Genomic DNA, 118589 nt, shown 5'->3' with positions numbered 1-118589 from the left:
GCATTCAGGCAGCAAATACTCCAGAATGAAAGATGAAGCAAGGCCACATCTCACTGTAGTTAAAAGCGGGAGTTGTGCTGCTGTATAAGCCAATATAGCCTAGTGCAGTGATAGTGATCCTTTTCGAGGCCAAGTGCCCAAATTGCAACCCAAAACCCACTTATTTATCGCAAAGTGCCAACACGGCAATTTAATGTGAATACTGAGGTTTTAGTTTAGAAAAAATGGTTGGCTCCGAGGCACGCATTGCTCAGGAGTAAGCTTGGTGGTAGTCAGTGGCTTTGCTTTGAAGCAACCGTGCAACCCTTCCAACGAGTGAATCACGACCCTAGGAGGGTTTACTCAGAAGCAAGCCCCATTGCCAGCAACCGAGCTTACTCCCAGGTAAAGGATCGCACTTTAGTTCTTTGCATGAAAATCAGTGGGGTTTAACAGCGCTTAACAGGGTTACCTACACTGCTTCCCCAAAACTAGGTCTTAGGTTTAATGCTAATAATCGAGCCCAGCGGCCCAGGCCAGGCTAGGTGTGTGGGGGTGGGGGGGCGACTCTGTTTGCGCGTGCCCACAGAAAGGGCTCTGAGTGCCACCTCTGGCACCCATGCCATAGGTTCACCACCACTGCTCCTATGGGTAATGAGGATCCTCGATATGATAAAATTGTTGTTAGGTGCTGTTTAAGGGACAGACTTCAAACTGATACATGTTGACACTTAAATGCAAGGCAAGGAGTAAAATACTTTTTACATTTAAGTGTCAACATTATCCATATGTTGGTTCTGCATGCCACTATTCACTCTAGACACCACAACACAAAATTTAGCAACTTGCCTTGAAATCTTAGGGTTTTCATGTATCAGTTTGAATCTGCCTCAAACTATACATTTTTGAGTTACATTGCAATTTTTCCCCGATGTCTATTATTTTTAATCTGAGAGTTTATTACCGGTAGGAATTATGTAAGATTTATGTACTTTTTGTTGGTTTCAGACTGCAGTAAATCTGAATGAGGTAGATTCTGACCCCTGTTATAGGACAGAGGATAAAAACAATGTTTTTTTTAAAATTATTGTTTCTGGGGTTAGAAAGAAAGGCGGCAACTAGATGAGGGGTCAGTTGAGTATTTTGACCGGTCAAAGGGGGAAGAAGGGGTTGTCCAGGATCCTAGACTTAGCATCATCACCAAAACAGAGCTTTGGCAGAAAATTCAAATGGTACAAAGGGGAACTGCTAAACAAAACAGCTCAAGATGGGAAACAAAACAAGAAGCTTATCCAAGTAGTGGTTAAGAGCAGGTGCATTCTAATCTGGAGGAACCGGGTTTGATTCCCCGCTCTGCCGCTTGAGCTGTGGAGGCTTATCTGGGGAATTCAGATTAGCCTGTGCACTCCCACCAACGCCAGCTGGGTGACCTTGGGCTAGTCACAGCTTTTCGGAGCTCTTTTTCGGAAAACTATAGGAGAGAAAGGGGGGATATAAATGCAACTCTTCTTCTTCTTCTTGATATTACCGGTAAAATTCTGGGTTAAATATCAGCCTGTCAAAGAGGATGTGATCCCTAAATATCCCAACCACAAGATGGGTCTAGAGAACATAAACAATCTATATATATATAAAGCTAACTGTGACTTTGTTAGTCACGCCCTAACACCAAAATGACTGGACGGATCGCCCCCAAATTTTCACAGGACGTCCCTCCCTGTTTTGGGCAGGTAATCGGACCTTCAAATCACTGAAAGTCCATACCTGAGCCAGGTAAAATGTCTTTTTCCTGGCGCACCAGGCCATGAAGCTGGCTGTGTTTAACTGTCACCCTTAGAATGTTCGTGCAGCCTGTCTGTCGGTAGCCTGAGGGCTTAGAATGTTCGCGCAGATGGCCAGAGATGAGCATTGAAAACAGTAAATAGGTAACACTGTTAGGTAATACAACTGGAAGTGAAACACATACACACTTTGCCATGTGAGACGTCAGGTGGGGTTCCCCCCCTCACACGCAGGTAACTTTCACTCTCTGTGCCTCACCCACTGCTACCTCTTTTACTAAAAGCGAGCTGGAGTTTGCCTTTTCCTTCTAAGAATATCCTCGGTGTGGGGGCGAACCAACACTACTGCCTCCGCTTCTTTTGCACATGGCCCTTTAAGAACCCAGGGAGCTGGCCTCAATCTGAGCGCCTCACCACCCTGCCTCTGCTGCCTGACTGGGATAGCCTCCTTGCCCCAGTTCTGCCTTACCCAAGCCAGGACTGTGCGTGTCAACCAGCCTCATGGACAGCAAGATTCGCACTCTGGACAGTTCCGTTGTGGAATGGAAAGGGTTACCTTATACTAAAAAAAAAAAGACACTACCATATAACAATGTGAATTGAAAAGGGAAAGAGGGATTCCATTTGACCACCCCAAAAGGCTATGCTGCGAATCTTTGGACCTGCATGGACATCTATGTGGGTTGCAGACTGTGATGAGAAGGACAATTGCCACAGCAACGCATGGCCGGGTCCCACTAGTTTACTAATAAATTTTTCGGAGCTGGGGTGCTTTACAAGAGAGAGGACAGATATGTCTTTTCTTTTCATGGTACTCCTCATCCTTGGGAACAAGGGGAATATAAATCCAAACTCTTCTACTTGGATTCCTTTCTTTAGGAAATGTGATCTGCAACAGCTTTTGCTAGAAACTAAAAGCATTATGGAGGGCTCATAATTAATGGTCCAAATGCAGGCCCTGGATGAATTCAGACTTCTTCCAGAACACTTCCAGGAATGACTAGTGTGCTCCATTTAGCGTGATTGAATTAAGAGCCTTCTGCCTTCATCTGTGAACTGGCTGCTTTTTGTTTCTGTGACAGCTGGAGACCTGCTTATGTCTCCACAATGCAAAACACAGAGGAAAACTAACATGAAAAGTGGGGAGGGTGCATGAACAAAATCAAGGCAGCTTTACAACATCCTCTTCTCTTAACCAAGTTTTTCTTTAAAGTTATGTCTGGTTTTCTGGAACATGACTTCCAGTTCTTAATTCATTTCTCATTCTTTGTTCATTCAAAAGTATATGTTTGTCTCACTCCACTGCCTGATCCCACCCACACTGAGCAATTCAGTGGGAGCTATTTTCAAGTATTGTATAAGATCCTCAGATTGGCTCCTTGCTACTGTATGGTTCCCCCATTTGGATTTCGGCAATAAATAAATCATTTAATTTATTACATTCCAAATTCCTTCGGAAACTAATGGGGCTCCCTAGATGTGTGCCTTATGCTGCGTTGTGCATAGAGATGGGCCAAACAACTCTAGAAACCTTAGCATGGATAAGGGCCATAAAATATTGGCTGCATATACATTTTCTAGTGGGATCCAATAGTTATATTCCCTCTGTTATCAGATCACTTTATTTCAGAATGGTATACTTTGATCTTTAGAAAGGTTGAAGCTATTGGTTTCCCTTTGGAATCACTCCTTATGCTCACAAAGGTGGAAGCCTTCAGACTAGTTAAGAATAGGCTCTTGGATCTGGATTTTCATAATTTGACTCTTGCAGCCAAGACAACCCGTTCTCTGACTACATTATTAATCCCATGCGAGCGTAGAATTATGGCAGCATATCTTCGTCTGCTGATTAATCCCACCCAGAGGAGAGCTTTGGCTACTGCAAGATGTAATGTGCTGCCATCAGCTCTGCTGGAGGGAAGATTCAAGAACATGGAACGTTCTAAAAGAGTTTGTTCATGTGATCTGATTACGGTGGAAACACTTGACCATTCTCTGTTTGTATGCCCTAAATACAATAAGATCCGCATGAAATACATAAATTTTATTTTCTTGCAATGTTCTCAGTGGCAATAGTTTTATAAGATACCCAGTCTCCTGAACAGCTCTGATGTCCTCTTTTGTGAAATATTGGAAATTAGTAATTTTAACTGTATTTCTTAACCTTGTTTTGCTTTAAAATTTTGTCCTGTTTTGTATGCCAATAAAAGCTTGTGTGTGTATAAGATCCTCAGCTACTGAAATGTATTGCTATAATGTGTGCAAAGTTTGTTGTTATAATGGAAGCAGTGCAGCATGTTAGTCTACATGGGTCCTGTAAATTAGGGAATAAACTTTTCTGGGGTCAGACAGGATTGCTGAAGGGCAGGGGCAGAGAGGAAAACAAAAATGATCTGAAAACAAGAATGATCTGCAATCTGCAAAATGATGTGCAATCTCAGATCAAGGAGGATCAAGATGGCTACCAGTCTTGATCCTGCTTGTTCTGAGATTGCAAATGCCTTAGCAGACCAGGTGCTCAGGAGCAGCAGCCGCAGCAGCAGAAGGCCATTGCTTTCACCTCCTGCATGTGAGCTCCCAAAGGCATCTGGTGGGCCACTGCGAGTAGCAGAGTGCTGGACTAGATGGACTCTGGTCTGATCCAGCAGGCTCTTTCTTATGTTCTTAACCCTCAACTGCCATAAGGATTTTGCAAAGGAAGCCAGGCAAACAGTGAGTGTAACTCATTTGTTTTATATCTAAGAGATCATTTATCGCTGTAACATGGAAATGTAATGTCAAGACTTCTAATTTTCAATTCTAGGAAGACATGATTGTTCTTACTGATAGGTTAATGGAATTTTGTTCACAACTAGTCCAGCCCTCTCATCTATATATGTTTGTGTGTGTTTCCTAACTACTTCCTCAACCTGTGGAATGTTGTCTGCAAATTGCTCATACATAAATAACCGAGATGTTGAAAACTCACACAGATTTGCCAAAAATTGTTTTCCTCTGACAAAAGCCTGCAGGTTCTAAATTAAACAAAAGGGAAGGATAGAGAGGCTGCCTACTACAGAAGTAAGGACGTTACAGAAATTAGTTTCTCTGAGCACGACAGAAACTGACCCTTAGGAAACTGCGGCACAAGAGACTATCAGCTCCAAGTCAGAGCAGCCAGTTTCTCCTGTTTGGGCATGCTGCCTCCATGGAAATTATTTCATTTCAATTCTGCCTATCACTTTCATCTCACCTTCTTGAAAAGAGCACTGAACTGCTTGTGTGGTAAGGCTCAGTCAGCCAATGGGCATCATATTCGAGTAATAAGAGTCAGTTTTTATACCTTCTCTATCTTTAAAGGAGTCTCAGAGCAGTTTATAATCCTCTCCTCTCCCCACCCTCCACAGCAGACATCCTGTGAGGCAGGTGGGGCTGAGAGAGTTCTGAAAGAACTGTGACTAGCCCAAGGTCACCCAGCAGACTTCATGCCGAGGAATGGGGAAATAAACCTGGTTCACCAGATTAGAGTCCACTGCTTTCTATGTGGAAACGTGGGGAATTAAACCCAGGGATTTGAGTTTATTTAACTACATACACAGTTCATATCCTGCTTTTCTGCCCTCTTTAGGGCCGATAAGGTAGCTAATAAATTAAAAATACATCTTAAAACCAAAGGCAGCATGGTATAGTGGTTAGGAGTAGTGGACTGTAATCTAGAAAACCTGGAGAACGAGGTTTTGTCCCCCACTCCTTCATATGAAACCCACTGAGTGACTTTGGGCCAGTCACAATTCCCTCAGAGCTCTCTCAGTCCCACCTACCTCACAATGTGCCTGTTGTGAAAGGAAAAGGGGGTTTGTGATTGTGCTTTCAGGCTCCACATGGTAGGGAAATCGAGATATAAAAACCAACCCTTCTTCAAACTGAAATTCCACTCAAACAATTAAAATCAAGTTAAAATGCAGCTGTAGAGTCATAGAATCATAGATCTGGAAGAGACCACAAGGGCCATCAAGTCCAACCCCCTGCCATGCAGAAATACACAATCAAAGCATACTTGACAGATGGCCATCTAGTCTCTGTTTAAAAACCTCCACTCCATCACACTGCAAGGCAGTGCATTCCACTGTCAAACAGACCTTACCAACTGGAAGTTGTTCCTGATGTTTAGGTGGAATCTCTTGTTCTGTACTTTGAATCTACTACTCCTTGTTCTAGTCTCTAGAGTGTCAGAAAACAAGCTTGCTCCATCTTCAACATGGCATCCCTTCAAATATTTAAACATGGCTATCATGTCCCTTAACCTTCTTTTCTCCAGACTAAATATACCTAGCTCCCTAAGCCACTCCTCATAGGACACGGAATTCAGACCTTTACTAATTTGGTGGCCCTCCTCTGAACCCATTCCAGTTTGTCAACATTGTGGTGCCCAGAACTGGACACAGTATTCCAGGTGAGGTGTGCCCAGCATAGAATAGAGTACTACCATTGCGTCCCTTGATCTAGATTAGACACTATACTCCTACTGATGCAGCCCAGAATCACATTGGCTTTTCTGGCTGCCGCATCGCACTACTGACTCATGTTCAGTTTGTGGTCTACTAAGACTCCCAGATTCCTTTCACATATACTCTTGTCAAGCCAGGTGTCATCCATCCTATATCTGTGTATTTCATTTTTTTTTCTGCCTAAGTGCAGTATCTTGCATTTATCTCCGTTGAAATTCATTTTGTTAGTTTTGGCTTAGCTTACTAATCTGTCCAGGTCATTTTGAATCCTGACTCTGTTCTTTGGGGTATTAGCTACCGCTCCTAATTTACTGCTCATCTGCAAATTTCATTAGCATGCCCTTTATGACCTCAAGATCTTTTTCCCTCTCAGTCTCAGTAAGCTCTGACTCTATGAGCCTATGATACCCCTGTGTCAGAATGGAATGACCCAGAAAGGGGTGGAGTCTGTAAAGAAGCAGAATGCTGCAGAACTCATGAGGTTGGAGGAAGCAAGGCTACCAGGCTGGGACCTTGATTGATTTTATTAAGCCCTTAACACCTTGTTTAAGGGTTTTTGTGTATGTAAATGGTGAGAGTTTTCTGGGAACCTTCATCATCTTGAATCCCGTTCACCAAGCCTCTGAAGTCTTCAAAAGCCAACCACCAGCAAAGAAGAATTGGACTTGGCAATATCAGTAGACTGTAAATATAAGGACTTGAAAATGCAAACTTAACAGGACTGTAAAGTGTAAATGTCGAATGTTAAATGTTTTAAAAGTGTTATTTGTTAAGAGAAGTAAACTGTTTTGTTTAAATTTAGTTCTTTGCAACTCCTTCCGAATACTGCCCCACAGAACCCACAGAAAGAGGTTACACCTACATTTGAAGCTGAAATTTTTTTTGTCCCAATATACATTACTCTATACCAGTGGTGGCGAACCTTTTCGAGACCGAGTGCCCAAATTGCAACCCAAAACCCACTTATTTATCACAAAGTGCCGACACAGCAATTTAACCTGAATACTGAGGTTTTAGTTTAGAAAAAACGGTTGGCTCCAAAGCACACATTACTCGGGAGTAAGCTTGGTGAAGCAACCATGCAACGCTTCAAATGGGTGATTCACAATCCTAGGAGGGTTTACTCAGAAGCAAGCCCCATTGCCAGCAACTGAGCTTACTCCCAGGTAAAGGATCGTGCCCAGGCCAGCCTAGATGCGTAGGGGGGGGGGGTTTATTTTCCACCCCCCACGAGACGAACTCTGTGCACGTGTGCCCACAGAAAGGGCTCTGAGTGCCACCTCTGGCACCCGTGCCATAGGTTCGCCACCACTGCTCTATACTTACCAGCACTGAACTTCTTCTTTTTTTGCCCACTCCACCAATTTGGGGAGATCCTTCTGGAGCTCTTTGCCATTGTCCTTGGTTTTCCCTATCCTGAATAATTTTGTGTTGTCTGCAACCTTGGACACTGCACTACTCACCCCCAGTGAAAGTGTCAACCCAGTTCCTGCAGTGGTGAAAGAGGTAAACTAAAGAGGTAAACTAAATTAGGGATTGTTAAGAAAGGAATTGAAAATATAATGGCTGATATTATAATGCTCCTATATAGATCCATGGTACAGACTCATATGGAGCAGTATGTACAGCTCTGGTCACCGTATCTCAAAAAGGACATTGCAGAGCTATAAAAGAGAGCAACCCAAGATGGAGCACCTTTCCTCTGAGGACAGGCTGAAAAGTCCAGGACTTTAGAAAAGAGACACTTAAGGAGAGACATGACAGAGGTGTATAAAATTATGTATAGAGTGAAGGGATTTGACAAAGAGAATTTCTTCCCCCTCTCCTCAAAATATTCGAACTCAAGGGCAACCAACGAAGCTGATGGGCAGTAGATTCAACATGGGCAAAAAGGAATTTCCTCTTTACACAGTGAGTAATTAAAATGAGGGATTTGCTACCAGGGGATGAAATGATGGCCTCAGATTGAAATGGGAGTAGATAGATTCATGGAGGATAGATCCATCAATGCCTACTAGCCATAGCTACTGAAGGAAACCTCCACATTCAGAGGTGGTCAACCTCTGAATCCCAGTGCCAGGTAAAAAAAGGCCTGTTGTTAGCCCTCCAGAGGAACTTGTGTGACACACGATGCTGGACTAGATGGACCACTGTCTGATTGAGCAGCGCTGTTCTTATGTTCTTGTGCATACCTACCTCTTTTATTTTATTTGTAAGTGTTCCTGCAACTATTCCTTCCATTCATCCAACTAAGCTGCGGACAAAACCTTACCCCTACTCTTTCCACATCTGGAAAGGAAAGAATCTTTTGCTTTTAAACTTGGCTCTGTGTCTCATGACACCTCATCTGACCTTTGTGATATATATCCGTTGACGCATCATTTGCACAATGGTTTATTGTTCATTGGAACAGGGTGAAGCTGGAGGAAAACATAAAATCAGAGGTATTATCATGCATATAAGCAAGGACGTAGGAAAGGGGAGGGGGTTCTCGGGTTCAACCTCCCCCCCCATTCATATCCGAAGCTCCGCCCACCCATTTGTGGGTTTTAAAAACATTTTTAGTGTTTTTTTGTTTTTGGCCTGCTGGGGGCGCATTGTTTAGGCTAGCAGCATCAAACTTTCAGGGATTGTTTGGGGGACTCTCCTGATGATGCTGCCCAAGTTTGGTGAGGTTTGGTTCAGGGGGTCCAAAGTTATGGATTCCCAAAGGGAGCCAATAGAAGATGGAGGCTACATGTTTGAGGGTCCATAACTTTGGACACCCTGAACCAAACTTCGCCAAACCTGGCAGGTATCATCAGGAGAGTATCTTACTGATACCACCCAGGTTTTGTGAAGTTTGGTCCAGGGGGTCCAAAGCTATGGGCTCCCAAAGGGGGTGCCCCATCCCCCATTGTTTCCAATGGGAGTTAATTGGAGATGGGGCTATACCCGTGGTGGCGAACCTTTGGCACTCCAGATGTTATGGACTACAATTCCCATCAGCCCCTGCCAGCATGGCCAATTGGCCATGCTGGCAGGGGCTGAAGGGAGTTGTAGTCCATAACATCTGGAGTGCCAAAGGTTCGCCACCACTGGGCTATACCTATACCCAGGCTTGGTGAAGTTATGGACCCCCAGGCTTGGTGAAGTTATGGACCCCCAGAACCAAACTTCACCAAGCCTGGGTAGTATCATTAGGAGAGTCTCCTAAATATACCCTAAAATGTTGGTGCTGCTAGCTTAACAATTGCATCCCTGACAGCAGGCACCCCCCAAATTTCCCCAGATTCTCCTTTTAAATCCACCCCCTTCAGCATGGATTTACAGGGAGAATCTGAGGTCCTTAGTTTAGAAGAAGAAGAAGAGTTTGGATTTATATCCTCCCTTTCTCTCCTGTAGGAGACTCAAAGGAGCTTACAATCTCCTTGCCCTTGCTCCCTCACAACAAACACCCTGTGAGGTGGGTGGGGCTGAGAGAGCTCTGAAAAGCTGTGACTAGCCCAAGGTCACCCTGCTGGCGTGTGTGGGAGTGCACAGGCTAATCTGAATTCCCCAGATAAGCGGCAGAGCAGGGAATCAAACCCGGTTCCTCCAGATTAGAATGCACCTGCTCTTAACCACTACGCCACATTGAAAGTGATGATGTTTCAGGGTGGGTGATAATCCATCCCAAAACAGCATCGCTTTCAATGTTGTTTAACTGGGGACCCCAGATTCTCCCTTTAAGGTGGATTTAAAAGAATTTGGCTCTCTAGTTTAAACACCATTGAAAGTGATGCTGTTTGGGGGTGGATTCCAGCATCACAGTGGTTGCGCAGGGGGGTGGAGGGTGGGACGGGACGCAAAACTCAGATTTTGTACCAGGCTCCATTTTCCCTCTATGCCTCTGCCCAGAGGGGAGGGCAGAAGGAACTGCCAGCTGCCGGCTGGGAGCCCAGCTGATGGGGGGCAGGGGAGGGCAGGGCGGGGAGTCTGCCATCCCTGGCCTTGGAGAGCTGCTTTTGTAAGCGCAAGGCCGGGGGCGGGGTTTTGGGGAGGCGTGGCCATGCCCTAGGGGCTGGTGGGGGTGTGGCCCCCACCTCCGAACCCCCCATAAAAAATCTATACCTACGTCCCTGCATATAAATCTGTGGATTTACAAGCTGATAACCTGAAAGCCAAGAGGCTGTCTAAATTGTTATGATTACAGCTTGATTGATTTTTTTTTCTCCTACTCTGTAATCACTATTAGGTATACTTGATTGTTTGGTGTATATTATGTAGATTTGTCCACATAAAATATAAAAAGCTTGTGAAATATAAAAAGCTTTTCCCCTACTTTGTATTAGGTGTATTTGATTGTTTGTGTATATTATGTAGATTTGTCTACATAAAATATAAAAAGCTTGTGAATCCTTGATCATTTTTTTTAAATGAGGCACTTCTAGCCAATTAGTAATGTTTTAGAAGAAGGAGGCATCATACCGGAATACATGAAATCAGACCATTGATCTATCAGCAACCTGCAGCTCTCCAGATGTTTGTGGACTACAAATCCCATCAGCCCTTGCCAGCATGGCCAATTGACCATGCTGGCTGGGGCCGATGGGAATCGTAGTCCATGAACATCTGGAGAGCCGCAGGTTGCAGACCCCACTCTACTTGAATGGTAGCAGCTTTCCAAGGTCTCAGGTTGTCAGGCAGAGATCTTTCAGATCACCTATGACCTGGCTTTTAAAAACTGGATGCCAGGAAGCAAACAAGGATTTTATGCATGCAAAGTGGATGATTTGCCCTTGAACCACCACCCTTCCCCAAATTCCTCCTAACTCTAAAAGCAATTGACCTTGGCATATTGTTGAGCGTTTCCCCCACTTACCTGCTGCTGCGCGCTACTCTCCCCAAGTAATGCGGGGTCCCCCGGCACTCCCCATTACCGGGGCGGCGACAACGCAGCTGCCCCGACACTCCCGGCTCCTTTTGATGACCCCGCGCAGAGCGTGGGAGCGTGGGGGAGCCCGGGCGCAGGTCAGAAATGACATGCACAGGGAGTAGCGCGCAGCAACCACTCACCCAGGTAAGTGGGGAAACGACTGTTGTCAATTATAGGGAATTTTTTTTTAAAAAAAAATTACCCAACACCTTACAAAAGACATTACAAAAGAGGTGTTGGCACCCATCCAGTAGTTAGTTACTCCTCAGTTGAAAATATGTCCCGATGGATAGTTATTATTTTATGCAAGATTTTTGCTTTCATAAGGTTTACAATTGGGAAACAAACAAGCCTTGTTTAAAGATGATTTTATCTATTGAGAAAAGCTACAGGCAAAACTCTCCAAAACAAGTCTTGATAAACCAGTGAAATTACTGCACAAAGCAATGTGTACTTCTGTAAAAGTAAGTATTTGCAGCCAAGGCAAAAATAGGGCTATCCATCTCCCCATTTCTTTAGTATTCTTTAAAAGCATCTGTGTGAAGAGCTGCAAATTTGATTTGGAGAAGAAGCATGGAGGAAAGAGAGGCGGAACCTATTTTCTCCTGCTCCATTTTATTAGACCCAAGGGGAAAAAGATAACTATAGCATTTGTACCCGTCTGTCTCTCTGCAGAAAGATAATCACTGCTTTGGACAATAGCTGTCCCTACACCAGTCAAAATGAAAGCTAGTGGGAAGACCTGATCATGGATCTCCTGTGCCATGTCCGTCCGTGCCTTGAGAATATTAGAACAACTGGAGCTGTGAAACAAGACTGCACGCTTGATGCTATACCTTGGCAAACTCCGGGAAGCATTATCTCTTTTATAGAATCATATCTCTTTTCTCCAGAAGTCCCCTGGCCCTCTGAGAAGTTACTCTTAGGCTCAGGGTGACCCTCCCGGCATCATGGAGGTCTACAGGAAGAGGCATTGAATGGAATGATCTCCCCTGTACACACACTGTTGCATATGCTTCAGTTTCCTTCACAGATCCTGCTGTACTTGCACGGAGCAACAAGGTTGTGGTTTAATTCGATTCCCCTTCTTGCTGCAATCCCTCCCCGTGGCATACTGTTCTCATGGCTCCCCAGACTCTCAATAATGAATTGTCGAAGGCTTTCACGGCCGGAATCACTGGGGTGCTGTGTGGTTTCCGGGCTGTATGGCCGTGTTCTAGCAGCATTCTCTCCTGACGTTTCGCCTGCATCTGTGGCTGGCCTCTTCAGAGGATCTGATGCCAGCCACAGATGCGGGTGGGGGGGCGGGGGGGGGGGGGGGTGGGGGGGGGGGGTGTGTGGGGGGGGGGGGGGCGTGGGGGGGGGGGGGGAGGTGGGGGGGGGTGGGGGGGGGAAGGGGTGGTGGGGCCGGGGGGGGTTGGGGGCGGGGGGGGGGGGGGGGGGGAGGGGGTGGGGGGGGGGGGGGGTGGGGGGGGGGGGGGGTGGGGGGGGGGGGGGGTGGGGGGGGGGGGGGGTGGGGGGGGGGGGGGGTGGGGGGGGGGGGGGGTGGGGGGGGGGGGGGGTGGGGGGGGGGGGGGGTGGGGGGGGGGGGGGGTGGGGGGGGGGGGGGGTGGGGGGGGGGGGGGGTGGGGGGGGGGGGGGGTGGGGGGGGGGGGGGGTGGGGGGGGGGGGGGGTGGGGGGGGGGGGGGGTGGGGGAATGTTCTATGTTGTGGCAGAGGGACTGAAAAAGAAAGGGGCAAGAAGCAAAAGTCAGGAACTCACTGTTGTCCAAGAAGAGCCTCCTACAGCCCAATCCACAGAGGGTTGTTGGGTGGGGATGGCACCGCTCTTTTGCTGCCCCACCCTCCCCACTTTGCGGGCAGCCCCCCCTCCAAAGTTGGAAGGGCCCAAGAATCCCTCATAGGCAATAGTGGAGATATGCCACGGAAAACACGGAAATATCTCCAGGTTGACCAGCGGAAAACAACTAAGGCTGGCTCCACTCCCTGACTCACCCCCCCCCCAAATGCCCCCAGCCATGGAAGCACAGCTTACCACACCAGCAGGCTTAGGTAGAACAGGTGGCTTCTGGGTCAGGTGATGTAGAGTCACGTGGTGCCTCGCCCACTGAAATGAGTAAACCCCCCTGACACATTTGCCCGTTGCGCCAATGGGACAGGTGCCCACTCCACTGTGGCAGAATCTACGATTGCTGTCTGGCAGTGGAGATCATGCTGTTCAAGAGAATGGTCCGGTTTGGCCCCAATATTGAATGGGTGAGTACATTCTCATGTATGTTCGGCCTATTCTCCTGGTTTAGCTATGCCTCACTCCAGAGTATGCCCTCATCTACTAAATAATGCTTTCAGGCACTGCAAAAAGTTGACTTTCCTTGCCTTGCCTACCTTGCTATACGCCAACGTTTCATTCTGTATGACCTCAATATGTCAGAGTGGCGCACCTTACGTTACTGTTTTTCTGACTATGCTGTGTTCATTAATTTTCTGGTAACCTTTGTAAGTTGTGGCTTTGAACCAAATACAGTTCTTGGAGAACCCTTGTAGCCCCCACTATGAATCTTTTCTGGGGAGGAGGAAGGAAGGGGATTAAAAGATACTGTGACATCCTTACTGGGTTGAAAAGGGGTGGTGAGCAAGCTCGTTCTCTGCTCATTGCACAATTTCAAAGGACCATGAAGTACAAGTCTTCCTGTGGCCAGGTATACAGAGCAGAGGCGAAGTTCCAAGGAGGCGGGGGGGGGGGTGCATGACACACCAGCGTGCGCCCCTGTAGGGGTGTGGCGAGAGCATGACAGGCACGTGGCAGGGGCGTTTCAGGGCGGGATGGGGGTGGAGGACGCACCACCACTGCACTGGACACTTTCCCCCCTTGCTACGCCTCTGACACAGAGCTAAGGTACACAGAGCTAAGTCCCTTGGGATACATATTTGGCAACCAAAAGCTCAATGACTGGATCAGTGGCCAACCTCAGGAGGCCCATGAACACCACTGCACTCTTCTTGTAATGCTATCTGACAGATCACACACTGGCCACCGGCAACCTTGAGCACAAATCGAGAAGAGCAAATTGTGTGCCTTACGCTAAACTTTACTTTTATTTCCTTCCACGGGTGATGGCTGGATTTGCACAGCTGGCGATTCCCCACTGCGTAGGAGCTATAGATGGTTGCCACATTCCCATCAGGCTCCCAAGAGAGTGTCAGAGGACTACGTCAATCGAAATATGTTCTCCTCTATGCTTCTCTGAGACCACACAGGCAGATTTTACAATGCTTCAGTGGGTTATCCTGACAGAAGCAATGATGCCCTCCTGGATTCCCACTTCTGGAAAGCCATGGACCGGGTTTTTTTCAATTCCTGGCAATCCGACACTGAGTGTGGATGGTCTCCTAAGAAAATGGCTCATAAAGTCATATGCTCCGCCCCATAAATGTGAGGGAAAGGCACTTTAATTACAGAGTATGTTGGGCTACAAACATGGCCGAGCAGGCGTTCAGGAGGCTAAAGGCCAGATGGCGTTGCCTTCTGGCAAAACTCCTGGTCATGCCTGAGAATGTGCCGTCAATCGTGGCTGCTTGTGTGGCGTTTCACAACATTTGAAAGAGCAAAGACCGTAATGTTCCAGAGACTGAAACGAGGAGCAGGCTTTCACAACTCCCTGAGCAACAGGAGGCCATGGTTAGGACACCTGCTCAACACAGATACAACTCCAGAGATTATATCAGTCTCAAGGAGGGCAGGACTGTCAGAGATATTCTGTCAAGGTTCCTAGATAGAAACAGAGCAAGATGTACACATGTACCTTCAACATTATAACTCTTCAGTGAGGTTTAAATGAACAGTGTGTCACTATTCGTTTAAACCTCACTGAAGAGTTATAATGTTGAAGGTACATGTGTAATACCAGGGATACTTCTGGTTTGGCCTTTGTGTTCATTTCAAATTCAACATTTGAAAACTGAGAACTGTTTGCTGTTCGGCCCAGAAGAAATGTACCCATGATTTGCCTTTGACGTCTTTTATATAGCCACGGCTTGTGGTTCGCATCTTTTTAAAAATTGTAACTGTGTAATAAAGTGAATTGTTTTTTAGATCACTGTCTCCAGGGGTGGGACACTAGGGATGGGGTTCAGTGGAGGTGGTACAATCATCTGTGGTTTGCAGGTCATCAAAGATCCATCCAGACTTGGATCTCGAACATGGGGGAGGGTAGGCAGTGATGGGGGTTGGGGCAATTGCACACTTATGAGGTTCATGTGTGTGGGGAGGGGGGTTGGATTAGGGAGTAGGCTGCTCTGGGGTCCCTTGTCCCACGGCTGGCAATTCCAGCCTGTGGCATTCCTGGAGAAATGGGGGCCTAGACTGCCCTGAGTGCATTGGCCAACGGAATCCAGGGGTTGCTAGCAAGGCCGCTGAGGGCCCTCTGGAATCTCCCAGGGGTCTCCGTGGGGGGATTTGGGGTGCGGGTCCCTAGATGCCATAAGCCACAATCGCTACATGGAAAGCGGGCATTGTTTGCACAACCGCGTGTCTGCACAACCATGTATCTGTGCAAGACCATCTTTTTTCAAATTAGTCAACTGGTGAACTCTCTCACCAGGACTCGCTGTCTATGACTCCCGGAGCATCATTGGCAGCATGCCCAAGGAATGGATGGGGGTCTTTTGGCAGGCGGTGGAGGTTGCTCTCCTATTGCAGGCCGTTCGCCAGAACAACTATGCTGGCCTGCTGATGGGCAGCACCCACCTTCCCAGTAGGCGTGCATACGAGGTCATCTCCCAGACTCTCTGGGAGAGTGGCTTTGTCTGCATGCCTCAGCAGTGACAAACCAAATAGAAGGCCCTCAAGAAAGCCTTGTATGATGCCAGGGAGGCGGGGGGGGGGGTATCCCAAGTGGTCTGCACACACCCCTCCTGCTCACTACAGGGAGTTGAGACAACTGTGGGAAGCTGTGGGGGAACCCAGTTGGATAAACAGGCATCCAGAAGGTAAACTTCTCTTCCCATTTTAACTGGCTTTTTGCCCATGACCCCCTGGAGCACAGTGACTGATAGTGGGGGTAGGAGGTGGTTGCCTGCTTTGGGTTATTGGGGGGGGGGGTGGGCTGATGGATGGATGTGTGCCTGTTAGGAAATTTTGCCTGACAGGTGATCTGGAAGTCCCTCCAGACGCCATCTATGCTGGTTTAATTGCTTCTGGGGGAGGGAGTCCTGGCCAATGTCTCAGAACATTCCAGCTGTGTAGTGAGGGATCAAGGGAGAATGCTGCTGGGAGGGAAAGTGTGAGTCAGAGTGGGAGATGTAGTGTGCCAAGGGTCAATGATGTGGGTAAAATGTCCCTTTCAGTTGTGGACAGAACTATGGGAGCTGCTTTTCTGAGCAAAGTGCATTATATTTGAGCTGCTCTCTTTCAGGAAGGTGTCCTAGTGGGATCTTCTTCCCCGAAGGGCCCTTGTGGCACATGTTTGGGTTTGGGGGGAGTCGAGGGCGTGGCGTCAGGGGCCTGGGGTGAGGATGTTGAAAGAATAAGGTCAGGGTATGTCAGCTGTTGGGGTGGGTGCCCTGCGCACCAGCAAGTCAGCCATTGTTTTAATGGTGCTCATAGGACCTGCGCCTATGGCTTGCAGCCATGGCAGCTGCAAAGGTCTCCCAGTGCAGCCTGCTCTCCTCCATCGCTTCTCCATGTCTGCGATTCTCCACTTCTAAGACACATCACACCACCTTCCCTCCTCTCTTCTCCCAGAGCCTCCGTTTCAGCTGCACATAGAGCCAGCAGTTGGCGGGCGAGATCTGAGAGCCATTAAACCCACGTCATTCTCCTCCTCCTTGAAAGCAGCCTGCGCTCAGGAGACGTCTCTGTCCCATATGGCCCAATAAAATGCCCTGTGTAACAAGTAGAGTAAGAGTGGCGAAAGCAAATCAGAGTTAGCAGTATTGCATATGCCAGGAGAGAATTACAACCTTTTCAGATGAAGGGGTTGGTGTGGATACTTCCTGCCAGGAAATCAGGGTGGCTTTTCCCCTATGATGTTCTCACTACCCACACACCTTGATGGGAGGCTGCGTACACACACATTCTGGTGGTTTGGGCAACACATCTCATAGTGCTCACTACATCACCCAGCTTACAATGCTGGGGAATGCTCCCATGTGGAGGCCACAGGGCGAAGGGGAGACTCCCCCTTGCTGTTGATGCTCAAGGGTGCAGGGAGAAAAAGGAAGCTGTCACTCAGCACTATGTTGTTGCTGTGAGGACGTCCCTTCGCCTGGCTCCTCTTTGGGTCCCTGAGCAAGGAAAAACACCACGTGACTACCTGTACAAACGGGTGTACATGGCACTCTCTGCAGGGTGAACATGAGTATCCCTCAAATGGTAACTGCTGCCCTCCCCTCCCCAGACAACTGGTTTGGGGGTCTAAGACTACTGAGCTCATATAAAGCTCTTGTTCAATCTGATCTTTGTCTTCAGTTTGGTAACACAGGTCCATTAAGTGATATGCTAGCAAAGAAAAGGACAGGAAGAAACTACAGCACAGGCTCCTTTGAAACTCTCTGACACAGGGTGCTGGGTACAACTACAAAATGGCTGCCACGGAAAGCAAAGTCAACCACAAAAATGTGAGGGAGTGAGGTTATGCATAATTCTAGAAATAGCTCTTCAACATTTCAGGCAGAATCTATGCTTGACAGACTGCATTTTAAAATGAATTGTTTAAGTACATCTTACATACATGACTTGTCTTCAGTTACAAAGTGAAGATCCATGTGCTGTGATGACAGCTACTGCTGCAGAAATTTCCCGCCTCAAATCTGTGAAACCAAAAAAAAATCTCCAAGGCCAGTCAGAGGCCAAAGCCCCATCTGGTCCCTCCCCTACTTTCTAAAAACACTTTGCGGGCCCCCGGGACAGGTGTTGGGAGATACCAGTTCTCCAACAGACGCTTCATTGGGGACTGCTGCTACAGCCAGTCTTTTTGGCAATCCTTTGTGCTCAAAGCTTATCAGAGATTGCCAAGAAAAAATGAGAATTCATGCAGACACAGAAATCTCTTGTCCCCTGTATAAATATGAATATGTTTCAGACCTGCTTACAACCAAGCCATAGTGTGAACTGAAGCTCTGTGAAAGAGCCAGGGGTTTCTAATAAAGAATCTATAGTGCCTTCACAAAGCTGAAACCCCCTAGACCAGTGGTGGTGAACCTATGGCACTCCAGATGTTCATGGACTACAATTCCCATCAGCCCCTGCCAATTGGCCATGGTGGCAGGGGCTGATGGGAATTGTAGTTCATGAACATCTGGAGTGCCATAGGTTCGCCACCACAGCCCTAGACTCTTTGAGGGAAGTTGGGTTCATGCTAGTGTAAAACTGCAGCAGCAATAACAGAATTCATAGAAACATTGTGTGTGTGCTATTTTGCTGTCAAGTCACAGCTGACTTTAGACAAAAGACCATCAGAGGTGGTTTTCCATTTTCTGCCTCTGCATGAGCTTAGAGAGTTCTGAGAGAACTGTGACAGGCCCAAGATCACCCAGCAGGCTTCATGAGGAGTGGGAGATTGAACACAGTTCTCCATATTAGAGTCCACTGCTCTTAACCACTAGATCATGCTGGATATCCAAGGTGATACCCTAGATCAGGGGTAGGGAACCTGCGGCTCTCCAGATGTTCAGAAACTACAATGCCCATCAGCCCCTACCAGCATGGCCAATTGGCCATGCTGACAGAGGCTGATGGGAATTGTAGTTCCTGAACATCTGGAGAGCCGCAGGTTCCCTACCCCTGCCCTAGATCCATGATGGCAAACCTATGGCACGCATGCCCAAAGCAGCACTCAGAGCCCTCTCTGTGGGCACACATGCCATCATCTCCCCCTTCCCCTTCAAATCTGACACAAGAAACAGACTGATGTCCTAAGCACTACATGTGTTGCTCTCAAACTTACAAAGTATGAGCCAAGGTTAGACAAATTATCAGCATGCATACAACAGCAAAAATCACATTAATTGTTCAAAAGCATGCCAAACGCAAACTTTTACCTTTCAATAAAAGTTGTTTGCATCATTGAAAGCTCTGTTATTGTGTTTTTCTTTTAAGACAAAAGATGTTGATGTATGAGTTGTTTTTTCTAAACGAAAACCTCAGTATTCAGGTTAAATTGCCATGTTGGCACTTTGCGATAAATAAGTGAGTTTGGGGTTGCAGTTTGGACACCCGGTCTCTAAAAGGTTTGCCATCACTGCCCTAGATGACCCAAGATGTCCCAGAAACATCCTGCTTTACTCTTGAGCAAAAGTCATGTAGCTTTGGAGAAGAAGGGTGGAGTTAAGGAGGTGTATGCAGGATGACGACTGGAACAGAGGATAGGGGCTCTTTGCTTTTAACTGTTGCATCAAAGGAAGTTTTGCCTTACTCATTCTAAAGTACTGTGAGCTTAATTAACTACTCCTACACCTATTGTAGGTGTAGAAATCTTCTCCTGTATTAAGTGTGGCCACCTACATACGCTGCAAATATATATACCAGCCCAAATTAGGGTGGGTGTTTCTGCACCTACTAAAGTTTCCCCAAAGCGAAGTCAAGCTTCTGAAGTCTAATTTTAAGTCACCTATTTTCCTTATGCCTCATAATGGTACAAAAACACAACACCCCACCCAAAAATAAAGGGGCATTCTGGAAACAATTTGCAAGTCATGACCAGTGAGCTTAAAACTAGGGAAATTAGAAATAATTCAATTATTTCAAAATTAGTATTTCATTATCAAAGTTTTTGCAATTTGACATAGTTTCGAATTAGTAGATTTTTAAAAAGACTATATGGATGTCACAGAATTGGATTAAGAAGTAGCATGATGGACAAAGGCCATTTAAGCCTATGAGTGTCTACTCAGAAGTAAGCCACACAACATACAAGGGCACTTACTCCCTGGTAATAATGCATTGGGATTATACCTTTATTTTCAACCTTGAGATTAGGTTGTCCATTATTGTTTCCAGATACTGATTACCGCTATCCTTCCTATGTAGGAAATCAGGTGAAACAAAATAGAAACGAGAAAAGATTTCTGAAAGTTAACAAAACTTGAGAGTTAAGAATATTTTGTTAGACATTCAAGAATGGGGAATGGTTCAACCAGTAATTACAGAGAAAATAAGGGATTTTTTTAAAAAATTAAAGATATTCTGTTCAGCTGGGGATTTGTCAGGTCACAAATATTGTAGGCTTACAGCAGACTATTCCATTTCCATGTATAGCTCTACCTCTGTAATGTCTCCTGGAACTTATACCATTATTCTCATAAACACCCAGATGTTTCCTGCCTTTCCCAATAGTCCAGATACACCATAAAGTATCTGTACTCATCAATCATGTAAAAAAAGTCTGACGACTCTCATTCCAAGTCATGTTATATACTTGTGGGTTTCCTTAAGCTAAAATAGACTCAGCAGAGCAGCCAAAGTTTATTAAAATTATATTTCCCATTCTGTATTCAAATAATCTCATAGCTCTTTTCTTTTGAAACATTAAAAATCTTGCTTAAAATAAGACTTGTCCATAAAATATGCAAATACATCTGTATGCAACTTCTGACGCACGGACTGTTTCCTAGAAAAAAACTGTAATGAATGGAGCACGGGTAACCTTGGGCCTATCAGCCTTGTTAAACCCACAGCTTCTCAGAGCAAACAGTGTGCTGTGCTTCTCCTAACCCATCCATGGGTTGACTGCATTGCACAAGGGGAATGCGCAAAGATTAAATCAATTGTGCTCCAGCCTGCCTGTGCCAATTCTGAATCAATGAAACCTGCCCCTCTAATGGAAAAGAAGTATACAAGCTGGGGGCCCAGGAGACACACAAGGGGGGATTCCAGCTCCCTGTCATGATTGAGTTCAATGCAGCTCCAGGTCCCAGCTCCAGGTGCCCTGTGAGGCCTGCCGCTGTGGTGGCAATGTCTGGGAGTCGCTCCAAGCCCAGTATGGCTTTCAGCATTCTGGAGTAGCTTCCAATGCTGTTCCCCCACACTCCAAAAATATTTTTTTTAAGATTTCAGATTTTTCTGCAAACCTGAAGGGGTTTTTTTTAAGTTTGCAGGAAAATATATTTACTGTTGATTTTGCCCTGATCTGTGGATTTAGATATCTACCAATGGGGACCTCACATCAATATTAGAGATACAGATGCTATTAAATTAATGATGTTTCAGATCAGGCACATTAAATCTAAAGTATGCACCAACAGATTCTCTTATGGCATATCTTTAATACAAATTTGATTTTACATATTAACTGCTCTGGCTTCTCCAAAATTATTATTATTATTATTATTATTATTATTATTATTATTATTATTATTATTATTATTATTATTATTATTATTATTATTATTATTATTATTATTATTATTATTGTGGTGGTGGTGGTGGTGTGGTGGTGGTGGTGGTGGTGGTGGTGGTGGTGGTGTGGTGGTGGTGGTGGTGGTTGTAAATTTCACAGCTGCCAGATCTTTAGCTGGTTGTTGGCCTTCATTACAATTCGAGCCTCACCCAGAGGCCTAGGAAGTTGTAATGTATCAGCATAGTATTCATGTGGATCCCAGCAGGGCTGCCTTCTGAATTTGACAGACGTTAATTTTGTCAATTCGAAGATGTTTCAAGTGCTGCCCTAGTGTTTTTGGGATGGCGCCCAGCGTGCTGATTACCACTGGGACGACCTCAGCTGGTTTGTGCCATAGACGCTGAAGCTCAATTTTCAAATCACGGTATCTAGTGACCTTCTCGTGTTCTTTTTCAATGACCCTGCTGTCACCGGGGACTGCTATGTCGATGATGGTCACTTTCTTGTCCTCGATCACGGTGATGTCTGGCATATTGTGTTTCAACACTTTGTCTGTTTGGATTTGAAAGTCCCACAGGATCTTGACCTTCTCATTTTCCATTACTTTCTCTGGACAATGTTCCCACCAGTTCTTAGTTGTTCTTATGTTGTAATTCTTGCATAAATTCCAGTGGATCATCTTGGCCACTGTATCATCATCATCATCATCATCATCATCATCATCATCATCATCATCATCATCATCATCATCATCATCATCATCATCATCATCATCATCATTATTAAAATTTTAAAATATCACAGCTGCCAGTTTTTTAGCTGTTAGTTGTTGGTCTTTCATTATAATTCAAGCCTCACCCAGAGGTCAAGGATGTTGTAATGTATCAGTGTAGTATTTGTGCAGATCCCAATTTGTGCCTTCTGAATTTGACAGAAATTGATTTTGCTGTTTTGAAGATGTTTCAACTGCTGCCTTAGTGCTTTTGGAGTGGCACCAGGGGTGCCGACTACCACTGGGACAACCTCAGCTGGTTTGTGCCGTAGACGCTGAAGCTTGATTTTCTATCTAGTGGTATCTAGTGACCTTCTCATGTGCTTTTTCAACAATGCTGTCATCCGGCACCGCTATGTCAATGATGGTCCCTTTCTTGTCCTTAATCATTGTGATGTCTGGTATTAAAATTTTAAAATATCACAGCTGCCAGTTTTTTAGCTGTTAGTTGTTGGTCTTTCATTATAATTCAAGCCTCACCCAGAGGTCAAGGATGTTGTAATGTATCAGTGTAGTATTTGTGCAGATCCCAATTTGTGCCTTCTGAATTTGACAGAAATTGATTTTGCTGTTTTGAAGATGTTTCAACTGCTGCCTTAGTGCTTTTGGAGTGGCACCAGGGTGCCATCAACACCACTGGGACAACCTCTAGCTGGTTTGAGAGTCAGAGACTACAGTTTACTCTTCTATCTAGTGGTATCTAGTGACCTTCTCATGTGCTTTTTCAACAATGCTGTCATCCGGCACCGCTATGTCAATGATGGTCCCTTTCTTGTCCTTAATCATTGTGATGTCTGGTGTATTACATGCCAATACTTTGTCCATTAGGATTCAAAAGGCCCACAAGATCTTGACATTCTCATTTTCCGTGACTTTCTCTGGACAACGTTCCCACCAGTTTTTAGCTGTTCTAGTTTTGTTATTTTTGCATAAATTCCAGTGGACCATTTTGGCCAGAGTTGAGCCTGTTTGTATTCAGTCTAGGCAATCTTTTTGCACCAGCTGAGTACATGAGCTACAGTTTCGTCAGCTTCCTTGCTCAGTCTACACTTTGTATCATCTGTGGATTTTTCAATTCTGGTCTTGATTGTATTTGTCCTAATGGCCTGCTCTTGAGTGGCTAAAATCAGGATTTGGTTTCATTTTTCAGAGTTCCAGTTGTTAACCATAGTCTTTTCATTGTCCACCTAGTCCTTGATCTCCTCAGAAATTGGCTGTGCAGTGCTTTGCTGTACCAGCTTTAAGTCCTCGTTTTAATCACATTTTTTCTGTATTCCTCTGGTTCTCTGGGATTTTAGAAAATGCCTTTTCTTCACTTCAGTCAATGGCTGTTCTTTACTTCCTTTCACATAAGCAGCCAATGCATGTTTCTCCTTCTCCACGGTTTGCTTTACTTGCAGTACCCCTCTGCCACCAGGTCTCCGGGGAAGGTACAGTTTATCAGCATAAGTAAATTAATTCATTAATTAATTACACTTGTTATACCACCCACCCCTGAAAGGATCTGGGCAGTGTACAGAAGATAAAACCAATAAAAAGATAAATAACAATAACAAAACCAAATTAATTAAATAAAGCATCAACAAAAGCAGAAAAAAACAAAAATCAGATGGCAATCCAAAGAAACCTCCTATCCCCCTTGGAGGGGACTGGGCACAGCACATGACAGCCAGTTATGATGGTATGTGGGGGGTGGCAGGGGGGCAATCAGTGATCAGTCCCCCATCCAAAGCCCAGTGAAACAGCTCTCTTTTACAGACCCTGAGGAACTGTCCAAGGTTCTGCAGGACCATGATGGCTGGAGGGAGAGCAATCCACCAGACAGGGGCCAGGGCAGTAAAAGCCCTGGCCCAGGTAGAGGTTAGTCACATCATTGAGGGGACGGGGACCACCAGCAAATGTGCCCCTGCAGAACGCAGAAGCCAAGTAGGGACATAAGGGGAGAGACGGTCCTGAGGTATGTGGGCCCCAGGCCACGAAGGGCCTTAAAGGTCAGAACCAACACCTTGAAGGTGATCCAGTATTCCACTGGGAGCCAGTGCAGCTGGCGCAGCACAGGGGAGATGTGGTCCCTAATAGAGCCACCTGTGAGAAGCTGCGCCACTGCATGCTGGAACAGTTTTAACTTCTGGATCAACTGCAAGGGAAGGCCCATGTAGAACGAGTTTCAATAATCTAACCTGGAGGTGACTGTGGCATGGATCATCGTGACCAGGTCAGCCTGGGAGAGGTAAGAAGCCAGCTACCGGGCCTGGTGAAGATGGAAAAAAGCTACCTGGGTTGCACAGGTCACCTGGGTCTCCATAAAGAGGGACAAATCCAGGTAAACACCAGGTTCCAGGTTGAGGAGGTTGTTAGAGTGACCCCCTCCAGCACTGGTGGCTGGAAATCCTCAATCTCCCCCCTGCAACCCAGCTATAGGATCTCCGTCTTTGGTGGATTCAGCTTTAACCTGCTCTGCTTCAACCAACCAGCAATTGCTTCCAAACAATGCTGTACAGCCACAGGGGCAGTGGCCAGCCCCCCACATCAACGGCTGAGCTGAGTGTCATCAACATATCGATGACAGATCAGCCCAAAACTCTGAACCACCTGAGAAAGGAACCACATATACATATTAAATAATAATGGGGATAACAGGGCCTCCTGAGGCACACCACAGTGTAGTGGGCACCTCTGGGAAGCCCAATCCCCATGCCACACTTGCTGACTCTGATCCCTGAGAAACAAAACAATCCATCGCAAGACGGTGGCCCATACCCCAGAAACAGCCAGGCGATGGGTTAAAAGGTTGTGAACACATCGAACGCTGCGGTTAGATCTAATAATACCAGCAGCACCAATCCACCCTGGTCAAGTTGCATGTGGAGTGTATCTGTGATGGCAGTAAGGACAATCTCTGTCCCATGCCCAGCACGGAAGCTGGACTGGAAGGGATCGAGTGCTGACGTATCTTCCAGAAAGCCCTGAAGCTGCTCCAACACCACTCTCTCAATTACCTTCCCCAGAAACGAAAGATTCAAGACAGGGCGGTAACTGGCCAGATCACTAGGATGTAAAGAAGGTATTTTTAAGAGTTTGTGAACCACTGCCTCTTTCAACCCACCTGGAAACGCTTCTTGCTCAAGGGAGCAATTGGTAATATTCAACAGGTGGGGCTGCAACTCCTCATAGCATGCTCAAATTAACCAGGAGGGGCACAGATCCAGAGGACAAGTCGTAAGTCTAACAGCAGCTAGGACTGTGGTTATTGCTCCTTCAACCTTTCTCTCTCCACTGTCCCCCTTGCAAGTGTTTGTCAGAGGTTTGGGCTTCTTTGCTTACATGGATGACTTCATCCTCTGTCATCAGAATTCTCAATATCTTTGTGCTGTCACTCATGCTGTTAGCTGTCACCTACAAAAAGTTGGGATAAGAATAAACTTTGACAAAAGCGTCCCCATACCTACCGACACTATCAAATATTTGGGACTCAGGTTTTTGGCTAGACACATGAAGATGCCTGAAGACTACCAGACTGTCTTACTGACCACATTAAAGGACTTAAATATGAATGTGTTCTTTGACTTGAAATGCAAGCGATGGTTTGTGGGTAAATTTCCATTTACTTTGGGGTTTTCTCCTGCAAAATATTCTGTTTTGTTACCACTATATGAAGCTACGGAAAAGAAAGAAGACATCTTGTTTACTGAGTCACGCAAACATCTATTTATTACAGTGGTTAAATATTTACCCAGCAAAACCTTAACAAGGAAAAATCGCCAACCACTGACTTTGGTTGCAGTTGCCACAACAGCCACCCATGTGGAGGTCGTAAATCTGCAAACCAATGAGTACCAGATGTTGAAATTCAGTAAAATCCTGCCAATCAATGTTCAGGAACTATTGATTGCATGGGTTGTCAGGCGTGTCTTACGACCTAAGACATGTTTGACTGACAGCTCTTTCATAACTGAAAAAACATTGCCCTTTCTTGTCAATGTGCAAGCAACCTTTGACGTGAACAGACAACACCTATATTTTGTGGCATCAACAGACAGCCCAGCTGATCCACTTTTTTATTTACTATGATGCCTTCTGAATCTGACATTATGTTAATTTTGTCGATTTTGTCGATGTTTTAAGTGCTGCCCTAGCATTTTTGGAATGGCACCCAGGGTGCTGATTACCACTGGGATAACCTCAGCTGCTTTGTGCCACAGTTGCTGTAACTCGATTTTCAAATCATGGTATTTAGTGATCTTCTCATGTTCTTTTTCAGTGACCCTGCTGTCACCAGGTACTGCTATGTCGATGATGGTCACTTTCTTGTCCTCAGTCACTGTGATGTATGGGGTATTATGTGCCAACACTTTGTCCATTTGGATTTGGAAGTCCCACAAGATATCTTTTCACTTTCCATTACTTTCTCTGGACAATGTTTCCACCAGTTTTTAGCTGTCCTAATGTTGTAATTCCTGCATAAATTCCAGTGGACCATATTGGCCACTGAGTTGTGCCTCTGTTTGCACTCAGTCTGGGCGATCTTTTTGCAGTAGCTGAAAACATGATCTACAGTTTCGTCAGCTTCCTTGCACAATCTGCACTTTGCATCATCATCATCATCATCATCATCATCATCATCATCATCATCATCAGCAGCAGCAGCAGCAGCAGCAGCAGCAGCAGCAGCAGCAGCAGAAGAAGAAGAAGAAGAAGAAGAAGAAGAAGAAGAAGAAGAAGAAGAAGAAGAAGAAGAAGAAGAAGAAGAAGAAGAAGAAGAAGAAGAAGAAGAAGAAGAAGGGGATGACTTTATTTACAGTCAATGACCAAATATTCATCAGATTTTTCGATTCTGGCCTTGATCAGACTTATTCTAATGGCTTGCTCTTGAGCGGTGTGACAGTTTCGTCAGCTTCTTCTTATTTTTATTATTTTAATTTGTTATAGATTTTTGAGGAAGCAATCTATTAAGAGATCCCTAAATGCTACCACCACACAGAATTTAAATTTCCAGGGATGCCTGAGAATAATTGCTATTAAAATAGTTTATGTTTGTGGCATATGTTTCAATAGCCCATGTTTTCAGATACCTACCCCTGTATTTTCCTTTGAGGGAGATTTTGGTGATGCTTATTATGGTTATTGTGCAAACACGGACAGTGGAATTTTTCATGTTCACACAAATGCTAAAGCTCAGAAAAAGTCTACCAACCTTGGGTCTTGACTTTTGTGAACACAGCACAAAATGAGAAGGACTTACCTCTTCTCCTTACAAGTAACTGGTCTTGAACAAGGGCCCTCAAAAGCCTGAGGTGACAATTTCAGCTTCATCTCCTAAGTTTCTGAAAGCATCTCAGTGAGGCAGATGCAACTGGACTTCAGTACATTCATATGTATGCTGCCCCTGCACATGTGGGTTCTGTTTAAATATCATGGTTTGTTGCAATTGTTGGTTATCCCCTCCTCAAATCTACCTAATCATTTTAAACACCTTCTACCATAGGTGTCAAACTCGTGGACCTCCAGATGTTATGGACTACAGTTCCCATCATCCCCTGCCAGCATCATGCTGACAGGGGATGATGGGAACTGTAGTCCATAGCATCTGGAGGTCCACAAGTTTGACACCTGTGTTCTTGACAGTAGTCAACATCATCAATGAGAAAAGTTGCCAGATGTCATGAACCAGCATGAACATTGCATATGGGCTTTGGTCCAAGAGCAGATCATCACTTTTCATAGAAGAGTACTATCTTGCACTCTGTACACACATGATTTGGAAACGGCATCTTTATGAAACAGCATCTTTACTCACCAAGCACATAAAACCTATACACTCTGACCTACAATTATATATCACCCACATTATGCTTGATTCATTAATTGGATACACAAGAGGCTGTGTGGCCAGCTATATCTTTTTCCATTATGAACACGCACATTTTAGAGAGTCAGGTTGCAACACAGTTTTGCGTTAGATAGTTATTATTATATCATTATTTATATATCAATGTCCATCTGTATGACAATCCATATATGTCTAAAGAAATTGGTCCAATCCATGGATATTTCATTTCCTCTATGATTTACAAGAGAAAAGTAGGGGATGATTGGATTGCATGTGCCCCATCCTCAACACTGGGGTTAGTAGATTGGATTGGGGTTCCCACCACATGAGAGCCAGGAATGCATGCTCACTAGTTTTGGACTGGGGACACTAAATTTATGATGCTGACTTTCACTGCATTAGACTGATGCCCCACCTAACTCAATATTATCTATACTGCATATCAGTGGCAAGCCAGGACCACAAAGGAGAAACATTCTTTTCAACTGTATGCTGCCGGAGTTCCCTCAACTAGGAAGTTAGATTTCGTTGCATCTTATTATATTTGGTTCCATATATTATGAACTGCCCTGAACGTAACTTAGAAAGCCAAAATTTCTTTTAAAAACATCAAATATGCAAACGTTCATAGATATCTTAGCATTTATTGTTTTAAACAAGACTGGAGTTACCTATGCACACATTGCATAACTCTTTAAAGAATAATTAGATGCACTATTAGACCAATATTGTAGGGAAAGCCTATCATTAGTCAAATTGGACTTTACATCATGAATTTATGCCTGAATATGCCTCGCTGCACCATGATTTAATAATAAGTGTTATGAGCTTATTTGGAGGAAGCAGTTAGATTTATGGATACTGATCATATCTGGGAGCAGCAGAAGACCTAAGAACGGCTTATGGGGGATCTTTCCTGTGAATTCACCATTGATGGTGTAAACAGACGGAATCCTGGGATTCTAGCTTTAGATAGATCTTAGCAGCTGACTGCCCCTTGAGCTCTATTCAATTTTGATGTGAAGTTCATGAGGCCTGGGCATCATGGAACCCATATTATACCCTCCAGACCAAAGCAAGAGAAGGGCTAAGGTTTGGGGTAACTATGACTAACTTCTGGGTAGCTCTGTCTTAAGATCTGAACACTAAGGCATTGCCAAGGCTGATGTGGCATTGGCATCACTGGTTCTATGCCTGCCATGAGGAACAATATGTAACAGAAATGCCCCCAAATGAGCAAGGAGAATTGCAATTGCACTGGAGTCCATAACAAGTCAGAGTGACATGCCACTGACACCCTCTGTACAGGCAAATGGAGACAGTTAACTAATGCCCACTGATTTGACCAACACCTGCCACCCTCAACATCAAGACTTTATCATTCATACACAGAAGGGAGGGAAAATGGAGGACACAGAGTCTATCTCTAAAAGGAGTACAATTATGTGATCGGGAGGACCTCTGGGGTGAATCTACTCTAGGGATCATAGGTAAAGTGTATTCAAGTCCTCTCCTCGAGCCAAGTGTACACACAGGGAAAGAAATATGGCCACTCCAGACACAGCATTCGCACCCAAACACATAACGCCGACATACAGCATTCAAGACCCCTTCTCAAGACTCACTGAAAACCCTTTCTGCATAAGGGCTTAGGTTCTGGGTGGGATTTAGGAACAACAACACTGTGCCAGAAACTGAAGCAGCAATCATAGCTAGAAGGCCTGTCAACTTCCCAATAGCTCATTAGAGAAATTTTGTGTCAGAGTCCATGGGTTCAGATCCTGATATGAGGGGTGAGAATGAGAACCCAAACTCACCTTTTGGCCAGCAACAGGCTAGAGTCACAACTCATGGAACTCCTTTGACTACATACCCAACTGTGCACACACACACATCAAATCATACCCAACTGTGCACACACACGTATCATATCAAATGTCTCCCAGTCACACAGGTGGTGATACCAGTCATATATACCAGGGCAAGGAGAAAAGTAGAGAAAAGCATAGTACATTGGGGAGGCTGTAGCACTGTTTTCTGGTTTAAGTATGTGACTTGGGGTCTTGCATGGTTGGGAAGTTCTTGCATATATCACTTTTGAGTTGACATTTAGCCACCCCTTGTAAAGAGCAGTAAGGGAACTATGCTGCTTCATGAGGCTCTGATCCTGCAACACACATTTTCAACCTCATTTTAATCAAATTTTCACTCAAGTATTTTTGTTTATGAGTGAGATCACAAGTGCCATAGTCTTTATTTTGCTATGTTAAAACTGAGCTATTAAATCAAAGTATAACTCCAAATAGGAATTATCTTCCTCCACAAGTTAAATAAGACAAGTGAGATAAACTTTGAAAGAGCTGAGCAGTCACATCATACCAAAAGTCAGATTCTTTGTCATCTCAGATCAGCAAGGTAAGGTTTGCAAGATGTCCGCTTCAAATCATTTAGGATTAGAACTTGGAAAAATAGCAGTTAATTTTTTAAAAAAGAAAACCTACACTTAAGGATAACACAGCTTTGAAAATGAACCCTTTAAAATATTTAGGATTCTGTTTATTTAAATTTTGAATCCACCTTTCAATAGCAAGGAATTCAATACAAACTTGTATCTATTTAGAAACTAATAAAACACCATCCACTGCCAGCAAATATCTAACAACTCCATTAAGTAAGCACCCTCTGAAACAGTTAGACTGTTTCCTAACACTTACAAGAGTTTGTGCCTTCTGGGCACATTCAAGAATTCTATCTCACAGCATTGAAGCCAAGGTGTGAGATTAAACAGTGGCAGCTTTTAATGAGTTTTGGAGAGGGTACAAACAGAAGACTCTTATTAGAGGATCAGAGCTGCTGAATGGGTTCATGCTGATAGAGAGTGACCTATATGGGTACCAAGCTGTGAATAACTTTAAGAACAGAATCAGTCTTGAAATCATCAGAAACTCTATGGTTTTACCACAGTGATTTCAGCAGTTCCGAGAGTGTCATGTCACATCCAGTTTTTCTGGGAAGTAACCAAGAGTCTGACAGAACATCACAGCATTGATAATACCAATGCTCTTGCCTTGTAACAAATCTTGAAGGGAAATGTACTCTCTTAAGTATTAGGCACCAAAATCAACACTGGTGGGAACTTCCAGTGTCACAGATCAAAACCACTAGATGTCATAAGGTCTCTCAGTCACAGTCTGCTATCTAAAGACAGAAGACAGTATTCATTGCAATCTAATGGTCTTCTCATGGGAAATTTGCTTACTGATATTAGATAGTCCTCCAATCCATGATGGTATTTGGGCTAATAGCTCCTAATACTGATCTTGACTAAAGCTAAAGGTCTATAAGTCTTTCTGAAGTTTTAAATCTGAGTTTCAAATCTGTTTTTATATTTAGCCTTAGCAACCTCACATCTGGCTACAATGGTCATCTACAACCTTTTGATGTCCTGTTAGAAGCACAAAAAGAGTAAATCATTTTCCATTTACAAACATTTCCTTATTTGGTTGTTTGGTGGCAATTCTAAGCATGGAGGTACTGCAAATAGTTACGTTTTGAATATGAAAACAGTAATACTAGTTTGCCCTGATTTGGACGGCCCAGACTAGCTCAATCTTGTCATAGCTCACAAGCTACCGTGTTTCCCCGAAAATAAGACGGTGTCTTATATTAATTTTTGCTCCCAAAGATGCGCTATGTCTTATTTTCAGGGGATGCCTTATTTTTCCACTCCACAGCTGCATCCTCTGGTGTTCTGTTCGATGGGCATGCTTCCAAACAAAAACTTTGCTATGTCTTACTTTCGGGGAATGCTTTATATTTAGCACTTCAGCAAAACCTCTACTATGTCTTATTTTCAGGGGAAGTATTATTTTAGGGAAAACAGGGTAAGCAGGGTTGACTCTGGTTAATACCAGGACAAGAGACCATCAACCCCATGATGTACATAGGCTGAAAGAGTGACCGGGTCAAGTTTTCATGGCAGTGTGGGGATCTGAACCCGTTTCATAAACATCCTATTCCAAAACTTTAATCACTACTCTGTACTGGTTCTTCTGTCTCTGACAACAATTTAAATTCTCCATTTTGGACAAGCATGCTTATACAGGCATTTAAGTATGTCTACACAGTTCCTCCACAGCACTGCTTATTTACTCCACCACACCCTCTTATGCTGATAACCAGCCCGTCTTCTTTCTTTCTCTGAAGCTTCCCAACTCTAAGAAATTCCTCCCTTGTTCAAGTAACTTGACGCCCTGGAGATGCGCGCCTTCCTCCCGTTGCTAGGCGACCGTCTCTCCTTTCTCACCAGAGGACCTGCAGCCGAACTGCTCTCGCCATTCAGTCAGCAGCGGACCTCCTATTGGCCGGAGGTAGGCCACGTCATACGCCCATTCGCCGGCCGGTGCCTAAGTCGCGCACCTATTGGGCACCCTCCCTCTGGCCACGCGTCGTCATTTTCTCACACCATCCCCTCTCCTTTTCGTTTCACATCGCTCATTGGTTGAGAAGAAGAGCAGGGGCGGGCTTCGAAACGCCGGCCTCTGATTGGGTGGGGGGAGCAGCCGCTCACCGGTTTCAAGCGGAGATAGTTTAAAGGCGCCTTTCCAGATGCTGCTACGTTCTATTAAAGGGAGGTGGAAAGAGAGACGAGTTCGAGACCCGAGGTGACTTGGAAAGCGTAGTCGCAGCAGCACACAGGTAGGTCGGCAGTGCATGATTGATTCCCTCTAGTCACGCTGGGCTCGTTACCTTTCCCAAAATAATTTGAAGAATGCTGGTGCATGATTTTCTCCAGGCAAAGTAGTCATTGTAGGTGGGCAATGCTTTCAGTCTGCACCAGCAGAATAAAACAGGAGTCCGGTGATACCTGAAAGACCCAACAACATTCCAGTGTAACTCTTTGGAAGTCAGAGCTCACTTCATCAGATGCATGGGAGTGTGTATGTGTTTGGCTTATGTGGCTAATTAATCAAAACACTGGCGTAAGGGCTGTAAGGACAAAACTATGCTGGGATGAATTTTGTTTACGATGCCATTTAGACTCCTGTTTTGTTTTCTATGGTAGATGTGATCATTGTCTTTCCAAAAATAAGATTCCAGACCATGGCTCCCTGCAGAAGAGGTGGCCATTCTCTTAAAATTTTCTGGAGCAATCTGGGGAAAGCAGGTGTTTTACGTGGTATTCCTTGGAGTTGGGGCAGTGATAAAGTTTGAGAGGGTCAAAATGTTTAGGGACTAATATAATGTTAAATGTAATGTTATATTTTCCTTTCTTAGCAATAGAGAAAGCCTCACCCAATCTTGATCTCAGTTATACTCTAGCAGCAGTAATGCAAGCACACATTGTTCTGCCATTAAAAAAGGCATGGCAGCAAATGAGGTGTATCGTGCTTTCTTTCCAGATGACTCTTTTGAAGGCAGAACTTAAAGCTGGAAGCAAGAAGACAGGACCAATTTTTTTTTTCTAAAATTAGTGTACAGTAGTGGATGCTGTTAGACTGCACATGTACAGGAATCGCCCATCTTTGCCAATTACTTCTAAGAAAATATTGGCTATGTGTTAATCTTCCAGCAAGAAGCGTGCTTGTGTAGGGTTGGTGAGCTGTGGAATAGGGATGCATCCCCCCCCCCCCCCCCCAAAAAAAAAAGCATTTCTCAAAGCCCTTTTAAAAAATCTCGGCTAGAACTCTAGTGAAGGGTCCCTAGCTTGCTCACATAACCAAAATAATTTCTGCTGTCCTTCCCTTAAAAGCATAAGCCAACTGCAGCTTCCTTCACTATTTCATCATCTGTCAAAATGTAAGAATCTCACTTCTGGGATGCCTTGCCTAAAAATAAACACCTGTGTAGCCTTATCAGTGTATCAAGGAAACCAGAGTAGCATTGAGCTGAATGCACTAATAGACTTAATTGGTTTATGAATTGCAGTTGAACACAGCAGCCTATGCTGTACTGTGATATCAGGAGAAAATTAACCTGTGTCCTAAGATTGCCAAGACCAACTCCTGCCTTTCTCTATCTGATTTATGTTTATGTCCCTTGTTAAGAAATTACTGCTTGCATGAATGTAGGAAGAGTTTCTTGTTTCCAAACATTCAGTTCTGTGGCATTCAAGCAACCACATCTCTAGAATGGCCATTGTTGAAATGCACCTCGGCAACTAGGGAAATGGAGACCTACCTGTGATTAGATACCAATAGTTTCATATGGGCGTCTTTTGATTTCTGGCAGAGATACAATTCCATACCATCGTTACCAATTCATTGACTCAATATTGCTATATGATGTGTGGGTTTTCTCTGTGTGTATGTGTGTATATATATATTTCTACATGCAGACTACAAGAGTAGGTGGTGATAGAGGTGGGAAAGGACTGAAGTGCAGCTGTTCAGGTATGGATTGGGGATCTGATGGGACTATCAGGAGAAATTTGTTGTGAGGGTCTGCCTACAGTTATATTTCCTGAGAAATCAGTTTAGAACTGCATATTTGAATTGTAAAAGACCCAGCATGCATAACTGGCTGTTGAACCAGTAAAAGCAACTCATCCTCTGAATTAACTATGTGTTTTTTTTTTACTCTGGATCATTCTTGCAAAAGTTTGTCATGGCAGAGGCGTAGTTTTTGAAAACAGCAAAGAAACTGCATGTGCTTTGAAGTAGGCCCCATTGAATACAGTGGGTCTTCCTTATGAGTAAACAAGCATATTTTAGTGGGAGTCTCACTAAAAGTAATGAATTGGTCATAGCAAACTTGCTTTCATTATTTCAGTGGGACTTTGTCACAGCTAAATTTTGGTGGGTTGTGCTTACTATCTCCGGAAGATGTCATAGCACAAAGTCCATTGACAAAAGGTCCAAAATTTACTGAGTTGCTTCATCATAAGATGTGGTTTTTAATGCCTAGGTTTCTAATTAACCTTCCTATCTAAGTTTGCATGCCTATTTAAGATTGTATTCATTACACAAGGTGATTGCAGGGAATGTGTTATTCAGCTGTACCTTGCCTAAAAATCTGTTTTTCCTGCCTGAATGAAAGAGGAACTACTGCAAGGAGCAGAGTGTTGGACTAGATGGGACTCTGGTCTGTTCCAGCAGGCTCTTTCTTATGTTCTTATGAATCCTCTAGTTCCCACAGGGACCTTTGTGGTCTCTTGCAGAGGTGCTGTCAAGTGCCACTTAATTAGCTGAGTTAAAAGTCCCTGAACCTTTTTTATTTGTGATCCAGAGAAACAACAGTACGTGGGAAAGGGATCTGGGAGTCCTACTGGACCACAAACTAAACATGAGTCAACAGTGTGCTATGGCAGCCAAGAAAGCCAATGCAGTTCTGGGATGCATCAATGAGAGTATAGTGTCTAGACTGAGGAAAGTACTGTGTTCAGTTCTGGGCACCACAGTTTAAGAAGGATATTGACAAGTTGGAATGTGTCCAGAGGGCAACCAAAATGGTAAAAGGTCTGGAATCCATGCCCTATGAAGAGAGACTTAGAGAGCTGGGGATGTTTAGTCTGGAAAAGCGAAGGTTAAGGAGGGACATGATAGCTGTGTTTAAATATTTGAAGGGCTGTCATGTCGAAGAGCGAGCAAGCTTGTTTTCTGCTGCCTCAGAGACTAGGACATGAAGTAATGGATTCAAGGTGCAGGAAAAGAGATTCATTCTAAACATTAGGAAAAACTTTCTGACTGTCAGGGCTGTCTGACAGTGGAATTCACTGCCTTGAAGAGTGGTGGAGTCTCCTCCTTTGGAGGTTTTTAAACAGAGGCTGGATGATCGTATGTCAGGAGTGATTTGACTGTGTGTTCCTGCATGGCAGGGAGTTGGACTTGATGGCCCTTGTGGTCTCTTCCAACTCCATGATTCTATGATTTGTATTTGTGAATGAGAGAAGGAACAATTGGCACACACAAGAATACAATTGGCATATCTACTCCCTGTCATTGAAGTTAGCTTGGGACAAAATTATCCTTCTCTGCTGCAGCACTTGTCTCCTGGTTAATATTCCAAGTTCCTAAATTGCCACAAGATACTTGGTTTGATTTTAAGAGTTTAGTATTAAAGAATGAAATACATTGAAGTGTGTGTTAATATAGTTCACCTTGCACTCTTACTGAGCAAATGGGACTTCTGACTAATGCTGAACATCTCTTATCCAGCACACATCTCTGCATCACTGGCATTACAGTATATTTGAAGAGGTATTTGGCAGGCTTACATGAAGAGGTATTTGGAGCTGTAGAAGGGAAAGCTGCTGTGGTAATGCTTAGTCTGGGCTGGGGGAATACTACATGGCTAAAGGTAGCAGCTTCTTGTGTAGAAATGGTTGCATCAGTTTCCACCTCCCTGCCAACAACTGGATAATTGCATAATAGTGCACCAAATAAATGCACCTTCTGCTGAACAGGCATTTTCAAATGAAGTAGCTTTCTTGGAAATAGTATTCTCTTTGAGCCTCTTAATGATTTCATATTCAAAATTGTTGCTGGTAGTTCTGTCTGCAGAAAATCTATAAAGAAGACTAGCCATTCTTAAGGATGTCTAAAGACCCACTGATTTCATTGGGAGCCATAAGCCTAAATAGGAACCTGGTGGTGCTTGAAGGCTTTCATGAGTCAGAACTCACTTTATAAGGTCTTAAGTGTGAATATATAATTAAAGCTACATACGACAGCAGGTAAACCTAGAGGCTAAAAGACCTTATAAGAGGTTCCAAAACAGAAGGCTATTTTAAAACAATAGTCAATCAAAATAATAACAGGGTGGATGAGCTCAGCAGGATTAACATGAGGGATTTAGCGCAGGGTAAAACATGGTAAGCTCATCTAATGGAAATGTATAGAGATGTAGCCAGATTAATTAGGATCTGTAAGACCTGGGGTGTGCTGAGATATCATTGAGGCCTCCAGCAAGTGAGAAATGGTCACTCTTTCTTGAGCTGTGGTGGGAAGGAGATTGTATTAGACTCTGATAATTGTTAAGCTGCTGAAGAGTTCTGTGGACAATGAAGATGATACCATTGCCTCCTCTGCAATCACTCTCTTCCCTGTGCTGAAAGGAGCGTCATTCACTATATAATCTGTTTATCATGTGTAGTCTCACTCTCGCAGTTGATTGTATGTCTTGGTGTGTGCATGGGGGTGCGGCTTTGGGTGTGGCTTTTCTCGCATCACCTACCCTTGTCTAAATTATATGGAGACAGTTGAAGAGCACCCTGGGAAGTAGAACACAGGAGAGTTTAGATTTTCTCAATGGTCAGGAGTCTCAAAGCAACTTATAAATTTCCATTCCTCTCCCCACAAGATACCTTATGAGGTAGGTGAGGCTGATTGAGTTCAAAAAGAGCTGTGACTGGCCCAAGGACACCCAGTAGGTGTCAGGTGTGTAGGAATGGCGACACAAAGTCATTTCACCAGATTAGAGTCCACCACTCTTAACCACTACACCACACTGTGCACTATGAGATATCCATATCTATTTTGCCTCATGTTACCTACTCTTGCCGTCAACTAAAGTGCTGTCTGCTGTAGCTATAACCTATGGAGTTTTCTGAAGCTCACTGTTAATGTGTCTTTCCTTTTGAAAGAATTCAAAAGAAATTATGTGTGGTTGCACACAGTTTTTCCATCCTAGCTGAAAGCTATTTTGCTGTTGCTTAAAAACTGAGTCACCGGAATACCTCCCTCCTCCCTGCATTTTTGTTTGGGAAGGGAGCCTCCTCTTCACCCTTTGTTAAGAAGTTAAGATTTATGAGTGTGAATGGATAGGGAACGAAGTTTGTCTGCATAGGCTAGAAGAAAATAGTTCTCCCACACCCTGCAACTGAGCCATGATGAAACTCAGAGCAAATTAGACAATGACTATATGCAGGTGGGAGGCAGGAGACCTGATAACAATGCAGGTAAAATGTTACCAACTCCCAGAGGTACAAGAAAGGGAGAAAAGTGTAGGATATGATCCTCTAAAAAACCTGGGGCCAGACAAACAAGGTGAGCGGGCAAGAAAGAAACTTGGAGGTAGTGACACCTTGCGGCTTTTCCAGGCCTTGACTTTGCTGCCCCCCCCCCTTTTGCTGTCAAATCAAAGCTGATTTACGGCAACCCTGGGTGGGGTTTTCGAGGCAAGAGTGTCACAACCTTGGTATTCCTTACAGGTTGCCCATCCAAATACTAACCAGAGTCGGCCCTGCTTAGCTTCTGAGATTTTTTGAGATCAGTCTGCTAGCCTGGTCTATCCAGATCCGGGCAAAAGTAGAAATGTTGAATGCTCAGTACTCGTCCACACAGTAGTAATAACATTGACCAAGTATTACAACTGAATAAAATGAATTGTTTATTTTGCCCAGCCAGAGTAAGCTAAAGAACTTTGGTCCATTTGGTTCATTGCAGTCCATTTTCAGTGTTTATTGAAAGAATACCACAAAGACCACACAACACTGAATTCATTAGTCATCTACCTAGTTTGCACATGATGGCTGCCAGCTTGCAGCAAGCCAGTGATCTATCTTGTTATTGTATGTAGGTGTTAGGCAAGGTTCTACAACTCTGTTTAGTTTCTGTATTTCAGCTTTAATTAGCCACATCCTGCGCCATTAATAGATCCTGGGGTGGTGACTAGTAAGTTTTGGCATTTGTGAAACTGATGTGTCAAGTGTGTACGATAGTGGAAATGTATGCTAGCAGGATACCTAAATGTTGCATTTTTATCCTGCCCATCTTTCCAAAGTTCGGATGGATGTGACAGGCGGGAGGTTGTTATTCCTGAGCAGGAGGTGCCTAGTCAGGGAACCATATCTTTCACCTGTGGAGGAGGAGGTTTGGCTATTGTGTGGGCTTTAGGTAAACTTAGACCTTATGAATAAGGACAAAAGTTCACACAGCGCACTCATCATTCTCTGCTATGCTAGTTCCCCAACACTAAGGGCAGTAAAGGTAAAATGTGTGGGTGGATTGTCGAAGGCTTTCACGGCTGGAATCACTGGGGTGCTGTGTGGTTTCTGGGCTGTATGGCCGTGTTCTAGCAGCATTCTCTCCTGATGTTTCGCCTGCATCTGGGGCTGGCATCAGATCCTCTGAAGAGGCCAGCCACAGATACAGGCGAAACGTCAGGAGAGAATGCTGCTAGAACACGGCCATACAGCCCGGAAACCACACAGCACCCCTGTGTGGGTGGAGTTTGCTTTCGATTTTGACATCATTCGTGTTCGTGGGTATGACAATGTGATCGCTGATGCTTTGCCCAGAAGGATGTCAGCTCAAAGGTTCATTTTTTGCACTCACCATCTGCTGCTTGAGGGAGTGATCCTCAGCAGGTCTACTCAGAAGTATGTCCTGTTGTATTTGGTAGGCATACTGTCAAGAGAGCTAGCATGGTATAGTGCAGTGGTGGCGAACCTATGGCACTCAGAACCCTCTCTGTGGGCACGCGCGCACAGAGTTCGTCATGTAGGGGGGATCTCCACACACACATACACACACACACACACAAACACATCTAGGCTGGCCTGGGCCGCTGGACTTGATGTGCATGCACCTCAGCGAGCAGGGAGGACTCGGCTGGCGGGCCTCGTGCCTGTGCTCCAGGTGGCTGCTGCCCGGGGGGCGGGGCAGCAGAGATGTTAGAGAGGCGCAGAGTGGCACATGTGGGACTTGCTGGAGGTTACAGCAGGCAGGCCCCTGCTCGAGGGGGTTATTCAGGTTAAATTGCTGCATTGGCACTTCGCGATAAATAAGTGGGTTTGGGTTGCAATTTGGGCACTCGGTCTCAAAAAGGTTCGCCATTACTGGTATAGTGATTAAGATGTCAGACTAGGATCTGGAGAACCCAAGTTGAAATCCCCACTTGCGCAATGGAAGCTTGTTAGATGACCTGGGGCCAATCATATACTCTCAGCCTCAACCCTGGGAAATATTTGGATTGGAGACCTCCGAGAAATACCAGAGGCATGATGCATAAACAGGCAATGGCAAACCACCTCCGAACATCGCTTGTCTTGAAAACTCTACAGGGTCCCCATCTCAGCTATGACTTGATGGCAAAAAAACAAACCTCAGGAGAGTGTTACTAGAATCGCAACCTTATTCTCCAACATTGGCTGTGAGGGGAATACACTTTTGAACCTCACTAAGAAAAAAAATAAGGCACAAACTGGGCACTAGCAGACTGAAAAGTTGGCCTCATTTAATAGTGTTCTCAAACAAAAGCTACCTTGTTTGCTGGACTTTGGTTTAGTTGAAATTGTTCAAAGGATGTGTACTCACTGTTCTGACTGGCATAAAGAGATTCAGTTGAACACAGCACGATTTCGTAGAAGTGGTGAAGAAAGGCATGAATTGCTCAACCCATCCATTCTGATCCTATGGTAGCTAATGCAAAATTTTGGCTGCAATCCTAAAAAACACTTTACAGAGAGTAAGTCTCATCCACGAATGGACAGGGAACTCTGAGGGCAAGTAGAGAGGCTTACTTCCAAGTAAACCTTCTTAGGGTTTCTCCCTTCATTCGGCCATTCTGAAGAAGGTTCCTCAGTATATGCTTCTAGTTGTTATGTGTAATGCATGCACTATTGCACCCAGCTGACGAATCCCAAACAAAATACTTTCCTAATCCCAGTTCAGAAGAATATTGTCCTTATGAAACTTTGCTCTTATCAATCACACATCTTAAGAAATTACATTCCCCCAAATTTCGTAATACGTCTTGATGTTTTCAACCTAAACGATCACGTTCTCCGAAACTGCCGCCTACCCTTTGTGGGTTCTAGACTATTTATAGAGACTATTGGATGGCAGTGAAGATTTTTGTAAGTGATTTTTAAACGTCTGAAAAAGCCTTTTGCGCGGAGGCCAAAGACACGTGCACAAACCATAAGGCTACCCTTCCAGATACAGTTTTGCAACAGCCACGCCGGCGGAACAACGCGCGACTGCAGATAACTGAACCTCTTTGCTTGGGGGGGGGGGGGGGGGATAGAGAGTGAGTTCGCGCGTGCGTGCGCCTTACGATTCGTTCCGCTTGTGGAAGCGTGGCGGTGGTGCCAGGAGTCTCCCGCGCCATTCGCTCTGGAGCCGGGCAGGTGAGCCAATGGCCTGAAGGGGTAGGCGTGGCCTGCGAGAATGCGTCCGAGGTCGGGCGGCGCGTGCGACTCGGCGCGCATGCTCGGTTGAGTTTTCCTCTTCAAGGTGACAGCGGCGGAGTTGCGCATGCGCTCCGGGGCGTCCCGGTGCCCGACGGAGGCTCCGGACCCAGATATGGGATTCCGCCCTGTGTGAGTAACCGCTGAATGTTGCGAGAGGGAAGCGGCGGAGGCCTCCACCAGGGTCTTACATGCTGCCTCCGGACAGGGGACCCAAACAGGGACCCGCACCCTCAACAACACCCGGCGGGGTGTTGTTGAGGGTACGGGTCCCTGTTTGAGTCACTCCCCAGTCTCTGGTGTGGTCAGGGATGGAACTGCCCAGCTGCTTTTCACTCTTCCTTCCCCCTTTTCTAGTCATTAGGTTTTTGCTTTAGGATGAGGCAGGGGTCTCTATTTCTGAGGGAACAGTGGAAGAAAATGGCACCGGGGTGTGTGTGTGTGTGTGTGTGTGTGTGTTTCCATATTGATGTGTCTAGCTATGTCACACCGGGGTGGGGAGAGGGGCGCACACGATGTAAAGGCAGCATTTTAATGGCGGGGACAGGGCGCCAAATACTTTTTATTGGCATTATAAAAAGCTGCTTATATGAAACAATAAATAATAGAGTTACAAAATTAATAAAACTATATAATCTAAAATACAATCCTGTCTCAGAACCCTTTCTTCTGCTCTTGTATACAATCGTGAATATTGTTTCATAGCAAAACACAAGAACCTTGCAACCTTGGGGGAAGTGTATTAGTTTGGTGCAACAGAAACAGCAGCAATCTTAGTTGTTGTTAGCCGCCATGGTGTAGTGGTTTAGATTAGATCTCTTATCTCGCAAATCGGGTTTGTTTTCCCACTCCTCCACATGAAGCCTGCTAGGTGACCTTGGGCTATAGTCACAGTTCTCTCAGAACTTGCTCTGTCCCACCTACCTCACAAGGTGTCTGTTGTGGAATAGGAAGGGAAAGTGATTATAAGCTGCTCAAGGTAGAGAAAATCCAAAACTGTTCTTCTTACCCCTCCCCCCTGTTCACAAAAGAGGCTTGGTGTGCCGTTCCACTTACCATATTTCTCTAACAAAACCGTTGTACCTTTTAATAATAGCACTGTTAATGTTAACTTTATTAGTAGCAATACATTAATTGCAGATTTAATAGCAAATATCTGACTGTTGAAGTCTTCCACAGTAGTGTACAAAGGCTTTGCTTGTGCCTTTATGGTGTGTGTTTGCAGGGGAGGATGCATTGTGCAGTTGTTTACAATGTCACCGAGGCTAGTGGCCACCTCGCTATCAGAAGTACACACAGTATAGTGTGTTTGTTTCTTGTGTTGGAGATTGTTGCATGTTGTTTCCACCAAAATTATGGGACTACTTTGACTACACCCAGTCTCTAGTTCTAAGGGTTAAGTTTTGACGGGTAGAATATGTTGGAACTTGATCCAGTTAATAACTGGCCATCTGTGCTTTTGCTTATTGTGCCTATTAATTTTTTTAACTGATACCTGCTGTGTACTTAGTTGCAGACTTTGGTCTTTGACCCTAATAAGGTCTTCTACTACTACTGTGCTATGAATCCTAGAGTCTGCATGGGCAAGGCAGATACAGCAATGGTTTTCCTTTCTATAATATATGAATTATTGTGTGTGTGTGTGGGGGGGGGATCCACTTAGATGTATTAGAAAAAGTTGTATATCCCTATAGATTGTGTGGTGGGGTGGTTCTCTCCTCCCCCACCTCACCAGTGAGAGGTAAGACAGCATTGTGTATTGGTTAGACTATCATATCTAGGTTAAAATCTCCATTAGTGGGTTTGGCTGGTCGCTCTCAGCCTAATCTACCTCACTGGATTCTTTTTAGGTTAAAATAGGAGGGCATAAATGAAGTTCTTAACCCTGAGCTCTGCAGAAAGGTCCGGATTTTAAAAGCAATAACTGCAGTTCTGTTTTGGAGATCAGCATCCAAGTTTTTAAGTGGACCTCTGGTGCTAAGGAGAACTCTTGCATTGTGGTCACTTCAGTGGTTTCATATCACCACCTCTTATCCTTGAGGCAATAGGCTCTCTTACCCTTTTTACCTCTTTAGTTAGCAGAGTACTGTCTACTGTACAAATTTTCCCTGTAGCAAAAGCAAATTGTTTTCATTTTTGATGTTCTTGAAGGGAAGTAGCTGAAAAGTAAAGGGCGATTGGAAACATGTAGAATCAGGAACAGACAACCCCAGTAAAAACAAGTGAGGTGGCGTTCTTCCCTGTGCATAGTGGAGGCCTTCCCTGAGTGAGGAATTTAGGGAGGAGCTTATATTTTTAGGCAAATCTATCCCATGTACTCTTGCCAGAGGCTCTTCTGAATATCTTCTCAGAGGTTGGGTGTTCAGTGAAGAGGTGAAGCACAGAGTAGATGCTGGATTGTTTTGTTTTTTTGCAGGTCGCAGGTGAGCAATTGAGTGGTTGTGGTTTCTGTTTCTTGTTTTGTTCCTCCACATGTCAGTCATTACTAAATTAACTGACATAATTTAAGACAGTTGGTAAAGAATTTAGGGCTCAGTGCAACCAGATCCTTACCGGATCGGCAGCTAGTTCTAAGTCTGAAGAAAGAAGGTAAGTATTTCATTTTTGTTCTTTAATTCTTGCCACTTGTGAAACCAGTGAAAGGTATAGGAATGGAGAGACAGCTTTTAATAACTGAAACTATGCCACGAGATCCCAGTTCCATCCATGTATGTTTTGCCAAATATGGGTGGGTCATAGGTCTGTTTTAACAGCTCCAAGCTCCTCGTTTTCTGTCCAAAGGCCTGCTTACAGTTCAATTGTGTCAACTGATCTGGACAAAATATAGGTCTTCCTATCCTGATTTAATTTGCTCTCTCTATGGCACTTGCTTCTGCATAAAAGTACATAAAGTTACATTTGACAATTTTCTCATACTTCTGCTCATATTAATATCAGGTCATTTTCTTTCAGCTACACCACCATGCCTGGATCTCTTCCTGTGAATGCTGAAGCCTGTTGGCCAAAGGATGTGGGAATCGTTGCTTTGGAGATCTATTTCCCTTCCCAGTATGTCGATCAGGCAGAGCTGGAGAAATTTGATGGCGTGGATGCAGGGAAATACACCATTGGCTTGGGCCAGTCTAAGATGGGCTTCTGTTCTGATAGAGAGGATATCAATTCACTTTGCCTCACTGTGGTACAAAAGCTTATGGAGAAGAACAATCTTTCCTACAATTGCATTGGGAGGCTTGAAGTTGGAACAGAGACGATCATTGACAAATCCAAATCTGTAAAGACTGTCCTGATGCAGCTGTTTGAAGAATCTGGCAATACAGATGTCGAAGGCATAGACACAACCAATGCATGTTATGGGGGCACTGCAGCGCTCTTTAATGCTGTTAACTGGGTGGAGTCCAGTTCTTGGGATGGTGAGTTTGGTAATTGCACAAGCAAGCTTTAAGCTTGCAGAAGTACATAGCAAAATTTATCAGTCACCGCAAGCACACTTAATTAATATATAGTTACTATTATAAGGACAGGCAACTGGTGGGTCCCAAGGAACTTCTGTTTTTTAACCCCCTGTCAGCAATGGGGTTTTTGCCACTGTTTTTCCTTGATATATGACTGTTGAGATCCAAGTTACCTTGGGAGTGACGCCTGTTAGACTCATGGGGGTTTGCTTCATGTCTAGGATTGGGCTGTAAAAAAACCCCATGGACTTCAGTGAGACTTGGAAGCAGTTTAATTTTTCTGCCATTGCATTTGTGAAGCTTTCTTTAGAAGGAGCGTAAAAGCATGAATGCTATGTGCTTTGCACTTCGTTATGGTATAAGCTTTCTTTTATAGGCAGTGACCTTACATCATCAGGCTATGGTATGAAAATTTTATAGGCATGCCACAGTGGGATGAAGTGGACCGTTGCCTAGGAAACGAGCCTGGTATAGCAATAATCATGTCAATCTGAACAAGTGCAGCTCTCGTTTGTAATTCAGGACTGCAACAATGGGAAATTGAGGGTGTAAAAATTATCCCCACCTGTTTGCAGTACCCATTTGATCCTGGAAGAAAAGCATTTGACTTTGATGGGGAATCAAGCCTCTGATGTGTTAGAGAATTTGTTGAGCACTCTTGACATTCTCTCAGGTTTCTTCCATATAGAGATTTAAATGAGTGGGAGGAGTATGCAAGGCACGTTGGGGTTATACCGATCCTTATATTGACTGCTGCAAAAACAGCAAGCTAGTGGGGCCAAGGTAGGTGCAGAATCTGAATTGGTGACTCCAGCATTAAACACCTGGGCTGGTTAGGACTATTTTCTTTTGGGATACCCCACCTCCCTTGCCAGCACCTTCACGACAAGTTCAGTAGGTGCCCGGAAAAACTGCATCCTGGAAACATCCTTGGGTTTGTTCATTGCCTTTTTAAAGTATTGCATAACTGGGTGTTGATAAAAGTAGATGAGACTACATATTCTGCATGGTCAGCCCTGCAAATATTAACATCATTTTTTTGCAGCATCTGTAAACATGCTGGCCAGATCTATGCATGTTCACCCAGAAGTGACTCTTGCTGAATTTAGTAGTAATTAATTTTCAGTAAAGCTACTTGGTTTTCTAGCACAACATAACTAGAAATTGCCACTGCTACAAATTCCAGTAGGGCGATGCAGACTTTTAATAGTCTTTGCTTGCATTCTACAGGGCGTTATGCACTCGTCGTCGCTGGAGACATAGCTGTGTATGCAACTGGAAACGCAAGGCCGACTGGAGGAGCTGGTGCGGTTGCAATGCTTGTGGGTCCAAATGCACCTCTGATTTTTGAGAGAGGTTAGTTTTCTAACAGCACTGACTGAAGAATTACTACAACTGATGGATCTGACTGTGACAGTATTCCAGCCTCGCTTACTTGTGCATATAACTGCTCCAATCTGAAAGCCAACTACTTATGTGAACATTCTCACATCAGAGAAAATTAGTGGTGGATCTCATCTGTCAAAGAGTCCAACACATAAGTCGTTTAACTGTAAAGTTAATTTTTTCCACAGCTCATGCAGGTAGATTTTGTAGATACTAATTTGTGCAAATGAAATAGCTGTTGAATAAATTAATAATAGCTCTCTGTCCTGTTAAGCATTCAGGGGATTTATGTTCAAAATTGTAAATGTTCTCTCCTTTACCACTACCAATATCTTCTCTTACACTCCTTGAGTCATTTGGTTCCACAGGAGGCATTTTTAGATAAGAACAATTTTCTTGAATGTAATATGACAACTGACTACTTTCTCTAGGTTTGCGTGGGACACACATGCAGCATGCTTATGACTTCTACAAACCTGATATGGTGTCAGAATATCCAGTGGTTGATGGAAAGCTGTCCATACAGTGCTACCTCAGTGCATTGGATCGCTGCTATTCCGTCTATCGTAAGAAAATCCGTGCTCAGTGGCAGAAAGGTACGTGTCACTAAGAAATACTGTTGCATAGCCATGGCTATGTGGGGGTTCTGCCTGTGCACCTTAAACTGCAGAACATTTAAAAATTCAGCTCAGGAGCTGGCATCTTCTCCCCCTGCTCCACCCTATGCCTGCACATATACTTCTATGACGTGGCCTGTAAGCGAAACATGGTCCAGAACATAGAAATGTGAACATGCATGTGAAGAAACAGCATGCTTTACATCAGGACTTGAACTGAGAATAGAATAGAATAAAATGTTTAATTGTCTTTAAAAAATTTGCTTCCTTTTCTAGATGGAATTGACAAAGAGTTCAGTTTGAATGACTTTGGCTTCGTCGTCTTCCACTCTCCCTACTGCAAGCTTGTACAGAAATCAGTAGCTCGTCTGTTGCTGAATGACTTCCTTGGCGATCAGTCACCAGTGAAAGAAAATGGCATCTACAGTGGTCTGGAAGCTTTTAGGTAAACTGTTCAAGCTGCTTTCCAAGTGGTTGCAGAACTGATCTAACAGTAGTAAATAACTTGATGTCTTGCTAATATGTGTAGGAGAGAACTAATAATATTTGTATTGTCGAAGCTTTCACGGCCGGAATCACTGGGGTGCTGTCTGGTTTCCGGGCTGTATGGCCGTGTTCTAGCAAGAACACGGCCATACAGCCCGGAAACCAGACAGTACCCCAATAATATTTGTACTCACAGATTATAGGCATTCCATTAATTTATTAAAGAATATTTGACTTGTTGAGACTAAGTTAGTTTCAAAGAGTAAGTTCTTCTATGTTTGGTTTCTGTGTTGGTTGCAGGTTTCTTTTCCCTGTTTTCTCCATAGTGACTACTATTTCACCTGTTTGTATCTAGTTCTTCAGTGTTTAATTATACTAACCCAATAATGGGGTGCAGAGTTGTTTGATATGGTTCCCCTTATGCAAGAAAATTCTCAAAAGCTGAGTTGGAATACAGAAATACTGAGCCCCCCACCAATAAGTACAGATTTAACTGAGCTGCTTAGCTATGTAAAATAACTGGCAAATACAATGGGAGAGAGAACTTTGCTGGTATATCAAGCTTGCCTAGGAAAAACGCAAGCTAAATTGTCCAGAGACTTTATTGTAGCTGCAGGTTATGGGGATATGGGATATGGGAAGGAGCTGGGCGTTTTAAAAACCGAAAGCTAAGTAAAAAATACCTATCAATAGTGATATCTAGCAGTGCAAACGCTAACTTCAAAAATTTCTCTTCAGGGATGTGAAACTAGAAGACACTTATTTTGACCGGGATGTGGAAAAAGCTTTTATGAAGGCCAGCACTGAGATTTTCAACCAAAAAACCAAAGCTTCCTTACTTGTATCCAATCAGAATGGGAATATGTACACGCCTTCAGTCTACGGCTGCCTTGCTTCTCTCCTAGCTCTGTAAGTATAGACTTAGACTGTAAAGGTGGTTGGGGCTGACTTCAGCTTCTAAGATCTTAAAGGCTGGGTTTATTTGAACCTTAGCCACACAACCTGCTTGCAGAAGACTAGTAAGCGAAATGGCTTTAAGCGTATGCAGAGTGCTTCCCCCTCCCCCTGAACAACCAGTACTTGCACTCACACATCAGAGGGAAGGTATGCTTGCATAGGAAATCATTCCCAATCTGGCTTTTGTGGTCCCGTGCAGTGTAGGTTAGAACATACAGCAATTCACTTCCTGTGGCGCTGTGTGCAATCTTTAGATGCTGCTTATTTTCTCATTTTCTAATAAGCAGCATCTCTCGCCTGTGCTGTGCCGCCTGCACTGGTTACCGATTGAATTCCGAATCGTTTTCAAGGTGTTGGTTTTGACCTTTAAGGCCTTGCGCGGCCTGGGACTCTCGTACCTACGGGACCGTCTTGCCCCATATGTCCCAAATAGGCCTCTGCGCTCAGCAGAGGCAAATTTACTGGTGATCCCTAGCCCCTCAATTATGCGGCTGGCCTCCACCCGGGCCAGGGCCTTTACGGCTCTGGCCCCTGCCTGAAATAGGCACGCTCTTCCTCCAGCTAAGCGGGCCTCTTGGGATCTTATTAATGAATTTCGCCCAGGGGCCTGCAAGGCTGAGCTGTTCCACAGACGCTTTGGGGAGCCCGGCCGCTGATGCCCCCCCCTTTTTTAAAATCTGTGGACCCTGCCGTTTCCCCCTCCCTCTTCTTTCCTCCCCCCCTCTTTTCTTAGGGGACTACAAGTAGGACGCCATCGGTAATTTTGATAAATGCTGCATTTTAATGAGAGTCGATTTTTAACCCCATAGAGCCATGCTAATAACTATTTAAAAATTTTGATTTTATTTGTGCTCTATCTATTTGTTTGTTCGCCGCCCTGAGCCCTTCGGGGGAGGGCGGTTTATAAATATAATAAATAATAATAATAATAATAATAAAGATTGCACACAGCGCTACAGGAAGTGAATGGCTGTATGTTCTAACCTACATTGTAGTAGGAAGATGAAGGGCTGCTAGATATAGTATGGATGTCTCTAAGAGTCGTGTTCCCAGCTGTTTACACAGGACAGTATTTTGCTGTGGACATGGTTCATATCTTGCATCATCCAAAATTGTATGTCCTTGCACCTTGGCATCCAGAATTTGTGGGCTGTTTGTAAGTGCCATATGAAGAAGAATTGGTTTTCATACCATAAGGAGTCTCAAAGTGGCTTACAATCACCTTCCTTTTCCCCTCCCATCAGGCACCTTGTGAGGTAGGTGCAACTTGAGAGAGTTTTGAGAGAACTGGCTAGCCCAAGGTTTCATAAAAAGGAGCAGGGAATCAAGTCCAGTTCTCCAGATTGGAGTCAACTGCTCTTAACATCACACCATGCTGGCTCTCAACTACGTCTAACAGACTGCTTTTCCAACATCTGTGCATAAGGAAGTGGTGGCGAACCTATGGCACTCCAGATGTTCATGGACTACAACTCCCACCAGCATGGCCAATTGGCCATGCTGGCTAGGGCTGATGGGAATTGTAGTCCTTGAACATCTGGAGTGCCATAGGTTTGCCACCACTGGCATAAGGTGTAAACTGCCATCTGTACTCTTGTGTCCTAGATGGGGTGGTGTACCTTCAGCAATCATTTTGTTAACTCCTGTTAACACAGAAGAAAGTTTGAGTCCAGTGGCACCCTGAAGACCTGCAAAGTTTTATTCTTGGTGTAAGCTTTCATGTGCACGCACACAAAAGCTTATACCAAGAATAAAACTTTTCTGGTTTTAAAGGTGTCACTGGATTCAAACTTTTTCTGCTGCTTCAGTGCAACATGGCTACCAGCCTGAATCTGTCCTCTTAACACATTTAGGAGGTGGTTTGGTGCAACCAGAAAGATTTGCACACCAACAGTTTCAACCTGAATGGCCTCTTGCTAAAATCTTAAAAGACAATTACATTGTCCTTTATGGCTCTGCACTCTGCAATTAAAAGAGTACACAATGTTATCTGAAAAAGCCTGCAGGCATGTGGGCTAAGAGAAACTCATTGCCAAGAACAGCTCGTGCTAAGAGAGAGCCAGCATGGTGTAGTGGTGAAGAGCTGTGAATAATTTGGGTTGATTCCCCACTCCTCCACATGAATGGCAGAGTCTTATCTGGTGAACCAGATTTGTTTCTCTGCTCTTACACACGAAGCCTGCTGGGTGATCTTGGGCCAGTCACAGTTCCTCAGACCTCTCTTAGCCCTGCCTATCTCGCAATGTGTCCATTGTGGGGAGAGGAAGGGAAAGGAGTTTGTAATACCCTTTTGGATTCCTTACAGGATTGAAAGGCAAGGGTGTAAATCCAAACAGTAGTTCTTCTAGTATCAAGTGTACACAAACAAGGAGAGAAGGAGGAGCATTCTGTGTATTGTGTAAATTGTGTTGCATTGATGTGAATTCTGACTAAACAGAGCTAGCTAAATTTTACAGACCATTATCTAGGAAGCAAGGTCAAGAAGTGTAGATTTTCCCTAATCTACTGGGTGTTAACGTTTTGATCTCTGTGCAGGTACTCTCCTCAACAACTGGCAGGGCAGAGGATTGGCATATTCTCTTATGGCTCAGGGTTTGCTGCTACCCTGTATTCTATCAAAGTTACCCAAGATGCAACCCCTGGTAAGTTATAAGAACATAAGAAAGAGCTTGCTGGGTCAGACCAGAGTCCATTTAGTCCAGCACTCTGCTAATCGCAGTGGCCCACCAGATGCCTGTGGGAACTAACATGCAGGATATGAAAGCAATGGCCTTCTGCTGCTGCTCCCAAGCACCTGGTCTGTTTTAAAGGCTTTAAGGGTATAGCTGATGAACCCAACCTGGTGCTAACTCTTCAGGTCCCAGCAGTAAAGATTCTCTTAGTAATAGTTTTGATCTGCATCATACGTATACTCTATGAATTTGGCAGTTTGGGAATGTCTTCTTTCATCTTAACAACAAAACTGCTATCGCTTATAGCTACAGAGATGGACTTGAAAGAGTGTGCATATGTATGATACCTGGTGAACTAGGAAACCAGGGAGTAGTTGAAAAAAAATCTCCAGTGGTCAGACAGCAGGGCTTCAAGGCCTTTTGGCTCCTGGTCCCTCCTGATGACGAATGAAGAATAAACTACCCCAGACTGGATACATACAAATCTGAATGTTTCCTTTCTGGCTGATACTGCTAAAGCACTTTTGGAGAAGTCTTCAGTCAGACATGCTCAAACACTATGAAGGAACAAGTGAGGAATCCAGAAAGATTTGTGAGGGAGCACCTAATTTTCCCTCCCTGACTATTATCTCATTCCATTCCCTGAATGACTTCATAGCTTCTGCCTTTTCCATGCCACCTTCTTCCCAGGCACAAGCCCAATCTGCTTTACTTCCCATCCCTGCCTTCAGTTTTCCTTCCTTTTTTATCCCCAGCTGAGTCTAGCCTAGCTGCACATTGCTGGTTGCTGGGCCTAGCCCAGCTGCAGAGTGGGAACCCTCAAGAACTGAGGCCTTGTAGCCCCTTCCCCAAACTATTCCATATTTCTTTCTTCCTGGCAGCCCCATATACTCACCTTTCCCTCCTTTATCTTCATAACTCCCATCTTTAGCTATATTTATTACTCAATTTACTCTCGTTATACCCTGCCTTTCTCCACAATGTGGACCCTAAGCAGCTTACATCATTCTCTTACATTTGATCGTCACAACAGTTCTGTTATTTGGTGGGTTAGGCTTGAGACAGGGTGACTTGCCCCAGGTCTCCCACAGGATTCCATGGTAGGGTATGTGTTTGAATTCAGGTCTCCCAGAACCTAGTCTGAAACGGTAACCGCTGCATCATGCTGGCTTTTGTGTGGTGGCCGTGGTTGAATAGGATTAAGTGGTCATGAAAATTGGCTGGTGACAGGTTACCCACAAGTTGTGTGGTGATGGTTGTTAGGCCTGGCCTTGGTGGGGCATCCCTCCAAGGCCAGAATAGCCCTTTAAATTGCTTCTTAACTTATTACCCATATTCCTGCCTCTCTTTTTCCCCTGAGGTGTTTTAGCGGTCTATTAAATCAAATAAATAGTAATAATAAAATTCTGTTCTACTTGTTGAACTTTGAGAAAAGTCTCTAGCTTAGAAGAATTAGGGAACATTTCTTGCCGCTGGGTAGAACGGAGGTGTGGGAGATTTTGCCCCTCGTGATCTCCTGCCTTCACAGCTACAAACAAACCCTTGTTTTTGTACAGTGCAAAATGTAATTTGCATTGAATACTGAGAATGTGTCCTACTGTGCCCTGTTACAACAAATCTTGAGTTTTATTACTTGGATTTCTAGGTTAACTCCATTGCAACATGAGCGTGGGGGAAAATGCTAGACAATAAAGATATTGTTCTTCAAAGTTTCTGCAAATATTTTTCAATTTCTAGTTGCAACACTATTCTTTATGAATTACTAAGCCACCTTTCCAGAGGACATAATAACTGCTTTCTACTGCAGGTTCTTCCTTGGATAAAATAACTGCAAGCTTATCTGATCTGAAAATAAGGCTTGATTCAAGGAAGTGTATCTCACCAGAAGTGTTCGCAGAAAATATGATGCTCCGGCAGAAGACTCATCACTTAGGTAAGAGGGAAAGGCAGGGCGGAATCTCTTAGGTAGGATTTTTAAAACTGTTTTGTTGTTCTCCGCCCTGAGCCCTACCGGCGGTGGAGGGGATATAAATTGAAAATATAAATAAAATAAATAAATTCAGAAATAACATTAAGAGAAAGTGAGTAATAAAGGGGATCTTCACTCATTTCTCAAATGAAGCTAGTTATCTTATAAGCTCTATCTTAGGGAAGATGACACCCATCTAAGTCACTGTAGCTTTAAGAGAACTTAAGTCTGGGACCAATGGGAAAAGCAACCTTATCTGGTGCTGACTGGGACTTGTGTAAGATAGATAGTCTTGTAACTTCTGAAGTTCAGATCAGAAGAATTTTACATATTACTTCAGCATCTGTGAACATGTGCCTGTGCTGAAACGGGAAGCACAACTGCATTGTGCTGTCTTTGTCCATGCTTTCAGCATATGGCAGGCGAGAAACCTTACACATGTTTCATCAGGTGCCCACGGGGCAGATTTCTCCATTCATGCTCCTCTTCCAGAATAAGAATAACTCGCTCACACTTTGTTTTTGCTCACAAGTCACACGTGAAATCCGTCCCTCTGTGCTCCCTTGAACAGCAAACAGAAAGAAGCCAGGAACATTCTGGCCTAACAGATCTACAGCTTCAGGATATTTCTGTGTCTTGTTTTTTGCAGCCAGCTATATTCCCCAATGTTCAGTGGATGATCTCAGCGAAGGAACATGGTACTTGGTGCAAGTGGATGAAAAACACAGACGAACGTATGCCTGTCGCCCCTTGCTGGGTGATGGGCCATTGGAAGCAGGAGTTGAAGTTGTTCACTTGGGCCTTGGTCACGAAGTAAGTCTAGTCCTCTCTCTTTTTTAACCTTCCAAGTCCAGGTGATGTACAAGACCTCAGGGCCAGATTTGCTATCTTCTTCTCCCTCCCTCAACGATGGTTAATGACTGTGTCATCACTGTGACTGTAGCTGTGACTAACTAATTTGATAACTTTAGAACAGAAGATTGCTGTACCCAGATACGCAACTGAGCTAGTGTGATTTAGTGCAGCGAAAGCTGTATTTGCCACCATTATCCAGAATGCCCAGAAGACACGCTCTTCCCCTTCTGTCCCCATGCCCCTGCATCTTTGGCCATGTGCCTCCTGCCTCTCCAGCCACGCAGCTTGTTTCCTTTGGACTTTGGGCAGCTAGTTCAGCTGGCTGATGCCCTCCTCTAATTTCTCTTTCCTCCTTAACTCACCTTGAGTGATTGGGAGACAGCTTTGCGGGATGACTCAAAATGCCTAGAATGTAGTTAGTGCCTACAATGAGTTTGTGGCTCAGGGAAAAGGACCTCTCTTAATGTGGGACTGACTTTGCATTCCCTAAAAAAGCAGTTTGGATGCTGTGGCTTCATTGGGGGGGGTGGGGGCGAGTAATAAGCATGAATGTCTGATGTGTTTACTAACTGGCAACCCTCATTCCCCCTGTGAATGCTGGAAAACAAAGCTTTTACTGTAATTATTAGATGGGGCCAAGAAGGCCAGGGTTCAAATCATCACTCTTAATCCAGGCCCTTTCCGTACAAACCAAATAAAATGTTTTGAGGCAGGAAATAAAATGTTTTCTCTGTGGAGTTCTGCATGGTTTTTAGCCCAAAATGTTATATTTCCTGTCTCAAAATGTTTTATTTGTATGCTGTTCCCAAGCGATTCTTTTTTGAAAATAGTTTTCTGGAAGCAATTCCTTTGTGGAAGTGTTTTCCTCTTCTGTGCGGATCTCGTTAAACTCTTTCCTACACCGTTCTGCGGTCCCCAGACTTCTTCGTTGGCTCCATTTTCTGAACTCACCTCCACTGTCTCGCACTGTATGTACGTCATTTTTTTAAAAAAATCAAGGAACAACCCGTAGCGAATCACAGCATGAGGCTTTGAAACCTCATAGCATCAGATCTAATAAGTTTTTAAAAAACCAAACAACCACAAAATGGTAGCCAGGAATCATTTTCAAGGGAGCGAGTGCGGACAAATGGGAGATTCTGAAAACATTTGCAAAACATTGTCCGTGTCATTAAATCATGCTGCTATTCTCAACGAGATCCACACAGCTATATAATCTGTGTCTAACACGGAACACTTCCTGATGATTGGCACTGTCTCCTGTTACACAACGTAGACCCCAAAGTGAAGTTTGTTTTACCTGTTGCCTCTTTGTTTGAGAAAACCCAAAGTAAATTAACTGGATGCTCTGCTGAAGTTATCTGTTTTAATCTGTGGCTTTTTTTTTAAATTCCCCCCCTTAGCATATCCCCAGCCCTGCCAAGAAGGTGCCAAGGATTCCTGGCAAAACAGACTCTGAAGCAGTTGCTGTTTCCCTTTCCAACGGGGAGCATTAAAATACCTCTGTGAGGTGGGAGTTGAAAAAAATTAAGGAGAGGTGGGGGATGTACAAGGGATTAACTGTTGTTACTCATATTTCTGCTGTACAGTACTGCTTAGTTGGAGCATGAAAAAAGTTAATCTTGAGGCTCTTCCCTTTGATGCGGTTTGCCGATACATATTGTTTCATAACACTAAGAAATTAGCAAGGTTTTTAGTCAAGAAATTATGAAAGGTTGTTTCCGAAGATTATTGGTCTTAAGAATGTGGGTCAGGAGTACGTGCTTTTAATTTAGGCTCAGGAAAAAAACACCCAGCTGTGCTTCTTCTGCTGTTGGTTTTTAATAAATCTCTGCACATTTTTTGTAAAATACACTTCTGAGACTTTGAAAGAAAAAGCCATTAACAAGAAATTAATATGACCCAAAACCATTTGTGAGACGGTTCACAAAATCTTCGATGTTAGGGGCATATGTGCCTTAATGGTGTTGGCACCCAGTCTCTTACACGCTGGCCTTGTTCCACTCCCTGAAGCACCCCATGGCTTTTGAAGGGTAGTGTGTGCAACCGACTTGTTTTTCAAGGTGCTGTTAAATGGAGAAACCTTTCCTAGTTGCCAGTATTGGTACAGCCCTTACCAGAAAGCTGGCAGTCTGAGACTTACCCATTTTCGTTTTGCTTCCAACTGTGTCCTCCCATCCTAGAAACTCCCATTTTCTTCTCCACCTTAATTATTTGCAGTTCTAGCAAAGCTAAGGAGATGCACACATTTGGGAAGCGAACAATTCCTTTTTCCCTACAGCTGCTCATGGCAGAGTATTGAAAGGTAATGTTCTCTTGCCTCTTAGGAGGAACTGGCAAGCTAGCAAAATCTGGAGTTTATATGTAATCTTTTATAAAGGTTACTTGAGAGCTTGTCTGGTAAACTTGGCTTTCAGATAAAACTTGGCTTTCATATAATACAAAGGGTTTATCACACTGGCAGCCCAAGAACAATTCTTGTTCGTCGTAAAACTTCTTTATCTTCAGGCTGTCCTGTGTATGTGGTTGGGTCTTACTATAATAGGTATGGTTCTGAATTCCCTGCACATAGCTTCATGTTTCAGATTCCCCATTTAAAACTTTCATAGCCCTGTGCAGGAGCACTGGGAAACAGCCTTCTCAAAACACAGCAGGCCTCTATAATCTGTGACCCATCAAACCGAACACAGCCCACCCGCTGTGTATGGTAGCCAGCTGGGGACTTGATAGACCTCTGTTAGCTACCTGCAGTGCAGAAAGAGGGTAAAGCACTTGTCAGGGCTGAGTTTGCCAAGCCAGCAGGATCTCATGAGACAGCCGGAAGCTGTGCAGAACTGTTCTAGAATGGTTCTCTTGGCTGACTTTGAAGTCTGTCAATGAAAGTGCTTTACTCATTGCAGTCTGGGCATTGTTCAAGGAACAGGTATAGTATAGAGAAGCTGCCGGAGGTGACCAGCGAGCAAGTTGGATCAGCTCGGATGAACACTGGAACAAAAGGAGAAGGGAAGCTCCTGGCTTGTAAAATACACTGCATTTACATTGAGCTGTCTCAGTTTTGTCTTCCATTTTTTTTAGCTATGAAACTCACCCAAAAGAGCTTTGTCTGCAAAAAAAACAAAAAAAACAAAAAAGGCTTACAAAGTTAGTATGTCTTGTGCTAAGTTACAAGATGCAGGTCTGGGCGTAATGTAGTGTCTTTTTTTTGTAAAAAAGGCTGTCGCCAACTAAAATGGGATAACGGACATCTGTACAGCGTGTTTAGATGAATTGTTTTAACGTGACTTGGCGAAGGTAGTCTAAAGTGCTGTGGCGGCCGTGTGACACAGATACAAGCCGGGGTTTTTGTTCACATATTGCCTGATGTGCGCCGAGTCCATTGCAGGCAATGGATGGGCTGAGAACCGCAGCACAAATTTAACCTTTATAAACCTCTCAAACTATGAGGCAAATGCCTTGTAAAATAAAACTTTGAGCTATTTGAGCTACTTGTGTGGTTTTTGTTTCTGTATCCCTTATGTACCTGACCCATCAAGTTTGAGTCAAGTGCTTTCTTTTGTGTTCATTATAATTGGGTTTTTTTTTAATTTGAGAAAGTATTCTGCAATTGCAAAGAAAAAAGCTGGATGGGGGTGGGATTTAACACATTTTTTTCTCTTGCCTTCTTTTCAGCAGCGAGGTGGGAAAGGGTTAACACCTCCTATCTGCCCATCTTCCTGTCCTCTGCAATTGCTGGCTCAGGCTTCTCACATTAAACCTGTTATTGAAAGACATTAATTTTGACTTCAAGCAGCAGATGTTCCAGCTGTGTGATAAAAGTTCTGCTGTTTGTAATCCAGTTGCCCTACCCTGCTGACATGTCTGGAAGCTTTCAAATATGGCTAGACTTGAGAAAGCCTTTAAGTTTCTCATTTAGTGCTGCTCACCCTCTTGCCAGACTTACTATTTTAATTTTTTTTAAGTTTAAAATCATCCCAATAGCTTCACCTGCACAAAGGTAATGGTCAAAGGAAAAGGAAAGCTAGCTGTCGGTTTTGTTTTAAACATGTGCCCTACTTCCTTAGACTGTGCAGCCAATTCACAACTGCTTCCTCATTTTCCTTACAAGGAGATCTGACTTGGCATGGAGCAGTTACATGCTTGTGGACCATTTTGCCCCGTACTGTCTGCCCTGATTGTCTGGGGCTCTCCAGAGTCTCTAAGGGTGGGTTTGGTGCTGTGTCAGGACTTAATCTGTATACAATCCTCATGCAAAGCGGCAACGCTACTGGACTGATGTCATGATTAGTGGATACTGAAATGTTTTTGAATAGCTGGGTAGGAATTTTTTTCCTTTTGCAAAAGCTATGTGGGGACACGCATCTCTTTTATTAACTGAATCCCTAAATATCTTAACTGCTCTAAGCAGGGGAAAATTTATTACCAGTGAGGGGACTTGATTTAGTGCTTCCGAACTCTGATGCCTAATAAAGGTCTCTGGAATCTAGCGCTTCCGAGCCTTTAAGAAGTGGAGCCAGCCTCTTGACCGCTGCAAGGTAACTCCATACAACTTTCCCGCTCCCACACATAAAACTCAGGAAACTATTATTATAAGACTGAGCAAATATACATTCTACTTTTTCATGTGTATTATTCCTATATAGATTTATTAAGGAACAAAGCTATATGTTATGGTTATTTTTGGCCATTATGCAGAGAAAGTTAAATTTGCCACATCTTCCAGCTCCCATGTTCCTTCTACATCCAGACTTTTAAAAATCCACAAAAAAGAGAATTGTGGTGCATGTAGGTGCCCCAGACTACAAATTGAGGACCGCTGGCTTAATCAGGGGCCTGCAATACACACCGTTGGTTGCAATACTATATGTGACAGCACTAGGAGTTTCATCAATTTCCTTCTATGTATAATTAGAAGCAATGAACGCAACTGTAGAAGTCTAATCAGACAGTGATGAAACCTGTGAAAGTAAACCTCGTTATGATAGATGGCTGTTCTGCAATACCGTTCTGAACTCTGAACGGCTCTTATCTGTATAAGTCAGATCTCCGCCAAATGATTTTTGCAATCCCTGTTGCACTTTGGATAATTTGGGGCGGGTGGGGGAGCAAGCAGATTCCAGACCTTTCTGAGCCTGCGGCAACAACAACAACATGGGTGCCACACAAAGGCTATTGCAGGAGGAGGAGCCAACCACAACGTGATGGCCGTAGTTTATCTTCAGTAACAGTGTTGATCCTTGTGCTGTGGTGGCAGCTACTGCCAAAGCAACATTTTAAAAAATCTGCACCACCATCAATTCTCTGGTACTACAACAAGAGCCCTACATGACCCTATCCACTTCCTAAAAACACTTAAGACTACTTAACAAAGTCTAACCTCTCTGAAGTGCACAGCAGCCTCACTGAGTCTGTTCTCAGAACTGAAGGCACATGGAGTTTCCTAGGAAAAAAATCCCTAAATATTGGCATTCAGAGTGGTGGCCTTCGTTTGTCATTCATTGTGACCCAGCTGTCCAGGTCAGTAGATTCCTAGCACTCAAGAAAAATCATTTAGAGGTGACAGTGACACACAACTCATAAGGCATCTTTTTTAATTCATTTCAAAATTACAAAAAACAAAACCTCTATGAGGTGCTGAAGAAAGGACTTCCTAAAGCGTGCTGAATGGCAAACCGGCTCTACAGTTCATAAAATTGAACAGAATTTGGATGAATGTCTGAGACCCCGACAGGTCGTGGGCCCTTTCCTTGAGTCCGAATCTCTGCGCTCTGCTAGAGTGATGATAGGGACAGTCTCCATAGCCCGTTTCTTCTGTACTCTGTGCAAAATAATCCTGTAGATCCCTGTGACTGAGCTATGAGATTCTCTCCCACGGTTATTCTGAATGTGTTCCTCTGTGATTCCCAGCTTGCTCAGGATATTTTTCACCTCTGCTTCTTCCTCTCGGAGACCTCCGTTCTCTGACAAGTACTTTGGATCTAGTCTAAAGGGCTCCAAGGGCTTTGGATGCTGAACACCCCGCATCCATTCACTGTTCATGACATGCTCAATGGAATAGCGTTCTGATGGAACAGGCTGAAGAACCCCCTGGATCAGCTTCTGGCAAAATTGCGACAGGAATGGTGGAAAGACATAAGTTCCCTCCAGAATGCACTTTTTCAATTTGGCCACAGTGTCTGCTCGGAAGGGCATCGTTCCGGTCGTTATAAAATACAGAAGGATGCCCAGGGCCCAGATGTCCACATAAACCCCCACATAGCTTTCATCCCTGAACAGCTCGGGGGCTGCGTAAGGAGGAGAGCCGCAGAAAGTGTTCAGCATTTCCCCTTTTTTGCTCATGGTGCTGAATCCAAAATCTCCAACTTTCACACAAGTGTTACTGGTGTAAAACACGTTTTCGGCTTTGAGGTCCCGGTGGATGATGTTGCTTTCATGCTGCAGAGCAAAACAAAACAAAAATGTAAAAGGTCATTGGCATCTAAACAGAGAGAAACATGCTTTTTCTTTTGGTATCCAAGGTGTACATACCCTTAAGACTCCTTCACAGAGAGGAGAGTGCTGAGTTTCCTTCAACCCATTCCACTGTTTCCACTCATGCCAATTCGTAAATGCAAGGGGCCTGCCTCCCCCAAAATGGTACTTGTAAGCAATGTCTTTTCTAAACTACCCTAGCTGCTAGACTTTCAGGACGTATCTATGGACAAGGAGCCGGTGTGGTGGTACTCTCTGTTTTCCTTAATCATCCACAGAGACATCCACAATTTGGGGTATATTTCCTTTTTTCTCTCCCTTATTGCGGCTTAAAGCTACCTTGCAGGGTTGTATTTTATCAAGGAAATGGAGAAGGAGCAAAGAGGTACATAGTCCCTCACCCTGAGAAATGGTTCTCATCCATATTTGTTTCTTGGTTTTCTATTGCACTCTCACCTGTTGTGACAGGCTCAGAACTGAAGGTGCTTTTTAGAGCCCAACTGGACACACAAGAAGCTATCTATCTCATATTAACTCACGATTAGTCTATAAAGATAATTAGTCTATAAAGATAAATATCAGGTGCTTCTCTTGGATCTAACGGAGATCACCTTTCACATCGCCTATGACCAAATAACAGGCAGTGCCAGACACTGAACCAGAGACCTGCAGGCAAACCAGATGCTGCACCAATGAGCCATATCTCCAATAGCACATCTGGAATCCCACCACTGTATAGTCGCATGGGTCTTAGTTAACCGTAACTTCAACCAGAATAATACACACTCTAAGAAATATTCATCCAATGGTTAGTTTACTTTTGCAACATTGAAAGGCAATACAAATTGGTACCTTCCACCCTTGAATGACTTTCTGTTGTAGGGATAACATTTATTTCCTTTTAAATGTTTACTTCATTCTTCCTTGGATCACTCGACCCCTTTGTTACAGCACAGGGGAGACTTTCCTGTGGCACAATCTCACATGGCCTGAATATGAAGAAAAGAAACAGTTCCTTTGCCTTCAGACTGTCTCCTGGGTCTTAAGGGGTCCAAACCCATGTAATGAGGGGACTGCAGGTGTGCAGGAAGGGGAGGGGGGTGTTTAATTTGTCAATGCTGTATGGCTTTGCCAGGGTCCCTCTGTGTCGTATTATGTATAAGCGAATTAAATCTACGAAAGGTTTTTTAACATGACCCTGCCTCTCTTCCTTTAAGGTCCTGACAATGCGGGGTGGGGGGTTGATTAGCAAAACCAGGCACGAGTTGAAGAAGCAAACCTCCTTCCCACAAGCCAAGGCCGTGATCTGAATTCAGGACATGCCTGATTGCAGTTTGGTCCTTTGACATGTCTGTTTTGATGCCATGACTCATTGAAAGGAGAAGCAATGATAGGGCAGAGGATAAACTAAAAACACCACCCAGACAAAGGATGTCTCCAGGCAGTAAGAAGTCAAAGAGCTAGTGAACACCGCCCAGAACACCATCCACCACTCTAGGCAGTAAGCAATCAAAGGGATCAAAAGGCCAGGCTATTACAATGCAGATGCCCTCACTAATTGATTATGCTATCTTCATGGCCGCTCACATGCTAAATGGGTGGATCCCACCCAACACATACAAATCAAGCTTGCTAACTGCACCCTTTACACTTGTTAACAGGCAAATGGTTCTTTCTCCCACCCTGGACATTCCACGGGTATAGATACTCCACTTGCTTTACTACCATCAGATCTTCTGAAGATGCCAGCCACAGATGCAGGCGAAACGTCGGGAGAAAATGCTACTAGAACACGGCCATTCAGCCCGGAAACCACACAGCACCCCAATGATTCCGGCCGTGAAAGCCTTCGACAATACATTAAGCCCAGATCTACAGTAAATATTGGCCACTACCGCACATGCAGAATAATGCACTTTCAATCCACTTTCACAGTTGTTTGCAAGTGGATTTTGCTATTCCACACAGTAAAATCCAGCTTCAGAGTGAACTGGAAGTGGATTGAAAGTGCATTATTCTGCATGTGTGGAAGGGGCCATCAACCCCAGGTCTGATTGGGGAGGAGAGAATACTGCCACCACTTCACACACATAGCCAGTGCCCAATTTAGATGAGGACAGGCCCAGGGCTATTCCACTTTTGAGGTGCCTCCTGATTCCCCACAACTAGAGGAAGATGGAAGAGTGTTTTAAACAAAACTGAGTAAAGCAAAGGATGGTGATGGGCGTTTAAAATTCTGCAGTTCACAATTCCTCCTCTTAGTGTTAAATACCATAATAACTGGAAAAATGCATGAATGTTAAAATTAACATTGTGAAAAACTTTTGCCATAACCAACTTGTAAACATTCTGTGGAACAAGCAGGAATTTGTCAAAGATATTACACACGTTGGCCAGAGGCCTCCTAGAGGCTTCAGCCTGCCAAGGCTATACATAAATCCAGCACTGCATACAGTTGAAGAAGAGAAAGCTTCACATATGAACGAGCATTGCAATTCCTAATTTCAAAGAACAGAAAACCAAAGAATATTTTTTTGCCGAGGGGGGGGGGGGGGGCATTTGTTGGACTCTGTTCCAGACTTACCATGTGCTTAACAGCAGACACGATCTGGGAGAAGATGAGTTTGCTCTCTAATTCCGGCAGCTTCCCCTCTGTTGTGATCTTCGCAAAGAGTTCTCCTCCGCTGGCATATTCCATCACCAGGTGTAGTTTGGAGAAAGTCTCCATCACCTCATAAAGCCGGATGACGTTTGGGTGATGCAGCTTCTCCATGCTTGAAATCTCGCGGGACAGCAACCGTTGAGTCTTCGGGTCTAATTTTGTCTTGTCCAAAATCTTGATAGCTACTTTTTCTGTAAGTTAACAAGTGTTTATTGTTTTTGGTATTGTTAAGTGCAACAGATTTTGTACTCTAAAAATATACACCTCTGACTCAAACTTAACAAAGGTGCCGAACACACTGACTTAACAAAGGTGCCAGCGTGGTCTAGTGGTTAAGAGCAGGTGCACTCTAATCTGGAGAACTGGGTTTGATTCCTCGCTCTGCCGCTTGAGCTGTTGAGGCATCTGGTTGAGCTGGCTGAAGTGGTCCAAACATCCCAGAGAAGCAGGAGAAATGTCGAGAGAAAATACTACTGGGACATGGCCATAAAACCTGGAAAACCCACAACATTCTAGTGACTCTGGCCATGAAACCCTTCGACCATACATTGTTACTTTGCTTTATTTCTGCTCATACTTAATGTCTACCTTGCATTTTGAAACTGTAAACTGATCCCGGTGTACTAGAATCAAGGCCAAAAAGTAGAATAATTTATTGTTCATTTTTACACTGAAACATCACCTAACATTCTACTAGGGAATCCTCTTAGGACTCTGGCAGCCAAAACAATTAATGCAGAAAGTTGCAGGTTCAATCCCCAGAATTTCCAGGTGAAAATGCCTGACACCCTGAAGAGCTACTGCCAGCCAAAGGGGACATAAGAACATAAGAAAGGACCTGCTGGATCAGACCAGAGTCCATCTAATCCAACCCTCTACTACTCGCAGTGGTCCACCAGATGCCTTTGGGTGCTCACATTCAGGATGTGAAAGCAATGGCCTTCTGCTGCTGCTGTTCCTGAGCACCTGGTCTGTTAAGGCATTTGCAATATCAGATCAAGGGGGATCAAGATTGGTAGCCATAAATTGACCTCTCCTCCATAAATCTGTCCAAGCCCCTTTTAAAGCTATCCAGGTTAGTGACCATCACCATCTCCTGTGGCAGCATATTCCAAACACCAATGGAAACAGAAATGTTTCCTTTTATTAGTCCTTATTCTTCCCCCCAGCATTTTCAATGTATGCCCCCTGGTTCTAGTATTGTGAGAAAGAGAGAAAAATTTCTCTCTGTCAACATTTTCTACCCCATGCATAATTTTGTAGACTTCAATCATATCCCCCCTCAGATGTCTCCTCTCCAAACTAAAGAGTCCCAAATACTGCAGCCTCTCCTCATAAGGAAGGTGCTCCAATCCCTCAATCATCCTCGTTGCCTTTCTCTGCACTTTTTCTATCTCCTTGATATCCTTTTTGAGATGTGGCGACTGTACTCCAAGTGCAGTCGCACCACTGCTTTATATAAGGGGATGACAATCTTTGCAGTTTTATTATCAATTCCATTCCTAATTATCCCCTGCGTAGAGTTTGCCTTTTTCACAGCTGCCATGCATTGAGTTGACATTCCCATGGAACTATCAACTAAGACGCCCAAATCCCTTTCCTGGTCTTTGACTGATAGCACTGACCTCTGTAGCATGTATGTGAAGTTTGGATTTTTTGCCCCTGTGTGCATCACTTTACATTTTGCTACACTGAACTGCATTTGCCATTTCTTAGCCCACTCACCCAACTTATCAAGGTCCGCTTGGAGCTCTTCGCAATCCTTTGTGGTTCTCACCACCCTACATAATTTGGTACCATCTGCAAACTTGGCCACCATGCTACCCACCTTTACTTCCAGGTCATTTATGAATAGGTTAAGGAGCACTGGTCCCAAAACAGATCTTTGGGGGACACCACTCCCTACATGTCTCCATTGTGAGAACTTTCCATTCACACCCACCCTTTGCTTCCTGTTTCTCAACCAGTTTTTTTAATCCTTAGGAGGACTTCCCCTCTTATTCCTTGGGACAGTATTGACTTTGTTAGACCAAGAACCTGAGTATAAAGCAGTTTCATATGTCCAATTTGAGAGATAACTGAAAAGAAAATTAAGAGCTGGTTTATTTGACAATGCCCTGACCTGGAAAACCCCTAGGCTAGCCTGATCTAGTCAAATCACAGAAGCTAAGCAGGGTTGGCCTGTATTTGGGTGGGAGACCTCCAAGGCAATGGCAAACCACCTCTGAACATTCCATGCCTTGAAAACCCTACAGGGTCACCATAAGTGAGCCCTTCGGGGATTGGGCGGTATAAAAATCTAAATAATAAATAAATAAATAAGTCAGCTGTGACTTGACAGCAAAAATATAAATTGACAACAACTCAGCTGCGGGATAAGTTGTGGGTGTTAAAAAGAGCTCTGTCTTTGCCAGCTCTGCCTGAGTATTGTTACTCAGAAGTGAATCCCAAAAAGCTTTCAGTGACGCTTACTCTCAAGCTGGCAGGTGGAGTTACAGATGGAGCTAGGCCACACAAAGAAAGAAGGCGAAAGACCAACTGGATACAGGATTCCCTTTTTTTAAATTATGCAGCTGAGAGAATGGTTATGTGAAACTCCCTGAGAAACCGGATCTGAACAACACACTCTGCCCTTGCAAGATTAATTAATTGCATTTCGTACGTCAAGACTTAAATCTCAGATCATTATTTTTTAAAAAATAATTATTTTTATTATTTTCAACAAGACTGAGACCTACAAAGTTTGGCCTTCTTTTACATACAGCCATCTTTTACATACAGCCAAATTATCTTCCCTAATAATAATTTATGTAAATACCAGCACTTTTTAAAACAAAAAACCCTACTGCATTTTCCAGTGACAAGTAAAAATGGCACCAGGAAATACTACACAGACTGAACCCTTTTATACCAGAGATCTCCAGCTTTTTTGAGCCTTTGGGCACCTTTTGAATTTTGTCATAGTGAGGTGGGCTCAGTCACAAAATGGCTGCCCAAAAATGGTGGCTGCAGCTTACCATCAAACAGTGAAGATCCTTATGCTGTGGTGGCAGTTCAAATGAACATTTTAAAATACCTGCACAGCCAATCAAAACCCTCACCTGGCCCACTTATTAAAAAAAAAAGCTTGGTGAGTTGATCAGGAAGGGTGTCAATGGTTAAGGTGACCAGATGGTCACCTTTGTGATGGGATGGGGAATTGAAATTGCCTTGCGCGCATGCTTGTATAATACAAGAGCTGTGTGACAGAGGCGGGAAATGCTTAGCAGAAGCCCCAGAAAGAAAGCCGTGCTCCTGCAGCTGCGCGGGAGGCTGCCACACTGCCTTGTGCCCCAGAAGGCAGTGCAGCAGCCTCCCAAAAATCGGGACAATTTAAATAACCCACGGGACGCGGGACAAATTGTTTGAAGGCGGGACTGTCCCGCCAAAAGCAGGACGTCTGGTCAGCTTATCAATGGTTGCCATGGCACTCATGGGGACCTCTGCTTTACACTCATCCTGACATGTGTGGGGAAGGGAGCTGCATGTGAGTAAAGTACATATATAGGAAGGCTCAGGGTAGTTTATTTAGTGGGCAAGATATACAAACTGCAGAACAGTAAAACACAGGGCAAGATATACAAACTGCAAAACAGCAAAACACAGAAAACAGCAAAACACAGGCAATTGATCTAGGTTGGAAGAGCGTTGTGTTCCCTTTTTCCTTGCAGTTGAGGATTAGGAAACTCACTCGGGTTTCTGCTCTCAGGTTCATGCAGCAGATATGGGTGTGCTCGAAACAACACTCATTTATTAATAAGAAGATACCACAATGGGAGCAACTAGTTTCAAGTCAAGTGAGAACATGGAGTCTACAATTCCAACAGAACTAATTAAACAGGGGCAGAATCAACTCACACAAATATTGGAGGGAAGCAGACCATTCCGCTGCACTGTATATAATAAATATACCACACAGAGGATAAAACAGGAGTACCATGCCACCTTAAAGACCAGCAACATTTTTTCCAGCACACACTTTTGTGAGTCAGAGCTGACTTCATCAGATATGTGGAGTATTAAGTGAGCCCTGATGCATAAAAGCTCACATGTGAGGATAAATACTGTTAAATGTTTAAGGTGCCACTGGACTCTGAGATGAAGAAGATATCCAGCTAAACCAAAGTGTTACTATTCATGGTGTCAACATCATGGTGATACCTGTCATTTCAACAGCATTCTGGCAGGTATTCAGCAACCACAATGTTTAAATAAATGTTCCCCTCCCCAGGTAGAGCAGAGCAAACTGGCTTTCGTATTACCTAACCATCACTTTCTTTTCTTTTTTACTGTTTCCATATTATTTATTATTATTCACAAAATTTATATCTCCCCTTTCTGGCCTATTAGGGTCACCAAGTTTGCCAAAAATTAAGAACGGAGTATTAAAACAAATCATAAAACAATAAGATGGAAGGAAGGAAGGAAGGAAGGAAGGAAGGAAGGAAGGAAGGAAGGAAGGAAGGAAGGAAGGAAGGAAGGAAGGAAGGAAGGAAGGAAGGAAGGAAGGAAGGAAGGAAGGAAGGAAGGAAGGAAGAGGTCTTTGTAGGAATGCCAGACAAAGTCTTTGCCTGCTGCAGGAGAAAAGTGACAGAAGGGAACAAACTAATGTTTCTGAGAAGGTGGTTCTTCAGTTTTGATGCCCCAACTAAGAAGGCCCTCCAGATGTCAGCTTGGATCCCACAGGATAGCCTGATGTCCACAGGATTTTATCAATGTGAGACCTCTCTCACTATGAGACCACAGGAAATTTCAGTCCTTAAAATTCTACCCTAATTAGTTCACCTCCCTTACCTCCCACCCAGTATTTCTACTGCTACAGTCTGCTACAGTTTGGTGATTCACATTGACCCACCATTTGGAAATCACTGTTCTGCTCTGTAACATGTGCCCAGACTGTAGTTCTGTCTAAGGAATATTAAAAACTAAGAGGCTAAGCAGGGCTGGCCCTGGTTAGTATTTGGATGGGACACTACCAAGGAATAGCACAGGAAAACCACAGTCGCTGCATAGAAGCAGGTATTGGCAAACCACCCCTGAAGTATCTTGCCTTGACACAACTGCATTTTGAGGGCAAGAATATTAATGAAGACTAGAATGGGCACCATCAGCTAAAATAATTATGCACTGAAAAATTGGGGTGAGAAAGGAAGAGATCTACACCAGCTCTCCCTGGCTACCCTTATAGGCCAGTCAAAACATGCAAAATGACAACTAACCCACTTTAAGTCTCGATGCTTGTACACGTGCAATGGCCAAGATAATCCAGCTCTGGGCATGGCCTCCAGTTCATATCCTGCACTTACACGGGAGTCAGTATCTTAGAGCATGCTTTTGCATACTGCTTTCTAGTTCTTGCAGTTACCATTTTACATTTCTGCACTACCTATTCAACTCCCTGTCCCCAGATATGTGTGCCATAAACTGTTCAGCCTACCTTTGGTGAGAGAATGGATCCCAAGTTTCACCTGAGAGAAATTTCCAGTGCCTATTTCTCCTCTGACACGGTAAAATCCAATCCTCTTCCCTAGAGTTAATTCTTTCACCACCTTCTGATGCTGGGACATATCCCGAGTAAGCTTCTCAAAAGGAGTCAGCTGGCGCAGCTGGCCCTGGTCATCATTGGCGTAGACCTCAGTCTTTGTATAGTCCTCTCCACTGTCTTCCCGGTGCCACTTAACATATTTTTGGCTCCCTGTATTTCCATGCATATATCCTGTGGTCATAGTCCAGGGGCAATCACATATTTACTGGCATTAACAAGCTCATTAGGAAAGATTTGCTCAGAAATATTGACCTGGAGATAATAGAATTCATGGTAGCCCGAACAGAAGCTGTTGTGAATCCAGTACATCAAAGTTTCGCACTAAGTTTGTTCAAGATGCATCCACTGATCCATCACTAGTTCCCTCCAGAAATGAGACAAGCCACTCGCATTCACCTTCAGTGAGCCATTTTGAGCCCATGGGGTCATCGCCTAAACAATGCTTTGTAAATGCACCATCACATAAACAGGGAGCACAAACCTTAGTGAAGCACAAGACAAATCCCCCAAATTGGTATCACAAACATACAGACAAAACTTGCAATTGCTTTGCAGGACAACCAGGATTCTCAAGGATTCTCAAGGATTCTTTTGGAACAGCTGACTACATCAGGCAAGAGTTGATAAAGTCAGCCCTCTACTCTTGCATCAGGTCCCAGTCCAAGCACCAAAAGCTGGAATTTCCATTCTTGCATTCTTCAACGGGAGAGGGTTTTAAACTCCTATTTGCAAATGATCGAATGCACCTCTGAAGCCCACTTGCACAAAACTTGTCCAAGTCGTTTTTTGTTGCCCTTGTTAGCAAGATGTAAAGCGGTGGCATTGGAGGATGCTAGCAGGAATGTAAGCCCCATGCTGGCTGAAAAAAAAATCTGATCTTCGGTATCACGCAAGTCACATGGAACAGCAGCGAAGGATTAAGTTACTGCTGTGCCACCTTAAACCCTCCTGCATTTAGATGAGGTCTCTTAAAGGGCCTTTTTCGAATTTTGCCAGATGTGGTGATCACCTGAGGAGAGAAAGATATAGAAAAATCGGTGAGAGCCTTTCAGTCTGTCAGAAAGTACACAGCAGTTACAACTTGTACTCGGTTCGTTTAGTTACAGGCAATTAGTGATCTTGGTAACAGCCTAACCTCTCCACCTCTTAGCCAGACATCAAAAGAGATTTGTCAAACGGTGAACTACAGTATTGCCAACTTGTAACCCAGCCAGCGTCTGCAGAAAAGACAGCTCCAAAGGAGGAGAGCTCCCTTGTCATTCTGTTTACGAAGGACACAGCTGTAGCCTTACATAACCAATTCAATTTAAATTTTGTTGGCCTGAAGCATCTACGTGATGCCCACAGAGGCACCAAAGTTTTCCTCAAGAGTCCAGATTCTGAAATCTGCCAACTGTGTATTTTCCGTGGCCTGGACCCACAGAATCTGCCCTCGTTTCCCTGACATATTTCGGAACTGTGGATGCTCCATCTCTATCGCTTTCAGTCATCTAAAGATCTGCTTTCTTAAAATTACTCAATTTATTTCAAACATTTCTGTCTCCCATACACAAAATGGGTATTTGATGCAGTCTACAAGCAAAGTAACATATGGTGATAATCAAGCACAGATTGCTGGCAGAAAGGGCCATCAAGTCACAGCTGAATTATGGCGACCCTGCAGAGTTCAAGTAAAGAGACCAACAGAGGTGGTTTGCCAGTGCCTCCTTGGTGGTCTCCCATCCAAATACTAACCAGGGACAACCCTGCTAGCTTCGGATATCTGGTGATATTGGACTAGCCTTATCTGACAAAACCACAACCACCTTAATAAAGGCAAAGGATCGAAATAAGTATCCAAAACAATGTATAAAAGCCATGGACAAGCAGTAAAAATCAGTCAGGTGGCTTCATTTATTTTATTAAATTTCTATACTGCTCCTCTCCAGCTCCCAAGGCCTGAAACATGCATACAGAACACGTATATGATGCCACATCTGTCTCCTTCATCCTTCTTCAAATAAGCCCTGAAAACTCATATTTTCTGGGCGGCTGTCTTCCCTCAACGGAAAGAAAATTTACATTTAGCTGGTACACATTCAGCACTGGATCTCACCACCTTGTTACTTTGGAGAGGGAAGTTTGACAACTTTTTTTTTAAAAAAACCCCTCTACATTTATGTGTCAGAAATGGAAAAAGTAGCTTCTTACATGCAAGAGGAAGCGTACAGCCAGGGACAGCTAGGTTGTACAGGAAAGGTGCATAAGCATACAATAATGCATATGCAGTACTTGACTGGCTAGGTGTACATTTGCTGACTGCACAGAAGAGATAGTAGAGATCCATAGTTTTCTTTAGGCATATGACTTCCTTGGAAACAGCCTGTTTACTAGCTAGGTGGGGTAATGCTCTCACATATAGTGGCTTTTGTGTTCGAGGACAAGATATTCAAGTTACTTCATTCAAAGTTAGGGGCTGAGAGGCTCTCTGACAGCAATAGGCTTTGCAGATATTCACGAGGAACATTAGATTTTCACAGTTTTTCCAGTATGAAGTTCATTATTTGTTGGGTTTACCAACACAACCTAGTAATGCTGGATTCTCACCACTTGGTGATTGCTTAAATCGGTGCTCATAAAGTCGTAGTCTGAACTAATGGTTATCTATCACCTTAGCAAATGCCAGGAAAGTAGTGCCTGGGGAGGGTGGAATTTGTGGAAGATGTGATGTCACTTCTAGGAGACACTATAAGAATTTCCACTAATCTCTATGGTAAATAACATGGAGACTTGGGAAAATTCCTGAAGTGTCGCCACAGAGGCCACTGTCTAGCCATTTATTCATCTGCTTGTCAGTTTCTGAAAAATGGGGAATTGGGCCTAAGAGTGGGGGTTTACCTGTTATGGGCAGGCAAATGGTAAGCCTACCTGAATCCCATCACCTCTGTATACTTCTATATTTATTTATTTTATTTATATATTAAATTTGTTAAACCGCCCACCCCCAAATGGCTCTGGGCGGTGTACAGTAGCCCAAGGACCACATTGCATCCAACAGGCCAAGAACAACATGACTACAATAAATTAAGTTAAATTAAAACAATGTACAAAATCCATAAAAAACCATAACAACATAGACCATAGCAGCATTAGACAAAATGACAATAGTGCAAAAGCAAGAAGCATAAAGCCTAGCGTCCGATCCCAAAGCCGGGAGGGGACATTATTTGATGTTATATCGGGCATGCTAATGATGGAACAGCATGCCGTACAGGGGTTTTCCTGGGGTAGCCCTCATAGTCTTGATGTTGCTTTGATTTCCAAAGCTGTGGCTATCTCTATGGAATGAAAGACTCTGGTGAAAGCATGTATTAAGGAACAGAGTACAGCAGTGAGGTTCTGAAACATATTGAAACTGGAGGCATTATTAGAATTTTGGAAATAGACACTAGTTGCCACATCAAAATGGCTGCCATGGAAGCAGGGGCCAGTCACAAATAGTTGATTCCAAGTGGAGCCTCTTGCTATGAAGGCAGTCGTTTCCAATTGGGTGCTCCCTGCCAATACAAAGGAGATGCCTTCTAGGCTCTTTGAAAGCACTCCACAGAGGAGCGGAGAGAAGCAAGGATTGGCCTTAGCTTTGGGGTAGAAGCAAATGGGTGCCAGGAAATTCTAAGAGACAGACAGTAGGTGTGGCAAGCAGCCAAATTAGCAGGTGGCTCAAGGAGAGGATTTTTGTCAATCCAAATCCTCATTGCTGTGTCAGGGTGGAAAAGGGCCTGAAGGAAACAGCCAAACTGGCTGGGCAACTGGAACCATGGTTTCAGTTGTCAATCAGATTATGGTCATATACATGCCAACACACACTGGTCCCTCTCCTAACACTTCAACCATCTCCCACCAGTATTGTGGCTTTGTGAGGTGTACTGCAACAGCTACAGTATGAGGTATCAATAAGAGTGTCAGACTAGACTGCGGGTTTGATTCTGCCTCAGAAGCTGGCTAGGTGACCTTGGTCCAGAGGCATAGCTGGGCCAAACTGCGCCCGGTGCGCATTCTAATTTTCCGCCCCCCATGTCCCCCCCGTGGTGCCCCCCTGTGGCGCCCCCTCCCCGCTTCCCCCCTTCCCACACTTACCTTAGTTCCTTTCCATTTTCAGAACTTTTTCAGGCTGCAAAAGGCCTGTTCACAGTGAAAACGGCCTGATGGGAACTATACTTCCCAGGAGACCTTGTGAGCCCCAAGGTCTTCTGGGAACTGTAGTTCCTCGGGTCGTTTTTACTGAAAACAGGCCTTTTGCAGCCTGAAAAAGTTCTGAAAGAACTAAGGAACTAAGGTAAGTGTGGAAAAGATGAAATGCTAATGGGGGGCGGGGGAAAGGGGGAGGGGCCTGGGGGCGATTTTCCATGCCCCCAGGCATGCGCCCGGTGAACGGCGCACCCCCCTGCCTCCTTGTAGCTCCGCGACTGCCTTGGTCCGTCACACACACATTCTTCCTCACCTATCTCACAGGCTAGTTGTGAGGCTAAAAGAAGAGTTTGGCTTCATACCTCACTTTCCCCTCTACATTTAATAAGTCTCAAAGCAGCTTACAAATCCCTTCCCTCCTCCTCACAGCAGGACACCTTGTGAGGTAGGTGGGACTGAGAACATTCTGAGAGAACTGTGACTAGCTCACAGTCAGCCAGCAAGCTTCTTGTGGACGAGTGGGGAATCAAACCCAGTTCTCCAGATTAGAGTCCACCACTCTTAACCACTACATCATACTAGAGGGGAGGAAAACGATGTAAGCTGTGTTGGGTCCCCATATTGGGGTGAAAAGTGAGATAAAAAATTAAGTAAACATTTTACATCCTCTGATATAGGTATGTTTGCTATCAACTTGACTACAATCTACCATTACTGTCTTTCTACACATAATATGCCACATCATCACTAAAGTCATTAAAATGCAAAAGGATCCTAAGACTTCTGACGAAGCAAAAACAGAAGCTCAGTGCAGGCTTTCTATATATATATGGCTGAGAGGATATAAATAGCAAACCAGCTTAAGGGCAGTGCATCTTAGGACATTAGAAGCAGATGGATATAGCAAAGAAAGAGGCAGCCCATCCCCACCCCGGAAAAGTATTTTAATTATTCAGGATCTGTGTTTGCTTTTCTGCTTTGCTGCTGACATTAATCCCCTTGCACATGCCGTATTTGATTGTAATAAAGGAACATCATGAGCACTGGAGCATTCATTTCCCCCAGCTACATAAGGCAAACACATGTTTTTCATTTCTGGCCAAGGATGCTCTACCAGCTTTATGACAACAGCGGTTATATAAAGTGAGGAGCCAGTGATAATTTCAGACACAGACACTTGACTAAGGCTTTGTTTTACGCTCTGGTGAAGATCTGACGCAGACTCAGAAATAAGCCATAAATGGGGAGACCCTGTGGCTTTTGCCTTCCTGACACACTTTTGTTTCTCCATTTTTAATGTGCCCGTCTCTTTAAATGTTCAGTCAAGTCTATTTTAGAATGCTCTCTCCACCATGAAATCTAAAAGCATGGTATTAACACGTTGTTCTGAAAAGAAAACATAAGGGTTGAGTAACTATTTGTAGCAGAGGCGTAGCTCCAAGGGGACGGTGGGGTGCGCAATGCACCGGGCATGAGCCCCTGTGGGGGTGTGGCAAGGGCGTTCCGGGGCGTGGAGGGGGCTTTCCAGGGGCATTCTGGGGCAGGATGGGGGGGGGGGCAGAGGATGCATCAGTGCACTGGGTGCTTTTCTAGATATATACAGACTTTGAAAAGGGATTAAAGAGATTCATGGAAGGCAGGTCCATCTATGGTTGCTACCGATAGTGACTTAAGAGAAACTCAAAATCCAAAATTCAGTCCAGTAGCTCCCAGATTTTTTTTGGGGGGGGGGGAACATAAGGTTTTGAGAGTAAAAGCTCTCTCCTCTGACAAAGGGTGCTTTGATTCTTGGAAGGTTATACCCCAAAACAACTCGTTGGTCTCCAAAGTGATCCTGAACTTGAATTTAGTTTTTATATGGTAGACCAGCATGGCTACCCTCCCACAAAAAACCAAAGGCAATAAATTTCAGAATACTAGGAGGCTACCACAAGGAAAGGTCGGTCTCTAGACCATAGCTGTTGGCCTTCCAGGTGTCCTCTTGTGTAAGGTGACCAGCCGTCCCGATTTTCATGGGACACTCACGCTTTTACGCGATGTGTCCCGCGCCCCGCCGGGCTTTGGCATTGTCCCGATTAGGCAATGTGCTCCTGCGGCCGTGCACACGCGGCCACAGGAGCACACTGCCTTTTGCAGCGGCGCCCCCATCAGGAAACAGAGAAGCGCCCCAGAAGGCACTGCGGCAGCGCAGGAGGGAGCGCCTCCTGCACTGCCGCAGCGCCTACTGGGGCGCTTCCCTGTTTCCTGACCGGGGAGTGCCGCGCAAAAGGCAATGTGCTCATGCGGGTGCGCGCCCCACTTTTCAATAGTAGAAATCTGGTCACCTTACTCTTGTGGAAACATGCAAATTTACAGACCTCTTCCAATAACTGAACTCACTTCTAATTCATTCTGAAACCAACCATTCTGAAACCATGAAAATACTATAAAAGATTATTTTTTTTGGGGGGGGGGGAATCATAACCACCAACAGCCATGAGCAACTTGCCTGGTGTCACCTCATGCACCAGTTACCAAATCTTGTGGGAACTCTCTGTCTCTTTCTGACTGGCAATAATCTCTTGGACCCAATTTGAAAGCCAGGCTTTTAAGTAGCTTGCCTCCATAATCCCAGCTTTCACTGCCTTCAGCTCAAGGAGATGAGCTGGGTACATTTAACAGAGTGTTATCAGGAGTTTTTCTTCCTCTTGAAGAGGTGCAAAGTTTCCAGCACCCTTTAAAAGGTCAGCATCCCCTTAAGGAGGACACATTTTATGTCTTCTTCAAGAGAGACTCCAGTTCTAAGCTTCCAAACCAGGGCTTTTTACAAAGTACACCCAGACACAAAATGTGGAAGTCAGAAGTTGTGGCCAGGGGGCAAGGAGTGCAATATGTCATGGTCTGCCCAGTTCTGGCCTGATCCTGCCATGTCTCCCGGGCGGGAAGTGGGATCCTCTCTCCATAGACTACTTCTTTCTGTCACGGGCAAACTATATGCCACTTACCTCCTAAACAAACTGCAGGCCTGGGCAACTCCGCACTTTGGCCCCTTCCAAATAAGATTCATCAAGGGCCACTCCACCTATGATCACTGCCTGATTCTAAATCATCCAGCCAAGAAGTATAGTCATTGCAAAGGAGGGAAACTTTATGAAGCTTTCCTCAACCTTAAAAACACCTTTGACCTAGTCCCCAGCGTGCTTTTATGGGACAAGCTGTTTCACATGAAAATACACCTTCGTCTCTATGCCCTTATACGCCATCTATATTTCAACACTTGCTGCAGGGTCCTATGCAATCCCAAAGACCAACTAACCCCGGAAATCCCTTCCAACAGAGGGGTTAAGCAAGGCTGTGTTTGCTCTCCTTTGAGATATGGCATCTTTCCCCCCAAGAGGAACCTTGGCTACGTATTTTTCAAACCTAATTTCACCAGCAATGTGCCGCACCTTTATGCAGGCCTGACTAAACATTCTACCCTCAGCAGTTACCAGGGGAAGATATCTCCATATTCCTTTTCAAGAATGCCTATACAACTGTTCACGTAATCAAACCAGATTACCCAACACATCGTATTGCATTGTACCAAACATAAAGTTCAGAGAAGTCAGTTTATAGAACCCTATATCAATGGTGTCCCATTCGCTTCAGCTTTAGAAATGACCAGGTTGCTTCTAAACGACACCAACAAAAGATGGACCGAAGTTCTTGCAAGATTCCTTGTTTCTACTTTATTCACTGTATTTTAACTGATCCACAGATGTAAAATTTTATTCATGCCATTAAAGGTCAATGAATGAATAAGAGAGCTGGCATGGCAGACAGCTTGCCACACTAGGTTTCCGTTTGCAAAGAGCTTTAAACACAGGTGAACACTCCTGAATTTGATGCTCTACCTGCAGCCCAAAGGGAAGGCATCTATTCTGCCAAAGCAGTTCTCCTGCCACCTCACTGACTTCCAATTACATATCGGAGTGGGGAGGAGTTTGCTAGTGTCAGGCAAACAGCAGTTCAAGAAAATGAGTTTGTCATTAATTCTACAGTTCATGTAGAAAACCGTCAAGTTTCCTTGAATGCAGATCACTCTCCGCTTCCTTAATTTAGGAAGCAAACTACTGACTAGCAGTGGTGTAGCGCCAACAGGGTGGGCTGGTGCAACGCTCCGGGTGGCTCTGCAGCCGAGGAGTGGCCGGGCTGGGGAGGGGGTGTGGAGGGGCAGGCGGCGCCACTACAAGGGCGCAAGAAGTGCGCCCTGGGCACAGTTCCCCTGCACTCCACCCCTGCTAACTAGGGTGTTCATGGGGAATGTTTAGTGGCAGGGAACAGAAGAACAGATTTATTAGTGGATTTATTAGTTCAGTGGATTTATTAGTGGATTAGTGGATTTATTAGTGGATTTATTACTAATAGTGGATTTATTAGTTCAGTTACTAGAGTTTGCTCAGCAAACATCCTTTTCTAAGTTGGGGGAAAGCTGACGGAGAATCAGCAGCCCTTTTTGCTAATCCCTGTGTCCTTGAAGCAAAGGTAAGAGACTAACTGAACGTTATGAGACTTGCACCATTGTTACTGTAGGCCTCCTTCCCATTCTCTCTAATAATGTTTAGCTGCCCATAATACGGCATCTCTGTGTCCCGGTGTTTTCCTGTCACTTAATTGGCTTGTATCTGCAGGGTCAGGAAAGTGATAAAAATGATGGCACATCATACATGTATTTAATTAAACACTGAAGAGGAGGCATGGCTTTTTGGCAGCCCTGAACCTCACATAATATGTAGCGAAAACATTTTGAGTATAAATGCAGCGGCTTTGCAGGGTTCACAAGCTCATGTAGCATCATTGGAAGGAAAACAGGAAAAATCAACAGTGCTGGCATTCAGGGATCTTTACGTGTATTTATACCCCACTTTTCTCCCCAATTGAGACCTAAACTGGATTACAACACAGTTGTCGGTTCTTCACTTTATCTTCTCAACAACTTTCTGAGGTAAGTCATGGTAAGGAAATGATTGGCTCAAGGTCACCCAGCAAACTTTCATGGCAGAGCAGAGATCTTTCAGATCCTAGTTCAACACTCTCTACGTGACATTGGGTGTGGAAGAATACACAATCAAAGCCACACAAGAAAACAGATACCAAAATGGATAGTTAAAATTACAAACCACCTTTCAAAAACATGTCTGATTTGATTTTGCTCCCCCCTCCAAAAACACCCCCCCCCCTCACAAGCCAGTAGGCAAGCTTTCAGCCTCTTGTTAAATGTCAGACAGCTACTTTACATTGGAAAAGAGGGCAGGTGCAGCTGAGTTCGCATTTGAGCCTCTCACAGATTTTACCTCATCTCCTTTCTAGCTTTTGTTTCATGAAATCTATTGAGGTTTCTCTTTGAAAGAGAGAACACGCAGACGCCCACGTAAATACAAGCATCAGGAAGATGGCAAATATTTTAATTGCCTCTCTCCCAGATTTCTTTCCATTACCTTTCCCAGCAGCCCCATGACATATGATAAATCGTACTTCCAATTAATAAATATTACATCACCCATCCCTATCCTGTCCCGCCAAGCAGTAGGAAAGTTCAACTCAGCCTTTACAGAGTATGTTTCTTTGGGCAAAAAAAAAGGGGAGATTTTGACTTTCTATAGCAATTTACAATGAATGGAAGGCAACGTTATGAGATGCAGAAACAAGTACACAGACCAGTAGTCCTAGGCTGCAGACAGATGCCATACTTTGACTATTAAGCCTACTGTTGTTTCGCAATCACCCCTTTCAACAAGCCTCCAAAGCTAGAACAGCTAGTTCTTCCTCTTTATAGAGCTAGGGTTGACACCAGGCCCAGAAAAAGATATCCTGGCTCCTGTGTGGAAGTAGATGTATGGCATATATCCTATTAAGTCCATATAAGCCCAAATCAGGCTAGCCTGAACTCATCAGATCTCAGAAGCTAAGCAAGGTCAGCCATGGTTAATACTTGGATGGGAGACCACCAAGGAACATCAGGATTGCTATGCACAGGCAGGAAATAGCAAGCCACCACTGTTTTGTCTCTTGCCTTCAAAACCCTACAGGGTTGCCATTAGTTGACTATGACTTGATGGCACTTTCCACCACCAAGTCGTTATCAAAGGGACAAGGTATTTTTTTCTCCAGGTAGTCATAGAACCACGGAGGGAAACAGGACCTCTTCAATTCATAAACTAATCCAAAATTGAATAATCTAAACAATACTCTTTATGTTGGACAGTTAAGAGGACACGAGCTTTGAAATTAGACATATCTTTCCCCTTAATTTCAAGATACTAAAGAGTACAAGAGGAGAGAGAACTGTTATATGGCTTTGGTATCACAGGCCATATCCTTAGGATGAAGACTTCTCTTTCTGCCTTCCTTCCTCACATAAAAGGAAACTGCCAAAAATCAAACCTATAAACTGAGGAACCTGTTTATGGAATCAGGAAGCAACATTAAAACAGGTAATCAGAAGACTACAAGTTTACGTCTGTTATTTAAAGTACGGGACATTTTCCATGCCCCCCCCCTCAATCATTTATTACTCACATTCACAGTAGAAATTAGCCCAATCTCCACATTTGTTTGGACTCCCATTCTACGCCTTCACTACCCTCACCCAGAGCTAGGTTGCTTACCTGACCCAGTTTGCAATCCTTCATCGTGACCGTAACACTTCCTCTTTTTCACGCCCAAAATGACTTTTAAAAACCCAGTTTGTGTAGAACCTTTTACAAATGACAAATTTACCCAAAGGGTCTACCTTGCGCACAAGACTGGGCTGGAATGACACAGAATCTTTCAAGCACGAAAGAGAAAGAAAGAGAGATGGCAAATCAATCCTGGGCAACTGGAGTTCTGAAAAAGCCCAGGCTATTTTTACTTCCATGCTAGTACAGGACTTCTGTCCTTTCATTTGCTGACTAATCCATCCCGGATTTGCTTAACGCTTTGCATCATATCAGCCTGTCACCGAGACAAGATAATTACAAGCTAATATTAGTGCCTGAAATATTACAAAGAGGTGGGACGTTGGCCAGATTTATCAATAGATGGTCTAAGACGGGGAAGATGCAGATTCAAATCTTTACTGAGCCTTGAACCTCACTGAGTGACCTTGGGTCAGTCATCTTATTGAAATCTAACCAAATTTACAAGGTTGTTCTGAGGATAAAAACGGACAGGGGAAGGGAAACCAATAATTTATTTGAAATGCACTTCCCCTTGAAGCTCACCTGGCCACCATCTTAATTTCTTTTAGGCGCCAGACTCAATTTCTCTTTATGCAGGCTTTTGACCAGAGCCCTCTTTTCTTTTGTTTTCTGGCCTGTTCCAAGCTTGAGGACTATTTTATTAATACTTTTTTTGGACTGATTCATTTTGTGTGTTTTTATGCCTTGACTTTTTAAAAACTGCCCTGCTCTTATTTATTTATTTATTCTACTAGCTTGTCTTTTCTTGATTGACTAGTTTCACTGGATGATTTGATTTACTGCTTTGCTTTCATTGTCTTGATTGGTTTTGTTGCATAGTCCAAACTTGTCAGAGCTTGGAAGCGAAGCAGGCTTGGCCTGGCTAGTATTTGGCTGAGAGGCCACCAAGGAAGTCTAGAGTTGCTACTCAGAGGTAGGGAATCGCAAAACACTTCAACTCACCTTCTGCCATGAAAACCCAATGAGGGGTTCATCAAGAGTTGCTTGTGACTTGAATGGCACTTTATCGTTGTTGTTATTATTGTTAGTTGTGAGCCACCTTAACAGAATACAAATCCCCTAAACAAACAAATAAATAAATAAACTTGCCTTGAAGGAAGCATGAGGATACAAATTTAAATGAAATAGATATTAATAATCATGTGCTACAAAAAAACTCCCAGCTGGTAAATAAGGGTTTGGTTTTTCTTTTTTACTATTTTTGAATAAAAGCATCATTTATGTCATCATTGCAAATTGTAAAAAAAAAATTTAAAATCAGCAATTCAGTGTCGTTATAACATTGCAGAAATCATTTCAGGCTCTCTGATTTCGTAGCTTTCATTTTTAAAAAAAAATCCCCCTGTAAGCCTCTAGCCCTTTTTGCTGCAGAGATGTGCCTTTCTCCTTATACCCCAGGATCAGAAAGAGCTAGAGAGACACCACTATAAGGCAACAAATTGTTGACCATTTCATTTATAATTCTACTTGTTTTCACCCAGTATGGCATCACTTAAGTGTTTTTGCCTCAAAGTAGATGGGGCTCTGAGCCTATGGAAGGACCTAGTTTCCATTTTAAATAGAGGAGAAAGTGTCACGTCCTCATGTTTTCTAATTTTCCAAGTGTGTGTCAACAGCAGCCATCCTGAGTCCTCTTCTGTAGCTTGACTGCTGAAAAGATCCTACCTTTTTAAAAAAATTACACATAGCCCTGATTCCTGTAAACCTCCCATTCTCCTACAAAAAAAAAAATAGATGCTTGCAACCCTATCAAAACACCTATTAACTAGATCCCAGTCCCAATCTTAGATAACTGGTGTCCAAACCAGAATCAATGTTCCCTATTATTTTACTTCCCAGAGAACTCTTGGATGGTTAGCAAATTTAGGTCCATATCAAAGTAGGCAAACCTCTAGGACCCAAAGCAACTGGGGTTGTGGTAAATAAAAATGTGTTGCTTTTTCAGGATGCCAACATGATAATCTCATAAAGCTTAAAACTTTCATTGCAGGCTATAAAACTATTAAATATGGTTAAGGGTTAACAAAAAGTTTTGAGCTTGCTTGTGTAGGAAACTATAGTACAGGTAAACCACTTAGAAGCTTATCGGCCAAGCAGATCAAGACAAGTGTAAAGAGTCTGCACTTGTGGCTTCGCATCACACGCGCTTTTAGCTAAACCACACAGTGTGGGTTAAGGAGCAATGAAGCATACAGAGAATTATATATCAGAAAAGGCTTGCCACATAGAGGAAAATGGAATAAGTGGTGCATTGCTGATTGCAGGTTGACCTTTCGGAGGACCCAGGGCCGGATGATGGGTGGGTTTGGTGGTTGCAGGTGTCTGTTGCTAGCTGGAAGTTAAAGCCATATATGGAAGATTGTAAATATGGGCTTAGGTCTCCAGAATTAGAGGAGGGGGAGATGTAATCAGGGGCAGATCTTCATGTGGTGTGTTTCATGCGGATGGATAGGCTGTGAATTTTCCTCCCAACCAACGGGAGAAGAAGGGAGGGAAAGCCCGGCCAGGGCCAGGAATAAAAACATGCTACTTATTTCTCTCAGCGCGCCTGCTAGCTCTTGCAAGAACATATTATAAGGCAATAAAACCTTGCTGCTTTCATCAACTTTGTCCAAGTTCTTTTAAAGGGGTCTTGAACCCACGTTTCTGACCGGGGGGGGGGGGGCGGCGGCGGCGTTGTATTGATCAAGGTAATGGCATGGTGGTAGCGCATTGTTCAAAGAATTTGTATCATGCCTCCCCACCCAAATAAGGCCCTAAAGACAACAAAAAAGTTAAAAAGACAACAGAAAGAAACTTTAAAACAGGAATATATGTAAAACCAATCAGCAACTGAAACAAAGAAGAGGGACGTTGTAAGGGAACTCCAGATAAATCAGAAAAGACTTCAACCTCTAGTGAGACAGAAGAATCTCCCTGCGAAGGTAATTCTACAATTTTGTAATCATGACCAACTATCTAGCATGAGATTATGGGGACGCCTGATGCAGGGTTCCTGAAAATGATCGTAATGATTAGGTAGGTTTGTATAGGATTAGGCAGTTCTTAAAGTATAAAAACCCCATTACCTATTCTGGGGATAGATGTCAGGAGCCTCAGTCATAGATCTCCAGTATCACACATTGCCTGGTCCCTAGTGAAATCCACTAGGGATGTTTGGAAACAAAACCAAATGGGAAAGTACTTTAGTGAACAAATCCCATTCATTTTTACTTCCACTGAAAAGCCATTTTCATCCAAAACTTGCTTTTCATTCAACTGGTGTGAAATTCTGAGACTTCGTACCTCTCACTTAAGCAATCCTGCCTGTCAAATTTTAGAAAGCTAAATTGTCTCCTAGCTTTATACCTAATTAAAATGAAGACTCGTGAATATAAAACTAATTGCAAGCAGCAACCTCACCAAAGCTACTAATCCAATTATGAAGCAAAGTCTGTACCCTTCCCCAAAGGATTCTCAGATAAACAGGAAGCACTGAGTCAGTCATCCCAATTAAATAGAACTTTCATTTCTGGTTGTATATTTTGATTTCAGCTGCTTATAAAACCAAGAATCCTTTTCCTCTCCACCTGCAATTTGGCATAAATGATAGCTTGGACAAAGATTTTTTGTGTGTGCAGTAAAATCACAGCTAATTTATGGTGACCCTATAGGGTTCTCAGGGCAAAAGATGTTCAGAGGTGGTTTGTCATTGCTTGCCTCCAGGTCACAATTCTGGGGCTCCCATTCAAATACTAACCAGGGTTGATCCTGCTTAGCTTCTGAGATTTGACAAGATCAGGCCAGCCTGAGGCTATCTAGGGGAAGGCTGAACAAAAAATACAAGCCCCAACAGGGTCAACCACACTGACAGGCAGGGACGTAGGTAAGGGCGGGGGGGGGGGGTTTTCTCGGGTTCAAACCCCTCCCATTACATGTCCAGCTTGCTTGAAACAATGCACGGAATGGAACAGCCGGAAAGCCCTCATTCACCGCATCCAACCCATTCAGGCTGAGAGATGTGAAAGGCTAACTTTGAATTTTTACCCCTGATACGGCTGGTTGATAAATAGGGGAATCTTATCTGAAGAAGATCAATTTGAAAACGGCATATAACGCGTATTCCGTTCAGACGGACTTGCATGATTCCCAAGAAATCCAAATAACTGGAATACAAGGCTTCCAAAGACGTTAGTTCTTTAAGAACAATCTGAGATATACTGTTACTTTAAGAAGGAGTTGTAGTAATTCTTGAATAGTATCATAATTAGACTATGGTAATCTTGCACTGCTATATGTCACGGTTGTTTGTTGTACATGGTATGATATAAATAGCGGTTGATGCAACCCCACCTGTCAGCCAATAGTGACCATGATATATCAATGGCCTGACTCTTTACAAAGCAAGTCCATTGGTACACCTGCCAAAAGGACATTGGGGGGCAGGGTCAATTGGGGGGCAGGGTCAATAGATCACATGGGGGACGCCTGTGACAGGTTCCTGAAGGAGCAGCCGGGCTAGGAGCCTGCCACGGGCCCATTAGGTGCCCCTTGGCCCGGCTCCACCAGGCCTGACCTCGCCAGGCTGCCCGGGACCACCACCACCCTCCTCTACCAGCTAAGGTAAGTGGGGCGGGGGAGGGGAGTGGGGGCAGGGGGGTAGGTGCCTTTTTGCCCCGGTACACCTTTGGGCAAGTCCATATATGCAAGTCAAACTGGGCTGAGCTTGGCCCAACTTCTGTGATGGAAGTCCATTCATTCATTCATTCATTCATTCATTCATTCATTCATTCATTCATTCATTCATTCATTCATTCATTCATTCATTCATTGTGGCTTACAACAAATAAAGTAATTCAAAAACATCACGTGTGTGAGATCCTCCTGCATCCTTTCCGGACCACCTAATGCAGAACAAGAGGAAAATAATTGGAAATAATTTTTTAAAAAGTTACCGAATCTCTGTTCAATTTGGAGAGTTCTTCTCTTAAAAAGAATGAAAGGAACTGGTAGATTGCACAGATTTTGGCCTCCTGAACTGAAGCATATAAGCAAGCAGGGAGAGGGTGGAGATGAGAGCAACAAAGGTACCGGTAATTCTACAGAACTGCAACCAATGTACTTGGCATGCAAATTAAACCCCCTCCAGTTACAACCACCCTGTGATTCTAGCAAAGACTCCCAGCTATCAAAGACCTGCTGAAAGCTTCCCATAACCCTTGGAGATTTCCCACAACCTTTTGCACATGTGCGCACAGCAGCAAAGGGCAAACTGTAAGGCACAGTCAGAAGAGCAATTACTCAATGCTCCAGAGATTAGTTAGTTGAGTCGCCTGCCTCATCTGGAGCCCACTTGATTCAGGAGGGAACAAAAGGAATTAAGCAAGCGGCGTTCATCAACTAGCAGCACACGGCTAATAAGCATTATAAATGCCAATATAATGTTTCATCTTGCAAAAAAAATAATAATTTAATCGGCTGAAACAGAACACCCCTCACTGATATCTTGGAAGCTGCTGCAGCCACCCTAAACAGGAGATGGTACTATGGCAAATACATCTGTTATGCTAGGGTGTAGCAATTAAGAGCAGGTGGGCTCTAATCTCAAGAACAGAGTTTGATTCCCCACTCTTCCACATGACTCTTATCAGGTGAACTGCATTTGTTTCCCCACTCCTACATTCCTGCTGGGTGATCTTGGGCTCGTCACAGTTCCCTCAGAACTCTCTCAGTCCCACCTACCTCACAAGGTGCCTGTTGTGGGGAGAGGAAGAGAAAAGAGTTTTAAGCCACCTTGAGTCTCTTTACAGAAGAGAAAGTGGAGTATAAATCCAAACTCTTCTTCTCTTCTTCGATAAACATAGTCAGATATCAAAAGCAAAAGCAGAATGACTGCTTTGCCAAGCTGTTTTATTGTTCTCTGTTGATTTTGTGACTTTATACCTGCATTTGTTGATTATTGATTTTAACATCTTAGAAATATATTGCAGAGAAGGTTTTTCCACTCTAATTGTAAAGCCGTTTCAAGCATTTCTTTGGTGAATGTGGATAAAAGGTAGCCAACACTATTGAATCTAATATCGCTTGTGCTGCCAACCTCCAGGTCTGACCTGGATATCTCCTGCTATTATAACTGATCTCTGGACAATGCAGATTAAATGTGGGGAATGACTGCTTTGGTGGATGACATTATACCCCACTGAAGTTCCTGCCCTCCCCAAACCCTGCCCTCCCCAAGGTTCACCTGCGAAATCTCCAGGTATTTTCCAGCTATTGACCCCGGGAGCCAATCAGCCCCACTCACCTCACAGGGTGTTTGTTGTGAGGGGGGAAGGGAAAGGAGATTGTAAGCCCCTTTGAGTCTCCCTGCAGGAGAGAAAGGTGGGGTATAAATCCAAACTCCTCCTCCTCCTCCTCCTCCTTTACATTAAGAAGCCCTGATAAAATTGCATCAGGACTCCTAGACCAGAGATAGAAAACCACTAGTTGAAAACATTGTTTCTTTCCTAGATTGCATTGTCGTACGTGTGGGTCTTTAAAATATTATGAATCTGCCATTAATTCCAGATCTCTCCCCCCCCCCCCTGCCGCCGCTTGATACTGATGGACTAATCTTGAAATTAACGAACTGTTGAATTGAATCACAGTTGTCAGGACAACAAATAAAAAAATGTATCCTATTAATACTCTCAAACAGATCTGCTTTCAAGCAGCCCCACCTGGGAGCACTAGAACAACACACATTATTTTTGTTTGAACTTCAAGCATCTGAAAATGAAACATAAAATGGCAGAGTTCATAAAGGCGTGAATTACTCATTACAAAATCACTGCCATAAACAAATTGGGAACGAAGCTTTTTTAGCTCTGCTTTTGAACTCCATCATAAGAAGGGGCCTTTAAATCACATCCAAATGCATTTCCCTATCTCCTGCCAATGTTTAGGATCATAATGTCAACGTTTACAATCATAATATATAAGCTAGTGTGCAGACCCAGGAAACCACATTGCAGTTTAGGGAAGAAATCATTTAACCTTTTCCTACCATGTCTCTTTCATGATTTTAATAGCCCCTCCGAAGCTGTAACTAGCTTTCTGTTGAGAAAAGACAGGCTCAAGTGTCAGACTTAAGTGCAACGGAGTTTTTTAACCATAGGAGAAACATAGGAGGAGTTAAGCACTCTTAGCTAACCTACTTGAATCTGCCTGCCAGCCAGCCATGGGGCACTGCTAATCAGCTTTAAAAGAGCTGAAATAAGCATGCCTAGAGTGGGAGTGGACATGAGTTGACTGACCTCTCCCCTCCTCTATGCATGATCATTGGCTTGCGATCACAGAGTCTACACGTTCACAAAGTGTGCATACAGTGGCTCTACCGTTCCACAGAGGAATGGTGCTTTTTAACATTCTGATCTCAGAGATGCAGCTTACACGTGACAGACTAGGCTTCCCATTTACTCACCCAGGTTACGGAATTACCCATTCCCAAGCACAATATTTCCGCCCCTGAGGAATTGTGGAATAGAAGAAGAAAAACCTGCGTCCACATAGTGACAATCTAGGATGTTATCCTACTCTCTATGGTAAAAGTCATAGATACAACGGAAGGCTGCCCAGATTGTTACCTGGAAGTGACAATATATCCTGCACAAACTTTGCCCTCTTCGAGGCACCAATCCCAAAATTTTGTGGCTGAGGCAGTATTGAGAGAACTCTAGCATTCATAAACTAGCCATTTTGTGTAGGTAGGACACACTCAAGCCCTCTCCCAGCTCTGGATTAACCATTAAGCATAATAAGCATGTGCTAGGGCACCAGGGGGAAAGTGGGCACCACCACAAAAAAATTTACCATGGCTAAAAAAAAGGGGGGGGGACACCACCACTACACAAAAACATTAGTTCAACTTCAGGCGAACTAGGGTCACACCATAAAGACCTCAATCACCTTCATGAATATTTTACAGATAGGAACACAGCCAAACCCCTTAACTAAAATGCATAAAAATCGACCTGCCTCTATCCCACCTTAGTGTCACCACCAAGGGAATACAAATTCTGGAAGCTAAAGTTACTGACTATAAGCTCACACACTGATATCTTAGCAACCACCTGGAATAGTCAGTTTACTTATATACACATATTATCGCAGTATCAGTACAGGTATATAAGTAAGCACACACCTATAGCAGCTAGGTTATAGGCCTACAAAGTAAAACTTTACATATACATGGATTGTATATATATTATAATATATACATGTATTCCCATTTCCTAACACACTGTAATTATATATATTGAGTAACTTAATGAATGGGTATTTTATTCTGTTATTCTCGGGGGGAACCTTTATTTAAGATCAGCCTTGGTGATGGATGGATGAGCAAATTGGTAGTTACTAATAATAATCTGCTACTGATCAACAATTTCAGCCAGCTTTTAGTTTTTATAATGGGGGTGGGTTTTAAAAAACAACAACTTCAGAACTGACATCCCAAAATGAAAGTGTTTATTAAAGTGTTAAATGAATGAAATTAAAAGCAGGCTGTATTGTGAATATGAATTGTGAAATCTGGTCAGACTGGCTTGCAAGTATGCTGAATTATGAATCTCGCAAATGGAAGGGCCACGGCACTAAGGCTGGATTGTGTTTATGGCATCAGGTGGACTTCATCTCGGCCTGTCTTCTCCCCTTCTAGTCATGTTGATTTCAACATGAATAACGTCTGCAGAGGGCTCAATGTGGGGGAGAAGAGTCCATTCAAATCTCATCTCAGACAGGAAATATAGTAAATCTGGTAAATTTAAATGCTCTCTTAGCCCTACTCCCAAATCTGCAATCAGGGTTAATAATACTGGCATTCCTTCTGTACAGGAACAGAAATCCAATGAACTACATTAAACCCTCTCATAACTTTTGAAAGCTCTTCAGCTGGGGCGCCATTCCAGTGACACAAGACCTCATAGGCACATGGAACTAGCTACACGGTGGTGTTATGTGGTTTTCAGGCTGTATGACTGTGTTCTAATAGCATTTTCTCCTGATGTTTCACTTGCATCTGTGGCTGGCATCTTCAGAGGATGCTCTGAAGATGTCAGTCACAGATGCAGGCGAAACGTCAGGAGAAAATGCTATTAGAACACAGCCATACAACCCGGAAAACACAGAACACCCCAGTGATTCTGGTCAGGAAAGCCTTCAATAATATTCTACACTGTTCTTGGGACCCCAGCTTTCGATTAACTGCAAATATGAAAGAAAGTGTTGAAGCAGCGGATTTACTCGGAGTAGACCACCTTGCAGGATGCAATGTAGACAAGAACTGACAGACACACAGTCACCAGTGCAGTTCTATTTATTGCTATCTACTGACAAAGTGCTTCGCCAGACCAAAGGTGTTTTCAGGCACACATCACTCTGTTGTCTGTGCTATCTATATACATATGTGGTACCAATCAGGTGCCCTTACCTTATCAGGTTTTGCACACGGTACATGTTGTGCACTCAGTCCTAATTTGCACACGGCACCTGCTAGAAGGAGGGTCCAGCTGTCATTTAGATTTTGCTCATCTAAACACATATTCTGACAGAAAGTTCATGGACACTGATCTGCAAAAACAATATTTGGTGTACTAATCACATTATACTGCACCTGATTCCTCTCCCCTTCCCCAATTTATTTTAACAGGAAAAAATAATGAAAGGAACTAATAGTGTTTATCCCCAACAGATCTCTGAACAAAAAATTAAGATGAATTACTACCCAGTGCCACTACTACAACATTCAGACCACAGTCACATGTGTACCGCATAGGACAAGAAGGAAGCAGTATGATGGTAAATAATCCTTCCCGCCTGGCCAACAATTGGCTCAGAACCCTAATACAATATGCACTTGTGTGGACAACTGCCAATTTTTCACACTTCTGAAAGCTGATAGCTTTCTGGACTGGACTTCTTGGCCTTACATTTCCAAAGTCATTCCTTCTCTTCCAAACATTTTTAGCTAAAAATCAGTTCAGTAACTAATTAGTGTGCCTGTTAGATGCTCTTAACAGCTGATGAGAGGGTGTAGCAGGTGGGCGGGACACCTCTGAAATGTTCATCTTGTCTATCTACCCTGCCTATTGTTACAGGAGACTCCCCTTTCCTGCTACAACATCTGCCCATCTATATTTATGCCCTTGGAAAACAGAGATACACATCTATGGCTCAGATAAAATTGGAGTCTGGAATAGTAAACTATGATAGAACAGCTTCCTATTACAGATTCCGGTTTTATTTATCTTATAGATTTTTATTCCAGCTTTTCAAGGAAACTGCCCAAGATAGCTTACGATAAAAAAAAGTTCTCCAAAATATCAATTCTACAAAAATGTTAAAAATATAAAAATTTAAAAACATTTTTAAAAAATTAATTCTTATTAGCGCAATGAACTTCAATAAAAACCCACAGAAAACAGTAGCAGAATTTTTAAAAAATCAATTATGGAAAGCCCAAAACGCTAATATATTTTAAACAAATAACCTAAAGAATACACATAAATATCTCCTTAGAGAGTGTATTTCAAGGCTGAGAATTACAACTGAGAAGATGGGTACTCCTGTTCTCCAGAGCTGCAGTGGGTTTCTGGCTCAAAAAGCACGGAAGAATCCAGTATTGACTACCTTAATCAGTAAAAACAGTACTGTGGCAGTAAAAACTTGGATTTTGTTGAATGTCAGCCTTCCCACACAAGTCTCGATCACTCAAGAGAAATTCCATTAATAGCTAAAGTCCAATACATGCCAATGAACCTTCTGTGATCAATACTGTAGACCAATTTAACAAAAACACAATATAAGAATACTGCACACAATACAATGCCATCCAGTCTCATTCAAACGCATGCATGCACAGCAATAGGTTGTATAGCTTTGGATGTATGCAAAGATCTCCTTCCAGAGAGTCCACACTGTCTGTTCTGGCAGCATTTACTACCTGTTGTAGGGAGGGAATAATAGAATCATAGAGTTGGAAGAGACCCCAAGGGCCAGTATCTCTTCAGAAGCACAAGTATACTACAGTACCACAGACTTCTCCCTGATTACCAGGGCTGGATCAATTTCCCCTCCTCTGTGTGGATCACATCAGCTTTTATGGAACCCAATGTAGAAGGTGCCCAGAATCCATTTTAATCTTGTGTTATGGAGTACTATATTTGTAACCCCCATGCTCAGAATGGGTTGACCCAGAAAGGAGTGGAGACCCAAAGCAGCAGAAGGCTGCAGAGCTCATGTAGTTTGGAGGAGACAAGGCTACCAGACTCGGACCTTGATTTGTATAAGCCCTTAACACCTTGTTAAGGTAACTGCAATGTTGTTGGGAACTACTGGGAAGGTAGTTGTTTATTTTTGCTATGTTGTAAATGTTGGAGTTTATTGTTTCAGGGGGTTTTGTGTGTATTTGTAATGGGTGGGAGTTCTCCTGGAAACCTTCATCATGTTGAATCCTGTTCACTAAGCCCTTGGAGTCTTCAGGAGCCAACCCCCTTGCAGGAAGAATTGAACTTGGCAATATCAGAAGACTGTAACTAGAAGGACTTGAAATGCAACCTGAACAGGACCTTGAAGTGTGATGTTAAATGTTGATGTTTGATGTTATATTTTAAGAAAGTAAACCATTTTGTTTTTAAAATTTGTTGTTGCAAACTCATTCCAAGTTCTGCCCCACAGAACCTACAGATAGAGGTTACATATACACCTACAAGGTACTTTACACAGTAGATAAACATAAAAGTAGTCCCCTGTGGAAGCACCAGATCATTATTGACCCTTGAGGTGACGTCACATGACTGCATTTACTAGGCAGGCTGCATTTATGGGGTGATTTACTTTACCCCCAGCAAGCTGGGTACTTATTTTACTGATCTTGGAAGGATGGAGTCAATCTGGAGCCGGCCACTGAAACTGACTTCTGTTGGGATCGAACTCGGGTCATTTGCAGAGCTTTGAAAGCAGTACTGTAGTTTACCACTCTGTGCCATGGGACTATTGGTACTGTAAAGCAAATGCCTTTGAAAGGGAAAATGTCTGTCTAGGTATAAAATACAGATCATAATATAGGAAAAATTTCCACAGGATCAGATATGATGTTTAGGAGTACACATAACTTAAAAAAAACCCCACACACAAGTGATTTAATGTGATGACAAACCAGTGTTTGAAAAAAAAAACACCTGTAATTTCAATACACTCTTCAGCAAGTGGGTTCTCTTTACATGCAGCAAACAGGTTCGCTCCATGCGCACCAGTGGATCTTGAAGCATTCCAAAAAAAGGTCCAGGTAGGCACATGTTTAACACCCCCCCCCCCCACACACACACAGTGGGATAAAATTCTTAGTCACACACAACATGCTTGCTGTGATATTGCTGCAAATATATTTTGCAAGTGCGAAGCTGCCCAGAGAGCTAGGACTGGAAAGCGCTCTTCGCTCAGTGTAGGAAACCCGCGTTTGTTGTTGCATAACGTGTGAAAAGGGCACCCTCCCCTCCCTTGCATGCCACCCCTCCCTCCCCTCCCCTTCCCTCCGCTAGGGTGGGTGGGCCATGTCCAGATGCCGGGTCCCCTCCCCTTCCCTCGCATGCCACCCCTCCTTCCCCTCCCCCTCCCTCCGCTAGGGTGGGTGAGCCATGCCCAGATGCCGGGTCCCCTCCCCTTCCCTCCCTTGCATGCCACCCCTCACTCCCTCCCCTTCCCTTGCATGCCACCCCTCCCTCCCCTCCCCCTCCCTCCGCTAGGGTGGGTGGGCCATGTCCAGGTGCCGGGTCCCCTCCCCTCCCTTGCATGCCACCCCTCCCTCCCCTCCCCCTCCCTCCGCTAGGGTGGGTGGGCCATGTCCAGGTGCCGGGTCCCCTCCCCTTCCCTCCCTTGCATGCCACCCCTCCCCCCCTCCCACTCCTGTCTTTCTTCCTGGATGCACACTCCACCCGGAGAAACTCAACTGCTCTTTCCCACCCAAGAGACCCTCCTTCCCCCGGTTTCCCCAGCACAGCACTGCAACCCTGAGGGACCCCTACTAGGGCATCAGATCAGACCCACGGAAGTCAATGCAAAGCATGGATGCATCATCTCACCCACCCAATGCCACTAAGGAAACTCGGCGCAGCCCCATGGATGCACCCCTCTTACCTACTAGGAGCGGCCGCCCAGTAGCCGGAGCCCCCTTAGCAGCCAAGGAGGCTCTCCTTACCCGACGAACAGCGGCTGCGAGTCATTAAAGGGAGGGGGTTTCCCCAAGGGAATCGCCCAGAGGACCAATGGGCGGGCGGCAGGGGCGTGGCCTTTGAAGCGACCTGCCAAATGGACGGAGACCGGCTGGTTTCCATAGCAGCCAGCCAGGCGGAGAGGGCGTGGCGGGATTGAGAAGGGAGGGGCTGCACCGGTGGGCTTGCTGCCTGATTTACGCAGTGCAAGCTTGCCAGTCAGTGGCACCGCCAAGACTAGCCAAACGTACTCCAGCATCAGCTCTCTTAAATTAGCAAGGCGCACTTCATCCAATGCTCTGAAGTGAACACCCACTCCAAAGCATCAAGGGAATGAATGTGCATTTCAGTGCACCTGATCGAGTGAACCCTGGCTCAGAAAAGCTTATTCTGCAATAAAAGTTATTACTTTATAAAGGGAACTCCTGCTTTATTTTGCCGTTAAGTTCAATGGGATTTATTTTTGTTGCATAGGCATGAGCCAAAATCTAGGGCTGTCTCTGGTTACATGAAGGAGTTGGTTCTGCCTGAAGCACGTGAAGATTGATTAAGTAAATATTGCAGCCCTATTGTACAGATACATGGATAAAAGAAGAGCATTCTCAACTCTTGCAGTCTTCTCTACCTTCAGAGCAAACAGCTCAAAACCTTTCTGGAAATTGCATCTTGCAAACTCAGAACTCTCTTCCCATGTCGGTGGGACTGGACACTGCGCATCAATGCGGGAAGTTTACTGGGTGCAGACCAAAAATAATATAGCAACCTTGAACACTTGAAGCTGCCTTATCAGATTGTTGGCCCATCAAGACCAGAAATGTTTGCTCCTACAGGCAATGGCTCCCTGGGGGTCTCGGGTCAAGGTCTTCAAACACCTGGGCTTTTAAACTGGAGATGCTGGGGACTGAACCTGGCACTTGTCTGCATGCCACGTAGATACACTGCCATTGAGCCACAGCCACAAAGTTGCACAAATCCTAGATTCAAGTCCTGCAGCACCTTACAGAATAATAAGATTTGGGGGTATACGTTTTTGAGAGTCAAAACTCCCTTCCTCACATACAAATGATTGCATCTGATGAAGAGAGCTTGTACTCCCCTCCCAAATCTTGTATGTCTCTAAGGCAGGGGTAGGGAACCTTTAACACTCAAAGAGCCATTTGGACCCGTTTTCCATAGGAAAAGAAAACACTTGGAGCCGCAAATAATTTTTGACATTTAAAATAAAGATAACACTGTATATATTGGGGTTTTTTTACCTTTTACTCTGCTCATTCTGAGAAGCGCATGGATGTGTCCGCCCTGCTGCCTGCAGGGCGGACAAGGATGGGGCCAGCAGCTCAGCCTCGCCGGCCGCCGGGAAAGTGCTCGCCCCACTCCAACGGGGCAGGAGAGAGGGGAAGCCCGCGGCAGGGCCCAGCCGGCTGCGGGCAGTTGGTGCACACCTGCAGGGCAGGCAAGGATGGGGCCAGTGGCTCGGCTCGTGGAGCCGCAGTGCAAGGGCAGAAGAGCCGCATGCGGCTCTCGAGCCGCAGGTTCCCTACCCCTGCTCTAAGGTGTTTCTGCACTCAAATCTACCTCTTCCACTGCAGTCCAACACAACTACCCCACTGAAACTATCTCATACAAGCATGCAAGAACATGAAGCAAGACAGCAGTTGTGACTTGCCAAAGAATGAGCAGGACATTGAAACTGAGTTTCCCACACCCAAATTCACCACTGTATTTGCATATATATGTGTTTTAAGTTCATTTATCTTTTGCCCCAGAATAGCACTGACTAAAATTGAGGCAGTTGGTTTCCAGGCTTTTAAAAGCTATTCATGCTGTTACTCCATGGACAGCTCCACTCCAGATGTTCTTTATTGAAAGCATCACAAATATTGCACTAGGGAACATTTAGTCCCAGAACCAACATGTTAATATCACTTAAAGTCCACAGTATTTTAGGGGGTTCAAAGTGTCTCATGAGAGGGACCATTTGATCACAAGAGGTGTGTGTTTAATCCTCTGCTGCCTCTGGTAATTAGATATTGCATTTCTTCAAACACTTATTTGACATGCGGAGAAACTACTTATCTGCCAGAACTAGTGCCTGGTAGTAATTGAAACAGATAGACAGATAGAAAATACTGCCAAGAGATTAGGGCCGTGGTGGCGAACCTATGGCACTCCAGATGTTCATGGACTACAATTCCCATCAGCCCCTGCCAGCATGGCCAATTGGCTATGCTGGCAGGGGCTGACGGGAATTGTAGTTCATGAACATCTGGAGTGCCATAGGTTCACCACCACTGGATTAGGGAAATCTAGAGACCTCCTGGGGTAAAAGATACTGTTTTAAAAATCAATGTGGGGTACCAAAGAAATTTAATGGCAGATGATAAGGAAATACAAAGTGTTAAAGATCTGCACTCTGACATGTTGGTGTAAAGGTATCAGTTCACCTTTTTGATTCGGAAACTAATATCCAAAATATCATATATAATTGTCAATACTTTGAAAATAAGCTTAAAGGTTGTTTATGTAGATTTTGCACATCTACACATGTCATTTTGACAGGTCCTGACAGCTATGACTCAATACTAAAGTGCCTGCTTCACATGCAGAAGATCCCCATTCATTCTCTGCTTTCTCCACTTCAAAATACTATGTAGTAGGTGATTTGGAGGGCCTCCATCAGAACCTTGGAGAGCCACTGCCTGTCAATGCTTTGACATAGTAAGACAGCTTCATGTTGGTTTTGTGTAACAATTCTTCATACAGCCTGAAACATTTATGCTCCCCTCTCTTAAATTGATGACAGGAAATCCCACACTCCTGACATTACAGTGGTCGCAGAATTCAAACCATCACTTTAGAAGAAGAGGAGGAATTTGTATTTATAGCCCTTCTTTCTCTACTGTCAGGAGAATCAAGGCAGCTTACTAACGCCTTTCCCTTCCTCTCCTCACACAGACACCTTGTGAGGTAGGGGCTGAGAGACTTCTCACAGAGCTATGACTAGCCCAAGGTTACCCAGCAGGCTTCATGTGTAGGAGCGGGGAAACAAATCCAGTTCACCAGATAAGAGTCTGCCACTCGTGGAGGAGTGGGGAAACCAAACTCTGTTCTCCAGACTAGAGTCCACTACTCCATCTTAACCACTACACCATGCTTCAAGTCCCTAGTCATGAAGCCCTCTAGATGACGCTGGGCTAATTGTAAACACTGATGCATGCAAGCACAAATTTCCATAGCTGGTCTGACAGTAAAATGGAGAGAAGAATGATGTAAGCAGCTTTAAGCTCCTTGGGATAACTAAACAAGCAAGTTTCCATTCCTTTTTATATCCCTGTATGCAGTTCCCACAGCAATGGAGCTAGCCTATGGAGCAAGATTTTTGCTATTTCTCTGTGGTTACAAAGGATGCTCAAACTTCAGCAAAACTTCCCGTATTCAAACTTCCCAGTTGAGTATGGAGAGCAACCAGACCAAAGAAACAGGAAAGGGCAAGCTTCTCTCCACCTCAGCTTCTGGCTTGGTTTGTTTTGAGAAGCAAACTTTCAGACAATGGCATGAAGTTTACAGAAACAGCACAAGCACCTATCTGGCCCCATCAAAACGCTAGTTGGTGAGAATCTTGGTTAACTCATGAGGCAAAGTATCTGGCCCCATCAGAGACTTCAATTTTAACATCTAGTTCAGTGGTGGTGAACCTTTGGCACTCCAGATGGCCAATTGGCCATGCCGGCAGGGGTTGATAGGAACTGTAGTCCATAACATCTGGAGTGCCAAAGGTTCGCCACCACGGATCTAGTTGAATATGTGGACGAGTATAATGAGGGCAACTATTCTTACCTCAAACATCACACCCCATGGAGGTTCGATCCAGATTTCCTTATATCAAGCTAATTTCAGGGCTTCTTTACATGCTAGGACTTCAAGCATATGCTTAAAATTCCAGAGTGCACCGAAAAACGCAACAGCTTCGGGTAAGATGCATTCTGGCTCAAGAGAGCTTGTGCTACGCTCATTTGTCTGCAAGGATTCTCGGTAAACTAACTAACATGGCGGCCCTTCTGAAATGAAAAAAAGTAATGTGTGAGTATGACACGCATATATTGCAAGGCATACTTGCTGAAGATCTAGAATGGCCTTGCATGTCTTCCATAGAACCTGTGTTCAGTAGGAAATCCATTTCTTTGTGTTGCAGCTTACTATGATCAGTTGTTAGAATTCTATACCTGATGAAGCAAACACCACTGCAGTAGCTGACGACATGTGGTTGGTACTGTTTTATTGTTTAATAATACTGATTAAAATATCTACACTCCTATTTTTTATAAATCCACAGTTTAAAACCATTCATACCTATGGCTTTTAAGTTGATCTCTCCCCTCCCCCCCCTTTTTTTCCAGGTACAAGAGCTTTCTGTAAAGGGTCAAAAAAAAGTTTAAATAATAAAACAGTAGCCTGATGCATTGTGTAGACACACTGTATTTTTTTAAAAAAACATTTCTTTAAATATAAAATGTACCTTCCCCCACTTAAAAAATAAAAATCTGGAGATCCCAGTGCAACCTTTCAGCTAGCTCATAACTTGAAACAGATTCAGCTGAATTTCTCCAATTATGAATGCCCCCCCCCCCAAACTTTGCCAGTGATGAACCCATTTCTTCTCTTCTATCTACATTTATTTGATGTAAAAAAACCCGTTAGCTGACAACTGCAAGCAAGATTACAAAGCATTGTACAGCAATATCTACATACTGTAAATACCTTCAAAGCTTTGTGGAAGTTTAATTTCTTAGTTGTGAAAAGGCACAAGGGGGTTTGTGTGTGTTCTGTTTTGCTTTTTTTTAAGCCCCAATCCTTTGCACGTTCCAAATTCTAGGCTTCCAACATAGTGGCTATGTTTAAGAACGCAAATAAGACAAAGATTGCAGCAACTGCAAAATATTAATGGGGAAAAGAAAGAAAATAGCCACACTTTCTAACAAGAATGCTCAGCCGTCTTCCGCTAATCTCCACGAATGCTGAAACCTCATAATGTTAACACTAAACTCGAATTTCTAAAAGGACAAAAAAAAACCTTGCTTCAAAAGCCTGGCAGAGACAACAGCCAAACCTAATGGTACAATTTAACAAAACTCTATCATTAAACTTCACACAAAGCTGTCTGTGTTTAGAAAATACATTGCTCCATGGTATTTTGTTTTTTATAAAAGAGGGTTTAAAAACAAAAAAAAATGAAAATACAAGAACAGCAATTTAACCAAACATCCTAACTTTGGTCGGCCTGTCCAGTTCCTGAAGGGCGTTAACACAGGACAGCCATTCCCATTGGTGGTGCAAAAGTCAAACAAGAAAAAGAGCAAACAAAAAAAGGGAATGATTTGGTATGACATGTTTCAGAGCACAAATAACACAGTCTATGTTGTCCTAGCTTTCCACCTTTTCCTCCTGTATGTCCACTGCTGGCTGAGTTTTTAAATCATCGGATTCTCCATGATCAGCGGCTGGTGCCACCATCTCCTCCACTTGCACAGGTGTGCCAGCTTCCAGTCCTCCTTGATCCGATTCTACTGGCCCAAGAGCCACTTCCTCTATGAGCTGCGCCTGCACCTCCTCCATCTGCAACTGATTTACATGCTCGACGTCCAGCTCCTCCATGTGCACTTCTGTCCCTGGCTCAGTCTGAATGTGTTCCACTTCCAAGTAGCTGATCTCTACCTGTTCTTGCAGTTCAGCTATGTGTTCGCTTTTCACTTGATTATTCTGTATCAAGTCCGGGTGCACCTGCTCGACTGTCACTTGTGCTGGATCCACCTGGACCTGAATCAGGGGAAGAACGTGGACTTGTTCCACCTGCTCAATGATGGTCATCGAGGCCACTGGATCGCTGTCCACCGGAAGAATGTCTTCGGTCACTATCCGTTCAGAAATGTGGTGGATTTCCTGCAGGTGCCTCCTAAGTTCGCTGCCTTGCATGAACCAGACATCGCACAGGGTACAGTGGTTGGGTTTGTCGCCTGTGTGTATTACCAAGTGATCTTTAAATTGGTCCCAGCTGTTAAAGACACTGTTACACACCTGGAAAGACAACAGAGGCAGCATTCAGAAAGGTTAACCAAACCTCAGTTTTCATTTCCAAAGTTATTTTCAGGTCCATTTATTTGTTTAAAAGCATGTAACTCCCTCCCCACCCCAGCTCATAGAATTAACTCCCAGGACATTATTTTCTGCAACACTAGCAGTAAGTGATGAATATACACAAGTTCGCTGTTATTAAAAAAATTCAGAACATATCTTCTCTTATAGTGGATGAGCCCTATAACAACAGTCAACTGAACAGATGTCCATCTACTTTTCTGCATAGCTATTCTCTATGAAGTGGTTAAGAGCAGTGGACACTAATCTGGACAACCATGTTTGATTCCCCACTCCTCCACATGAGCAACAGACTCAAATCTGGTAAACAAGATTTCTTTCCCTGTTCCTCCACATGTAGCCAGCTGGGTGACCTTGGGCCAGTCACAGTTCTCTCCAAACTCTCTCAGCCCCACCTACCTCACAAGGTGCCTGTTGTGGGGAGAGAAAGGAATTTGTAAGTCACTTTGAGTCTCCTGATGGTTGAGAAAAGCAGGGTATAAATCCAAGCTTTTCTTCTTCATCATCCAGATCAGACTGGAGGCCTCTTCTGAGGAGGTGTTGGAGCAGAACTGAAGGATGCTTCAAGAAGATTTGGGCACAACCTCCTATACAGGAAACCCAGGTGGTACAGCACACAGACAGATCACTTTCCTAAAAGTATCTGCTGTAAGCAGGGCACTAGAGGTTTAATTGTTATATACTGTTATTCTGATGTTATTGGATTGCTACATTGTTAGGTATTATTGCTAATGTATTGACTTATGTCTTGGATTTTATGGATTTAGTGGTATACGTTAATGTGCTGCAATGCTGCTGTTATTGTTCTCCGAAACTGTTTAATTTCGAAATGTTAAGTTGCCGTCTGTAATCTGGTTCCCTTTTAGTTCTATGTAATTTATCAGTGTTATATTGGTATGAGGTATCTGTTTCTTATGTTGTTAGCCACCCTGAGCCCTTCGGGGATAGGGTGGGGTATAAATATAAAGTGAAATGAAAAATATACAGCTCCTTCCAACTCTATGATTCATCTCTAGGGAGCCCTATCATTTCTTCCTTTTCCTCCTAAATATCTCTGCTGATGGAGGACATTGATGGAAAAGAAAATGGCTTAGATCTAATCTGGAATGTCCATGTGTGTGTGTGTGGGGGGGGGGGGGGGAATTCGTGCTTCCCAGCTATTCCTGGAGATCCTGTCTCTCAGGAATAGCATTTCAGGAGGCCTAGGACTACATCCCAAAGAATCAGTGAAGAAACATTCCGCGTTCAGGACTGCTAACATTTTACACAGGATCCATGCCACTCTTTAGAAGCTGCAATGGCAAAAGATGTTTAAAAAATAAAAGCAAAAAGTCCATAGTCCTGTTTGCAGTCTTTCCCCTTCCTCCAGTCAGACAAGCAGATATATCAATATTGGTGTATGTTGGAACAGAGCAATAAGAGCAATGGTACTACAAATAAGAGCAATAGTACTACTCTTGAAATTGTAAGAAATCATGTAGACATGCTGGATTTCGCATCTTGAAGAAAAGTTATGAATGGGGGGGCTTAAAAGAGTAGTTTTCTGGGGAAAAAGCTAGATAAAACAAACAAATTAAACATGGGTCCAATGACTAAGCAGCCAGGAAAATAAACTGTCCAGAACACAATATGAACAACCCTTGGAGGAAAATACTGCTAACAGTGAGTGGATTGTGTAGTGGTATATATTTCTCACATCAAGGTAGCTGAGTAGCCAAAATGAATTTTGAAGGACTGGGAAGAAGCAGTAACATTCTAAATGGGCCAGTTTTGGTACTGGCATTGTTATGTCTAGGACACCTTTGCTGGGATCTCTAAAGAGCTGTTCCTGCAGGAAAAGGTGGGGAGAACCCTAGAGGAAAGATTTTAAGCCACGGAGTTACTGCAGCACGTTGCTGTGGCAACTCTTTCCAAAAGCATTTGGCAACCATCCTATGCAAGCAGACTTCCCCCTCAAATGTTACATCTCTCCTCCCAGCATGGTTCACTCAAGGCCATATTTCTATCTATCAGGCCAGTACACAGCTGCAATGGGAAAAGTGATGTGAGGAACCAAACAAGAGCTGAAAATGGTTCAGCTTTTTCTGCAGAGATTATCAATGTCTCCCACAAGCTTATGTGAATTGCCAATTTCTCCTCCTTTCTTACCACCTCAACAATGCTCTCAAATTCCGACCTCAGAATCTTTCTTTCAAGTCAACGTTGTCAAGGCCACTGGGGCCAGTGTGCTGATGACATACCTGACATTCATAAAGCTTTTTCCGCCCCTTTTTAGCACCAGCACCAGATTGGCACGCCGTCAAGTGACACTTGAGCGTGCTGTTCCGAGCAAAACGTTCGTGGCAGTTTGGACACTCAAATGGCTTTTCACCTACAGAGGCACATAAAGAGAAACTGTATAGAGAACGCAAATCATTTTCTTAGTTTACAACCTGGCATATGTGTCTCATTGCCCCCCGATATTTAAATAGAATAACGAGCAGTCTTAATTTCTCATTACTTCACTTCAATTAATGTGACAAAATTATAAGAATCCAAGTTTAAATCCTAAGAGTTACCGCAAAAGGTCAGACCAACAGGCTATCTGGCTCTGAATTCTGCCTTGACACGGTGTTCAGCCTGGTGCCACAGGACAACGTAGACAGGGCAGTATCCTCAATTAGTAAACCGTGACTATAATGGTTGGTAATCAGTGGCATAGCAAAGACAGGACTTACCTAATCTATTTAGCAGCCATTCTCATATATGTTTGCCCTTAAGTTCCACTATATTGGAAATATATTGTCTTAGATTTTGATCAAACTGGTCTTGACATAAATAAAGAAGAGAGCTTGCGTTTCTAAGGCCATTTTGTTGTAAAAAGTTCCACTATGTCCAGTGGACCTTACTTCCAGGTAAGATTGCACAAAATTATAATTTTAGAGTGCAATTAGGGCAAGGTAAAAATCAAACAAACTGAACTATAGCACGTGCATATTCTTGGATTTTTAGATGGCTTTAAAAGGAGAGTAGACAGATGCTTGGCGGAACGGTCCATTAGTGGCTACTAGGAACGAGGTGACCGCCAAATCACCTCCACTTTTAGAGGCAGCAAACCTCTGAATATCAGCCATAAAAGGCAACACCAGGGAAAGACCTTGGCCTCTGTGTCCTATTTGTTGGGCCTCCAAGGTAGCCGGTTGGCTACTGACTCAAACAAGATGGTCTGATCAAAAAGGGCTCTTATGCTGTTACACCACATTTACTGAGATGGCAAGAAGCAGGGGAACTTAAACTCTGAAGCATTTGCTGATTCCCACCCTGCCACCCCAAGTCCATCCTGTGAGTGTTTCCCCTTCATCCAGGCTTACTCGCCATTTTCAAAAGCTCAGATGTACAAGAGGAAATATTGAGCACACCTGGGGGTTGGGCAAGAAAAACACAGCTGTTGGAGGTTCCGGTGGAAGAAAATGATCTGTTCTCCCTGCAAATGTCATGCCCCACATCTGCATTACAAAGAAAGTCAGGATTTCTAATACATATTATTTTAAGGGCAGGAGGTATATATTGATTATGCCTTGCCATAATCATTCCTGTCATACATTTGCTGCCAGTTGAAGCCACTGGGTGATGCTGATACGTTGTATTTTGGTATGTTGCATTCCCCCGCTCTATTGATTCTCATGCCTCATAACCCCAGCACCTTCTTCCGTGAAACCACTAAGTTATCTTATACAATGTGAGGGATGTCTGTTTGTCCACTTCCTATATCCCAAATCCTCCAGAAATACCGCTGAAATGCCTCTCAAGTGAATATTTTGTGTATTCTTTAGCTATAAAATAGAACTTAAAATAGGCCAGCGACAGATCCAGCCCAAAATGCAGATGCCAAAAAATGTGGTTGTAGGGTAAGGACTGTCAGAATGCTTGAGAATATTGGCTTTTGGTTGATCCAGCAAGGTAGATTTTATGTCTTCATATCGCCACGTTCAATGGTGCAGCTACTTCACTGTCCTACCTTACAGGATAACCTGCTATGAATGGTATGATATTAAGCTTGTGACTTGAGAATTCCTGACCCATGCCTGCTTGTAAGATTTTCCCAGAGCACAGCAATCATTTTGGTACAACAAAGCAGTCACAGGTTCAGATAATGCTCAAACCACCCCAGAGTTTCACTTCTGAATTGGATCCCATACAAATGAAAAACTCCCTAAGACTTCTATTTATCTTATTTGGAAAGTGCATATGCCACCACTCTGGAGAACCTACTCAAAGCAGCTTACAACTAAAACACAAACATTTAAAAAGCCATAGAACAGTGGTGACGAACCTTTGGCACTCCAGATGTTATGGACTACAATTCCCATCAGCCCCCGCCAGCATGGCAAATTGGCCATACTGGCAGGGGCTGATGGGAATTGTAGTCCATAATATCTGGAGTGCCAAAAGTTTGCCACCACAGCCATAGAAAGACAAAACAAAGCCAGCATCATTAAACACTGAAACCATGATTCCCGTAACAGATTAAGGGCCAGCATCTGCCATAGCTTTGGCTTAAGTTTATTAAAACGAGCGTGCGCAAATTCTGGCTGTTGAGATGGCACCATCTAAAAAGCCACCTGAAGAGCCCAGTCACGCTGAAGCCAGCGAGCATTACATGCAAGATCTTAAACCACACTGCCAAAACTTGTGATCCACCAAGTTTTGTTCGAAATGTTCGAACAGTACAAGAGGTTTACTGAGCCCATCAGAACTGCACACAAATTGCACAGATCCGCTTTAAGTAGCTTCTGTATCACTTCCTGTGTAAACAGGTTTTTAATACTAAGCAGACGATCCAACATTTCCACCATTCCTCTCTTAAGGGTTGCATTTAAGGCTCTAGCAAAACATTACCAAAATGTGGGGGGGGGGGGGGGGGGGAACAGTGCCAGCAAAAGGGACAGCTGGTCCATAACTAGGTAGGCAGACAAATACAATCGTAGTTACCTGTGTGTTTCCGCAGATGTTCTTTAAAATGGCCAAAGTGGTCAAATTGTTTATCACAGTACTGGCAGACGTGGATTTTTTTGCCCGGTTTCTGTTTCTTGTTGGCACCACCTTCGTCAAGGTGATAACAGGTAAGGTGCTGCTTCAATGCACTCTCTCGGAGGTACCTTTTGTTGCACAGGTCGCACTTGTAGCTCTCCGTGGAGTGGGTTTTCATGTGCTCCTTAAAATGGTAGAACAACTTAAACGAGCGGTTGCAGTTTTCACAGTGGAACAGGTTGTTAACGTGAGACAGCTGGAGCTCCATGATCTCGATGCCTTCCACCTGCTTGCCCATCGGGTCAGCCACACTGTCACACTCCTCCTGGTCCTGAGTTTTTCTCTCCCCGTGGCGAAACTTGCTGGTGATATCTGCCAGAAGGGCCAATGCTGACTCATCCGAAGTACCCGTGGTCTGAATGTACTTGATGGATTGTTCAGCAGATGCGACCTCCTCTAGTGCTTCTATGTTGTTCTCTTCCACATCGATAACCCCTTCTGCAATCTCCACCTCGATTTCCACAGGCTCGGATTCTGCACAGGGTAAAGTTTCTGTGATAACGTTGGAGGTCTCCGCTATCTTCCTCTTTTTAGCTTTACTGGTATCTTGTGCCTGATTGGATTCAAGTGGCAATGAATTTTCCTTGTTCCTAGAAAATCGTGCATAACAGCAAAAATTACAAATACGAAGAAGCAGTTCAGCAGCGCTCTTCAGACTGTGGGCTGACCCCTCCAGCTTTCTTGCTGGTAAAAAAGGGAAGAGGCATTGCCCAAACATGTTATTCTGGGGATCATGAGATCTGAATGGGCAGAAGCCAGAATGGGAAAGAGGCTATAGTAAGATAACTGGACTAGACAGCCCAAAAAAGCTGGCTGGGTCCAATCTATAAGGTTCATGGAGAGGTCTGGTTAAATCTAATTGTAGTTATTTGAGACACACAATTAGCCATGGTTATAGTTAGGAGTAGGAATTGGTGTCCAGAAAGGAAAATTTGGGTGAAAGGACCACACAACACTGAAGCCTGTCTGCAATTGTTTTGGGGTACTTTTGCATACAGGGATACATGAACTGTCTAGAGACTCAATGGACTTCAGCAGGAAGGGGAAGTGAGCAAGCCTTGTTCCACAGATATGACTTTACCACTTCCCCCTCCCACTGCAGCCCACCACGTTCCTTGCATTTTTTTCAGGGACGGGGGAGGAGTGACCAGACCCTCAGAAACAGCATTGGGTGCAAAATGGGGGTCTGATATTCGAGGAGAACAAACAGTCGAATGTCATTGCCCCCCTCTTCTGAAGACCTACATGCCTTTTGGTCCTACATAATTGCATGCATGCTTATATGCGTGCAGCAGCCCATGGTAGAAACTCCATATTTTACAAACTAACAACCTGATCGTAGGTCAGTTCACTGGGAATTTGGCTTCAGTGACATTACTTTTGCACTCTAATGTCAGGTAGTAGTTTAAGAAAGCAATCCTAAACAGGTTTACCCATACACAAGTTTTATTTATTCAGTGGGGCTTATACTTGAGAAAGCATTTCTCAGGGTTACAACTGAAATCACCAGCTTCCAATCACAGCTCTGCATGTTGGCACAGCCCAATTACCATACTCAAAATAAAGTATGCTCTCACTTCTTCAGCTCACATTTGTAGGCAAATGGCAGAATGACGTTCAAATGCCACCACTGAAGGGGCCCGAGATAAATCTCATTTTGATATGACTGTTTCTCAAGCAACAAATGAAATAACCTTTCATTTCTATATTCGCACCTATCTACAGAGATCTCTGTATGAACTTCCAATCGCTTCCTGGATCAATCTTATTGGCTAATCATGTTATTTAAGGGTTTCTTTTTAATCTCTGATCATCTTTCTGCTCTTATTGATTGGGCTCCCTTTCTAAGCCTGAGCATCTCTCCATCTTTTCACTTTATTCACTGCTGCTTCGTTCTGCCGCTTCTTACTGAAAGGTCATCTTCCTCTTGAAATTCTCCTGTGAATATGCCATTACCTCTTTTGAAATTTCTTTAACTACTTCTTTTACTAATCCTAATAACTCCTTGCTTAAAACTGTGAGTTGTCTTTGCAGAGCCCAAAATCAGTTTGGTCTAATCTGGAGAACTGGGTTAGATTCCCCACTCCATCACATAAGTGGCCGATTCTTATCTACCGTGTTTCCCCGAATATAAGACAGTGTCTTATATTAATTTTTGCTCCCAAAGATGCGCTATGTCTTATTTTCAGGGGATGTCTTATTTTTCTGTGTTCTGTTCGTCAGGCATGCTTCCAAATAAAAACTTTGCTATGTCTTACTTTTGGGGGATGCCTTATATTTCGCACTTCAGCAAAACCTCTACTATGTCTTGTTTTTAGGGGATGTCTTATATTCGGGGAAACAGGGTAGTGAACCAGATTTGTTTCCCTGTTCCTCTACATCAGTGGTTCTCAACCTTCCTAATGCCGCGACCATTTAATATAGTTCCTCATGTTGTGGTGACCCCCAACCCTAACATTTATCCATTTTACAGATGGAGAACACTGATGCAGAGAGTCTTAGGCGACCCCTGTGAAAGGGTCGTTCGATCCCCAAAGGGGTCCCGACCCCCAGGTTGAGAACCACGGCTCTACATGAAGTCTGCTGAGTGACCTTGGGCTAGTGAGTTTTCTCAGAACTCTTGCAGCTCCACCTACCTGACAAGCGTCTATTGTGGGAACGGGACGAAAAGGAGTTTGTTAGCCACTTTGAGACTCCTTACGGTTGGGAAAAGTGGGGTATAAATCCAAACTCTTCTTCTCTTCTTACCACTAAATGCCCCACATGCCAGAACTTAATTCCTTCTCATTAAAACTTACACAGACCTTGACCTAACAACATTAACTGGAACCACTCAAACAAAACATTGCAAGACAAGCAGTCTATTACGGAAGCATCCAAGTTCTGATACAATCTCTACAAGGACTCTCACGCCTTGATCCATTTTCAATTAGGACAGAATCACACATTACCATATATACTCGTGTTTAAGCCGACCCATATTTAAGCCGAGGCACCTAATTTTACTGCCCAAACCTGGGAAAACTTGTTGACTTGTGTATAAGCTGAGGGTGGGAAGCCGGGAGGCAGAGGGAGCTCCTTACTTGGGCAGTGACATCAGGGGGAGTCGCTGCCCAAATAAGGAGCTCCCTCTGCCTGCCTGCTGAGTTTGACAAAGCCCAGCCAGCCAGGGTACCTTGGGGTTCCCCCTTCACCCTCCGAGGAGGGCAGCAACAAGCGGCATGGAGGTTGTCCTGGCCCCACCCCTGGCCTTGTTGTGATTGCTAGAAAATGGTGACTCGCGTATAAGCCGAGGGGGCTTTTCTCAGCCTTTAAACAAGGCTGAAAAACTCGGCTTATACGCGAGTATATACGGTATGTTTTGTTTTTCCAATAACGCTTTATCCAAGATGAAAATTACCATAGATAAACTTAGCTTTTCAGAACATAAGCACACAACAGACAGATCCACTGGGGAGCAAGCACTGATTTGAGCATACTTCAATGGCAAATTTGTATTTCGCCACTGCGCCATATATGAAGACAACCATATAGCTCGATCCAGAGCTGCTGGGCGGACAGGGAGGGTGCTGCCCTGCCCCCTCTGAAGAATTTTTCTATGGAGTGGGAAGCCCAAAAAGTAAAAAGAAAAGAAGTTTTAAAATGTCCCCGCCGGGGAAAGTGGAGATACACCATGAAAATCATATCTCCAAGGCCGGCAAGGGAGCTGAAATTGCAGTGGAAGCCGACTAATGTTGGCTCCACCCCTAGGAACGACCCTAGGATGCAGCTTGGGGCAGTATGGGAGCACTGACCCTGAGCTGGGCACTGCAGCCAGGCATCCCAGGGCCCTGCAGAGGCTGGGTGCCTACGATTTACCCTTCAACCAGGGTAAATGCCCCAGAAAGGGCAAATCTACCAACATAAGCCCATATGGCCTCCAGAAGGGATTCGCGCCCCCTCTAGATTGGGCTATCTGATTGGGACATTGTTATCTTAGTGAAAGTATTTAAATAGTTAAGTTGGGATGTTATCATACCAGTTCACTAAAGAAACCAAAGACCCATATATGTTGGAGAAAGGCTCCTAAAATGGGAATAACTTTCTCCAGTCTAAGTGTAATCTACTGTTTCCACAACACAGTGAAGCTATCCCTGCAGGGCAGAATCACCTGAGCGGACCAACACAGATTGTCTTGGACAGTTCCTAAATCCCTTCCTAGGAAATAACACTCCAAGAAACTTTCCCACTCACCTGATTTCAAGTGCTTTAATGGCTTCTAACATCTGAAGGTATTCAGCTGCCTTCCAGACATCATTCACTTCTTCTTCACCTTGGACAATTAGCTTGGCAGTATAGGTGAACTCAATTAAGTGGCGAAATGCCATGTTACTCACACCTGTTTGAAAACAAATGCCCACGTGAAACCTACAAGTCATAGAATCTGCCTCTCACATTTTTGCATGGGACATCAGATTACTGTGCTGGCAAATATTCTGGATGTTTGTTTCATAATTATTTCCTTGATGGATCAGTTTCAAAATTCATGGCGATGGTATATAATGTTATTTCTCCCATTCGCCTGGATGAGGTGATGCAATGGAAGTCCTGGGCAGGTGAATGCCGCTATGAACTGAATGGGAGTCAATAAAGCAAAGTTCAGTCCAGATAGGATGGGGATGTTGTTGGCTGGCGTGGGTGTTAAACAGAGAATCTGGGGAGTGTCAAAGACAGATCTCCAGTATAGTACACAGCACCCTCTTCAACTTTGTCTAATTTTTCAGCTGTGGCCCTTCTTCAAGGAACAGGATTTAGCCTAGTAATGCATGCACTAGTCCCATCCAGATTAGATTCAGGTGAGTAGCTGAAGCAGCTGAAAAAAGGTTGAGTCCAGTGGCACTTTCAAGATCAGCAAAGTTTTGTTCTTGGCATAAGCTTTTGTGTGTATGCACATTTTTTTTTAGATGCACACAAAAGCTTAGTCCAAGAATAAAACTTTGTTGTTCTAAACAAAGCTTTCCCCTCCAGATTACGTTACTGAAATGTTAACTTTGGCAAAGAGGGGACCTCAAAATGGTTCAGAAGTTGCATCTGGTCAGCAAATGGCTGGGGTATTCAGTTAACGCTAACATATCACCCCAGTTTTACAAAGAATCTTGGCTGACTGCCCATTTCTTTCACAAGACAATTCAAAGTGTTGATTTCCACTTATGGCCCATATAGTCCAAGATAGCCTCCTCCCATAGTTTCTTGCTTAAGCAATGGGTTGCGTCTCAGTTTCTTTTACTTAATATATACCATGCCTTTTTTCCCCACCAAGAAACTCTAGGTTGCACAGGCATTTTCCCATCTAGGTACCAAACAGACCTAAGACCTTGCTTTTAGCAATGCTGCTGTATCGTGCGCATTCCAACCACACTTACATAAAGTTCATTAATCCTCATCCAGATAATTACCAATTCCAGACAACTGTCTGGCGCTTCAACCCCTTCTCCTGGTTCAAGGGAGGAGTTGCAAGCATCAGCTTAGTGACAGCATCTCGCTTCAAGGCTCCAAAAACCTTGTCCGCTAATGGATCTTAAACAGCACAGAGGACAAACTAAAACACAGCTGAACATGACAGTACAAGTATCACTAAGCCAAACAATAACTCTTTCTAGAAACTACCTTCCAGACAGGAACAGAACTAGTATCAAAGGCTACAAGCAGTTTAGAAATACCAACAGGACTGAATTCCTCTAGATATTTTTCCAGGCACAGGCTATCTGTTAGAGCAGTGATGGCGAACCTATGGCACGGGTGCCAGAGGTGGCACTCGGAGCCCTCTCTGTGGGCACGCGCACACAGAGTTCATCATGTGGGGGGTGGAAAATCACCCCCCCACACACACACACACATCTAGGCTGGCCTGGGCCACTGAGCACGACGTGCGCGCACCGTGGTGAGCAGGGAGGACTCGGCTGGCGGGCCTGGTGTCTGTGCTCCAGGTGGCTGTTGCCCGGGGGGGCGGGGCGCAGAGGAGGCAGAGATGCTAGAAAGGCACAGAGCAGTGCGTGCAGGACTTGCTGGAGGCTAGAGCAGGCTGGCCCCTGCTCAAGTGGGTGGGGCGGAGGAAGAGGGAGCCAACCAGTTTTCTAAACTAAAACCTCAGTATCCAGGTTAAATTGCCGTGTTGGCACTTTGCAATAAATAAGTAGGGTTTAGGTTACAGTTTAGGCACTCTGTCTCAAAAAGGTTCGCCATCGCTGTGTTAGAGGAATCAATACACTTTCAATTCCAAACTCATGTCAGACGCTGGGTGAAGGTAACAAACTTCTATCTTTCTCTTCCTCAAGGCTGCGGCACATTAGAATGACATTACTAGCACTTCTCCTCCCATACAACCTCCGGAACATATGGGTGCTGCTATCTGTATGGATTTCTGGAGACAAAAGCGTATTGTAAGTCCCCACAAGTATTATACCTCCACTGTCAACTGAGATTCACTTCAGTGTCCTTGCTATTTGTTATCTTGCACACAGATGCTAAAGTTCACCTCTGGCACCCGTGCCATAGGTTCGCCATCACTGCTCTAACAGCCTGGGACAACCCAAGCCCAATTCTCCTCCCCAGGGGAAGGGACCACTGGCTCCTGTCCCCCAGCCCTCCGCACCACCCTCCTTCCTTCTCTCACTGGGGCATCAGACCACTTGGAATGGGGAGACAATGACACACAATGACTCTTCTGCTGCATGCTTGTGTTCTTTGTCCTCACTCCCTTCCCTCTCTTTTAGACTCAGCCACCCCCTTCTCTACTCTGCTGCTCTGTTTTCTCCTTCTTGCCGCACATACTCTGTACTCCTCCACTGGGGCCACTCTTCAAGGCCACCTAGTCCTGCCCTCCAGCCTCCAACTGAGTCTGCGACGTCCTAGTGCAGTGGTGGCAAACCTTTGGCTCTCCAGATGTTATGGACTACAATTCCCATCAGCCCCTGCCAGCATAGCAAATTGGCTGTGCTGGCAGGGGATGATGGGAATTGTAGTCCATAACATCTGGAGTGCCAAAGGTTCACCACCACAGTCCTAGTGAATCTGGTGGGATGCCACATTTTCACTGCAAGTACTTAGCCTTCCAGCCAGGCTGAGGGTGCTGGGACACAATTCTAGCCAAAGCAACACAGTCTGACAAACCCCTGGCTTTGAAGCTGGCCTTGACACTGACATCCTACTGTGGAAACTGAAACCTGGTGGTGGTGGTGGTGTTGTTTTCTGCTATAGGTATGGAAAGGATCGAGACATGCAGGAGCAGGTGGAGGCAGACAATAAGCCAGCATTCATGTAAGACAGCAGATCAATGCTCAACTGTATCAATCGTATTCAATTACCTTCTATCTCTACTAGAGGCTCCTGAGTGAAGTCTTGGAAGAATTTGTGGAAAAACTGGCTACAGGCAGCAAGAACAGCTTTATGAGCTTTAAACTGGTGACCTGGAAGAAGGAAAAAATAAGAATAAGATGTCAACCCCTCTATTTGTTCATTACAATGCTCATTACAATGAGAGGAAAATCATTTTAACCTATGCCCTTATTGATGAGACTAAGTCTGAGCAACTGTTATTCACACTAAAATAATCACACACACACATTGGGGATTGGCAAATGGTCCCTTTACTAATTGGAAATAATGTGTATATCAACCACACTATCACTTTATCGTCTCTGGATTGTCTGAAGACCCTTCTTCATATATCTGCCATTCTCATGTGTGTGAGAATTATAAAATATGGATATAGGCTGAGTTGGGTATCAGAGCCTAGGCTACTATAATGGAGAGAGAATTGGGTTGCTAACATAGTCAAGAAGCAAATCAAGCTCAGCAGTCACTGTGTGGATTGTTCAGCTCAGAGCCACCTAGTGGCAACCTAGCTGTAGGCTTGCCAGTGGCTTCTTCCGCTTACTGATAGTTTAGTCCAAGCCAAAGGATTGCTCTGAGCTTGCCCTACTCCAGAGAATGTCAAGGTCCAATCCACTACTCCAGCACAAGGTCTCCACCTCCCTTAAATACAAGCATGGCTGTTCATAACTGTACAAACTGCATAGCAACAACGGATACCGATTCCTTGTTCACACCATGCAGCACTTTGAATGAGCTGCTGCTTCAGAAGCAGTACTTTTCTTTTTAATTTTAACTCGGAAACATAGCTTATCACAGCCTGGGATTTGTGGAAGGCAGAATGTGCTTAAAAGTTCTATTGCTTTGAGGAGCAATGGTTTTACTAATCAATGCAACTTCTGACGAATAACGGATACTATTATGTAGTTGATACTCCAAGACGACCGGGGGGGGGGGGGGGGGGGGGTTACATAGGTATTGTGGTGGCTTCAAACACCACTTAAAGCCAAACTTCATCAAAAGTTTCACCTGTTCTCAAGAATATGGAACAATTCTGAAAAGTGGTCATCAATAACTATTTCACAAACCTCAAGGGGCTGCATCTGACACCACCACCCCCCCCCATCCACATGTTTGAAACCTTAGTGGAAGATTATCTACATAAGAACATAAGAAAGAGCCTGCTGGATCCCAGAGAGCAGGCTATATTTCAGGAGAAAATACTACTGGAACATGGCCATACAACCTGGAAAACCCACAACATTCTAGTGTGTCTCTGGCCATGAAAGCCTTCGACAATACATTGTTACTTTGCTTTATTTCTGCTCATACTTAATGTCTACCTTGCATTTTGAAACTGTAAACTGATCCCGGTGTACTAGAATCAAGGCCAAAAAGTAGAAAAATTTATTGTTCATTTTTACACTGAAACATCACCTAACATTCTACTAGGGAATCCTTTTAGGACTCTGGCAGCCAGAACAATTAATGCAGAAAGTTGCAGGTTCAATCCCCAGAATTTCCAGGTGAAAATGCCTGACACCCTGAAGAGCTACTGCCAGCCAAAGGGGACATAAGAACATAAGAAAGAACCTGCTGGATCAGACCAGAGTCCATCTAGTCCAGCCCTCTGCTACTTGCAGTGGCCCACCAGGTGCCTTTGGGAGCTCACGTGCAGGATGTGAAAGCAGTGGCCTTCTGCTGCTCCCGAGCACCTGGTCTGCTAAGGCATTTGCAATCTCAGATCAAGGAGGATCACGATTGGTAGCCAGAGATCAACTTCTCCTCCATAAATCTGTCCAAGCCCCTTTTAAAGCTATCCAGGTTAGTGGCCATCACCACCTGCGGCAGCATATTCCAAACACCAATCATGCGTTGCGTGAAGAAATGTTTCCTTTTATTAGTCCTAATTCTTCCCCCCGGCATTTTCAATGTATGCCCTAATGTACAGCTTTATTTTCAAAGAGTTAATGGCATGTATCACAGAAGGAGGAGAGAAAATTTCATCTCTTGCAACATTTGTGACGGGTTCCTGAAGCCAGATTCTACACAATTCACCTGAAAGTGAGTCCTGCTGGGCTCAACGAGGACTCCTAAGTAAGAGACAATAACTGGCCTGAAAGACATCCAGCTAGCCTGAACCAGGGCCAGGGCTTTTTTGGCCCTGGCCCCAACTTGGTGGAAAGCTCTGTCCAGCGAGACCAGGGCCCTACGGGATCTGATGCAGTGCTTCAGAGTCTGTAAGGCACAGCTGTTCCACCAGGCACATGGCTAAAGTGGCTGTGGGCTTCCATCAGTTCGGCCTCCTCTCCCAACTCTGATATGATGCATCTTGGTATCACCAAAGTCATAACATCAGAAGGTTTTTAAATGTTTTAAAATAAGTTAAATATTTTAAGTGTACTTATATCGGCTCTGTACTATGAAGAATGTGGTGAGCCGCCCTGAGCCTGCCAGGGGAAGGGCGGCATACAAGACCAGCAAAAGTAAATAAACAAATAAATAAACGGCCGCAATCACCAAATTAAAGGAGTTAGGAATCCCTCTTAGAGTAGACCTTCGGGCTGTGATGATGTCTTTCAGGATTAAATCCATGAAGTCTGTGGGGTTTGGGTTGGGTTTTTTTTTGCTTAATTATTTCACGCATTGAGCAAGCAACAGAATACTCTTAACCCTGTTTGTATGGTTTATGGTTTGCCTTACTACATACCATCGACAATCAGAGTGATGTCCGTAAACTGATCCTGCTCTCGCTGTTCATTCAGTCTATCCAAAATTACTTTATAATGCTCTGGAAATTCCTGGATGCATTCCATCGTCTCTTCAGCTTCCATGGCTAATGGAGTTATCTACAAAAAAAAATCACCACAAAATGAAACCTCCACAATCACGGAACAAGACATAAACATGAATTGGTTAGTATGAATATTTGATCTTTATTTTTTTTAAAACGTAAAGACTGAATTTTGAATGATTAATTTCTTCCCAATAACTAATCATAGTTTTTGCCCATTCTAGACAAGGGCGTTCAGAGTCAATAACAGCACCCGTGAATAAAGTAAAGAGACCACTTGAGTGTTACCTCGACCATCTTTGACGTGAGCTGGTTTTCTTTCAGAGAAATGTGAAATCCAGGCTTCAAATGCGACACAAAAACCATTCAAGAGAGTAAGTAGTTCATGATGTGCATATGAAAGTGGGCAAAAAAAGGAAAGCAACCTCATCTGCATAAGGATCGAAGTATCGCAGAAGGAAAAAAAACACACCAACAGTAGTTGGGGCTTTCACAGTAAGAACAGCAAACTGGTCAGGAATGGGATGGGAAACCCAATGGCAGATGTAGAGACAAGGAAATGGAGACCCACAAATTTTGGCTGGCCTTAGTAGCTCTGGGTGGGTAACTGCTTCTAATGCTACAGTTCCTGAGGGAGAGGAGTCTGGACTGATCTATGAGTCTACCTTCTAATACCTGCAATCCTGCCTTACTCCTCACTACTAAACTGAAGAAAAGGGCAGGCTCAACAGTGGAAAGGCCTGGAAATCCCTATCTTCTCCGAGGAGGAGGAGGAGAGAAAAAAGGAACGGGGCCAAAGCATGAATCAACTTATCTGTGGCAAGCTGAATATTATGGTGCTCTGCCATGGCAAGGTTTAAGTCTTAGGAACTGAGGGTATTTCAGTCCCAGGGCCATTGTTTCATTGTGATCCAGAATCTTAGACACACAAAAAGAGTAGCTTTAGGTCTTCATTTTTTGGAATAAGTGGTCATGAATGCTAAAACAAACCCACCTGTTATCCACCTTGAACTCGGGCAAGCAAACATGTTTATTCCCTGCGCCACAAAAACATGGGTGTGGCCGTATGGAGAAAGAGGGCAATCCATGCATTTGACATTTGTTCAGAAAGCAGCTGAGCTAGCACAAATGCATCCGCCAAAAAAAGCGCCTGTCAGAAAATATGTAAAGTTGCCTGTGGTCATCTCCACACCCTCACCAGGCACGGGAACATGGCTCTAATCTGCTAGGAAATGCACATAAATATCACCACCATGAGGGCAAGATGGTCAGTTCAGATCTACAGTCACCAGGCTCTGTTGTTGTTGTTGTTGTTAGAACCAGCACCAGCAGTCTGAAGTCTGAAGCCACCTCTGCATGACTTTTGCAGGCTCAGTAGCAAAACTGCTCTAGCAATCAGGTGCCAGGCACAAAATCGTAACATCTGATCCTGGGTTTAAACAATCCAGGGCCGTTTCCGCCCGAAGGCGGAAGCGGCCGGGTTGGCGTTTCCGACGCCGACCCGACGACGCTGGGACTGTCCGCACGGACAGTCCTGGAAACAGCTGGGCAGCCAGCGCCGCGGAGCGCCGGCGCCTGGCCGACCCGGCATGTCCCCGGGCCTCCGGCGCGTCGCCGAGGCCTGGGGACACTCCCCCTGGGCCTGTGCACCTGCTCCAGCGGCACTGGTGAGGGGGGCGTGTCCCCAGGCCTCGGTGACGCGCCGGAGGCCTGGGGACAAGGTAAGTGCCGGGTGGGGGAGGCGTTCGCTCGGCAGCGGCTTCATGGCGGCGTTTCCCCAACAAGAGTGCTTCCAAGTGCTCTGGGGAAACGCCAGCTTCGCGGCGGTCGGGTGGCGCAGCTGCAATGCAGCTGCGCCCCCTGTGCGAATGGCGGCCTGGAGACGGCGTTTTTGCCGTCTCCAGGCCGCCATTAATTGCCCGTGCGAAAACGGCCCAGGATAACGACGCTTTCTAGTTTCAGTGGTAATGTAGATTACAGAAAACATGTATTCTGGATACCTATATATGTCCTGCCAGCTCAAGACCACCTTGGGGTTAAGGCAGCAATCCTGTAAACAGCTAAGTAAGTAAGTGAGCCCCACGGGACATTTCAGAGTAAATATTCAATGGTCCAGGACCACTAAGAAGAAGAAGAGTTTGGATTTATATCCCCCCCTTTCTCTCCTATAGGAGACTCAAAGGGGCTTACAATCTCCTTGCCCGTCCCCCCTCACAACAAACACCCTGTGAGGTGGGTGGGGCTGAGAGAGCTCCGAAAAGCTGTGACTAGCCCAAGGTCACCCAACTGGTGTATGTGGGAGTGTACAGGCTAATCTGAATTCCCCAGATAAGCCTCCACAACTCAAGTGGCAGAGCTGGGAATCAAACCTGGTTCCTCCAGATCAGAGTGCACCTGCTCTTAGCCACTACGCCACCCGTAGGCAGGACATCTCCAAAGGAATACTAGCTTGCCTCCATCCTTTGGCCAGAGAAGGAGCAGCCTCTTCCCCCCAGCCTTCTTAGTAAAGCTCCCCCTGCTCAGTACAGGTTGGGCAGAGACTGGGACATGAGGGCTAAGACAGTCTGGCTTCTGCCACCAGTCAGAGGTCCAGTAATTGATGAGCTGAGTTGGAGGGGTTTTTGGGGGGGAAAGCGGTAAATATACTTTGTAGCCACCTTGAAGATCATTGGTTCGAAAGCCAAGGTATACTGTATTTACTCCAAAGACAGACTGGGTTGTTTCCATCCATATAATCAAAAAGAAGAGGGGTCATCATACATTTGCATACAACATCCAGCAAAAAAAAAAGGAGGGGGGGTTGGAAGTATAGGTTGCATGGGTCATCTTACACCCTGAGTTATTTTAAAGTAAATATGGCAGATATTTGAAGTAAATAAAAACAGATATATAGGATCAGACAGCACTATTTTACTGAACTGGATTTATTACCCCGCCCATTCCCAGCTACAAGTTAAGAAGTCTTGACTGTCCACCCAGAAGCAATACAAATATCAAGTAATGGGAAATTAAACTGTTATGACGTAACCCCTTAAACACTCCCCACAGAGAGACTGATGTATACATAGGATGACCAAACTGAAAGGAGACCAAAGTTCACATACTGTCAGTAGGCATTTCTACAGGCTTTAGTGGCAAGTTGGGGTGCCATCCCTCTGCAATACAACTGTTAAACATACAGGATATCTGAGCTCCTTTGGGTCACCTTTCCCATTCAAGCTTTTCCCATTCTTTAAAAAAATCCATCACTTTCTCACTCATACACATTTTTGAGCATACACAGTATCTGTTGTGCTTGTGGCATTTGGCCCCACTGTTCTCTGTAGATATGAGATTAAACTAAGTAGAATATGTCTGACAACTAAAGTTCTAACAAAATAATAGCAACGACTGAGGTCTCAATACAACTGCAAGTATTTCAGGTGCTACACCTGTGTGCTGTCAGAAAATTAGATAAGAACCACCTGCTAACATTTCCAAGAGATAACTATGTTTGTTGCAGCAAAACCAAACAGGAGTCCAGTAGCGCCTTTAAAAGGGTAGCAAACATTGCCATCCTACAAACATTTTCCAGGGAACATTTGGATTCTCAACAGACTTTTGCAATTTCAATATTTTTGCACTGCTTCTAATTTTTATTAACCTAGTCCCGTTACACTGTTTGTTGGATATCTCATGCTATTCAACTACATTCAACTCAGTTAACAGAGTCTTAGGCCCCTTCCGCACTTGCAGAATAACGCACTTTCAATCCACTTTGAAGCTGAATTTTACTGTGCAGAATGCCAAAATCCACTTGCAAACAATTGTGAACGTGGATTGAAAGGGCATTATTCTGCATGTATGGAAGGTGTCTTAGAGCCAGACTATGAATAAATAAAGTGTGTGTATGTGTGTGAGGAGGGGGCCAAGACCCTGGAAACCCCCTCCCCTGTATCCCACGTGCTTGAGGGAAAACAGAGAACTATTTCCCAGAGCAGTCAGGCAGCTCTTGACCCCATTGGGAGGACAACTGTCAATCATTTCAACACCAGCCAATGTCAACACAGAAAAATAACGAGGGCACCAATAAGCGCTCCAAGAAAAATAAGCGGAAGGCCTAACAGCTGAGGGGCGCCGAGCGGCGAAAAGGGCTCCTAAAGGGGGAAACGGCTGGAGCCCGGAGGTCCCCGCACGGACCGGCGCGGGCGGAAAGACGCCACACAGGCCGGCGCATGGACCACCGCAGTTCCAGCGGCGGCTCCGTCTCCAGAGCCGTTATTACGTCATCAAATCGCGCATTAAATCGATGCCTTTTCGACGCCCGACACGGCCGGAGGGGCGCTCCGACACCGAAAGAATCGGGCTTTTTAAATAAATCACTCACCTAGCCGGTCTCGCCGTTCGCCTCGGCCGTGACTGCCGCCACCTCCCTGCCTGGCTCGCCGAAAAACGAGGCAAGCGCCGGCCAACAACGCTACTCGCATTCCCGTCGTGCACCGCGCGCCGGAAGCCGCGAACTCATTGACCTCCTTTACCTGACAGGGCTCTTGGGAAACTGGTGGGCTTGTAGTGCATGCTGGGAGAAGCGAGTGTGCTCGGAGCCGTCCCCTCCTGTTGTGTCGCTCAAGGCATGCTGGGAGTTGCAGTTTATTGTAGCCAGTATCAGCTTGGCGTTGTTTGCTGAAGAATTAGGGAAACAATTCTTCAGCAAACAACGCCAGGAAGGAAGATGGGGGAAGCCAATATGAATTTGGTTCCGAAATATCTGTTAAATTTCGCTAACATAGGCGAAATGCGTGTGAGAGTTCCGGAAACTTCAGAGG

The 118589-nt window shown here is 44.3% G+C and overlaps 3 protein-coding genes across 13 annotated transcripts; 1 reads left to right on the top strand and 2 right to left on the bottom strand.

Annotated features, from left to right (window-relative positions):
• Positions 1-32661: 32661 nt before the first annotated feature.
• Positions 32662-57090, top strand: HMGCS1 (3-hydroxy-3-methylglutaryl-CoA synthase 1). 2 transcript variants are annotated; one of them, XM_048503858.1, is made up of 10 exons: positions 32662-32781; positions 44168-44625; positions 45898-46023; positions 46485-46649; positions 46947-47115; positions 47895-48065; positions 50649-50755; positions 52593-52718; positions 53404-53567; positions 55013-57090. In XM_048503858.1, exons 2-10 carry the CDS (start codon positions 44178-44180, stop codon positions 55103-55105), a joined length of 1569 nt encoding a protein of 522 aa, XP_048359815.1. In that variant the 5' UTR covers positions 32662-32781; positions 44168-44177; the 3' UTR covers positions 55106-57090. The 2 variants fall into 2 exon arrangements, with proteins under 2 accessions (XP_048359815.1, XP_048359814.1); XM_048503857.1 differs by lacking the exon at positions 32662-32781 and adding an exon at positions 41261-41347.
• A 2090-nt stretch (positions 57091-59180) lies between these two features.
• On the bottom strand, positions 59181-92455 carry NIM1K (NIM1 serine/threonine protein kinase). Of its 5 annotated transcripts, none has more exons than XM_048504563.1 (4): positions 92347-92455; positions 68216-69332; positions 62662-62930; positions 59181-60041 (listed from the first exon to the last, which is right to left on the bottom strand). In XM_048504563.1, exons 2-4 carry the CDS (start codon positions 68502-68504, stop codon positions 59292-59294), a joined length of 1308 nt encoding a protein of 435 aa, XP_048360520.1. In that variant the 5' UTR covers positions 68505-69332; positions 92347-92455; the 3' UTR covers positions 59181-59291. The 5 variants fall into 5 exon arrangements, with proteins under 5 accessions (XP_048360520.1, XP_048360524.1, XP_048360522.1 ...); XM_048504567.1 differs by having other exon boundaries at positions 92351-92369; XM_048504565.1 differs by lacking the exon at positions 92347-92455 and adding an exon at positions 88643-88782.
• A 4216-nt stretch (positions 92456-96671) lies between these two features.
• On the bottom strand, positions 96672-118300 carry ZNF131 (zinc finger protein 131). 6 transcript variants are annotated; one of them, XM_048504622.1, is made up of 8 exons: positions 117889-117906; positions 114779-115006; positions 113701-113839; positions 110984-111085; positions 107874-108018; positions 103542-104230; positions 100811-100941; positions 96672-98492 (listed from the first exon to the last, which is right to left on the bottom strand). In XM_048504622.1, exons 3-8 carry the CDS (start codon positions 113822-113824, stop codon positions 97842-97844), a joined length of 1842 nt encoding a protein of 613 aa, XP_048360579.1. In that variant the 5' UTR covers positions 113825-113839; positions 114779-115006; positions 117889-117906; the 3' UTR covers positions 96672-97841. The 6 variants fall into 6 exon arrangements, with proteins under 6 accessions (XP_048360579.1, XP_048360582.1, XP_048360578.1 ...); XM_048504625.1 differs by lacking the exon at positions 117889-117906 and adding an exon at positions 116442-116815 and having other exon boundaries at positions 114779-114934; XM_048504621.1 differs by lacking the exons at positions 114779-115006; positions 117889-117906 and adding an exon at positions 118151-118300.
• Between the last annotated feature and the right edge of the window lie 289 nt (positions 118301-118589).

This window comes from Sphaerodactylus townsendi, linkage group LG07 (assembly GCF_021028975.2).
Source record: "Sphaerodactylus townsendi isolate TG3544 linkage group LG07, MPM_Stown_v2.3, whole genome shotgun sequence".
In the NCBI taxonomy this organism is placed as follows: domain Eukaryota; kingdom Metazoa; phylum Chordata; class Lepidosauria; order Squamata; family Sphaerodactylidae; genus Sphaerodactylus; species Sphaerodactylus townsendi.
The sequence above is the reverse complement of the archived record's forward strand: the minus strand, read 5'-3'. Positions and strand labels throughout refer to the sequence as shown.

Bases quoted from the DNA above. Each gene is read 5' to 3' on its own strand.
- HMGCS1 (XM_048503857.1), top strand. From the start codon at position 41,283: ATGCGCTCCGGGGCGTCCCGGTGCCCGACGGAGGCTCCGGACCCAGAT. The intron at 44,626-45,897 runs GTGAGTTTGGTA...TGCATTCTACAG, and splicing joins GGAGTCCAGTTCTTGGGATG to GGCGTTATGCACTCGTCGTC. The intron at 46,024-46,484 runs GTTAGTTTTCTA...TACTTTCTCTAG, and splicing joins ACCTCTGATTTTTGAGAGAG to GTTTGCGTGGGACACACATG.
- NIM1K (XM_048504563.1), bottom strand. From the start codon at position 68,504: ATGACCACAGGATATATGCATGGAAATACAGGGAGCCAAAAATATGTT. The intron at 62,931-68,215 runs GTAGGCTGAACA...GTTAACTTACAG, and splicing joins GATCCATTCTCTCACCAAAG to AAAAAGTAGCTATCAAGATT. The intron at 60,042-62,661 runs GTAAGTCTGGAA...TTTGCTCTGCAG, and splicing joins TGTCTGCTGTTAAGCACATG to CATGAAAGCAACATCATCCA.
- ZNF131 (XM_048504620.1), bottom strand. From the start codon at position 114,150: ATGGTTTTTGTGTCGCATTTGAAGCCTGGATTTCACATTTCTCTGAAA. The intron at 113,840-114,072 runs GTAACACTCAAG...TTTTTTTTGTAG, and splicing joins TCACGTCAAAGATGGTCGAG to ATAACTCCATTAGCCATGGA. The intron at 100,942-103,541 runs GTAACTACGATT...GTGCCTCTGTAG, and splicing joins ACATCTGCGGAAACACACAG to GTGAAAAGCCATTTGAGTGT.